This window comes from Callithrix jacchus, chromosome 8, assembly GCF_049354715.1.
Source record: "Callithrix jacchus isolate 240 chromosome 8, calJac240_pri, whole genome shotgun sequence".
NCBI lineage: Eukaryota > Metazoa > Chordata > Mammalia > Primates > Cebidae > Callithrix > Callithrix jacchus.
In genome coordinates, this window is record NC_133509.1 from 5,811,872 (window position 1) to 5,956,050 (window position 144,179).

A 144,179-nucleotide genomic window follows, 5' to 3' on the forward strand; every position below is an offset into this window, starting at 1 on the left:
TCTCCTGCCTCAGCCTCCTGAGTAGCTGGGATTACAGGCATGCGCCAGCATGCCCAGCTAATTTTTTGTATTTTTTAGTAGACACAGGGTTTCACCATGTTGACCAGGATGGTCTCGATCTCTTGACCTCGTGATCCACCAGCCTCGGCCGCCCAAGTGCTGAGATTCCAGGCTTGAGCCACCGCGCCCGGCCATAGTAACGTATTTTTAAATACGTTCAAGTACTTCTACAGGAAACATTTCTACAAGTGGTCTTGTGCGTCAGACAGTAGGTAAGTTTGTTATTTTGATAAGGAGGCTCACATCATTTTCCATAGATGCTCCCTCCTTGCCCAAGTACCTGTTTCTGCAGTACAGCTGGATCTGTGTGACTCTGTCAAACTTGCCTTCTTTCTTTTTTTGGAGACAGAATGTCGCTCTGTTGCCCAGGCTGGAGTGCAGTGGCGCTGTCTCGGCTCACTGCAACCTCTGCCTCCCAGGTTCAAGCGGTTCTCGTTCCTCATCCTCCCGAGCAGCTGGGATTATAGGCAGCCATCATCATGCCCGGCTAATTTTTTGTATTTTTAGTAGAGACGGGGTTTCATCAAATTGCCCAGGCTGGTTTCAAACTCCTGGGCTCTGGTGATCTGCCTGCCTTGGCCTCTCGAAGTGTTGGGGTTACAGGCGTGAGCCCCTGGTCCTGGCTCTAGAGACTTTTATTTTTCCCAATCTAATAAGCAATAAGTGGTACCTCAATGTAGTTTAAACATGTTAGGTTGTGGCGGTGTCATTGACATAGAAGAAATGGAACATATTTAAAGTGCACAGCTTGATAAGTCTTGATGTAGGTGCACACTTGCAAAACATCACCACAGTCAAGGTAATGGACGTACTCATTATCCCCGAAGCTTGCCTCCTGCCTATTTGTAATTGCTTGGTCTTTGCTCTCTCACTGCTCCCCTCTCTAAACAGCTAAGGGTCTTTCTGTCACTATAGGTTACTTGGCTTTTCCTGACTTGTTTATCCACTTAACCATAGATGGACATTTGGGTGGTTTTCAGGTTTTGTTTTGATTTTTTTTTTAACTATTACAATAAAAGCTACTCCGAGTATTCATTCACACGTCCTTTTATGGAGATATGTTTCCCTTTCTCTGGGGTAAATACCTAGGCATGGAATGGCTGGATTACATGGTAGGTGCCTCACTTTTTAAGAAACGGCCGAAGGGTTGTTTAAAGCAGCTATATTATTCTTCATTCCCATCAGCACATTATGAGAGTTCAAATTTCTCCACATTCTCAGCGCCGCTTGGTATGCCCAGTTTTTCTAATTTTGATCATTTAAATATGTGTGTAGCAGGCTAGGCCCGGTGGTTTGCACCTGTAATCCCAGCACTTGGAAAGGACAAGGCGGGTGGATCACTTGAGCCCAGGAGTTCAAGACCAGCCTGGCCAACGTGGCAAAAACCCGTCTCTACTGAAAATACAAAAATTATCTAGGCGTAAGCATGCCCATAATTCCAGCTATTCAGGAGGCTGAGGCAAAAGAATTGCTTGAACTCAGGAAGCGGAGGTTGCAGTGGGCCAAGAATATGCCACTGTACTCCAGCCTGGGCAACACAGTGAGGCGCTATCTCAAAAAGAAAAATAAATAAATAAAATATTTCTTTTGGTAAAGTGCTGATTTGAATCTTTAGACCACTTTTAAGGAGGGTGATTTCTTATTGCTGAGTTTTAAGAATTCTTTGTTTTGTGAATATAAGTCCTTTTATAAATATGTATTTTGCCAAGATTTTTCCTCTAGTGGCTGTTGAGTCCAAAGCTCATACTGCTCCCCACAGGACAGTCAGTCAGTTAAGAGACAAAGTGTTGGGGTAAGGAAAGTGATTTTATTTGGAAAGCCAGCAGAAGGTGCTGGACTAGTGTCGTAAAGAACCGTTTAAAAGGCATGAATGTCACGCTTCTTTTTATATTGAGGAAGTGGGAACAAGGGTGGAGTTGAGGTCAGGAGGCAGCAGGTGATCGTGGACAACTGGACATCTGGCAGGAGCCTGAGGGGACCCATGACTTCTTTGCTCTTGGTCAGGTCACAATGCTGCTAAAGGTTGTTTTGTCTTTTCCCTCCAAGATGGAGTCTCACTCTGTCTCCAGGCTGGAGTGCAGCAGTGGCATGATCCCAGCTCACTGAAACTTCTGCTTTCCAGGTTCAAGTGATTCTCCTGCCTCAGCTTCCTGAGTAGCTGAGACTAGAGGCGCACCCCACCACACTTAGCTAATCCTGTACGTTTTCAACGTAGCATTGTTACGTCTGTGTGTGCTCCTTATCTCTTTAGGGGGTAACTTCAGGAAGGGACTATGACCATCCTTGCTTTAAAGTTCAAACTATATTGGCAAGTGACACTTGTGTTTGAAAAAACAACAAAGAAATAGAGTTAAACTATGAACTAAATTCTTCCCGTAGGTAGCTTCGTGTTTTGTTTTTTTTTTTTTTGAGGTGGATTCTGGCTGTGTTATTGAGGCTGGACTTGAACTCCTGGCTGGGCTACTTTTTATACCTTTGATGTACAGCATTTTAGTATCTGTGTTAAACCTATCAACTGTTTTCCTTATGATTTCTGCTTTTGATGTTGATACAGGCGTCATATATTTTTTGCTGGTCCCGTTTGGTATGACAGGCAGACTCCGTTAAGACTTGCCAAGTCATATGTAAAAATTAGCCTTCGGTACATCGCTCTTCTAGATCTGTTTTTTTTTTTTTGAAAAAAAGGAAGAAAAAGAGAAAGAAAGAAAAAAAGAATGAAAGAGAGAAAGAAACAGGAAGAGAAAGAGGGAGAGAGATCGGGAATCTTGCTCTATTGCCCAGGCTAGAATGCAGTCTAAAAATGGGTATTAAAAACCTCTTTTATGCCAATAAATGTGCTTAACAATGGAGACAGAAAGAAAAAAGGGAGGAAAATAACAGTCAAGCAGCCAACCAATATTTCATTTAAACCTGTGAAATGCTATGCCATTGCTGAGGAGTGATTTACTTCCAATTGTGTGGTCACTTTTAGAATAGGTGTGATGTGATACCGAGAAAAACGTATGTTGTGTGGATTTGGGGTGGAGAGTTCTGTAAATGTTTATTAGGTTTACTTGTTCCAGGTCTGAGTTCAAGTCCTGGACATCCTTGTTAATTCTCTGTCTCGTTGATCTGTCTCATATTGACAAGGCAGTGTTAAAGTCTCCCACTATTATTATGTGGGAGTCTAAATCTCCTGGTAGCTTGGTTTATGTGCAGAAATGAGCAAGGGCAGTTTTGAGGTTAGAAGCAAAATGGAGTCAGCCATGTTAGATTTTCTTGTTGCCTAGCCTGTGGCTTGTCTTTTCATTCCTTTAAACATGTTGCAAAGCTCAGCAGCCTTATTTTATTATTATTCTTATTATTTTTGAGACACTCTGGGTTTTGTTGCCCAGGCTGCAGTGCAGTGGTACCATCTCGGCTCACTGCAACCTCTGCCTCCTGGGTTCAAATGATTCTCATGGGATTACAGGCGCCTGCCACCCCTCCTGGCTAATTTTTGTATTTTTAGTAGAGATGGGATTTTACCATGTTGGTCAGGCTGGTCTTGAACTCCTGTCCTCAAGCAATCCATCACCTTGGCCTCCCAAAGTGCTGGAATTACGGGTGTGAGCCACCACGGCCGGGCTAGGAGACTTAATTTTGATAAAATCCAATTTATCTATTTTTTAATATATTGTTTTCGTTGCCATACTTAAATTTTTGCCAACGCAAGGTCACAAATATTCTTCTGTGATTTCTTCTAGATATGATAGTTTGGATTTTCAGTTTATTGTATACTTCATTTTGAGTTAATCTGAGGTATGTACCCACGTTTTTGTTATTTTGCATATGGAATTTCAGTTGTACCAGGATCATTAGTTGAAAAGACTTTTCTTTTTCCAACGTTCTGACTTGTGTTAATTGACATGTATTGAAAACATCAGTTTCTCAAATTTATGTGTTTCTTTCCGGATGCTATTCCATTTCACTGATCCTTCTGCCTCTCTTCACACCGATACTATGTTGTCGGGATTGCTGTAACTTTGTAGCCTTGTAATCGGGTACTGTTTGCCCTTCAACTTTCTTCTGTTCCTAAGGTGTTTTGGCAAATACAGGTCCTTTAAATGCATTCTACGAGTTTTAGAGTAAAGTTTAGAATCAGCTTGAACATTTCTACGGAAAAGGCAGGTGAGAACTGGACTGGGATTAATTGCCTCGAATCTGTGTATTAATTTGGAAAGTACATTTTAATTGATACTTTAACCCTTTTGCTGAGAATGATAGGACCTTAAAACACTTAGAGTTGATTTTTAAAAATTTTTATTTATTTGTTTATTTTTGAGACGGAGTTTCACTCTTGTTACCCAGGCTGGAATGCAATGGCACGATCTCGGCTCACCACAACCTCCGCCTCCTGGGTTCAGGCAATTCTCCTGCCTCAGCCTCCCGAGTAGCTGGGATTACAGGCACGTGCCACTACGCCCAGCTAATTTTTTGTACTTTTAGTAGAGACTGACTTTCACCATGTTGACCAGGATGGTCTCAATCTTTTGACCTTGTGATCCACCCACCTCAGCCTCCCAGCGTGCTGTAGAGTTCATCTTACATCCCACTCCTGTGGAATCATTGTCAACTATTTTACTTCAGTGTGTCTTTTACACACCATAAGACATTGCTGTTCTGTCCTGATAGTGGTTTAGATGACCACGTTGGCTCCTCTCTGTTCTTTCCTTCCTTTCTGTGCTTCCACCTGGGATCAGTTTTGCCTGCCTGAAGATCACTCCCTACAGATTCCTTCAGTACAGTTTGCCAATGACATTCTTCTAATTTTTGCCTAGAAATCGTATTAGTTACAGAATTCTAGTTTGACAGCTATTTTCCCTGAGAGGTGCGGCAATACCTTTCCATTATCTTCTAGTTTCTGTCCTTTAGGTTGAAATGTTAGCTCTTGATCTAATTGTTGTAAAAGTAATATATATATTTTTTCATCTGGTTGCTTGTAGATCTTTTTTTTTTTTTTTTGAGACGGAGTTTCGCTTTTGTTACCCAGGCTGGAGGGCAATGGCGTGATCTGACCTCACCACAACATTTGCCTTCTGGGTTCAGGCAATTCTCCTGCCTCAGCCTCCTGAATAGCTGGGATTCCAGGCACACGCCACCACGCCCAGCTAATTTTTTGTATTTTTAGTAGAGACGTGGTTTCACCATGTTGACCAGGATGGTCTCGATCTCTTGATCCACCCGCCTTGGCCTCCCAAAGTGCTGGGATTACAGGCTTGAGCCAGCGCGCCCAGCCCGCTTGTAGATCTTAAGATTTTCTCTTTGTCTTTGGTTTTTGAAGTTTTCTTTTCTTTTCTTCTTCTTCTTAGTTTTTTGAGACAGAGTCTTACTTTGTTGCCAGGCTGGAGTGCAGTGGCACAGTATTGGCTCACAGTAACCTCCACTTCCTAGGTTCAAGCGATTCTATTGCCTCAGCCTCCCAAGTAGCTAGGATTATAGGTGTGTGCCACCACACCCAGTTAATTTTTGTCTTTTTAGTAGAGACAGGGTTTCACCATGTTGGCCAGGCTCCTCGCGAACTCCTGACCTCAGGTGATCTGCACACCTTGCCTCCCAGATTTAAAGGGCCACAACCAAGATATTGATCATAGTCCATACCTTTGTCATATCTTCTTCCCCTAGGCCTGAGAGCTTATCTCTGGTGTCTCCTCCAGATTCTGCAAATGCCCCCTGGGTGGAAGTTGCCCAAATGATAGGCTCACCTTGTCGGCTGTTCATTTATTCCTGAATCCCGGTCCAGAAATTCTTCACTGTCTCTTCAGCTCTTAGACGTTTTAAGCAGATCTTAAAAAATACTTTGTTTAGCTTTTGTAGCTCTGAACGGGAGGTTTAGTTCCAATGGTCAAATTTGTCATTACTGCAAATGTGGGTATTTGTATTAAAAGTTAGAACTGTGTGAATTTTTTTAAAAAAAATTAAATTAAAAAATTCTTCTGTTTTTTTTTTTTTTTGAAACGGAATTCTACTCTTGTCCAGACTGGGGCACAATGGCTGGATCTTGGCTCCCTGCAATCTCTGCCTCCCGAGTTCAAGCAATTCTCCTGCCTCAGGCTTCTGAGTAGCTGGGACTATAGGCATGGGCCACCATGCCCAGCTAGTTTTGTATTTTTAGCAGAGAGGGATTTTCTCCATGTTGGTCAGGGTGGTCTCAAACTCCCGACCTCAGGTGATCCACCTGCCTTGGCCTCCCGAAGTGCTGGGATTACAGGTATGAACTTTTAAATAAACCTCTTAGGCCTGGAACAGTGGCTCACACCTTAATTTCAGCACTTTGGGAGGCCGACATGGGAAGGTCACTTGAGCTCAGGAATTCCAGACCAGCCTGGAGAATGTGGTGAAACCCTGTGTCTAGTAAAAATACAAAAAAAAAAAAAAAAAAAAATTAGTCGTGTGTGGTTATGTGCACCTGTAGCTGCTTGGGAGACTGAGACAGGAGGATGGCTCGAACCTGAGAGGTGGAGGTTGCAGTGAGCTGAGATGGCACCATTGTACTCCACCCTGGGTGACACAGTGAGACTCAGTCTCAAACAAACAACAACAAAAACCTTTCTGATTCTTTTGTAATAACACTTGCCTTAAAGCACAAACAAGGAGGCGGGTCACAGTGTCTCACGCCTGTAATCCCAGCACTTTGGGAGGCTGAGGTGGGTGGATCCCCTGCGGTCGTAAGTTCGAAACTAGCCTGGAGAAACCCCATCCCTTTAAACAACAACAAAAATCACCCATACACACACACACACACACACACACACACACACACAAAGAAACACATAAAACTTTAAAAATTGCTTTTTAATATCTTTATTCTGTAAACTTTTTCTATGTTTCTTTTCTTTTTAAACTGTTTTGTTAAAAACTGACACATGAGCACACACATTAACCTTGGCCTACACAAGATCGGGATCATCAGTGTCACTGTTTTCCACCTCCACATCTTGTCCACTGGAAAGTGTTCAGGGGCAGTAGCATACATGGAGCTGTCCTCTCCTATGCTAACACTGCCTTTTTCTGGAATCACTCTGGAAGGAGCTGCTGAGCTGCCTGAGGCTGTTCTACATTATTTTTTATCAGAAGTACATGTTAAAATAACAATAAAAATTTAGTAAATATATAAACTGGAATTGTAGCCATTTACTATCATCGTCGGGTTTTATGTACTGTCCGTAATTGTGTGTGCATAATTTTATGTGGCTGGTGTGCAGTGGGTTTGTTCACACCAGCATCACCCGCGACTCCTGCGTAATGCACTGTGCAATGATGTTACCACAGCTCTCGCCTCACTAGGTGATACAGGCTTTTCAGCTCCTTATGGTCTGTGGGACCATTGTGGATGTGGTCCCCTCTTGACCAAGGCATTGTTGTGTGGCAGGTGATGACAGCTGCCTTTCCAGCATTGTTCTTGTGATACAGACTTTTCAGCCGCGTTACGGTCTGTGGGACCGCCACTGTGGATGTGGTCCTCTCTTGACCAAGGCGTTGTTGTGTGGCACTTGATGACGGCTGGCTTCCCAGCATTGTTCTTTTTGTCTTTCCCCTACGGTTCACTTTTGGATGATCTATTAATTATTTTTTTGAAGATAGCGTCTTGCTCTGTCACCCAGGCTGGGGTGCAGTGGTGCCATTTCAGCTTCATACAACATCTGCCGCCCGGGTTCAAGCTATTCTCCTGCCTCAGCCTCCCGAGCAGCTGGAATTACAGGCATGTGCCACCATGCCCCGCTAATTTTGTATTTTTAGTAGAGATGGGGTTTCACCAAGTTGCCCTAAACTCAGGCAATCCACCTGCCTCAGTTCCCACAGTGCCAGGATTACAGGTGTGAGCTACCACATCCGGCCAATTTATTAATTTCTACTTGGTGTGTTAACATTGTTAATACACTAATCAGTGTATCAAAAAGGTGAGAAAATGAGGTGTGCCCTGGTTTTCTACAAATTCTATTTACTGGAGATTTCCTGTGTTCACTACACATTGGTAGTTTATTTTCTTTATTTTATTATTATTATTTTTTTTTTTATTGCATTTTCAGTTTGGGGGTACATGTGCAGAACATGCAGGACAGTTGCATAGGTACACACATGGCAGTGTGTTTTGCTTTCTTTCTCCCCTTCACCCACATTTGGCATTTCTCCCCAGGCTATCCCTCCCCACCTCCCCCTCCCACTGGCCCTCCCCATTTCCCCCCAATAGACCCCAGTGTTTAGTACTCTTCTCTCTGTGTCCATGCGTTCTCATTTTTCATCACCCGCCTATGAGTGAGAATATGCGGTGTTTCGTTTTCTGTCCTTGTGTCAGTTTGCTGAGGATGATGTTCTCCAGATTCATCCATGTCCCTACAAATGACACAATATTATTATTTTTTAAGATGGAGTCTTGCTCTGTCACCCAGGCTGGGGTGCAGTGGTGCAATCTCAGCTCACTGCAACCTCCGCCTCCCAGGTTGGAGCGATTCTCCTGCCTCAGCCTCCTGAGTAGCTGGGATTTTAGGCACGCGCCACCGGGCTCAGCTATGTTTTTGTATTTTTAGTAGAGATGGGGTTTCACCATGTTGACCAGGATGGTCTTCATCTCCTTTCTTCATGATCCACCCACCTCGGCCTCCCAAAGCCCTGGGATTAGAGGCGTGAGCCACTGCGCCTGGCAGTAATTTATTTCTAAACAGCGAATCTATCAGTAAAGAATAACACTATGTTAAAGTTAAATGGCACATACTTCTTTCTTTGATTTTGATTATGTATTACCATCTTGATGATTAATGTCAACTTTCATTGTACAAACGGTAGCTTAAAATGCTGTAGACTGGACTGAATTAGTTCTGACATACGGACATTCCTGCTTTAAAAGAAAAAAAAAAAAGCTTGATAGAAAAGCCCCAATGTCACCTTCTCATTGATTGCGTTTTAAAGAATAAAAAATATGTTTGGGGTAGGCAAGCCAGGTACAGTGACTCACGCTTGTAATCCCAGCACTTAGAGAGGCCAAGGCGGGTGGACCACCCGAGTGAGTCCCTCAGCCTGGCCAACGTGGTGAAACGTTGTGTCTTAAAAATACAGAAATGTTATCAGAGAGGATTATGCGTTTCTCATTTTCGAAGAGATTAGATGTTCTTATCTACAGTAACACAGTAAAGGGCAATGATTTCTGCTCTTTTATTTCCACAACCCAAATTGCTGAGCTGCATCTTTGCTCCTGTCCTTCATTCTTGAATACAGCTGATGATTAATAGCTATACTTTCCTGGTGACGAGTGGAACTGTAGCGCATGCGCACACACACACATTCAATCTGAGAAATAAGATGGCAAAATATTAATCTGGACTTAAGTTGACACACTGGGAAATGAGTGTGGCAGGAGCTCAAGTTGAGAACGTACGTTTCCCTTACAGCAAGCTCTTCCTTTTCACTCAGAGAAAGGTTTCAGGAGATACACTTACGTCGTGATTCCAGATCCCTTCTCCTGGGGGTGTGTTATTCAGAGAGGCACCGCTGGTGCATGCAGTAAAACACCTCCAGTTATGACTTAGGGGGAAGTCCATTCTTTGTTTTTCAGAGGGAGTTTCACTCTTGTCACCCAGGCTGGAGTGCAATGGCGTAATCTCGGCTCACTGCAATGTCCGCCTCCTGGGTTCAGGCAATTCTCTTGCCTCAGCCTCCTGAGTAGCTGGGATTACAGGCACGCGCCACCATGCCCAGCTAATTTTTTGTATTTTTAGTAGAGATAGGGTTTCACCATGTTGACCAGGATGGTCTCGATCTCTTGACCTCGTGATCCACCCGCCTCGGCCTCCCAAAGTGCTGGGATTTCAGGCTGGAGCCACCGCGCCCGGTGGGGACGTCTATTCTTTATCGGACAGTTGCAGCTACTTGCAAACTCTTCTGTAGAGTGCATGTCCATTGCTTTGACTCAGAAAATGGGTGCTGAAGGCCTTTTGGGGAGGAAGCATCATGCCACCGTTGAAATTCTGTCACTTGAGGAAATCCTGAGGAAGAAATCCTATGATACAAAGGAAGAAATCCTATGATACAAAGAAGGTTCAGTGATTAGCTGAGGGCTGATGGGAGAGGGGATGCCACGAGGCCTGCTTGTCTTCAAGGAAAAGGCCTTCTCAGGAGTGGCCCGGCTTCCTCACCCAATCTGACCTCCCAATCTGACCTCCCAGCTCTTGCATTGGGAAAACGTTGCTGTTATCATTGTCCTCATCCTCCGTGTGGCTCACCCCTCCTCCCCCCATTTTTTTAAAAAGCATATTGTCCTGGAACCTCATTGTCCCTCCATGCTGGAGTCAGGAGGACGGCATTGTCTGTGCTCTCCATGTCTGCCTTCACACAGGGTTTGATAGCTTCCTCTTAAGCCACCACCAGCTGGCTTTCTTGCCTGCTGTGTACACTTACTGCCACCACCTCCAGGTCTCTTCCAGATGCCCTAAGCACATTGGTCCCTGGATCTCAAGCTTGCCCAATGCTCCATCCCTGGCAGTCCTCTGGGGCGTCTCCAGTGTCCCGATGAGTGACGTACCAGCATCTGGTTTTATGGTATCTCAACTGTCTGTCCCTCCAACTACACTTGGACAGATCCTCCTGTAGAACTTGAAATTATAAACCCTGGAGTTTTCCTTTACCTGACATGGACCTGAAATGACAAACCCTGAAGTTCCTTTCTCCGATACTGACCTTTTTTCTGTATGGTTGTTTTTACTAAGCCTGCATTATGATAGCATCTCGACCTCTGGTTCCAGCCTTTCCTTACTCTGAGCACCTTACTTCCTTCCCTCTGGCTTTATTTGTCTCCCTAGCCCACCTGAACTTTAGAGTCAATCATTTCTCTGCTCTCATAAACTTCCTTTTTACTTGATGGTTTTTTCAGGAGCCGTTCAATCTTCAACCACATGTAAACTTAGCTGTGCATTTCCCCTACAGGTTAACCAAACTGTCTAAATAGTGCTAGCAAAATAGTAACCAGAAAACAAGAACCGTGTTGCTTGACTTCATTACAAAACTGAGTGGTGAACCTTCACCTGGATCCTGAGGTGGCTTGATATTTATTCGTCCCTGGTCTCTCTCTCTTTCTCTCTTGCTGTTGGGAATTATTTTGACTCGCATCCCGATTCTTGTTACCTGATTGTTTGGATCTCATTCTTCCTTGTGCCACCACTGTCATTCAGTGGTCTAGCCTTCCACCGCTGTGAAAAGATTGTGGTGTAGACTTTGCCGTGGCTCCCTGAAACGTCACCACACCCTGATGCATCCTTTCCAGCTGCCTCTATGTCTCACAGGAGGAAAGAACTATCCTCTTGCCGGACACCGTCCTACTTACCCAAGTACTTGTGGCCCTGCCTGGCACTAGTAATCACCGTTTCTTTATTCTATCTTAAATTCATCCCCCCTCCTCTAGGTCTACCATAATGGAACCCAAGCATCCTCATCTTTTTTTTTTTTTTCTATTGAGACAGAGGCTCACTTTGTCTCCCAGACTGGAGTGCTGTGGTACCATCTTGACTCACTGCAACCTCTGCCTCCTGGATTCAAGCGGTTCTCCTGCCTCAGCCTCCCGAGTAGATGGGATTACAGGTACCTGCCACCACACCTGGCTTATTTTTGTATTTTTTTGTAGAGAAGGGTTTTGTCATGTTGGCCAGGCTGGTCTCGAACTCCTGAGATCAAGCAGTCCACCTGCTTCAGCTTCCCAACGTGCTGGGTTTATAGGTGTGAGCCACTGCGCCTGGCACACCTTCATCCTTAAACACAGATAAAACTCTCTCTGCTTCTCTGTTCAGTTTGCTTTTCCAGAGCACGTTGCTTGGACTTTATTTAACATATATTTCTTTCTGACTTTATTATAATAAGTTGGTTTCCGGGGCAAATCACGAGATCAAGAGATTGAGACCATCCTGGCCAATATGGTGAAACCCTGTCTCCACTAAAAATACAAAAATTATCTGGGCATAGTGGTGCATGCCTATAGTCCCAGCTCCTCAGGAGGCTGAACCAGGAGAATCACTTGAACCTGAGAGGCAGAGGTTGCCATGAGCCGAGATCATGCCACTGCACTCCAGCCTGGCGACAGAGTGAGACTGTCTCAAAAGGAAAACAAAGAAATAACCATAAAAATGGGCAAGCAGCAGCCCTTGGAGCTGCTCTTCCTATGGAGTAGCCATTCTTTTCTCTACCTTATTAATTAACTGCCTTTCAATTAAAAAAAAAGAAGCTGGTTTCGTTACCTGAAGCCCTATTACATTTTAACTTTTAATTTTGATTTTTTTCTTTCCAAGATGGAGTCTTGCTCTGTCACCCGGGCTGGAGTGCAGTGGTGTGAACTTGGCTCTCTGCAACCTCCGTCTCTCAGGTTCAAGCAGTTCTCCTGCCTCAGCCTCCTGAGTAGCTAGGGTTACAGGTACGCGCCACCACACCCAGCCAATTTTTGTATCTTTAATAGAGATAGGATTTCACCAGGTTGGCCAGGCTGATCTTGAAGTCCTGACCTCAGGTGATCTGCCTGCCTTGGCCTCCCACAGTGCTGGTATTACAGGTGTGACCCCCTGCAGCCTGCCATATTTTATCTTACTGAGTACAGAGATTCTATCAGTCTGTATATTTACCCTCTCTCTACCTTAGAGTAGATGATGGGAACAGCATTTCTGTTTTCCATGAAGTGCTGGTGCTCTGAGTGTGGCCCTGATAAACACTCCAAGGTTACTCTGCTGCACTGGAAGCTGCTGAGCTTCGTCTTGAAACCTGCCCATTGTGTGACAGCAGGTCTCACAGGGAGGGTGGCAGGACCGCTTATGGTTCAGCGGGCATTGCCGCAGGAAACAGCAGTGAAGGGCCATTTTTATCCTGGAATTAGCATGGAACAGGAGTGACAGGGGACTTGCTAACAGTTTCCAAAGATTTGAAATTACTAAAGAGTTTCTATACTGGCTATTTTTATTTTTGAGACTAAGTTTTGCTCTTGTCACCCAGGCTGGAGTGCAAAGATGCGATCTCAGCTCACCACAGCCTCTTCCTCCTGGGATCAAGCAATTCTTCTGTCTCAGCCTCCCGAGTAGCTGGGATTACAGGCGTGCACAACCACACCTGGCTAATTTTGTATTTTTAGTGGAGACGGGGTTTCTCCATGTTGGTCAGGCTGGTCTCGAACTTCCAACTTCAGGTGATCCTCCCACCTTGGCCTCCCAAAGTGCTGGGATTACATGCGTGGGCCACTGCACCTGGCCTACACTTTATTCTCAAGCCGAGGAAAGAATGGGTCTTATTGTAATACTAGTCACTGCCGGCATTTGCGTCACAGGGATGATTTACTTGTTTATTCTTAGAGACAGAGTCTCGCTCTGTTGCTCATACTGGAGTGCGGTGGCGCTGTCATCGCTCACTGCAGCCCCAAAGTCCTGGGCTCAAGTGATCCTCCCATGTCGGCCTCTCAAAATGCTGGGGCCAACCAATAAAGACTGTTTAGACAGAGGAATCTCAGTAGTGAGAGGAATTCACATCAGCAAATTTGGAAAGGATGAGCATTTAGATGCTTCCGGGAGGCAGGTTTGTTGAGCTGGAGGGATGCGGGCAAACGCATGAGGTCATGTACCCCATTGGAACCAAGAAATGTCAATATCCTGGAGAAACAGATGTTTTTGTGGTAAGTATCAAATTACATGAAGTAGGCTGGGCGTGGTGGCTTACACCTATAATTCCAGCACTTTGGGAGACTGAGGCAGGAGGATTCATTCAAGCCAGGACTTCGAGACTACTCTGGGTAACATAGCGAGACTCTGTCTCTACAACAAAATACAAAAATTAGTCAGGAGCAGCGCCACATGCCTGCAATCCTAGCTACTCAGAAAGCTGAGGCAGGAGGATCACTGAAGCCCCAGCGGTCAAGGCTTCAGTGAGCTGTGATTGTGCCACTGTCTTCCAGCCGGGGTGACAGAGCAAGACCTTGACTCAGAAGAAAAGCAAATTTGCAAATTACGTGAAGCAATTGAGTAACAAATGAATCCCATGATTCCACAAGGTTTTGAATTCCTATCCTAGGGAGAGCCTTGCTCTAGGCACTAGGTAGACAGCAGAATCAAAACAGAGTCTCTGACTATAAGGCCTGGGTACAAAGGAGCGTTTCATGAGAGACTTGAGTCAAATGAGGAACGAGGCACAAGGGTATGTGGGGAAGAGCATCCAGAGGAAGGAAGCTGCATGTGCAAAGGTCCTGAGGCAGGAGATGTTTGCGGTTGAGTAGCGGGGAGGCCAGTAAGCTAGGAACAGAATGCGGAAGAGAGTCACCGGAGGTTTACTCAGAGATGGGTGGGGGCAGCCAGGCCTTAGGCCAGTCTGCATACCACATGTGTGAAAGTGAGTCCCAGTCGCTGTTAAACGCATTTACATAGAATTAACTTGTGAAGTTGTTCAATCATTAATTAAAATGGAACTGATTTATTCTGCTCATCTTCTATATCCACTAAATGATTGGCTCACAACCCTGGTGCCCATATGACCCTTTTACCCATCTGAAGACAGCACCATAAACAGGTCATGAGACATATCCCTGTAAGTTTCAGCAGGGCGTGACAAGTCTAATTGTCATACAGTTGTGATTATCATGATTAGTAAGTGAGCATTTTCTCCGCGGGTTACTGTTTATCATTTGGATCTACTTGGGTTGCCTTTTGCCATATTGAAAGGTCTACTTTTTTTTTTTGTTTTGTTTTGAGACGGAGTCTAGCTCTGTTGCCCAGGCTGGAGTGCAATGGCGTGATCTCGGATCACTGCAACCTCTGCCTCCTGGATTCAAGTGATTCTCCTGCCTCAGCCTCCTGAGTAGCTTGGATTATAGGCACGTGCCTCCATGCCCAGCTAATTTTTGTATTTTTAGTAGAGCTAGGTTTTCACCATGTTGATCAGGAAGGTTTCGATCTCCTGACCTTGTGATCCATCCACCTCGGCCTCCCAAAGTGCTGGGATTACAGCATGAGCTACTGCGGCCAGCCGAAATGTCTAATTTTTATATTGTCAGATCTCAGGGTTTATTTTGTGTCACGGCATCTGTGAGTCTTGTCTTGCTTTTGATTTATTTTTATTGTCTTTAAGCTTACAGTACCTGGTATTCCCAGGCAGTATACCACTGAAGTGCTAACCAGGCTTGATCCTGCTTAGTTTCTGAAACTAGACAGAAATGGAGCACGTTCAGGTAGTGTGGCTGTACCGTCTTGCCTTGCTTTGAAAGATCACCTCTGGGCTTGATGCCGTGGCTCAAGCCTGTAATCCCAGCACTTTGGGAGGCTGAGGTGGGTGGATCACCTGAGGTCAGGAGGTCAAGACCAGCCTGGCCATCGTGGTGAAACCTCATCTTTAAAAAAAAAAAAAATGCACCTATGCTTCGTCACGGTAGCCTCTTTCCTGGGGGTCTATTCTACATATATATGTGCTTTCGTATGAAATCATGTATATGAAAACATTCATTCTATCTTGGTAATAATGAAAGATTAGACATAAATGTCCTTTAACAGAAAAAGTCTAGCCATGGTAAGTGGGTACAGTGGAAAACTCTGTATCTGTACATGTTTAAACGTGTCCAAAACCTATTGTTAACTAAAAGTCAAACCCAGCAACCCTCATCCAAGTGGAGAAAAACAGTGTCCTTACATCTTAGGTGGAAGAAAAGATGGGAAGTGGCGGTGATAAGATATATTTGCTGGCTGGGCGCGGTGGCTCACGCCTGTAATCCCAGCACTTTGGGAGGCCGAGGCGGGCAGATCACCTGAGGTTGGGAGTTTAAGACCAGCCTGACCAACATGGAAAAACCTCGTCTCTATTAAAAACACAAAATTAGCCAGGCCTGGTGGCATGCACCTGTAATCCCAGCTACTCAGGAGGCTGAGGCAGGAGAATCACTGAAACCCCAGAGGCGGAGGTTTCGGTGAGCTGCGCTTGCCCTGTTGCACTTGAGCCTGGGCAACAAAGGTAAAACATCTCAGAAAAACCCAAACCAAACAAACAGAAGAATATATTTGCTTGAGCCCAGGAGTTTGAGGTTATAGTAAGCTATAGACCATGACTGTGCCACTGTACTCCAGCCTGGGTGGCAGAGCAATACCTGTCAATAAATAATTTAAAAAATAAATATAGAGAAATACATAGAAAATTTAAATATAAATTGGCCTGGAGCAGTGGCTCACACCTGTAATCCCAGCACTTTGGATCTGCCGAGGTGGGCAGATCCCTTGAGGTCAGGAGTTCAGGATCAGCCTGGCCAACATGGTGAAACCGCGTCTCTACTAAAAATACAAAAATTAGCTGGGCATGGTGGCGCGTGCCTGTAGTCCCAGCTACTTGGGAGGCTGAGGCAAGAGAATCACTTGAACCCAGGAAATGGAGGTTGCCAGGCACTCCTGCCTGGGAGATAAAGTGAGACTCAGTTAAAAAGATAGTAATAATACAATAATAAATAAATGTATCCTAATGTGCGTTTGAAACAGTTTGGAAGAATACATAGCGAACTGATAAAAGTGGTTTTATATCAGGGAGGATGTGGGAAGTGGACGGTGAGTAAAAGGGTAAGTGGCAGCAGGATTTCTCACTGTGTACCCTCATAAGACACCTTCTGGTGAAATAGACATAAGGAAAAGGATAGAAAAGACAGTGGTTTGTTAAGGAAATTGTTAAGTGAACCCTGTAAAGCCATCACCCAGATCAATAAACAGAACACGGCATGGCTGGGCGTGGTGGCTCATGCCTGTAATCCCAGCACTTTGGAGGACGGAGGCAGGAGGATTACTTGAGGCCAGGAGTGTGAGAACAGCCTGGGCAACACAGTGAGACCCCATTTCTACATATTAGCCAGTGTGGTGTGCCCCACTGTACCTGTAGTCTCAGCTGCTTGGGAGGCCGAGGTGGGAGGATTGCTTGAGCCTGGAGTTAGAGGTGCGTGAGCTATGATGACACCACTGAAATCTAGCCCGTGCTACAGAGTGAGACTCTGTCTCGAAAAAGAAAAAGGAACACTTTATCACCCCATAAACCCCGTCCTCTCCATCACAACCTCTCCCCACAGGTAACCAATATCCTGTTTTATAGTCATCGCCTCCCTGCTTTATAGTTAGACATGCAAATCCAAAGACCATCTGTTGCACGTTACATCACTAGATTCCTGTTCAGTGTCCCTTTGTAATGGTTTCATTTTGCCTAACATTTTTGGGGCTAGATTCATCCACGTTGTGTCCGGCTGTGGTTCGTTCATTGTGATTGCTGGGTACTCTCCTGTGTGAATATGCTGTAATTTATATGTGTGTTCTGCTGCTGAGCACCTGGGTTGTTTATTGTTTTGGACTATTCATGATAAGGGAGCTTGAAAGGTATTTTGCACATGTGTCTTGGAGAATAAGTACACACGTTTCTGATGGTTATATACCTAGGAGTGGAATCGCTGGGTCTCAGAGTGTGAATCTCTTTGATTTTGATAGTTGCCGCCAAGCTGTTTTCAACGTGGCTGTAGTACTTTATCCTCACGGCAGCAGTGTGCTAGAGTTTCTGTTACTACACATCATCTCCAACACTTGGTTTTCCTGGTCTTTTATGCTTTTATCCTGGCTGGTCTGTAAGGGTATCTCATCATGGTTTTAATTTACATGTTCCTGATTACTAATGAGGTTGAGAACATTTTTAGGTTTTCTGGCCATCTGAATTTTGTCTCGTTCAATGCCTGTCGCTTTCCATATTTTCTTAGTTTCCCTTTTTTTGCATTGAAAAAAAAATGTTTCTTCCCCCCCATGGACCTCTGCTTGATAAAGTGTTCTGTGATATGTGTTGCAAATATGATCTCCATCTCTGGCTAGTGTTTTTATTTCATTCTTACACTCTCGCCCTTTTACCTAGTGATACATACGTACTGTTCTTTTAAAATATATCCTGAAAATCTTTTCATTATCTGTACCATGCCTTTTAAAAAAAACAGTCGCATTGCATTCTGTTACTTGAATTTCTCATAATTTTAATTTTCCCTATCAATGGATGTTGAAGTTTTTACTGCTTTGCTATTGCAAACCATGCTTTAATAGAAAAAATCCTTATAGTAACGTATATATATATATATATATATATATTTTTTTTTTTTTTTTTTTTGAGATGGAGTTTTTCGCTCTTGTTACCCAGGCTAGAGTGCAATGGCGTGATCTCAGCTCACCGCAAACTCTGCCTCCTGGGTTCAAGCAATTCTCCTGCCTCAGCCTCCTGAGTAGCTGGGATTACAGGCACATGCCACCATGCCCAGCTAATTTTTTGTATTTTTAGGAGAGACGGGGTTTCACCATGTTGACCACGATGGTCTCGATCTCTTGACCTCGTGATCCACCCGCTTCAGCCTCCCAAAGTGATGGGATTACAGGCTTGAGCCACCGCACCAGGCCATATTAATGTATTTTTAAATACGTTCAAGTACTTCTACAGGAAACATTTCTACAAGTGGTCTTGTGCGTCAGACAGTAGGTAAGTTTGTTATTTTGATAAGGAGGCTCACATCATTTTCCATAGATGCCCCCTCCTTGCCCAAGTACCTGTTTCTGCAGTACAGCTGGATCTGTGTGACTCTGTCAAACTTTCCTTTTTTCTTTTTTTGGAGACAGAATCTCGCTCTGTTGCCCAGGCTGGAGTGCAGTGGCGCTGTCTCGGCTCACTGCAACCTCTGCCTCCCAGGTTCAAGCGGTTCTCGTTCCTCATCCTCCCGAGCAGCTGGGATTATAGGCACCCATCATCATGCCCGGCTAATCTTTTGTATTTTTAGTAGAGATGGGGTTTCATCAAATTGCCCAGGCTGGTTTCAAACTCCTGGGCTCAGGTGATCTGCCTGGCTTGGCCTCTGAAAGTGTTGGGGTTACAGGCGTGAGCCCCTGGACCTGGCTCTGGAGACTTTTATTTTTCCCAATCTAATAAGCAATAAGTGGTACCTCAATGTAGTTTAAAATGTTAGGTTGTGGCGGTGTCATTGTCATAAAAGAAACGAAACATACTTAAAGTGCACAGCTTGATAAGTCTTGATGTAGGTGCACAAGTGCGAAACCATCGCCACAGTCAAGATAATGAACGTACTCATTATCCCCGAAGCTTGCCTCCTGCCTATTTGTATTTGCTTGGTCTTTGCTGTATCACTGCTTCCCTCTCTAAACAGCTAAGGGTCTTTCTGTCACTATAGGTTAGTTGGCTTTTCCTGACTTGTTTATGCACTTAACTATTGATGGATATTTGGGTGGTTTTCAGGTTTTGTTTTGATTTTTTTTTTTAAACTATTACAGTAAAAGCTACTCCGAGTATTCATTCACATGTCCTTTTATGGAGATATGTTTCCCTTTCTCTGGGGTAAATACCTAGGCATGGAATGGCTGGATTACATGGTAGGTGCCTTACATTTAAGAAACGGCCGAAGGGTTGTTCAAAGCAGCTATATTATTCTTCATTCCCATCAGCACATTATGAGAGTTCAAATTTCTCCACATTCTCAGCGCCGCTTGGTATGCCCAGTTTTTCTAATTTTGATCATTTAAATATGTGTGTAGCAGGCTAGGCCCGGTGGTTTGCACCTGTAATCCCAGCACTTGGAAAGGACAAGGCCGGTGGATCACTTGAGCCCAGGAGTTCAAGACCAGCCTGGCCAACGTGGCAAAAACCCGTCTCTACTGAAAATACAAAAATTATCTAGGCATAAGCATGCCCATAATTCCAGCTATTCAGGAGGCTGAGGCAAAAGAATTGCTTGACCTCAGGAAGCGGAGGTTGCAGTGAGCCAAGAATATGCCACTGTACTCCAGCCTGGGCAACACAGTGAGGCACTATCTCAAAAAAAAAAAAAAAAAAGAAAGAAAAATTAAATATTTTCTTTGGTAAAGTGCTGATTTGAATCTTTAGACCACTTTTAAGGAGGGTGATTTCTTATTTCTGAGTTTTAAGAATTCTTTGTTTTGTGAATATAAGTCCTTTTATAAATATGTATTTTGCCAAGATTTTTCCTCTAGTGGCTGTTGAGTCCAAAGCTCATACTGCTCCCCACAGGACAGTCAGTCAGTTAAGAGACAAAGTGTTGGGGTAAGGAAAGTGATTTTATTTGGAAAGCCAGCAGAAGGTGCTGGACTAGTGTCGTAAAGAACCGTTTAAAAGGCATGAATGTCACGCTTCTTTTTATATTGAGGAAGTGGGAACGAGGGTGGAGTTGAGGTCAGGAGGCAGCAGGTGATCGTGGACAACTGGGCATCTGGCAGGAGCCTGAGGGGACCCATGACTTCTTTGCTCTTGGTCAGGTCACAAGGCTGCTAAAGGCTGTTTTGTCTTTTCCCTCCAAGATGGAGTCTCACTCTGTCTCCAGGCTGGAGTGCAGCAGTGGCATGATCCCAGCTCACTGAAACTTCTGCTTTCCAGGTTCAAGTGATTCTCCTGCCTCAGCTTCCTGAGTAGCTGTGACTAGAGGCGTACCCCACCACACTTAGCTAATCCTGTACGTTTTCAACGTAGCATTGTTACTTCTGTGTGTGCTCCTTATCTCTTTAGGGGGTAACTTCAGGAAGGGACTATGACCATCCTCGCTTTAAAGTTCAAACTATATTGGCAAGTGACACTTGTGTTTGAAAAAACAACAAAGAAATAGAGTTAAACCATGAACTAAATTCTTTCCGTAGGTATCTTCCTGTTTTTTTTTTTTTTTTTTTTTTTTTTTTGAGGTGGATTCTGGCTGTGTTATTGAGGCTGAACTTGAACTCCAGGCTGGGCTACTTTTCATACCTTTGATGTACAGCTTTTTAGTATTTGTGTTAAACCTATCAACTGTTTTCCTTATGATTTCTGCTTTTGATGTTGATACAGGCATCATATACTTTTTGCTGGTCCCGTTTGGTATGACAGGCAGACTCCGTTAAGACTTGCCAAGTCATATGTAAAAATTAGCTTTTGGCACATCGGTCTTCTAGATCTTTTTTTTTTTTTTGAAAAAAAGGAAGAAAAAGAGAAAGAAGGAAAAAAAGAATGAAAGAGAGAAAGAAACAGAAGAGAAAGAGGGAGAGAGATTGGGAATCTTGCTCTATTACCCAGGCTAGAATGCAGTCTAAAAATGGGTATTAAAAACCTCTTTTATGCCAATAAATGTGCTTAACAATGGAGACAGAAAGAAAAAAGGGAGGAAAATAACAGTCAAGCAGCCAACCAATATTTCATTTAAACCTGTGAAATGCTATGCCGTTGCTGAGGAGTGATTTACTTCCAATTGTGTGGTCACTTTTAGAATAGGTGTGATGTGATACCGAGAAAAACGTATGTTGTGTGGATTTGGGGTGGAGAGTTCTGTAAATGTTTATTAGGTTTACTTGTTCCAGGTTTGAGTTCAAGTCCTGGACATCCTTGTTAATTCTCTGTCTCGTTGATCTGTCTCATATTGACAAGGCAGTGTTAAAGTCTCCCACTATTATTATGTGGGAGTCTAAGTCTCCTGGTAGCTTGGTTTATGTGCAGAAATGAGCAAGGGCAGTTTTGAGGTTAGAAGCAAAATGGAGTCAGCCATGGTAGATTTTCTTGTTGCCTAGCCTGTGGCTTGTCTTTTCATTCCTTTAAACATGTTGCAAAGCTCAAGAGCCTTATTTTATTATTATTAATATTATTATTTTTGAGACACTCTGGGTTTTGTTGCCCAGGCTGCAGTGCAGTGGTACCATCTCGGCTCACTGCAACCTCTGCCTCCTGGGTTCAAAGGATTCTCATGCCTCAGCCCCCCAGAAGCTGGGATTACAGGTGCCTGTCACCACTCCTGGCTAATTTTTGTATTTTTAGTAGAGATGGAATTTCATTCACCATGTTGGTCAGGCTGGTCTTGAACTCCTGTCCTCAAGCAATCCATCACCTTGGCCTCCCAAACTGCTGGAAGTATGGGTGTGAGCCACCACGGCCGGGCTAGGAGACTTAATTTTGATAAAATCCCAATTTATCTATTTTTTAATATATTGTTTTCATTGCCATACTTAAAATTTGCCCAACCCAAGGTCACAAATATTCTTCTGTGATTTCTTCTGAATATGATAGTTTGGATTTTCAGTTTATTCTATACTTCATTTTGAGTTAATCTGAGGTATGTACCCACGTTTTTGTTATTTTGCATATGGAATTTCAGTTGTAGCAGGATCATTAGTTGAAAAGACCTTTCTTTTTCCAACGTTCTGACTTGTGTTAATTGACATGTATTGAAAACATCAGTTTCTCAAATTTATGTGAGTTTCTTTCCGGATGCTGTTCCATTTCACTGATCCGTCTGCCTCTCTTCACACCGATACTATGTTGTCTGCATTGCTGTAACTTTGTAGCCTTGTAATCAGGTACTGTTTGCCCTTCAACTTTCTTCTGTTCCTAAGGTGTTTTGGCAAATATAGGTCCTTTAAATGCATTCTACAAATTTTAGAGTAAAGTTTAGAATCAGCTTGAACATTTCTACAGAAAAGGCAGGTGAGAACCGGACTGGGATTGATTGCATCGAATCTGTGTATTAATTTGGAAAGTACATTTTAATTGATACTTTAACCCTTTTGCTGAGAATCATAGGACCTTTAAACACTTAGAGTTCATCTTACATCTCACTGAACTCCTATGGAATTATTGTCAACTATTTTACTTCAGTGTGTCTTTTACACACCATAAGACATTGCTGTTCTGTCCTGATAGTGGTTTAGATGACCACGTTGGCTCCTCTGTGTTCTTTCCTTCCTTTCTGTGCTTCCACCTGGGATCAGTTTTGCCTGCCTGAAGATCACTCCCTACAGATTCCTTCAGTACAGTTTGCCAATGACATTCTTCTAATTTTTGCCTAGAAATCGTATTAGTTACAGAATTCTAGTTTGACAGCTATTTTCCCTCTGAAGTGCGACGATACCTTTCTATTATCTTCTAGTTTCTGTCTTTAGGTTGAAATGTTAGCTCTTGATCTAATTGTTGTGAAAGTAATATATATATTTTTTCATCTGGTTGCTTGTAGATCTTTTTTTTTTTTTGAGACGGAGTTTCGCTCTTGTTACCCAGGCTGGAGTGCAATGGTGTGATCTCGGCTCACCACAACCTCCGCCTCCTGGGTTCAGGCAATTCTCCTGCCTCAGCCTCCTGAGTAGCTGGGATTCCAGGCACGCGCCACCGTGCCCAGCTAATTTTTTGTATTTTTAGTAGAGACGGGGTTTCACCATGTTGACCAGGATGGTCTCAATCTCTTGATCCACCCGCCTTGGCCTCCCAAAGTGCGGGGATTACAGGCTTGAGACATCGCGCCCAGCCCGCTTGTAGATCTTAAGATTTTCTCTTTGTCTTTGGTTTTTGATGTTTTCTTTTCTTTTCTTCTTCTTCTTTGTTTCATGAGACAGAGTCTTACTTTGTTGCCAGGCTGGAGTGCAGAGGTACAGTATTGGCTCACAGTAACCTCCACCTCCTAGGTTCAAGCCATTCTGTTGCCTCAGCCTCCCAAGTAGCTAGGATTATAGGTGTGTGCCACCACATCCAGCTAATTTTTGTATTTTTAATAGAGACTGGGTTTCACCATGTTGGCCAGGCTCCTCGCGAACTCCTGACCTCAGGTGATCTGCACGTCTTGGCCTCCCAGATTTAAAGGGTCACAACCAAGATATTGATCATAGTCCATACTTTTGTCATATTTTCTTCCCCTAGGCCTGAGAGCTTATCTCTGGTGTCTCTTCCAGATTCTGCAAATGCCCCCTGGGTGGAAGTTGCCCAAATGACAGGCTCACCTTGTCGGCTGTTCATTTATTCCTGAATCCCGGTCCAGAAATTCTTCACTGTCTCTTCAGCTCTTAGACGTTTTAAGCAGATCTTAAAAAATACTTTGTTTAGCTTTTGTAGCTCTGAACGGGAGGTTTAGTTCCAATGGTCAAATTTGTCATTACTGCAAATGTGGGTTTTTGTAGTAAAAGTTAGAACTGTGTGAATTTTTTTTAGAAAAATTACATTTAAAAATTCTTTTGTTTTTTTTTTGAAACGGAATTCTACTCTTGTTCAGACTGGGGCACAATGGCTCGATCTTGGCTCACTGCAGCCTCTGCCTCCCAAGTTCAAGCTATTCTCCTGCCTCAGGCTCCTGAGTAGCTGGGACTATAGGCATGGGCCACCATGCCCAGCTAGTTTTGTATTTTTAGCAGAGAGGGATTTCCTCCACGTTGGTCAGGCTGGTCTCAAACTCCCGACCTCAGGTGATCCACCCGCCTTGGCCTCCCAAAGCGCTGGGATTACAGGCATGAGCCACCTTGCCTGGCCTAATGATTCTTTAAAAAAAGAAAACTAATTTTCTAAACGAATTCAGTTGCATTTCTTTGATTTATGAGCCTTCAGCAAAAGCTCTTGACTGCATTAAGTGGCTGTTTCAAGTCTAGAAATTCTAAAGGAAATTAGTCATGTACTGCTTTATGATGGAGGTACGTTCTGAGAAATGTATCCTTAGATGATTTACTCATTGTGTAAACACCATAGTGTGGGCTTACATGAACTCAGATGCCATAGCCTGGCACATACCCAGGCTTTATGGTATGGCCTATTGCTTTGAGGCCTGTTGCTTCTAGGGGTGCATACCTGTGGTTCCAGCTGCTTGGGAGGCTGAGGCAGGAGGATTGCTTGAGCCCAGGAGTTCAAGGCTGCAGTGAGCTGGGACTGAGCCACTGTACTCCAGCCCAGGAGACAGTGAGACCCTGTCTCTAATTAAAAATGGAACATGGTGAACCTGCATTACAGGTTCTTCAACAGCTCGCAGGACTGGACGTTCTCTGGGCGAGCCAGGGTGTGAGTGAGCGGTGAGTGACGGTGGAAGTCTAGGACATTGCTGTCCACTACTGCAGGGTTTACAAACAGCAGCCACTCAGGCAACACTACATTTATAACATTTCTTTCATTAATAAATTAACCTTAGTGGACTATAAGTTTTTACTTTATAAACTTTTTCTGTTCTCTTTTTTATTTTTAATTTTTTTTTTTTACTATGTATGAACTTTTAAATAAACGTCTTAGGCCTGGATCAGTGGCTCACACCTTAATCCCAGCACTTTGGGAGGCCGACATGGGAAGGTCACTTGAGCTCAGGAATTCCAGACCAGCCTGGAGAATGTGGTGAAACCCTGTGTCTAGTAAAAATACAAAAAAAAAAAAAAAAAAATTAGTCGTGTGTGGTTAAGTGCACCTGTAGCTGCTCGGGAGGCTGAGACAGGAGGATGGCTCAAACCTGAGAGGTGGAGGTTGCAGTGAGCTGAGATGGCACCATTGTACTCCACCCTGGGTGACACAGTGAGACTCAGTCTCAAACAAACAACAACAACAACAAATTTCTGATTCTTTTGTAATAACACTTGCCTTAAAACACAAACAACGAGGCGGGTCACAGTGTCTAACGCCTGTAATCCCAGCACTTTGGGAGGCTGAGGTGGGTGGATCCCCTGTGGTCGGAAGTTCAAAACTAGCCTGGAGAAACCCCATCTTTTTAAACAACAACAAAAAACACCCATACACACACACACACACACACACACACACACAGAAACACACACACACACACACACATAAAACTTTAAAAATTGCTTTTTAATATCTTTATTCTGTAAACTTTTTCTATGTTTCTTTTCTTTTTAAACTGTTTTGTTAAAAACTGACACATGAGCACACACATTAACCTTGACCTACACAAGATCAGGATCATCAGTGTCACAGTTTTCCACCTCCACATCTTGTCCACTGGAAAGTGTTCAGGGGCAGTAACACACATGGAGCTGTCCTCGCCTGTGCTAACAGTGCCTTTTTCTGGAATCACTCTGGAAGGAGCTGCTGAGCTGCCTGAGGCTGTTCTACATTATTTTTTATCAGAAGTACATGCTAAAATAACAATAAAAGTTTAGTAAATATATAAACTGGAATTGTAGCCATTTACTATCACCGTCGGGTTTTATGTACTGTCCGTTATTGTGTGTGCATAATTTTATGTGGCTGGTGTGCAGTGGGTTTGTTCACATCAGCATCACCCGAGACTCCTGCGTAATGCACTGTGCAATGATGTTACCACAGCTCTCGCCTCACTAGGTGATACAGGCTTTTCAGCTCCTTATGGTCTGTGGGACCGCCATTGTGGATGTGGTCCTTTCTTGACCAAGGCGTTGTTGTGTGGCATGTGAGGACAGGTGACTTTCCGGCATTGTTCTTGTGATACAGACTTTTCAGCCGCGTTACGGTCTGTGGGACCGCCACTGTGGATGTGGTCCTGTCTTGACCAAGGCGTTGTTGTGTGGCATGTGATGACAGCTGGCTTCCTAGCATTGTTCTTTTTGTCTTTCCCCTACAGTTCACTTTTGGATGATATATTAATATTTTTCTTGGAGATACATCTTGCTCTGTCACCCAGGCTTGGGTGCACTGGTGCCATTTCAGCTTCATACAAAATCTGCCTCCTGGGTTCAAGCTATTCTCCTGCCTCAGCCTCCCAAGCAGCTGGAATTACAGGCATGCGCCACCATGCCCCGCTAATTTTGTACTTTTAGTAGAGTTGGGGTTTCACCAAGTTGCCCTAAACTCAGGCAATCCACCTGCCTCAGCTTCCCACAGTGCCAGGATTACAGGTGTGAGCTACCACATCCAGCCAATTTATTAATTTCTACTTGGTGCGTTAACATTGTTAATACACTAATCTGTGTATCAAAAAGATGAGAAAACTAGGTGTGCCCTGGTTTTCTACAAATTCTATTTAATGGAGACTTCCTGTGTTCACTACACATTGGTAGTTTATTTACTTTATTATTATTATTATCTTTTGAGATGTAGTCTTGCTCTGTCACCCAGGCTGGGGTGCAGTGGTGCAATCTCAGCTCACTGCAACCTCCGCCTCCCAGGTTGAAGCGATTCTCCTGCCTCAGCCTCCTGAGTAGCTGGGATTCCAGGCACGCGCCACCACGCCCAGCTAATTTTTTGTATTTTTAGTAGAGATGGGGTTTCACCATGTTGACCAGGATGGTCTTCATCTCCTTTCTTCATGATCCGCCCACCTAGGCCTCCCAAAGCGCTGGGATTAGAGGCGTGAGCCACTGCGCCTGGCAGTAATTTATTTCTAAACAGTGAATCGATCAGTAAAGAATAACACTGTGTTAAAGTTAAATGGCACATACTTCTTTCTTTGATTTTGATTATGTATTACCATCTTGATGATTAATGTCAACTATCATTCTACAAACGGTAGCTGAAAACGCTGTAGACTGGACTGAATTAGTTCTGACCTACGGACATTCCGGCTTTAAAAGAAAAAAAAAAGCTTGATAGAAAAGCCCCAATGTCACCTTCTCATTGATTGCGTTTTAAAGAATAAAGGATATGGTTGGGGGAGGCAAGCCAGGTACAGTGACTCACGCTTGTAATCCCAGCACTTTGAGAGGCCAAGGCGGGTGGACCACCCGAGTGAGTCCCTCAGCCTGGCCAACATGGTGAAACGTGTGTCTACTAAAAATACAGAGATGTTGTCAGAGAGGATTATGCATTTCTCATTTTCAAAGAGATTAGATGTTGTTATCTACAGCAAAACAGTAAAGGGCAATGATTTCTGCTCTTTTATTTCCACAACCCAAATTGCTGAGCTGCATCTTTGCTCCTGTCCTTCATTCTTGAATACAGCTGATGATTAATAGCTATACTTTCCTGGTGACGAGTGGAACTGTAGCGCGTGCGCACACACGTTCAATCTGAGAAATAAGATGGCAAAATATTAATCTGGACTTAAGCTGACACAGTGGGAAATGAGTGTGGCAGGAGCTCAAGTTGAGAACGTACGTTTCCCTTACAGCAAGCTCTTCCTTTTCACTCAGAGAAAGGTTTCAGGAGATACACTTACATCGTGATTCCAGATCCCTTCTCCTGGGGGTGTGTTATTCAGAGAGGCACCGCTGGTGCATGCAGTAAAACACCTCCAGTTATGACTTAGCGGGAACTCTATTTTTTGTTTTTCAGAGGGAGTTTCACTCTTGTCACCCAGGCTGGAGTGCAATGGCGCCATCTCGGCTCACTGCAATGTTTGCCGCCTGGGTTCAGGCAATTCTCCTGCCTCAGCCTCCTGAGTAGCTGGGATTACAGGCATCCGCCACCATGCCGAGCTAATTTTTTGTATTTTTAGTAGAGACAGGGTTTCACCATGTTGATCATGATGGTCTCGATCTCTTGACCTCGTGATCCACCCGCCTCGGCCTCCCAAAGTGCTGGGATTTCAGGCTTCAGCCACCGTGCCCGGCGGGGAAGTCTATTCTTTATCGGGCAGTTGCAACTACTTGCAAACTCTTCTGTAGAGTGCATGTCCATTGCTTTGACTTAGAAAATGGGTGCTGAAGGCCTTTTGGGGAGGAAGCATCATGCCACCACTAAAATTCTGTAACTTGAGGAAATCCTGAGGAAGAAATCAATCCTATGATACAAAGAAGGTTCAGTGATTAGCTGAGGGCTGATGGGAGAGCGGATGCCACGAGGCCTGCTCGTCTTCAAGGAAAAGGCCTTCTCAGGAGTGGCCCGGCTTTTTCACCCAATCTGACCTCCCAATCTGACCTCCCAGCTCTTGCATTGGGAAAACGTTGCTGTTATCATTGTCCTCATCCTCCGTGTGGCTCACCCCTCCTCCCCCCATTTTTTTACAAAGCATATTGTCCTGGAACCTCATCGTCCCTGCATGCTGGAGTCAGGAGGACGGCATTGTCTGTGCTCTCCATGTCTGCCTTCACACAGGGTTTGATAGCTTCCTCTTAAGCCACCACCAGCTGGCTTTCTTGCCTGCTGTGTACGCTTACTGCCACCACCTCCAGGTCTCTTCCAGATGCCCTAAGCACATTGGTCCCTGGATCTCAAGCTTGCCCAATGCTCCATCCCTGGCAGTCCTCTGGGGCGTCTCCAGTGTCCCAATGAGTGACGTACCAGCATCTGGTTTTATGGTATCTCGACTCTCTGTCCCTCCAACTACACTTGGTCAGATCCTCCTGTAGAACTTGAAATGATAAACCCTGGAGTTTTCCTTTACCTGACATTGACCTGAAATGACAAACCCTGAAGTTCCTTTCTCTGATACTGACCTTTTTTCTGTATGGTTGTTTTTACTAAGCCTGCATTATGATAGCATCTCGACCTCTGGTTCCAGCCTTTCCTTACTCTGAGCACCTTACTTCCTTCCCTCTGGCTTTATTTGTCTCCCTAGCCCACCTGAACTTTAGAGTCAATCATTTCTCTGCTCTCCTAAACTTCCTTTTTACTTGATGGTTTTTTCAGGAGCCGTTCAATCTTCAACTGCATGTAAACTTAGCTGTGCATTTCCCCTACAGGTGTAACCAAACTGTCTAAATAGTGCTAGCAAAATAGTAACCAGAAAAAAAGAACTGTGTTGCTTGACTTCATCACAAAACTGAGTGATAAACCCTCAGCTGGAGCCTGAGGTGGCTTGATTATTTATTCATCCCTGGTCTCTCTCTCTTTCTCTCTTGCTGTTGGGAATTATTTTGACTCGCATTCTGATTCTTGTTACCTGATTGTTTGGATCTCATTCTTCCTTGTGCCATCACTGTCATTCAGTGGTCTAGCCTTCCACCGCTGTGAAAAGATTGTGGCGTAGACTTTCCCGTGGCTCCCTGAAATGTCACCACACCCTGATGCATTCTTTCCAGCTGCCTGTATGTCTCACAGGAGGAAAGAACTATCCTCTTGCCCAACACCGTCCTACTTACCCAAGTACTTGTGGTCCTGCCTGGCACTAGTAATCACCCGTTCTTTATTCTACCTTAAATTCATCCCCAGTCCTCTAGGTCTACCATAATGGAACCCAAGCATCCTCATCTTTTTTTTTTTTCTTTTGAGACAGAGGCTCACTTTATCTCCCAGACTGGAGTGCTGTGGTGCCATCTTGACTCACTGCAACCTCTGCCTCCTGGATTCAAGCGGTTCTCCTGCCTCAGCCTCCCGAGTAGATGGGATTACAGGTACCTGCCACCACACCTGGCTTATTTTTGTATTTTTTTGTCGAGAAGGGTTTTGTCATGTTGGCCAGGCTGGTCTCGAACTCCTGAGCTCAAGCAGTCCACCTGGTTGAGCCCCCAAAGGGCTGGGTTTATAGGTGTGAGCCACTGTGCCTGGCACACCTTCATCCTTAAACACAAATAAAACTCTCTCTGCTTCTCTGTTCAGTTTGCTTTTCCAGAGCACGTTGCTTGGACTTCATTTAGCATATATTTCTTTCTGACTTTATTATAATAAGTTGGTGTCTGGGGCAAATCACGAGATCAAGAGATGGAGACCATCCTGGCCAATATGGTGAAACCCTGTCTCCACTAAAAATACAAAAATTATCTGGGCATAGTGGTGCATGCCTATAGTCCCAGCTCCTCAGGAGGCTGAACTGGGAGAATCACTTGAACCTGAGAGGCAGAGGTTGCCATGAGCCGAGATCATGCCACTGCACTCCAGCCTGGCGACAGAGTGAGACTGTCTCAAAAAGAAAAGAAAGAAATAACCATAAAAATGGGCAACCAGCAGCCCTTGGAGCTGCTCTGCCTATGGAGTAGCCATTCTTTTCTCTACTTTATTAATAAACTGGCTTTCAATTAAAAAAAAAGAAGCTGGTTTCATTACCTGAAGCCCTATTACATTTTAAATTTTAATTTTGATTTTTTTTTCCAAGATGGAGTCTTGCTCTGTCACCCGGGCTGGAGTGCAGTGGTGTGATCTTGGCTCTCTGCAACCTCCGTCTCTCAGGTTCAAGCAGTTCTCCTCCCTCAGCCTCCTGAGTAGCTAGGGTTACAGGTACGCGCCACCACACCCAGCCAGTTTTTGTATTTTTAATAGAGATAGGGTTTCACCAGGTTGGGCAGGCTGATCTCGAACTCCTGACCTGAGGTGATCTGCCTGCCTTGGCCTCCCACAGTGCTGGTATTACAGGTGTGACCCCCTGCAGCCTGCCATATTTTATCTTACTGAGTACAGAGATTCTATCAGTCCTGTATATTTACCCTCTCTCTACCTTAGAGTAGATGATGGGAACAGCATTTCTGTTTTCCATGAAGTGCTGGTGCTCTGAGTGTGGCCCTGATAAACACTCCAAGGTTACTCTGCTGCACTGGAAGCTGCTGAGCTTCATCTTGAAACCTGCCCGTTGTGTGACAGCAGGTCTCACAGGGAGGGTGGCAGGACAGCTTATGGTTCAGCGGGCATTGCCGCAGGAAACAGCAGTGAAGGGCCATTTTTATTCTGTTATTAGCATGGAACAGGAGTGACAGGGGACTTGCTAACAGTTTCCAAAGATTTAAAATTACTAAAGAGTTTCTATACTGGCTATTTTTGTTTTTTTTTGAGACTAAGTTTTGCTCTTGTCACCCAGGCTGGAGTGCAAAGGTGTGATCTCAGCTCACCACAGCCTCTGCCTCCTGGGATGAAGCAATTCTTCTGCCTCAGCCTCCCGAGTAGCTGGGATTACAGGCGTGCACAACCACACCTGGCTAATTTTGCATTTTTAGTGGAGACGGGGTTTCTCCATGTTGGTCAGGCTGGTCTCGAACTTCCAACTTCAGGTGATCCTCCCACCTTGGCCTCCCAAAGTGCTGGGATTACATGCGTGGGCCACTGTGCCTGGCCTACACTTTATTCTCAAGCCGAGGAAAGAATGGGTCTTATTGTAACACTAGTCACTGCCGGCATTTGCGTCGCAGGGATGATTCACTTGTTTATTCTTAGAGACAGAGTCTCGCTCTGTTGCTCATACTGGAGTGCAGTGGCGCTGTCATCGCTCACTGCAGCCCCAAACTCCTGGGCTCAAGTTTTCCTCCCATGTCGGCCTCTCAAAATGCTGGGGCCAGCCAATAAAGACTGTTTAGACAGAGGAATCTCAGTAGTGAGAGGAATTCACATCAGCAAATTTGGAAAGGATGAGCATTTAGATGCTTCCGGGAGGCAGGTTTGTTGAGCTGGAGGGATGCGGGAAAACGCATGAGGGCATGTACCCCATTGGAACCAAGAAATGTCAATATCCTGGAGAAACAGATGTTTTTGTGGTAAGTATCAAATTACATGAAGTAGGCTGGGCGTGGTGGCTTACACCTGTAATTCCAGCACTTTGGGAGACTGAGGCAGGAGGATTCATTCAAGCCAGGACTTCGAGACTACTCTGGGTAACATAGCGAGACTCTGTCTCTACAACAAAATACAAAAATTAGTCAGGAGCAGCGCCACATGCCTGCAATCCTAGCTACTCAGAAAGCTGAGGCAGGAGGATCACTGAAGCCCCAGCGGTCAAGGCTTCAGTGAGCTGTGATTGTGCCACTGTCTTCCAGCCGGGGTGACAGAGCAAGACCTTGACTCAGAAGAAAAGCAAATTACATGAAGCAATTGAGTAACAAATGAATCCCATGATTCCACAAGGTTTTGAATTCCTATCCTAGGGAGAGCCTTGCTCTAGGCACTAGGTAGACAGCAGAATCAAAACAGAGTCTCTGAGTATAAGGCCTGGGTACAAAGGAGCGTTTCATGAGAGAACTCAGTCAAATGAGGAACGAGGCACAAGGGTATGTGGGACAAGAGCATCCAGAGGAAGGAAGCTGCATGTGCAAAGGTCCTGAGGCAGGAGATGTTTGCGGTTGAGTAGCGGGGAGGCAAGTAAGCTAGGAACATAATGCGGAAGAGAGTCACCGGAGGTTTACTCAGAGATGGGTGGGGGCAGCCAGGCCTTAGGCCAGTCTGCATACCACATGTGTGAAAGTGAGTCCCAGTCGCTGTTAAAGGCATTTAAATAGAATTAACTTGTTAAGTTGTTCAATCATTAATTAAAATTGAACTGATTTATTCTGCTCATCTTCTATATCCACTAAACGATTGGCTTACAACCCTGGTGCCCACATGACCCTTTTACCCATCTGAAGACAGCACCATAAACAGGTCATGAGACATATCCCTGTAAGTTTCAGCAGGGCGTGACAAGTCTAATTGTCATACAGTTGTGATTATCATGATTAGTAAGTGAGCATTTTCTCCGCGGGTTACTGTTTATCATTTGGATCTACTTGGGTTGCCTTTTGCCATATTGAAAGGTCTAATTTTTTTGTTTTGTTTTGTTTTGAGACGGAGTCTAGCTCTGTTGCCTAGGCTGGAGTACAGTGGCGCGATCTCGGATCACCGCAACCTCCGCCTCCTGGATTCAAGTGATTCTCCTGCCTCAGCCTCCTGACTAGCTGGGATTACAGGCACGTGCCTCCATGCCCAGCTAATTTTTGTATTTTTAGTAGAGCTAGGGTTTCATCATGTTGATCAGGAAGGTTTTAATCTCCTGACCTTGTGATCCATCCACCTCGGCCTCCCAAAGTGCTGGAATTACAGCATGAGCTACTGCGGCCAGCCGAAACGTCTAATTTTTATATTGTCAGATCTCAGGGTTCATTTTGTGTCACAGCATCTGTGAGTCTTGTCTTGCTTTTGATTTATTTTTATTGTCTTTAAGCTTACAGTACCTGGTATTCCCAGGCAGTATACCACTGAAGTGCTAACCAGGCTTGATCCTGCTTAGTTTCTGAAACTAGACAGAAATGGAGCACGTTCAGGTGGTGTGGCTGTACGGTCTTGCCTTGCTTTGAAAGATCACCTCTGGGCCGGTTGCGGTGGCTCAAGCCTGTAATCCCAGCACTTTGGGAGGCTGAGGTGGGTGGATCATCTGAGGTCAGGAGGTCAAGACCAGCCTGGACATCGTGGTGAAACCCCATCTTTAAAAAAAAAAATGCACCTATGCTTCGTCACAGTAGCCTCTTTTCTTGGGGTCTATTCTACATATATATGTGCTTTCGTATGAAATCATGTATATGAAAACATTCATTCTATCTTTGTAATAATGAAAGATTAGACATAAATGTCCTTTAACAGAAAAAGTCTAGCCATGGTAAGTGGGTACAGTGGAAAACTCTGTAGCTGTACATGTTTAAACGTGTCCAAAACCTATTGGTAACTAAAAGTCAAACCAAACAACCCTCATCCAAGTGGAGAAAAACAGTGTTTTTATATCTTAGGTGCGAGAAAAGATGGGAAGTGGCGGTGATAAGATATATTTGCTGGCTGGGCGCGGTGGCTCACGCCTGTAATCCCAGCACTTTGGGAGGCCGAGGCGGGCAGATCACCTGAGGTTGGGAGTTTAAGACCAGCCTGACCAACATGGAAAAACCTCGTCTCTATTAAAAACACAAAATTAGCCAGGCCTGGTGGCATGCACCTGTAATCCCAGCTACTCAGGAGGCTGAGGCAGGAGAATCACTGAAACCCCAGAGGCGGAGGTGGCGGTGAGCTGCGCTTGCCCCGTTGCACTTGAGCCTGAGCAACAAAGGTAAAATATCTCAGAAAAACCCAAACGAAACAAACAGAAGAATATATTTGCTTGAGCCCAGGAGTTTGAGGTTATAGTAAGCTATAGACCATGACTGTGCCACTGTACTCCAGCCTGGGTGGCAGAGCAATACCTGTCAATAAATAATTAAAAAAATTAATATAGAGAAAAACATATAAAATTAAAAAATAAATTGGCCTGGAGCAGTGGCTCACACCTGTAATCCAAGCACTTTGGAAGGCCGAGGTGGGCAGATCACTTGAGGTCAGGAGTTCAGGATCAGCCTGGCCAACATGGTGAAACCTCGTCTCTACTAAAAATACAAAAATTAGCTGGGCATGGTGGCACCTGCCTGTAGTCCCAGCTACTTGGGAGGCTGAGGCAAGAGAATCACTTGAACCCAGGAGATGGAGGTTGCCACGCACTCCTGCCTGGGAGATAAAGTGAGACTCAGTTAAAAAAATAGTAATAATACAATAATAAATAAATGTATCCTAATGTGCGTTTGAAACATTTTGGAAGGATACATAGCGAACTGATAAAAGTGGTTTTATATCAGGGAGGATGTGGGAAGTGGACGGTGAGTAAAAGGGTAAGTGGCAGCAGGATTTCTCACTGTGTACCCTCATAAGGCACCTTCTGGTGAAATAGACATAAGGAAAAGGATAGAAAAGACAGTGGTTTGTTAAGGAAATTGTTAAGTGAACCCTGTAAAGCCATCACCCAGATCAATAAACAGAACAGTGCATGGCTGGGCGTGGTGGCTCATGCCTGTAATCCCAGCACTTTGGAGGACGGAGGCAGGAGGATTACTTGAGGCCAGGAGTGTGAGAACAGCCTGGGCAACACAGTGACACCCCATTTCTACATATTAGCCAGTGTGGTGTGCCCCACTGTACCTGTAGTCTCAGCTGCTTGGGAGGCCGAGGTGGGAGGATCGCTTGAGCCCGGAGTTAGAGGTGCGTGAGCTATGATGACACCACTGAAATCTAGCCCGTGCTACAGAGTGAGACTCTGTCTCGAAAAAGAAACAAGAACACTTTATCACCCCATAAACCCCGTCCTCTCCATCACAACCTCTCCCCACAGGTAACCAATATCCTGTTTTATGGTCATCGCCTCCCTGCTTTATAGTTAGAGATGCAAATCCAAAGACCATCTGTTGCACGTTACATCACTAGTCCTGTTCAGTGTCCCTTTGTAATGGTTTCATTTTGCCTAACATTTTTGGGGCTAGATTCATCCACGTTGTGTCCGGCTGTGGTTCGTTCATTTTGATAGCTGGGTACTCTCCTGTGTGAATATGCTGTAATTTATATGTCTGTTCTGCTGCTGAGCACCGGGGTTGTTTATTGTTTTGGGCTATTCATGATAGGGGAGCTTGAAACGTACTTTTGTACATGTGTCTTGGAGAATAAGTACACACATTTCTGATGGTTATATACCTAGGAGTGGAATCGCTGGGTCTCGGAGTGTGAATCTCTTTGATTTTGATAGTTGCCGCCAAGCTGTTTTCAACGTGGCTGTAGTACTTTATCCTCACGGCAGCAGTGTGCTAGAGTTTCTGTTACTACACATCGTCTCCAACACTTGGTTTTCTTGGTCTTTTATGCTTTTATCCTGGCTGGTCTGTAAGGGTATCTCATCATGGTTTTAATTTACATTTTCCTGATTACTAATGAGGTTGAGAACAGTTTTAGGTTTTTTGGCCATCTGAATTTTCTCTCGTTCAATGCCTGTCGCTTTCCATATTTTCTTAGTTTCCCTTTTTTTGCATTGAAAAAAAGGAATGTTTCTTTCCCCCCCATGGAACTCTGCTTGATAAAGTGTTCTGTGATATGTGTTGCAAATATGATCTCCATCTCTGGCTAGTGTTTTTATTTCATTCTTACACTCTCGCCCTTTTACCTAGTGATACATACGTACTGTTCTTTTAAAATATAACCTGAAAATCTTTTCATTATCTGTACAATGCCTTTAAAAAAACAGTCGCATTGCGTTCTGTTACTTGAATGTCTCATAATTTTAATATTCCCTATCGATGGATGTGGAAGTTTTTACTGCTTTGCTTTTGCAAACCATGCTTTAATAGAAAAAATCCTTATAGTAACATATATATATATATATATATATATATATATATATATATATATATTTTTTTTTTTTTTTTTTTTTTTTTTTCTTGAGACGGAGTTTCGCTCTTGTTGCCCAGGCTGCAGTGCAATGGCGTGATCTCGGCTCACCGCAACCTCCGCCTCCTGGGTTCAGGCAATTCTCCTGCCTCAGCCTCCTGAGTAGCTGGGATTACAGGCATGCGCCAGCATGCCCAGCTAATTTTTTGTATTTTTTAGTAGACACAGGGTTTCACCATGTTGACCAGGATGGTCTCGATCTCTTGACCTCGTGATCCACCAGCCTCGGCCGCCCAAGTGCTGAGATTCCAGGCTTGAGCCACCGCGCCCGGCCATAGTAACGTATTTTTAAATACGTTCAAGTACTTCTACAGGAAACATTTCTACAAGTGGTCTTGTGCGTCAGACAGTAGGTAAGTTTGTTATTTTGATAAGGAGGCTCACATCATTTTCCATAGATGCTCCCTCCTTGCCCAAGTACCTGTTTCTGCAGTACAGCTGGATCTGTGTGACTCTGTCAAACTTGCCTTCTTTCTTTTTTTGGAGACAGAATGTCGCTCTGTTGCCCAGGCTGGAGTGCAGTGGCGCTGTCTCGGCTCACTGCAACCTCTGCCTCCCAGGGTCAAGCGGTTCTCGTTCCTCATCCTCCCGAGCAGCTGGGATTATAGGCAGCCATCATCATGCCCGGCTAATTTTTTGTATTTTTAGTAGAGACGGGGTTTCATCAAATTGCCCAGGCTGGTTTCAAACTCCTGGGCTCTGGTGATCTGCCTGCCTTGGCCTCTCGAAGTGTTGGGGTTACAGGCGTGAGCCCCTGGTCCTGGCTCTAGAGACTTTTATTTTTCCCAATCTAATAAGCAATAAGTGGTACCTCAATGTAGTTTAAACATGTTAGGTTGTGGCGGTGTCATTGACATAGAAGAAATGGAACATATTTAAAGTGCACAGCTTGATAAGTCTTGATGTAGGTGCACACTTGCAAAACATCACCACAGTCAAGGTAATGGACGTACTCATTATCCCCGAAGCTTGCCTCCTGCCTATTTGTAATTGCTTGGTCTTTGCTCTCTCACTGCTCCCCTCTCTAAACAGCTAAGGGTCTTTCTGTCACTATAGGTTACTTGGCTTTTCCTGACTTGTTTATCCACTTAACCATAGATGGACATTTGGGTGGTTTTCAGGTTTTGTTTTGATTTTTTTTTTAACTATTACAATAAAAGCTACTCCGAGTATTCATTCACACGTCCTTTTATGGAGATATGTTTCCCTTTCTCTGGGGTAAATACCTAGGCATGGAATGGCTGGATTACATGGTAGGTGCCTCACTTTTTAAGAAACGGCCGAAGGGTTGTTTAAAGCAGCTATATTATTCTTCATTCCCATCAGCACATTATGAGAGTTCAAATTTCTCCACATTCTCAGCGCCGCTTGGTATGCCCAGTTTTTCTAATTTTGATCATTTAAATATGTGTGTAGCAGGCTAGGCCCGGTGGTTTGCACCTGTAATCCCAGCACTTGGAAAGGACAAGGCGGGTGGATCACTTGAGCCCAGGAGTTCAAGACCAGCCTGGCCAACGTGGCAAAAACCCGTCTCTACTGAAAATACAAAAATTATCTAGGCGTAAGCATGCCCATAATTCCAGCTATTCAGGAGGCTGAGGCAAAAGAATTGCTTGAACTCAGGAAGCGGAGGTTGCAGTGGGCCAAGAATATGCCACTGTACTCCAGCCTGGGCAACACAGTGAGGCGCTATCTCAAAAAGAAAAATAAATAAATAAAATATTTCTTTTGGTAAAGTGCTGATTTGAATCTTTAGACCACTTTTAAGGAGGGTGATTTCTTATTGCTGAGTTTTAAGAATTCTTTGTTTTGTGAATATAAGTCCTTTTATAAATATGTATTTTGCCAAGATTTTTCCTCTAGTGGCTGTTGAGTCCAAAGCTCATACTGCTCCCCACAGGACAGTCAGTCAGTTAAGAGACAAAGTGTTGGGGTAAGGAAAGTGATTTTATTTGGAAAGCCAGCAGAAGGTGCTGGACTAGTGTCGTAAAGAACCGTTTAAAAGGCATGAATGTCACGCTTCTTTTTATATTGAGGAAGTGGGAACAAGGGTGGAGTTGAGGTCAGGAGGCAGCAGGTGATCGTGGACAACTGGACATCTGGCAGGAGCCTGAGGGGACCCATGACTTCTTTGCTCTTGGTCAGGTCACAATGCTGCTAAAGGTTGTTTTGTCTTTTCCCTCCAAGATGGAGTCTCACTCTGTCTCCAGGCTGGAGTGCAGCAGTGGCATGATCCCAGCTCACTGAAACTTCTGCTTTCCAGGTTCAAGTGATTCTCCTGCCTCAGCTTCCTGAGTAGCTGAGACTAGAGGCGCACCCCACCACACTTAGCTAATCCTGTACGTTTTCAACGTAGCATTGTTACGTCTGTGTGTGCTCCTTATCTCTTTAGGGGGTAACTTCAGGAAGGGACTATGACCATCCTTGCTTTAAAGTTCAAACTATATTGGCAAGTGACACTTGTGTTTGAAAAAACAACAAAGAAATAGAGTTAAACTATGAACTAAATTCTTCCCGTAGGTAGCTTCGTGTTTTGTTTTTTTTTTTTTTGAGGTGGATTCTGGCTGTGTTATTGAGGCTGGACTTGAACTCCTGGCTGGGCTACTTTTTATACCTTTGATGTACAGCATTTTAGTATCTGTGTTAAACCTATCAACTGTTTTCCTTATGATTTCTGCTTTTGATGTTGATACAGGCGTCATATATTTTTTGCTGGTCCCGTTTGGTATGACAGGCAGACTCCGTTAAGACTTGCCAAGTCATATGTAAAAATTAGCCTTCGGTACATCGCTCTTCTAGATCTGTTTTTTTTTTTTTTGAAAAAAAGGAAGAAAAAGAGAAAGAAAGAAAAAAAGAATGAAAGAGAGAAAGAAACAGGAAGAGAAAGAGGGAGAGAGATCGGGAATCTTGCTCTATTGCCCAGGCTAGAATGCAGTCTAAAAATGGGTATTAAAAACCTCTTTTATGCCAATAAATGTGCTTAACAATGGAGACAGAAAGAAAAAAGGGAGGAAAATAACAGTCAAGCAGCCAACCAATATTTCATTTAAACCTGTGAAATGCTATGCCATTGCTGAGGAGTGATTTACTTCCAATTGTGTGGTCACTTTTAGAATAGGTGTGATGTGATACCGAGAAAAACGTATGTTGTGTGGATTTGGGGTGGAGAGTTCTGTAAATGTTTATTAGGTTTACTTGTTCCAGGTCTGAGTTCAAGTCCTGGACATCCTTGTTAATTCTCTGTCTCGTTGATCTGTCTCATATTGACAAGGCAGTGTTAAAGTCTCCCACTATTATTATGTGGGAGTCTAAATCTCCTGGTAGCTTGGTTTATGTGCAGAAATGAGCAAGGGCAGTTTTGAGGTTAGAAGCAAAATGGAGTCAGCCATGTTAGATTTTCTTGTTGCCTAGCCTGTGGCTTGTCTTTTCATTCCTTTAAACATGTTGCAAAGCTCAGCAGCCTTATTTTATTATTATTCTTATTATTTTTGAGACACTCTGGGTTTTGTTGCCCAGGCTGCAGTGCAGTGGTACCATCTCGGCTCACTGCAACCTCTGCCTCCTGGGTTCAAATGATTCTCATGGGATTACAGGCGCCTGCCACCCCTCCTGGCTAATTTTTGTATTTTTAGTAGAGATGGGATTTTACCATGTTGGTCAGGCTGGTCTTGAACTCCTGTCCTCAAGCAATCCATCACCTTGGCCTCCCAAAGTGCTGGAATTACGGGTGTGAGCCACCACGGCCGGGCTAGGAGACTTAATTTTGATAAAATCCAATTTATCTATTTTTTAATATATTGTTTTCGTTGCCATACTTAAATTTTTGCCAACGCAAGGTCACAAATATTCTTCTGTGATTTCTTCTAGATATGATAGTTTGGATTTTCAGTTTATTGTATACTTCATTTTGAGTTAATCTGAGGTATGTACCCACGTTTTTGTTATTTTGCATATGGAATTTCAGTTGTACCAGGATCATTAGTTGAAAAGACTTTTCTTTTTCCAACGTTCTGACTTGTGTTAATTGACATGTATTGAAAACATCAGTTTCTCAAATTTATGTGTTTCTTTCCGGATGCTATTCCATTTCACTGATCCTTCTGCCTCTCTTCACACCGATACTATGTTGTCGGGATTGCTGTAACTTTGTAGCCTTGTAATCGGGTACTGTTTGCCCTTCAACTTTCTTCTGTTCCTAAGGTGTTTTGGCAAATACAGGTCCTTTAAATGCATTCTACGAGTTTTAGAGTAAAGTTTAGAATCAGCTTGAACATTTCTACGGAAAAGGCAGGTGAGAACTGGACTGGGATTAATTGCCTCGAATCTGTGTATTAATTTGGAAAGTACATTTTAATTGATACTTTAACCCTTTTGCTGAGAATGATAGGACCTTAAAACACTTAGAGTTGATTTTTAAAAATTTTTATTTATTTGTTTATTTTTGAGACGGAGTTTCACTCTTGTTACCCAGGCTGGAATGCAATGGCACGATCTCGGCTCACCACAACCTCCGCCTCCTGGGTTCAGGCAATTCTCCTGCCTCAGCCTCCCGAGTAGCTGGGATTACAGGCACGTGCCACTACGCCCAGCTAATTTTTTGTACTTTTAGTAGAGACTGACTTTCACCATGTTGACCAGGATGGTCTCAATCTTTTGACCTTGTGATCCACCCACCTCAGCCTCCCAGCGTGCTGTAGAGTTCATCTTACATCCCACTCCTGTGGAATCATTGTCAACTATTTTACTTCAGTGTGTCTTTTACACACCATAAGACATTGCTGTTCTGTCCTGATAGTGGTTTAGATGACCACGTTGGCTCCTCTCTGTTCTTTCCTTCCTTTCTGTGCTTCCACCTGGGATCAGTTTTGCCTGCCTGAAGATCACTCCCTACAGATTCCTTCAGTACAGTTTGCCAATGACATTCTTCTAATTTTTGCCTAGAAATCGTATTAGTTACAGAATTCTAGTTTGACAGCTATTTTCCCTGAGAGGTGCGGCAATACCTTTCCATTATCTTCTAGTTTCTGTCCTTTAGGTTGAAATGTTAGCTCTTGATCTAATTGTTGTAAAAGTAATATATATATTTTTTCATCTGGTTGCTTGTAGATCTTTTTTTTTTTTTTTTGAGACGGAGTTTCGCTTTTGTTACCCAGGCTGGAGGGCAATGGCGTGATCTGACCTCACCACAACATTTGCCTTCTGGGTTCAGGCAATTCTCCTGCCTCAGCCTCCTGAATAGCTGGGATTCCAGGCACACGCCACCACGCCCAGCTAATTTTTTGTATTTTTAGTAGAGACGTGGTTTCACCATGTTGACCAGGATGGTCTCGATCTCTTGATCCACCCGCCTTGGCCTCCCAAAGTGCTGGGATTACAGGCTTGAGCCAGCGCGCCCAGCCCGCTTGTAGATCTTAAGATTTTCTCTTTGTCTTTGGTTTTTGAAGTTTTCTTTTCTTTTCTTCTTCTTCTTAGTTTTTTGAGACAGAGTCTTACTTTGTTGCCAGGCTGGAGTGCAGTGGCACAGTATTGGCTCACAGTAACCTCCACTTCCTAGGTTCAAGCGATTCTATTGCCTCAGCCTCCCAAGTAGCTAGGATTATAGGTGTGTGCCACCACACCCAGTTAATTTTTGTCTTTTTAGTAGAGACAGGGTTTCACCATGTTGGCCAGGCTCCTCGCGAACTCCTGACCTCAGGTGATCTGCACACCTTGCCTCCCAGATTTAAAGGGCCACAACCAAGATATTGATCATAGTCCATACCTTTGTCATATCTTCTTCCCCTAGGCCTGAGAGCTTATCTCTGGTGTCTCCTCCAGATTCTGCAAATGCCCCCTGGGTGGAAGTTGCCCAAATGATAGGCTCACCTTGTCGGCTGTTCATTTATTCCTGAATCCCGGTCCAGAAATTCTTCACTGTCTCTTCAGCTCTTAGACGTTTTAAGCAGATCTTAAAAAATACTTTGTTTAGCTTTTGTAGCTCTGAACGGGAGGTTTAGTTCCAATGGTCAAATTTGTCATTACTGCAAATGTGGGTATTTGTATTAAAAGTTAGAACTGTGTGAATTTTTTTAAAAAAAATTAAATTAAAAAATTCTTCTGTTTTTTTTTTTTTTTGAAACGGAATTCTACTCTTGTCCAGACTGGGGCACAATGGCTGGATCTTGGCTCCCTGCAATCTCTGCCTCCCGAGTTCAAGCAATTCTCCTGCCTCAGGCTTCTGAGTAGCTGGGACTATAGGCATGGGCCACCATGCCCAGCTAGTTTTGTATTTTTAGCAGAGAGGGATTTTCTCCATGTTGGTCAGGGTGGTCTCAAACTCCCGACCTCAGGTGATCCACCTGCCTTGGCCTCCCGAAGTGCTGGGATTACAGGTATGAACTTTTAAATAAACCTCTTAGGCCTGGAACAGTGGCTCACACCTTAATTTCAGCACTTTGGGAGGCCGACATGGGAAGGTCACTTGAGCTCAGGAATTCCAGACCAGCCTGGAGAATGTGGTGAAACCCTGTGTCTAGTAAAAATACAAAAAAAAAAAAAAAAAAAAATTAGTCGTGTGTGGTTATGTGCACCTGTAGCTGCTTGGGAGACTGAGACAGGAGGATGGCTCGAACCTGAGAGGTGGAGGTTGCAGTGAGCTGAGATGGCACCATTGTACTCCACCCTGGGTGACACAGTGAGACTCAGTCTCAAACAAACAACAACAAAAACCTTTCTGATTCTTTTGTAATAACACTTGCCTTAAAGCACAAACAAGGAGGCGGGTCACAGTGTCTCACGCCTGTAATCCCAGCACTTTGGGAGGCTGAGGTGGGTGGATCCCCTGCGGTCGTAAGTTCGAAACTAGCCTGGAGAAACCCCATCCCTTTAAACAACAACAAAAATCACCCATACACACACACACACACACACACACACACACACACAAAGAAACACATAAAACTTTAAAAATTGCTTTTTAATATCTTTATTCTGTAAACTTTTTCTATGTTTCTTTTCTTTTTAAACTGTTTTGTTAAAAACTGACACATGAGCACACACATTAACCTTGGCCTACACAAGATCGGGATCATCAGTGTCACTGTTTTCCACCTCCACATCTTGTCCACTGGAAAGTGTTCAGGGGCAGTAGCATACATGGAGCTGTCCTCTCCTATGCTAACACTGCCTTTTTCTGGAATCACTCTGGAAGGAGCTGCTGAGCTGCCTGAGGCTGTTCTACATTATTTTTTATCAGAAGTACATGTTAAAATAACAATAAAAATTTAGTAAATATATAAACTGGAATTGTAGCCATTTACTATCATCGTCGGGTTTTATGTACTGTCCGTAATTGTGTGTGCATAATTTTATGTGGCTGGTGTGCAGTGGGTTTGTTCACACCAGCATCACCCGCGACTCCTGCGTAATGCACTGTGCAATGATGTTACCACAGCTCTCGCCTCACTAGGTGATACAGGCTTTTCAGCTCCTTATGGTCTGTGGGACCATTGTGGATGTGGTCCCCTCTTGACCAAGGCATTGTTGTGTGGCAGGTGATGACAGCTGCCTTTCCAGCATTGTTCTTGTGATACAGACTTTTCAGCCGCGTTACGGTCTGTGGGACCGCCACTGTGGATGTGGTCCTCTCTTGACCAAGGCGTTGTTGTGTGGCACTTGATGACGGCTGGCTTCCCAGCATTGTTCTTTTTGTCTTTCCCCTACGGTTCACTTTTGGATGATCTATTAATTATTTTTTTGAAGATAGCGTCTTGCTCTGTCACCCAGGCTGGGGTGCAGTGGTGCCATTTCAGCTTCATACAACATCTGCCGCCCGGGTTCAAGCTATTCTCCTGCCTCAGCCTCCCGAGCAGCTGGAATTACAGGCATGTGCCACCATGCCCCGCTAATTTTGTATTTTTAGTAGAGATGGGGTTTCACCAAGTTGCCCTAAACTCAGGCAATCCACCTGCCTCAGTTCCCACAGTGCCAGGATTACAGGTGTGAGCTACCACATCCGGCCAATTTATTAATTTCTACTTGGTGTGTTAACATTGTTAATACACTAATCAGTGTATCAAAAAGGTGAGAAAATGAGGTGTGCCCTGGTTTTCTACAAATTCTATTTACTGGAGATTTCCTGTGTTCACTACACATTGGTAGTTTATTTTCTTTATTTTATTATTATTATTTTTTTTTTTATTGCATTTTCAGTTTGGGGGTACATGTGCAGAACATGCAGGACAGTTGCATAGGTACACACATGGCAGTGTGTTTTGCTTTCTTTCTCCCCTTCACCCACATTTGGCATTTCTCCCCAGGCTATCCCTCCCCACCTCCCCCTCCCACTGGCCCTCCCCATTTCCCCCCAATAGACCCCAGTGTTTAGTACTCTTCTCTCTGTGTCCATGCGTTCTCATTTTTCATCACCCGCCTATGAGTGAGAATATGCGGTGTTTCGTTTTCTGTCCTTGTGTCAGTTTGCTGAGGATGATGTTCTCCAGATTCATCCATGTCCCTACAAATGACACAATATTATTATTTTTTAAGATGGAGTCTTGCTCTGTCACCCAGGCTGGGGTGCAGTGGTGCAATCTCAGCTCACTGCAACCTCCGCCTCCCAGGTTGGAGCGATTCTCCTGCCTCAGCCTCCTGAGTAGCTGGGATTTTAGGCACGCGCCACCGGGCTCAGCTATGTTTTTGTATTTTTAGTAGAGATGGGGTTTCACCATGTTGACCAGGATGGTCTTCATCTCCTTTCTTCATGATCCACCCACCTCGGCCTCCCAAAGCCCTGGGATTAGAGGCGTGAGCCACTGCGCCTGGCAGTAATTTATTTCTAAACAGCGAATCTATCAGTAAAGAATAACACTATGTTAAAGTTAAATGGCACATACTTCTTTCTTTGATTTTGATTATGTATTACCATCTTGATGATTAATGTCAACTTTCATTGTACAAACGGTAGCTTAAAATGCTGTAGACTGGACTGAATTAGTTCTGACATACGGACATTCCTGCTTTAAAAGAAAAAAAAAAAAGCTTGATAGAAAAGCCCCAATGTCACCTTCTCATTGATTGCGTTTTAAAGAATAAAAAATATGTTTGGGGTAGGCAAGCCAGGTACAGTGACTCACGCTTGTAATCCCAGCACTTAGAGAGGCCAAGGCGGGTGGACCACCCGAGTGAGTCCCTCAGCCTGGCCAACGTGGTGAAACGTTGTGTCTTAAAAATACAGAAATGTTATCAGAGAGGATTATGCGTTTCTCATTTTCGAAGAGATTAGATGTTCTTATCTACAGTAACACAGTAAAGGGCAATGATTTCTGCTCTTTTATTTCCACAACCCAAATTGCTGAGCTGCATCTTTGCTCCTGTCCTTCATTCTTGAATACAGCTGATGATTAATAGCTATACTTTCCTGGTGACGAGTGGAACTGTAGCGCATGCGCACACACACACATTCAATCTGAGAAATAAGATGGCAAAATATTAATCTGGACTTAAGTTGACACACTGGGAAATGAGTGTGGCAGGAGCTCAAGTTGAGAACGTACGTTTCCCTTACAGCAAGCTCTTCCTTTTCACTCAGAGAAAGGTTTCAGGAGATACACTTACGTCGTGATTCCAGATCCCTTCTCCTGGGGGTGTGTTATTCAGAGAGGCACCGCTGGTGCATGCAGTAAAACACCTCCAGTTATGACTTAGGGGGAAGTCCATTCTTTGTTTTTCAGAGGGAGTTTCACTCTTGTCACCCAGGCTGGAGTGCAATGGCGTAATCTCGGCTCACTGCAATGTCCGCCTCCTGGGTTCAGGCAATTCTCTTGCCTCAGCCTCCTGAGTAGCTGGGATTACAGGCACGCGCCACCATGCCCAGCTAATTTTTTGTATTTTTAGTAGAGATAGGGTTTCACCATGTTGACCAGGATGGTCTCGATCTCTTGACCTCGTGATCCACCCGCCTCGGCCTCCCAAAGTGCTGGGATTTCAGGCTGGAGCCACCGCGCCCGGTGGGGACGTCTATTCTTTATCGGACAGTTGCAGCTACTTGCAAACTCTTCTGTAGAGTGCATGTCCATTGCTTTGACTCAGAAAATGGGTGCTGAAGGCCTTTTGGGGAGGAAGCATCATGCCACCGTTGAAATTCTGTCACTTGAGGAAATCCTGAGGAAGAAATCCTATGATACAAAGGAAGAAATCCTATGATACAAAGAAGGTTCAGTGATTAGCTGAGGGCTGATGGGAGAGGGGATGCCACGAGGCCTGCTTGTCTTCAAGGAAAAGGCCTTCTCAGGAGTGGCCCGGCTTCCTCACCCAATCTGACCTCCCAATCTGACCTCCCAGCTCTTGCATTGGGAAAACGTTGCTGTTATCATTGTCCTCATCCTCCGTGTGGCTCACCCCTCCTCCCCCCATTTTTTTAAAAAGCATATTGTCCTGGAACCTCATTGTCCCTCCATGCTGGAGTCAGGAGGACGGCATTGTCTGTGCTCTCCATGTCTGCCTTCACACAGGGTTTGATAGCTTCCTCTTAAGCCACCACCAGCTGGCTTTCTTGCCTGCTGTGTACACTTACTGCCACCACCTCCAGGTCTCTTCCAGATGCCCTAAGCACATTGGTCCCTGGATCTCAAGCTTGCCCAATGCTCCATCCCTGGCAGTCCTCTGGGGCGTCTCCAGTGTCCCGATGAGTGACGTACCAGCATCTGGTTTTATGGTATCTCAACTGTCTGTCCCTCCAACTACACTTGGACAGATCCTCCTGTAGAACTTGAAATTATAAACCCTGGAGTTTTCCTTTACCTGACATGGACCTGAAATGACAAACCCTGAAGTTCCTTTCTCCGATACTGACCTTTTTTCTGTATGGTTGTTTTTACTAAGCCTGCATTATGATAGCATCTCGACCTCTGGTTCCAGCCTTTCCTTACTCTGAGCACCTTACTTCCTTCCCTCTGGCTTTATTTGTCTCCCTAGCCCACCTGAACTTTAGAGTCAATCATTTCTCTGCTCTCATAAACTTCCTTTTTACTTGATGGTTTTTTCAGGAGCCGTTCAATCTTCAACCACATGTAAACTTAGCTGTGCATTTCCCCTACAGGTTAACCAAACTGTCTAAATAGTGCTAGCAAAATAGTAACCAGAAAACAAGAACCGTGTTGCTTGACTTCATTACAAAACTGAGTGGTGAACCTTCACCTGGATCCTGAGGTGGCTTGATATTTATTCGTCCCTGGTCTCTCTCTCTTTCTCTCTTGCTGTTGGGAATTATTTTGACTCGCATCCCGATTCTTGTTACCTGATTGTTTGGATCTCATTCTTCCTTGTGCCACCACTGTCATTCAGTGGTCTAGCCTTCCACCGCTGTGAAAAGATTGTGGTGTAGACTTTGCCGTGGCTCCCTGAAACGTCACCACACCCTGATGCATCCTTTCCAGCTGCCTCTATGTCTCACAGGAGGAAAGAACTATCCTCTTGCCGGACACCGTCCTACTTACCCAAGTACTTGTGGCCCTGCCTGGCACTAGTAATCACCGTTTCTTTATTCTATCTTAAATTCATCCCCCCTCCTCTAGGTCTACCATAATGGAACCCAAGCATCCTCATCTTTTTTTTTTTTTTCTATTGAGACAGAGGCTCACTTTGTCTCCCAGACTGGAGTGCTGTGGTACCATCTTGACTCACTGCAACCTCTGCCTCCTGGATTCAAGCGGTTCTCCTGCCTCAGCCTCCCGAGTAGATGGGATTACAGGTACCTGCCACCACACCTGGCTTATTTTTGTATTTTTTTGTAGAGAAGGGTTTTGTCATGTTGGCCAGGCTGGTCTCGAACTCCTGAGATCAAGCAGTCCACCTGCTTCAGCTTCCCAACGTGCTGGGTTTATAGGTGTGAGCCACTGCGCCTGGCACACCTTCATCCTTAAACACAGATAAAACTCTCTCTGCTTCTCTGTTCAGTTTGCTTTTCCAGAGCACGTTGCTTGGACTTTATTTAACATATATTTCTTTCTGACTTTATTATAATAAGTTGGTTTCCGGGGCAAATCACGAGATCAAGAGATTGAGACCATCCTGGCCAATATGGTGAAACCCTGTCTCCACTAAAAATACAAAAATTATCTGGGCATAGTGGTGCATGCCTATAGTCCCAGCTCCTCAGGAGGCTGAACCAGGAGAATCACTTGAACCTGAGAGGCAGAGGTTGCCATGAGCCGAGATCATGCCACTGCACTCCAGCCTGGCGACAGAGTGAGACTGTCTCAAAAGGAAAACAAAGAAATAACCATAAAAATGGGCAAGCAGCAGCCCTTGGAGCTGCTCTTCCTATGGAGTAGCCATTCTTTTCTCTACCTTATTAATTAACTGCCTTTCAATTAAAAAAAAAGAAGCTGGTTTCGTTACCTGAAGCCCTATTACATTTTAACTTTTAATTTTGATTTTTTTCTTTCCAAGATGGAGTCTTGCTCTGTCACCCGGGCTGGAGTGCAGTGGTGTGAACTTGGCTCTCTGCAACCTCCGTCTCTCAGGTTCAAGCAGTTCTCCTGCCTCAGCCTCCTGAGTAGCTAGGGTTACAGGTACGCGCCACCACACCCAGCCAATTTTTGTATCTTTAATAGAGATAGGATTTCACCAGGTTGGCCAGGCTGATCTTGAAGTCCTGACCTCAGGTGATCTGCCTGCCTTGGCCTCCCACAGTGCTGGTATTACAGGTGTGACCCCCTGCAGCCTGCCATATTTTATCTTACTGAGTACAGAGATTCTATCAGTCTGTATATTTACCCTCTCTCTACCTTAGAGTAGATGATGGGAACAGCATTTCTGTTTTCCATGAAGTGCTGGTGCTCTGAGTGTGGCCCTGATAAACACTCCAAGGTTACTCTGCTGCACTGGAAGCTGCTGAGCTTCGTCTTGAAACCTGCCCATTGTGTGACAGCAGGTCTCACAGGGAGGGTGGCAGGACCGCTTATGGTTCAGCGGGCATTGCCGCAGGAAACAGCAGTGAAGGGCCATTTTTATCCTGGAATTAGCATGGAACAGGAGTGACAGGGGACTTGCTAACAGTTTCCAAAGATTTGAAATTACTAAAGAGTTTCTATACTGGCTATTTTTATTTTTGAGACTAAGTTTTGCTCTTGTCACCCAGGCTGGAGTGCAAAGATGCGATCTCAGCTCACCACAGCCTCTTCCTCCTGGGATCAAGCAATTCTTCTGTCTCAGCCTCCCGAGTAGCTGGGATTACAGGCGTGCACAACCACACCTGGCTAATTTTGTATTTTTAGTGGAGACGGGGTTTCTCCATGTTGGTCAGGCTGGTCTCGAACTTCCAACTTCAGGTGATCCTCCCACCTTGGCCTCCCAAAGTGCTGGGATTACATGCGTGGGCCACTGCACCTGGCCTACACTTTATTCTCAAGCCGAGGAAAGAATGGGTCTTATTGTAATACTAGTCACTGCCGGCATTTGCGTCACAGGGATGATTTACTTGTTTATTCTTAGAGACAGAGTCTCGCTCTGTTGCTCATACTGGAGTGCGGTGGCGCTGTCATCGCTCACTGCAGCCCCAAAGTCCTGGGCTCAAGTGATCCTCCCATGTCGGCCTCTCAAAATGCTGGGGCCAACCAATAAAGACTGTTTAGACAGAGGAATCTCAGTAGTGAGAGGAATTCACATCAGCAAATTTGGAAAGGATGAGCATTTAGATGCTTCCGGGAGGCAGGTTTGTTGAGCTGGAGGGATGCGGGCAAACGCATGAGGTCATGTACCCCATTGGAACCAAGAAATGTCAATATCCTGGAGAAACAGATGTTTTTGTGGTAAGTATCAAATTACATGAAGTAGGCTGGGCGTGGTGGCTTACACCTATAATTCCAGCACTTTGGGAGACTGAGGCAGGAGGATTCATTCAAGCCAGGACTTCGAGACTACTCTGGGTAACATAGCGAGACTCTGTCTCTACAACAAAATACAAAAATTAGTCAGGAGCAGCGCCACATGCCTGCAATCCTAGCTACTCAGAAAGCTGAGGCAGGAGGATCACTGAAGCCCCAGCGGTCAAGGCTTCAGTGAGCTGTGATTGTGCCACTGTCTTCCAGCCGGGGTGACAGAGCAAGACCTTGACTCAGAAGAAAAGCAAATTTGCAAATTACGTGAAGCAATTGAGTAACAAATGAATCCCATGATTCCACAAGGTTTTGAATTCCTATCCTAGGGAGAGCCTTGCTCTAGGCACTAGGTAGACAGCAGAATCAAAACAGAGTCTCTGACTATAAGGCCTGGGTACAAAGGAGCGTTTCATGAGAGACTTGAGTCAAATGAGGAACGAGGCACAAGGGTATGTGGGGAAGAGCATCCAGAGGAAGGAAGCTGCATGTGCAAAGGTCCTGAGGCAGGAGATGTTTGCGGTTGAGTAGCGGGGAGGCCAGTAAGCTAGGAACAGAATGCGGAAGAGAGTCACCGGAGGTTTACTCAGAGATGGGTGGGGGCAGCCAGGCCTTAGGCCAGTCTGCATACCACATGTGTGAAAGTGAGTCCCAGTCGCTGTTAAACGCATTTACATAGAATTAACTTGTGAAGTTGTTCAATCATTAATTAAAATGGAACTGATTTATTCTGCTCATCTTCTATATCCACTAAATGATTGGCTCACAACCCTGGTGCCCATATGACCCTTTTACCCATCTGAAGACAGCACCATAAACAGGTCATGAGACATATCCCTGTAAGTTTCAGCAGGGCGTGACAAGTCTAATTGTCATACAGTTGTGATTATCATGATTAGTAAGTGAGCATTTTCTCCGCGGGTTACTGTTTATCATTTGGATCTACTTGGGTTGCCTTTTGCCATATTGAAAGGTCTACTTTTTTTTTTTGTTTTGTTTTGAGACGGAGTCTAGCTCTGTTGCCCAGGCTGGAGTGCAATGGCGTGATCTCGGATCACTGCAACCTCTGCCTCCTGGATTCAAGTGATTCTCCTGCCTCAGCCTCCTGAGTAGCTTGGATTATAGGCACGTGCCTCCATGCCCAGCTAATTTTTGTATTTTTAGTAGAGCTAGGTTTTCACCATGTTGATCAGGAAGGTTTCGATCTCCTGACCTTGTGATCCATCCACCTCGGCCTCCCAAAGTGCTGGGATTACAGCATGAGCTACTGCGGCCAGCCGAAATGTCTAATTTTTATATTGTCAGATCTCAGGGTTTATTTTGTGTCACGGCATCTGTGAGTCTTGTCTTGCTTTTGATTTATTTTTATTGTCTTTAAGCTTACAGTACCTGGTATTCCCAGGCAGTATACCACTGAAGTGCTAACCAGGCTTGATCCTGCTTAGTTTCTGAAACTAGACAGAAATGGAGCACGTTCAGGTAGTGTGGCTGTACCGTCTTGCCTTGCTTTGAAAGATCACCTCTGGGCTTGATGCCGTGGCTCAAGCCTGTAATCCCAGCACTTTGGGAGGCTGAGGTGGGTGGATCACCTGAGGTCAGGAGGTCAAGACCAGCCTGGCCATCGTGGTGAAACCTCATCTTTAAAAAAAAAAAAAATGCACCTATGCTTCGTCACGGTAGCCTCTTTCCTGGGGGTCTATTCTACATATATATGTGCTTTCGTATGAAATCATGTATATGAAAACATTCATTCTATCTTGGTAATAATGAAAGATTAGACATAAATGTCCTTTAACAGAAAAAGTCTAGCCATGGTAAGTGGGTACAGTGGAAAACTCTGTATCTGTACATGTTTAAACGTGTCCAAAACCTATTGTTAACTAAAAGTCAAACCCAGCAACCCTCATCCAAGTGGAGAAAAACAGTGTCCTTACATCTTAGGTGGAAGAAAAGATGGGAAGTGGCGGTGATAAGATATATTTGCTGGCTGGGCGCGGTGGCTCACGCCTGTAATCCCAGCACTTTGGGAGGCCGAGGCGGGCAGATCACCTGAGGTTGGGAGTTTAAGACCAGCCTGACCAACATGGAAAAACCTCGTCTCTATTAAAAACACAAAATTAGCCAGGCCTGGTGGCATGCACCTGTAATCCCAGCTACTCAGGAGGCTGAGGCAGGAGAATCACTGAAACCCCAGAGGCGGAGGTTTCGGTGAGCTGCGCTTGCCCTGTTGCACTTGAGCCTGGGCAACAAAGGTAAAACATCTCAGAAAAACCCAAACCAAACAAACAGAAGAATATATTTGCTTGAGCCCAGGAGTTTGAGGTTATAGTAAGCTATAGACCATGACTGTGCCACTGTACTCCAGCCTGGGTGGCAGAGCAATACCTGTCAATAAATAATTTAAAAAATAAATATAGAGAAATACATAGAAAATTTAAATATAAATTGGCCTGGAGCAGTGGCTCACACCTGTAATCCCAGCACTTTGGATCTGCCGAGGTGGGCAGATCCCTTGAGGTCAGGAGTTCAGGATCAGCCTGGCCAACATGGTGAAACCGCGTCTCTACTAAAAATACAAAAATTAGCTGGGCATGGTGGCGCGTGCCTGTAGTCCCAGCTACTTGGGAGGCTGAGGCAAGAGAATCACTTGAACCCAGGAAATGGAGGTTGCCAGGCACTCCTGCCTGGGAGATAAAGTGAGACTCAGTTAAAAAGATAGTAATAATACAATAATAAATAAATGTATCCTAATGTGCGTTTGAAACAGTTTGGAAGAATACATAGCGAACTGATAAAAGTGGTTTTATATCAGGGAGGATGTGGGAAGTGGACGGTGAGTAAAAGGGTAAGTGGCAGCAGGATTTCTCACTGTGTACCCTCATAAGACACCTTCTGGTGAAATAGACATAAGGAAAAGGATAGAAAAGACAGTGGTTTGTTAAGGAAATTGTTAAGTGAACCCTGTAAAGCCATCACCCAGATCAATAAACAGAACACGGCATGGCTGGGCGTGGTGGCTCATGCCTGTAATCCCAGCACTTTGGAGGACGGAGGCAGGAGGATTACTTGAGGCCAGGAGTGTGAGAACAGCCTGGGCAACACAGTGAGACCCCATTTCTACATATTAGCCAGTGTGGTGTGCCCCACTGTACCTGTAGTCTCAGCTGCTTGGGAGGCCGAGGTGGGAGGATTGCTTGAGCCTGGAGTTAGAGGTGCGTGAGCTATGATGACACCACTGAAATCTAGCCCGTGCTACAGAGTGAGACTCTGTCTCGAAAAAGAAAAAGGAACACTTTATCACCCCATAAACCCCGTCCTCTCCATCACAACCTCTCCCCACAGGTAACCAATATCCTGTTTTATAGTCATCGCCTCCCTGCTTTATAGTTAGACATGCAAATCCAAAGACCATCTGTTGCACGTTACATCACTAGATTCCTGTTCAGTGTCCCTTTGTAATGGTTTCATTTTGCCTAACATTTTTGGGGCTAGATTCATCCACATTGTGTCCGGCTGTGGTTCGTTCATTGTGATTGCTGGGTACTCTCCTGTGTGAATATGCTGTAATTTATATGTGTGTTCTGCTGCTGAGCACCTGGGTTGTTTATTGTTTTGGACTATTCATGATAAGGGAGCTTGAAAGGTATTTTGCACATGTGTCTTGGAGAATAAGTACACACGTTTCTGATGGTTATATACCTAGGAGTGGAATCGCTGGGTCTCAGAGTGTGAATCTCTTTGATTTTGATAGTTGCCGCCAAGCTGTTTTCAACGTGGCTGTAGTACTTTATCCTCACGGCAGCAGTGTGCTAGAGTTTCTGTTACTACACATCATCTCCAACACTTGGTTTTCCTGGTCTTTTATGCTTTTATCCTGGCTGGTCTGTAAGGGTATCTCATCATGGTTTTAATTTACATGTTCCTGATTACTAATGAGGTTGAGAACATTTTTAGGTTTTCTGGCCATCTGAATTTTGTCTCGTTCAATGCCTGTCGCTTTCCATATTTTCTTAGTTTCCCTTTTTTTGCATTGAAAAAAAAATGTTTCTTCCCCCCCATGGACCTCTGCTTGATAAAGTGTTCTGTGATATGTGTTGCAAATATGATCTCCATCTCTGGCTAGTGTTTTTATTTCATTCTTACACTCTCGCCCTTTTACCTAGTGATACATACGTACTGTTCTTTTAAAATATATCCTGAAAATCTTTTCATTATCTGTACCATGCCTTTTAAAAAAAACAGTCGCATTGCATTCTGTTACTTGAATTTCTCATAATTTTAATTTTCCCTATCAATGGATGTTGAAGTTTTTACTGCTTTGCTATTGCAAACCATGCTTTAATAGAAAAAATCCTTATAGTAACGTATATATATATATATATATATATATATATTTTTTTTTTTTTTTTTTGAGATGGAGTTTTTCGCTCTTGTTACCCAGGCTAGAGTGCAATGGCGTGATCTCAGCTCACCGCAAACTCTGCCTCCTGGGTTCAAGCAATTCTCCTGCCTCAGCCTCCTGAGTAGCTGGGATTACAGGCACATGCCACCATGCCCAGCTAATTTTTTGTATTTTTAGGAGAGACGGGGTTTCACCATGTTGACCACGATGGTCTCGATCTCTTGACCTCGTGATCCACCCGCTTCAGCCTCCCAAAGTGATGGGATTACAGGCTTGAGCCACCGCACCAGGCCATATTAATGTATTTTTAAATACGTTCAAGTACTTCTACAGGAAACATTTCTACAAGTGGTCTTGTGCGTCAGACAGTAGGTAAGTTTGTTATTTTGATAAGGAGGCTCACATCATTTTCCATAGATGCCCCCTCCTTGCCCAAGTACCTGTTTCTGCAGTACAGCTGGATCTGTGTGACTCTGTCAAACTTTCCTTTTTTCTTTTTTTGGAGACAGAATCTCGCTCTGTTGCCCAGGCTGGAGTGCAGTGGCGCTGTCTCGGCTCACTGCAACCTCTGCCTCCCAGGTTCAAGCGGTTCTCGTTCCTCATCCTCCCGAGCAGCTGGGATTATAGGCACCCATCATCATGCCCGGCTAATCTTTTGTATTTTTAGTAGAGATGGGGTTTCATCAAATTGCCCAGGCTGGTTTCAAACTCCTGGGCTCAGGTGATCTGCCTGGCTTGGCCTCTGAAAGTGTTGGGGTTACAGGCGTGAGCCCCTGGACCTGGCTCTGGAGACTTTTATTTTTCCCAATCTAATAAGCAATAAGTGGTACCTCAATGTAGTTTAAAATGTTAGGTTGTGGCGGTGTCATTGTCATAAAAGAAACGAAACATACTTAAAGTGCACAGCTTGATAAGTCTTGATGTAGGTGCACAAGTGCGAAACCATCGCCACAGTCAAGATAATGAACGTACTCATTATCCCCGAAGCTTGCCTCCTGCCTATTTGTATTTGCTTGGTCTTTGCTGTATCACTGCTTCCCTCTCTAAACAGCTAAGGGTCTTTCTGTCACTATAGGTTAGTTGGCTTTTCCTGACTTGTTTATGCACTTAACTATTGATGGATATTTGGGTGGTTTTCAGGTTTTGTTTTGATTTTTTTTTTTAAACTATTACAGTAAAAGCTACTCCGAGTATTCATTCACATGTCCTTTTATGGAGATATGTTTCCCTTTCTCTGGGGTAAATACCTAGGCATGGAATGGCTGGATTACATGGTAGGTGCCTTACATTTAAGAAACGGCCGAAGGGTTGTTCAAAGCAGCTATATTATTCTTCATTCCCATCAGCACATTATGAGAGTTCAAATTTCTCCACATTCTCAGCGCCGCTTGGTATGCCCAGTTTTTCTAATTTTGATCATTTAAATATGTGTGTAGCAGGCTAGGCCCGGTGGTTTGCACCTGTAATCCCAGCACTTGGAAAGGACAAGGCCGGTGGATCACTTGAGCCCAGGAGTTCAAGACCAGCCTGGCCAACGTGGCAAAAACCCGTCTCTACTGAAAATACAAAAATTATCTAGGCATAAGCATGCCCATAATTCCAGCTATTCAGGAGGCTGAGGCAAAAGAATTGCTTGACCTCAGGAAGCGGAGGTTGCAGTGAGCCAAGAATATGCCACTGTACTCCAGCCTGGGCAACACAGTGAGGCACTATCTCAAAAAAAAAAAAAAAAAGAAAGAAAAATTAAATATTTTCTTTGGTAAAGTGCTGATTTGAATCTTTAGACCACTTTTAAGGAGGGTGATTTCTTATTTCTGAGTTTTAAGAATTCTTTGTTTTGTGAATATAAGTCCTTTTATAAATATGTATTTTGCCAAGATTTTTCCTCTAGTGGCTGTTGAGTCCAAAGCTCATACTGCTCCCCACAGGACAGTCAGTCAGTTAAGAGACAAAGTGTTGGGGTAAGGAAAGTGATTTTATTTGGAAAGCCAGCAGAAGGTGCTGGACTAGTGTCGTAAAGAACCGTTTAAAAGGCATGAATGTCACGCTTCTTTTTATATTGAGGAAGTGGGAACGAGGGTGGAGTTGAGGTCAGGAGGCAGCAGGTGATCGTGGACAACTGGGCATCTGGCAGGAGCCTGAGGGGACCCATGACTTCTTTGCTCTTGGTCAGGTCACAAGGCTGCTAAAGGCTGTTTTGTCTTTTCCCTCCAAGATGGAGTCTCACTCTGTCTCCAGGCTGGAGTGCAGCAGTGGCATGATCCCAGCTCACTGAAACTTCTGCTTTCCAGGTTCAAGTGATTCTCCTGCCTCAGCTTCCTGAGTAGCTGTGACTAGAGGCGTACCCCACCACACTTAGCTAATCCTGTACGTTTTCAACGTAGCATTGTTACTTCTGTGTGTGCTCCTTATCTCTTTAGGGGGTAACTTCAGGAAGGGACTATGACCATCCTCGCTTTAAAGTTCAAACTATATTGGCAAGTGACACTTGTGTTTGAAAAAACAACAAAGAAATAGAGTTAAACCATGAACTAAATTCTTTCCGTAGGTATCTTCCTGTTTTTTTTTTTTTTTTTTTTTTTTTTTTGAGGTGGATTCTGGCTGTGTTATTGAGGCTGAACTTGAACTCCAGGCTGGGCTACTTTTCATACCTTTGATGTACAGCTTTTTAGTATTTGTGTTAAACCTATCAACTGTTTTCCTTATGATTTCTGCTTTTGATGTTGATACAGGCATCATATACTTTTTGCTGGTCCCGTTTGGTATGACAGGCAGACTCCGTTAAGACTTGCCAAGTCATATGTAAAAATTAGCTTTTGGCACATCGGTCTTCTAGATCTTTTTTTTTTTTTTGAAAAAAAGGAAGAAAAAGAGAAAGAAGGAAAAAAAGAATGAAAGAGAGAAAGAAACAGAAGAGAAAGAGGGAGAGAGATTGGGAATCTTGCTCTATTACCCAGGCTAGAATGCAGTCTAAAAATGGGTATTAAAAACCTCTTTTATGCCAATAAATGTGCTTAACAATGGAGACAGAAAGAAAAAAGGGAGGAAAATAACAGTCAAGCAGCCAACCAATATTTCATTTAAACCTGTGAAATGCTATGCCGTTGCTGAGGAGTGATTTACTTCCAATTGTGTGGTCACTTTTAGAATAGGTGTGATGTGATACCGAGAAAAACGTATGTTGTGTGGATTTGGGGTGGAGAGTTCTGTAAATGTTTATTAGGTTTACTTGTTCCAGGTTTGAGTTCAAGTCCTGGACATCCTTGTTAATTCTCTGTCTCGTTGATCTGTCTCATATTGACAAGGCAGTGTTAAAGTCTCCCACTATTATTATGTGGGAGTCTAAGTCTCCTGGTAGCTTGGTTTATGTGCAGAAATGAGCAAGGGCAGTTTTGAGGTTAGAAGCAAAATGGAGTCAGCCATGGTAGATTTTCTTGTTGCCTAGCCTGTGGCTTGTCTTTTCATTCCTTTAAACATGTTGCAAAGCTCAAGAGCCTTATTTTATTATTATTAATATTATTATTTTTGAGACACTCTGGGTTTTGTTGCCCAGGCTGCAGTGCAGTGGTACCATCTCGGCTCACTGCAACCTCTGCCTCCTGGGTTCAAAGGATTCTCATGCCTCAGCCCCCCAGAAGCTGGGATTACAGGTGCCTGTCACCACTCCTGGCTAATTTTTGTATTTTTAGTAGAGATGGAATTTCATTCACCATGTTGGTCAGGCTGGTCTTGAACTCCTGTCCTCAAGCAATCCATCACCTTGGCCTCCCAAACTGCTGGAAGTATGGGTGTGAGCCACCACGGCCGGGCTAGGAGACTTAATTTTGATAAAATCCCAATTTATCTATTTTTTAATATATTGTTTTCATTGCCATACTTAAAATTTGCCCAACCCAAGGTCACAAATATTCTTCTGTGATTTCTTCTGAATATGATAGTTTGGATTTTCAGTTTATTCTATACTTCATTTTGAGTTAATCTGAGGTATGTACCCACGTTTTTGTTATTTTGCATATGAAATTTCAGTTGTAGCAGGATCATTAGTTGAAAAGACCTTTCTTTTTCCAACGTTCTGACTTGTGTTAATTGACATGTATTGAAAACATCAGTTTCTCAAATTTATGTGAGTTTCTTTCCGGATGCTGTTCCATTTCACTGATCCGTCTGCCTCTCTTCACACCGATACTATGTTGTCTGCATTGCTGTAACTTTGTAGCCTTGTAATCAGGTACTGTTTGCCCTTCAACTTTCTTCTGTTCCTAAGGTGTTTTGGCAAATATAGGTCCTTTAAATGCATTCTACAAATTTTAGAGTAAAGTTTAGAATCAGCTTGAACATTTCTACAGAAAAGGCAGGTGAGAACCGGACTGGGATTGATTGCATCGAATCTGTGTATTAATTTGGAAAGTACATTTTAATTGATACTTTAACCCTTTTGCTGAGAATCATAGGACCTTTAAACACTTAGAGTTCATCTTACATCTCACTGAACTCCTATGGAATTATTGTCAACTATTTTACTTCAGTGTGTCTTTTACACACCATAAGACATTGCTGTTCTGTCCTGATAGTGGTTTAGATGACCACGTTGGCTCCTCTGTGTTCTTTCCTTCCTTTCTGTGCTTCCACCTGGGATCAGTTTTGCCTGCCTGAAGATCACTCCCTACAGATTCCTTCAGTACAGTTTGCCAATGACATTCTTCTAATTTTTGCCTAGAAATCGTATTAGTTACAGAATTCTAGTTTGACAGCTATTTTCCCTCTGAAGTGCGACGATACCTTTCTATTATCTTCTAGTTTCTGTCTTTAGGTTGAAATGTTAGCTCTTGATCTAATTGTTGTGAAAGTAATATATATATTTTTTCATCTGGTTGCTTGTAGATCTTTTTTTTTTTTTGAGACGGAGTTTCGCTCTTGTTACCCAGGCTGGAGTGCAATGGTGTGATCTCGGCTCACCACAACCTCCGCCTCCTGGGTTCAGGCAATTCTCCTGCCTCAGCCTCCTGAGTAGCTGGGATTTCAGGCACGCGCCACCGTGCCCAGCTAATTTTTTGTATTTTTAGTAGAGACGGGGTTTCACCATGTTGACCAGGATGGTCTCAATCTCTTGATCCACCCGCCTTGGCCTCCCAAAGTGCGGGGATTACAGGCTTGAGACATCGCGCCCAGCCCGCTTGTAGATCTTAAGATTTTCTCTTTGTCTTTGGTTTTTGATGTTTTCTTTTCTTTTCTTCTTCTTCTTTGTTTCATGAGACAGAGTCTTACTTTGTTGCCAGGCTGGAGTGCAGTGGCACAGTATTGGCTCACAGTAACCTCCACCTCCTAGGTTCAAGCCATTCTGTTGCCTCAGCCTCCCAAGTAGCTAGGATTATAGGTGTGTGCCACCACATCCAGCTAATTTTTGTATTTTTAATAGAGACTGGGTTTCACCATGTTGGCCAGGCTCCTCGCGAACTCCTGACCTCAGGTGATCTGCACGTCTTGGCCTCCCAGATTTAAAGGGTCACAACCAAGATATTGATCATAGTCCATACTTTTGTCATATTTTCTTCCCCTAGGCCTGAGAGCTTATCTCTGGTGTCTCTTCCAGATTCTGCAAATGCCCCCTGGGTGGAAGTTGCCCAAATGACAGGCTCACCTTGTCGGCTGTTCATTTATTCCTGAATCCCGGTCCAGAAATTCTTCACTGTCTCTTCAGCTCTTAGACGTTTTAAGCAGATCTTAAAAAATACTTTGTTTAGCTTTTGTAGCTCTGAACGGGAGGTTTAGTTCCAATGGTCAAATTTGTCATTACTGCAAATGTGGGTTTTTGTAGTAAAAGTTAGAACTGTGTGAATTTTTTTTAGAAAAATTACATTTAAAAATTCTTTTGTTTTTTTTTTGAAACGGAATTCTACTCTTGTTCAGACTGGGGCACAATGGCTCGATCTTGGCTCACTGCAGCCTCTGCCTCCCAAGTTCAAGCTATTCTCCTGCCTCAGGCTCCTGAGTAGCTGGGACTATAGGCATGGGCCACCATGCCCAGCTAGTTTTGTATTTTTAGCAGAGAGGGATTTCCTCCACGTTGGTCAGGCTGGTCTCAAACTCCCGACCTCAGGTGATCCACCCGCCTTGGCCTCCCAAAGCGCTGGGATTACAGGCATGAGCCACCTTGCCTGGCCTAATGATTCTTTAAAAAAAGAAAACTAATTTTCTAAACGAATTCAGTTGCATTTCTTTGATTTATGAGCCTTCAGCAAAAGCTCTTGACTGCATTAAGTGGCTGTTTCAAGTCTAGAAATTCTAAAGGAAATTAGTCATGTACTGCTTTATGATGGAGGTACGTTCTGAGAAATGTATCCTTAGATGATTTACTCATTGTGTAAACACCATAGTGTGGGCTTACATGAACTCAGATGCCATAGCCTGGCACATACCCAGGCTTTATGGTATGGCCTATTGCTTTGAGGCCTGTTGCTTCTAGGGGTGCATACCTGTGGTTCCAGCTGCTTGGGAGGCTGAGGCAGGAGGATTGCTTGAGCCCAGGAGTTCAAGGCTGCAGTGAGCTGGGACTGAGCCACTGTACTCCAGCCCAGGAGACAGTGAGACCCTGTCTCTAATTAAAAATGGAACATGGTGAACCTGCATTACAGGTTCTTCAACAGCTCGCAGGACTGGACGTTCTCTGGGCGAGCCAGGGTGTGAGTGAGCGGTGAGTGACGGTGGAAGTCTAGGACATTGCTGTCCACTACTGCAGGGTTTACAAACAGCAGCCACTCAGGCAACACTACATTTATAACATTTCTTTCATTAATAAATTAACCTTAGTGGACTATAAGTTTTTACTTTATAAACTTTTTCTGTTCTCTTTTTTATTTTTAATTTTTTTTTTTTACTATGTATGAACTTTTAAATAAACGTCTTAGGCCTGGATCAGTGGCTCACACCTTAATCCCAGCACTTTGGGAGGCCGACATGGGAAGGTCACTTGAGCTCAGGAATTCCAGACCAGCCTGGAGAATGTGGTGAAACCCTGTGTCTAGTAAAAATACAAAAAAAAAAAAAAAAAAAATTAGTCGTGTGTGGTTAAGTGCACCTGTAGCTGCTCGGGAGGCTGAGACAGGAGGATGGCTCAAACCTGAGAGGTGGAGGTTGCAGTGAGCTGAGATGGCACCATTGTACTCCACCCTGGGTGACACAGTGAGACTCAGTCTCAAACAAACAACAACAACAACAAATTTCTGATTCTTTTGTAATAACACTTGCCTTAAAACACAAACAACGAGGCGGGTCACAGTGTCTAACGCCTGTAATCCCAGCACTTTGGGAGGCTGAGGTGGGTGGATCCCCTGTGGTCGGAAGTTCAAAACTAGCCTGGAGAAACCCCATCTTTTTAAACAACAACAAAAAACACCCATACACACACACACACACACACACACACACACAGAAACACACACACACACACACACATAAAACTTTAAAAATTGCTTTTTAATATCTTTATTCTGTAAACTTTTTCTATGTTTCTTTTCTTTTTAAACTGTTTTGTTAAAAACTGACACATGAGCACACACATTAACCTTGACCTACACAAGATCAGGATCATCAGTGTCACAGTTTTCCACCTCCACATCTTGTCCACTGGAAAGTGTTCAGGGGCAGTAACACACATGGAGCTGTCCTCGCCTGTGCTAACAGTGCCTTTTTCTGGAATCACTCTGGAAGGAGCTGCTGAGCTGCCTGAGGCTGTTCTACATTATTTTTTATCAGAAGTACATGCTAAAATAACAATAAAAGTTTAGTAAATATATAAACTGGAATTGTAGCCATTTACTATCACCGTCGGGTTTTATGTACTGTCCGTTATTGTGTGTGCATAATTTTATGTGGCTGGTGTGCAGTGGGTTTGTTCACATCAGCATCACCCGAGACTCCTGCGTAATGCACTGTGCAATGATGTTACCACAGCTCTCGCCTCACTAGGTGATACAGGCTTTTCAGCTCCTTATGGTCTGTGGGACCGCCATTGTGGATGTGGTCCTTTCTTGACCAAGGCGTTGTTGTGTGGCATGTGAGGACAGGTGACTTTCCGGCATTGTTCTTGTGATACAGACTTTTCAGCCGCGTTACGGTCTGTGGGACCGCCACTGTGGATGTGGTCCTGTCTTGACCAAGGCGTTGTTGTGTGGCATGTGATGACAGCTGGCTTCCTAGCATTGTTCTTTTTGTCTTTCCCCTACAGTTCACTTTTGGATGATATATTAATATTTTTCTTGGAGATACATCTTGCTCTGTCACCCAGGCTTGGGTGCACTGGTGCCATTTCAGCTTCATACAAAATCTGCCTCCTGGGTTCAAGCTATTCTCCTGCCTCAGCCTCCCAAGCAGCTGGAATTACAGGCATGCGCCACCATGCCCCGCTAATTTTGTACTTTTAGTAGAGTTGGGGTTTCACCAAGTTGCCCTAAACTCAGGCAATCCACCTGCCTCAGCTTCCCACAGTGCCAGGATTACAGGTGTGAGCTACCACATCCAGCCAATTTATTAATTTCTACTTGGTGCGTTAACATTGTTAATACACTAATCTGTGTATCAAAAAGATGAGAAAACTAGGTGTGCCCTGGTTTTCTACAAATTCTATTTAATGGAGACTTCCTGTGTTCACTACACATTGGTAGTTTATTTACTTTATTATTATTATTATCTTTTGAGATGTAGTCTTGCTCTGTCACCCAGGCTGGGGTGCAGTGGTGCAATCTCAGCTCACTGCAACCTCCGCCTCCCAGGTTGAAGCGATTCTCCTGCCTCAGCCTCCTGAGTAGCTGGGATTCCAGGCACGCGCCACCACGCCCAGCTAATTTTTTGTATTTTTAGTAGAGATGGGGTTTCACCATGTTGACCAGGATGGTCTTCATCTCCTTTCTTCATGATCCGCCCACCTAGGCCTCCCAAAGCGCTGGGATTAGAGGCGTGAGCCACTGCGCCTGGCAGTAATTTATTTCTAAACAGTGAATCGATCAGTAAAGAATAACACTGTGTTAAAGTTAAATGGCACATACTTCTTTCTTTGATTTTGATTATGTATTACCATCTTGATGATTAATGTCAACTATCATTCTACAAACGGTAGCTGAAAACGCTGTAGACTGGACTGAATTAGTTCTGACCTACGGACATTCCGGCTTTAAAAGAAAAAAAAAAGCTTGATAGAAAAGCCCCAATGTCACCTTCTCATTGATTGCGTTTTAAAGAATAAAGGATATGGTTGGGGGAGGCAAGCCAGGTACAGTGACTCACGCTTGTAATCCCAGCACTTTGAGAGGCCAAGGCGGGTGGACCACCCGAGTGAGTCCCTCAGCCTGGCCAACATGGTGAAACGTGTGTCTACTAAAAATACAGAGATGTTGTCAGAGAGGATTATGCATTTCTCATTTTCAAAGAGATTAGATGTTGTTATCTACAGCAAAACAGTAAAGGGCAATGATTTCTGCTCTTTTATTTCCACAACCCAAATTGCTGAGCTGCATCTTTGCTCCTGTCCTTCATTCTTGAATACAGCTGATGATTAATAGCTATACTTTCCTGGTGACGAGTGGAACTGTAGCGCGTGCGCACACACGTTCAATCTGAGAAATAAGATGGCAAAATATTAATCTGGACTTAAGCTGACACAGTGGGAAATGAGTGTGGCAGGAGCTCAAGTTGAGAACGTACGTTTCCCTTACAGCAAGCTCTTCCTTTTCACTCAGAGAAAGGTTTCAGGAGATACACTTACATCGTGATTCCAGATCCCTTCTCCTGGGGGTGTGTTATTCAGAGAGGCACCGCTGGTGCATGCAGTAAAACACCTCCAGTTATGACTTAGCGGGAACTCTATTTTTTGTTTTTCAGAGGGAGTTTCACTCTTGTCACCCAGGCTGGAGTGCAATGGCGCCATCTCGGCTCACTGCAATGTTTGCCGCCTGGGTTCAGGCAATTCTCCTGCCTCAGCCTCCTGAGTAGCTGGGATTACAGGCATCCGCCACCATGCCGAGCTAATTTTTTGTATTTTTAGTAGAGACAGGGTTTCACCATGTTGATCATGATGGTCTCGATCTCTTGACCTCGTGATCCACCCGCCTCGGCCTCCCAAAGTGCTGGGATTTCAGGCTTCAGCCACCGTGCCCGGCGGGGAAGTCTATTCTTTATCGGGCAGTTGCAACTACTTGCAAACTCTTCTGTAGAGTGCATGTCCATTGCTTTGACTTAGAAAATGGGTGCTGAAGGCCTTTTGGGGAGGAAGCATCATGCCACCACTAAAATTCTGTAACTTGAGGAAATCCTGAGGAAGAAATCAATCCTATGATACAAAGAAGGTTCAGTGATTAGCTGAGGGCTGATGGGAGAGCGGATGCCACGAGGCCTGCTCGTCTTCAAGGAAAAGGCCTTCTCAGGAGTGGCCCGGCTTTTTCACCCAATCTGACCTCCCAATCTGACCTCCCAGCTCTTGCATTGGGAAAACGTTGCTGTTATCATTGTCCTCATCCTCCGTGTGGCTCACCCCTCCTCCCCCCATTTTTTTACAAAGCATATTGTCCTGGAACCTCATCGTCCCTGCATGCTGGAGTCAGGAGGACGGCATTGTCTGTGCTCTCCATGTCTGCCTTCACACAGGGTTTGATAGCTTCCTCTTAAGCCACCACCAGCTGGCTTTCTTGCCTGCTGTGTACGCTTACTGCCACCACCTCCAGGTCTCTTCCAGATGCCCTAAGCACATTGGTCCCTGGATCTCAAGCTTGCCCAATGCTCCATCCCTGGCAGTCCTCTGGGGCGTCTCCAGTGTCCCAATGAGTGACGTACCAGCATCTGGTTTTATGGTATCTCGACTCTCTGTCCCTCCAACTACACTTGGTCAGATCCTCCTGTAGAACTTGAAATGATAAACCCTGGAGTTTTCCTTTACCTGACATTGACCTGAAATGACAAACCCTGAAGTTCCTTTCTCTGATACTGACCTTTTTTCTGTATGGTTGTTTTTACTAAGCCTGCATTATGATAGCATCTCGACCTCTGGTTCCAGCCTTTCCTTACTCTGAGCACCTTACTTCCTTCCCTCTGGCTTTATTTGTCTCCCTAGCCCACCTGAACTTTAGAGTCAATCATTTCTCTGCTCTCCTAAACTTCCTTTTTACTTGATGGTTTTTTCAGGAGCCGTTCAATCTTCAACTGCATGTAAACTTAGCTGTGCATTTCCCCTACAGGTGTAACCAAACTGTCTAAATAGTGCTAGCAAAATAGTAACCAGAAAAAAAGAACTGTGTTGCTTGACTTCATCACAAAACTGAGTGATAAACCCTCAGCTGGAGCCTGAGGTGGCTTGATTATTTATTCATCCCTGGTCTCTCTCTCTTTCTCTCTTGCTGTTGGGAATTATTTTGACTCGCATTCTGATTCTTGTTACCTGATTGTTTGGATCTCATTCTTCCTTGTGCCATCACTGTCATTCAGTGGTCTAGCCTTCCACCGCTGTGAAAAGATTGTGGCGTAGACTTTCCCGTGGCTCCCTGAAATGTCACCACACCCTGATGCATTCTTTCCAGCTGCCTGTATGTCTCACAGGAGGAAAGAACTATCCTCTTGCCCAACACCGTCCTACTTACCCAAGTACTTGTGGTCCTGCCTGGCACTAGTAATCACCCGTTCTTTATTCTACCTTAAATTCATCCCCAGTCCTCTAGGTCTACCATAATGGAACCCAAGCATCCTCATCTTTTTTTTTTTTCTTTTGAGACAGAGGCTCACTTTATCTCCCAGACTGGAGTGCTGTGGTGCCATCTTGACTCACTGCAACCTCTGCCTCCTGGATTCAAGCGGTTCTCCTGCCTCAGCCTCCCGAGTAGATGGGATTACAGGTACCTGCCACCACACCTGGCTTATTTTTGTATTTTTTTGTCGAGAAGGGTTTTGTCATGTTGGCCAGGCTGGTCTCGAACTCCTGAGCTCAAGCAGTCCACCTGGTTGAGCCCCCAAAGGGCTGGGTTTATAGGTGTGAGCCACTGTGCCTGGCACACCTTCATCCTTAAACACAAATAAAACTCTCTCTGCTTCTCTGTTCAGTTTGCTTTTCCAGAGCACGTTGCTTGGACTTCATTTAGCATATATTTCTTTCTGACTTTATTATAATAAGTTGGTGTCTGGGGCAAATCACGAGATCAAGAGATGGAGACCATCCTGGCCAATATGGTGAAACCCTGTCTCCACTAAAAATACAAAAATTATCTGGGCATAGTGGTGCATGCCTATAGTCCCAGCTCCTCAGGAGGCTGAACTGGGAGAATCACTTGAACCTGAGAGGCAGAGGTTGCCATGAGCCGAGATCATGCCACTGCACTCCAGCCTGGCGACAGAGTGAGACTGTCTCAAAAAGAAAAGAAAGAAATAACCATAAAAATGGGCAACCAGCAGCCCTTGGAGCTGCTCTGCCTATGGAGTAGCCATTCTTTTCTCTACTTTATTAATAAACTGGCTTTCAATTAAAAAAAAAAGAAGCTGGTTTCATTACCTGAAGCCCTATTACATTTTAAATTTTAATTTTGATTTTTTTTTCCAAGATGGAGTCTTGCTCTGTCACCCGGGCTGGAGTGCAGTGGTGTGATCTTGGCTCTCTGCAACCTCCGTCTCTCAGGTTCAAGCAGTTCTCCTCCCTCAGCCTCCTGAGTAGCTAGGGTTACAGGTACGCGCCACCACACCCAGCCAGTTTTTGTATTTTTAATAGAGATAGGGTTTCACCAGGTTGGGCAGGCTGATCTCGAACTCCTGACCTGAGGTGATCTGCCTGCCTTGGCCTCCCACAGTGCTGGTATTACAGGTGTGACCCCCTGCAGCCTGCCATATTTTATCTTACTGAGTACAGAGATTCTATCAGTCCTGTATATTTACCCTCTCTCTACCTTAGAGTAGATGATGGGAACAGCATTTCTGTTTTCCATGAAGTGCTGGTGCTCTGAGTGTGGCCCTGATAAACACTCCAAGGTTACTCTGCTGCACTGGAAGCTGCTGAGCTTCATCTTGAAACCTGCCCGTTGTGTGACAGCAGGTCTCACAGGGAGGGTGGCAGGACAGCTTATGGTTCAGCGGGCATTGCCGCAGGAAACAGCAGTGAAGGGCCATTTTTATTCTGTTATTAGCATGGAACAGGAGTGACAGGGGACTTGCTAACAGTTTCCAAAGATTTAAAATTACTAAAGAGTTTCTATACTGGCTATTTTTGTTTTTTTTTGAGACTAAGTTTTGCTCTTGTCACCCAGGCTGGAGTGCAAAGGTGTGATCTCAGCTCACCACAGCCTCTGCCTCCTGGGATGAAGCAATTCTTCTGCCTCAGCCTCCCGAGTAGCTGGGATTACAGGCGTGCACAACCACACCTGGCTAATTTTGCATTTTTAGTGGAGACGGGGTTTCTCCATGTTGGTCAGGCTGGTCTCGAACTTCCAACTTCAGGTGATCCTCCCACCTTGGCCTCCCAAAGTGCTGGGATTACATGCGTGGGCCACTGTGCCTGGCCTACACTTTATTCTCAAGCCGAGGAAAGAATGGGTCTTATTGTAACACTAGTCACTGCCGGCATTTGCGTCGCAGGGATGATTCACTTGTTTATTCTTAGAGACAGAGTCTCGCTCTGTTGCTCATACTGGAGTGCAGTGGCGCTGTCATCGCTCACTGCAGCCCCAAACTCCTGGGCTCAAGTTTTCCTCCCATGTCGGCCTCTCAAAATGCTGGGGCCAGCCAATAAAGACTGTTTAGACAGAGGAATCTCAGTAGTGAGAGGAATTCACATCAGCAAATTTGGAAAGGATGAGCATTTAGATGCTTCCGGGAGGCAGGTTTGTTGAGCTGGAGGGATGCGGGAAAACGCATGAGGGCATGTACCCCATTGGAACCAAGAAATGTCAATATCCTGGAGAAACAGATGTTTTTGTGGTAAGTATCAAATTACATGAAGTAGGCTGGGCGTGGTGGCTTACACCTGTAATTCCAGCACTTTGGGAGACTGAGGCAGGAGGATTCATTCAAGCCAGGACTTCGAGACTACTCTGGGTAACATAGCGAGACTCTGTCTCTACAACAAAATACAAAAATTAGTCAGGAGCAGCGCCACATGCCTGCAATCCTAGCTACTCAGAAAGCTGAGGCAGGAGGATCACTGAAGCCCCAGCGGTCAAGGCTTCAGTGAGCTGTGATTGTGCCACTGTCTTCCAGCCGGGGTGACAGAGCAAGACCTTGACTCAGAAGAAAAGCAAATTACATGAAGCAATTGAGTAACAAATGAATCCCATGATTCCACAAGGTTTTGAATTCCTATCCTAGGGAGAGCCTTGCTCTAGGCACTAGGTAGACAGCAGAATCAAAACAGAGTCTCTGAGTATAAGGCCTGGGTACAAAGGAGCGTTTCATGAGAGAACTCAGTCAAATGAGGAACGAGGCACAAGGGTATGTGGGACAAGAGCATCCAGAGGAAGGAAGCTGCATGTGCAAAGGTCCTGAGGCAGGAGATGTTTGCGGTTGAGTAGCGGGGAGGCAAGTAAGCTAGGAACATAATGCGGAAGAGAGTCACCGGAGGTTTACTCAGAGATGGGTGGGGGCAGCCAGGCCTTAGGCCAGTCTGCATACCACATGTGTGAAAGTGAGTCCCAGTCGCTGTTAAAGGCATTTAAATAGAATTAACTTGTTAAGTTGTTCAATCATTAATTAAAATTGAACTGATTTATTCTGCTCATCTTCTATATCCACTAAACGATTGGCTTACAACCCTGGTGCCCACATGACCCTTTTACCCATCTGAAGACAGCACCATAAACAGGTCATGAGACATATCCCTGTAAGTTTCAGCAGGGCGTGACAAGTCTAATTGTCATACAGTTGTGATTATCATGATTAGTAAGTGAGCATTTTCTCCGCGGGTTACTGTTTATCATTTGGATCTACTTGGGTTGCCTTTTGCCATATTGAAAGGTCTAATTTTTTTGTTTTGTTTTGTTTTGAGACGGAGTCTAGCTCTGTTGCCTAGGCTGGAGTACAGTGGCGCGATCTCGGATCACCGCAACCTCCGCCTCCTGGATTCAAGTGATTCTCCTGCCTCAGCCTCCTGACTAGCTGGGATTACAGGCACGTGCCTCCATGCCCAGCTAATTTTTGTATTTTTAGTAGAGCTAGGGTTTCATCATGTTGATCAGGAAGGTTTTAATCTCCTGACCTTGTGATCCATCCACCTCGGCCTCCCAAAGTGCTGGAATTACAGCATGAGCTACTGCGGCCAGCCGAAACGTCTAATTTTTATATTGTCAGATCTCAGGGTTCATTTTGTGTCACAGCATCTGTGAGTCTTGTCTTGCTTTTGATTTATTTTTATTGTCTTTAAGCTTACAGTACCTGGTATTCCCAGGCAGTATACCACTGAAGTGCTAACCAGGCTTGATCCTGCTTAGTTTCTGAAACTAGACAGAAATGGAGCACGTTCAGGTGGTGTGGCTGTACGGTCTTGCCTTGCTTTGAAAGATCACCTCTGGGCCGGTTGCGGTGGCTCAAGCCTGTAATCCCAGCACTTTGGGAGGCTGAGGTGGGTGGATCATCTGAGGTCAGGAGGTCAAGACCAGCCTGGACATCGTGGTGAAACCCCATCTTTAAAAAAAAAAATGCACCTATGCTTCGTCACAGTAGCCTCTTTTCTTGGGGTCTATTCTACATATATATGTGCTTTCGTATGAAATCATGTATATGAAAACATTCATTCTATCTTTGTAATAATGAAAGATTAGACATAAATGTCCTTTAACAGAAAAAGTCTAGCCATGGTAAGTGGGTACAGTGGAAAACTCTGTAGCTGTACATGTTTAAACGTGTCCAAAACCTATTGGTAACTAAAAGTCAAACCAAACAACCCTCATCCAAGTGGAGAAAAACAGTGTTTTTATATCTTAGGTGCGAGAAAAGATGGGAAGTGGCGGTGATAAGATATATTTGCTGGCTGGGCGCGGTGGCTCACGCCTGTAATCCCAGCACTTTGGGAGGCCGAGGCGGGCAGATCACCTGAGGTTGGGAGTTTAAGACCAGCCTGACCAACATGGAAAAACCTCGTCTCTATTAAAAACACAAAATTAGCCAGGCCTGGTGGCATGCACCTGTAATCCCAGCTACTCAGGAGGCTGAGGCAGGAGAATCACTGAAACCCCAGAGGCGGAGGTGGCGGTGAGCTGCGCTTGCCCCGTTGCACTTGAGCCTGAGCAACAAAGGTAAAATATCTCAGAAAAACCCAAACGAAACAAACAGAAGAATATATTTGCTTGAGCCCAGGAGTTTGAGGTTATAGTAAGCTATAGACCATGACTGTGCCACTGTACTCCAGCCTGGGTGGCAGAGCAATACCTGTCAATAAATAATTAAAAAAATTAATATAGAGAAAAACATATAAAATTAAAAAATAAATTGGCCTGGAGCAGTGGCTCACACCTGTAATCCAAGCACTTTGGAAGGCCGAGGTGGGCAGATCACTTGAGGTCAGGAGTTCAGGATCAGCCTGGCCAACATGGTGAAACCTCGTCTCTACTAAAAATACAAAAATTAGCTGGGCATGGTGGCACCTGCCTGTAGTCCCAGCTACTTGGGAGGCTGAGGCAAGAGAATCACTTGAACCCAGGAGATGGAGGTTGCCACGCACTCCTGCCTGGGAGATAAAGTGAGACTCAGTTAAAAAAATAGTAATAATACAATAATAAATAAATGTATCCTAATGTGCGTTTGAAACATTTTGGAAGGATACATAGCGAACTGATAAAAGTGGTTTTATATCAGGGAGGATGTGGGAAGTGGACGGTGAGTAAAAGGGTAAGTGGCAGCAGGATTTCTCACTGTGTACCCTCATAAGGCACCTTCTGGTGAAATAGACATAAGGAAAAGGATAGAAAAGACAGTGGTTTGTTAAGGAAATTGTTAAGTGAACCCTGTAAAGCCATCACCCAGATCAATAAACAGAACAGTGCATGGCTGGGCGTGGTGGCTCATGCCTGTAATCCCAGCACTTTGGAGGACGGAGGCAGGAGGATTACTTGAGGCCAGGAGTGTGAGAACAGCCTGGGCAACACAGTGACACCCCATTTCTACATATTAGCCAGTGTGGTGTGCCCCACTGTACCTGTAGTCTCAGCTGCTTGGGAGGCCGAGGTGGGAGGATCGCTTGAGCCCGGAGTTAGAGGTGCGTGAGCTATGATGACACCACTGAAATCTAGCCCGTGCTACAGAGTGAGACTCTGTCTCGAAAAAGAAACAAGAACACTTTATCACCCCATAAACCCCGTCCTCTCCATCACAACCTCTCCCCACAGGTAACCAATATCCTGTTTTATGGTCATCGCCTCCCTGCTTTATAGTTAGAGATGCAAATCCAAAGACCATCTGTTGCACGTTACATCACTAGTCCTGTTCAGTGTCCCTTTGTAATGGTTTCATTTTGCCTAACATTTTTGGGGCTAGATTCATCCACGTTGTGTCCGGCTGTGGTTCGTTCATTTTGATAGCTGGGTACTCTCCTGTGTGAATATGCTGTAATTTATATGTCTGTTCTGCTGCTGAGCACCGGGGTTGTTTATTGTTTTGGGCTATTCATGATAGGGGAGCTTGAAACGTACTTTTGTACATGTGTCTTGGAGAATAAGTACACACATTTCTGATGGTTATATACCTAGGAGTGGAATCGCTGGGTCTCGGAGTGTGAATCTCTTTGATTTTGATAGTTGCCGCCAAGCTGTTTTCAACGTGGCTGTAGTACTTTATCCTCACGGCAGCAGTGTGCTAGAGTTTCTGTTACTACACATCGTCTCCAACACTTGGTTTTCTTGGTCTTTTATGCTTTTATCCTGGCTGGTCTGTAAGGGTATCTCATCATGGTTTTAATTTACATTTTCCTGATTACTAATGAGGTTGAGAACAGTTTTAGGTTTTTTGGCCATCTGAATTTTCTCTCGTTCAATGCCTGTCGCTTTCCATATTTTCTTAGTTTCCCTTTTTTTGCATTGAAAAAAAGGAATGTTTCTTTCCCCCCCATGGAACTCTGCTTGATAAAGTGTTCTGTGATATGTGTTGCAAATATGATCTCCATCTCTGGCTAGTGTTTTTATTTCATTCTTACACTCTCGCCCTTTTACCTAGTGATACATACGTACTGTTCTTTTAAAATATAACCTGAAAATCTTTTCATTATCTGTACAATGCCTTTAAAAAAACAGTCGCATTGCGTTCTGTTACTTGAATGTCTCATAATTTTAATATTCCCTATCGATGGATGTGGAAGTTTTTACTGCTTTGCTTTTGCAAACCATGCTTTAATAGAAAAAATCCTTATAGTAACATATATATATATATATATATATATATATATATATATATATATATATTTTTTTTTTTTTTTTTTTTTTTTTTTCTTGAGACGGAGTTTCGCTCTTGTTGCCCAGGCTGCAGTGCAATGGCGTGATCTCGGCTCACCGCAACCTCCGCCTCCTGGGTTCAGGCAATTCTCCTGCCTCAGCCTCCTGAGTAGCTGGGATTACAGGCATGCGCCAGCATGCCCAGCTAATTTTTTGTATTTTTTAGTAGACACAGGGTTTCACCATGTTGACCAGGATGGTCTCGATCTCTTGACCTCGTGATCCACCAGCCTCGGCCGCCCAAGTGCTGAGATTCCAGGCTTGAGCCACCGCGCCCGGCCATAGTAACGTATTTTTAAATACGTTCAAGTACTTCTACAGGAAACATTTCTACAAGTGGTCTTGTGCGTCAGACAGTAGGTAAGTTTGTTATTTTGATAAGGAGGCTCACATCATTTTCCATAGATGCTCCCTCCTTGCCCAAGTACCTGTTTCTGCAGTACAGCTGGATCTGTGTGACTCTGTCAAACTTGCCTTCTTTCTTTTTTTGGAGACAGAATGTCGCTCTGTTGCCCAGGCTGGAGTGCAGTGGCGCTGTCTCGGCTCACTGCAACCTCTGCCTCCCAGGGTCAAGCGGTTCTCGTTCCTCATCCTCCCGAGCAGCTGGGATTATAGGCAGCCATCATCATGCCCGGCTAATTTTTTGTATTTTTAGTAGAGACGGGGTTTCATCAAATTGCCCAGGCTGGTTTCAAACTCCTGGGCTCTGGTGATCTGCCTGCCTTGGCCTCTCGAAGTGTTGGGGTTACAGGCGTGAGCCCCTGGTCCTGGCTCTAGAGACTTTTATTTTTCCCAATCTAATAAGCAATAAGTGGTACCTCAATGTAGTTTAAACATGTTAGGTTGTGGCGGTGTCATTGACATAGAAGAAATGGAACATATTTAAAGTGCACAGCTTGATAAGTCTTGATGTAGGTGCACACTTGCAAAACATCACCACAGTCAAGGTAATGGACGTACTCATTATCCCCGAAGCTTGCCTCCTGCCTATTTGTAATTGCTTGGTCTTTGCTCTCTCACTGCTCCCCTCTCTAAACAGCTAAGGGTCTTTCTGTCACTATAGGTTACTTGGCTTTTCCTGACTTGTTTATCCACTTAACCATAGATGGACATTTGGGTGGTTTTCAGGTTTTGTTTTGATTTTTTTTTTAACTATTACAATAAAAGCTACTCCGAGTATTCATTCACACGTCCTTTTATGGAGATATGTTTCCCTTTCTCTGGGGTAAATACCTAGGCATGGAATGGCTGGATTACATGGTAGGTGCCTCACTTTTTAAGAAACGGCCGAAGGGTTGTTTAAAGCAGCTATATTATTCTTCATTCCCATCAGCACATTATGAGAGTTCAAATTTCTCCACATTCTCAGCGCCGCTTGGTATGCCCAGTTTTTCTAATTTTGATCATTTAAATATGTGTGTAGCAGGCTAGGCCCGGTGGTTTGCACCTGTAATCCCAGCACTTGGAAAGGACAAGGCGGGTGGATCACTTGAGCCCAGGAGTTCAAGACCAGCCTGGCCAACGTGGCAAAAACCCGTCTCTACTGAAAATACAAAAATTATCTAGGCGTAAGCATGCCCATAATTCCAGCTATTCAGGAGGCTGAGGCAAAAGAATTGCTTGAACTCAGGAAGCGGAGGTTGCAGTGGGCCAAGAATATGCCACTGTACTCCAGCCTGGGCAACACAGTGAGGCGCTATCTCAAAAAGAAAAATAAATAAATAAAATATTTCTTTTGGTAAAGTGCTGATTTGAATCTTTAGACCACTTTTAAGGAGGGTGATTTCTTATTGCTGAGTTTTAAGAATTCTTTGTTTTGTGAATATAAGTCCTTTTATAAATATGTATTTTGCCAAGATTTTTCCTCTAGTGGCTGTTGAGTCCAAAGCTCATACTGCTCCCCACAGGACAGTCAGTCAGTTAAGAGACAAAGTGTTGGGGTAAGGAAAGTGATTTTATTTGGAAAGCCAGCAGAAGGTGCTGGACTAGTGTCGTAAAGAACCGTTTAAAAGGCATGAATGTCACGCTTCTTTTTATATTGAGGAAGTGGGAACAAGGGTGGAGTTGAGGTCAGGAGGCAGCAGGTGATCGTGGACAACTGGACATCTGGCAGGAGCCTGAGGGGACCCATGACTTCTTTGCTCTTGGTCAGGTCACAATGCTGCTAAAGGTTGTTTTGTCTTTTCCCTCCAAGATGGAGTCTCACTCTGTCTCCAGGCTGGAGTGCAGCAGTGGCATGATCCCAGCTCACTGAAACTTCTGCTTTCCAGGTTCAAGTGATTCTCCTGCCTCAGCTTCCTGAGTAGCTGAGACTAGAGGCGCACCCCACCACACTTAGCTAATCCTGTACGTTTTCAACGTAGCATTGTTACGTCTGTGTGTGCTCCTTATCTCTTTAGGGGGTAACTTCAGGAAGGGACTATGACCATCCTTGCTTTAAAGTTCAAACTATATTGGCAAGTGACACTTGTGTTTGAAAAAACAACAAAGAAATAGAGTTAAACTATGAACTAAATTCTTCCCGTAGGTAGCTTCGTGTTTTGTTTTTTTTTTTTTTGAGGTGGATTCTGGCTGTGTTATTGAGGCTGGACTTGAACTCCTGGCTGGGCTACTTTTTATACCTTTGATGTACAGCATTTTAGTATCTGTGTTAAACCTATCAACTGTTTTCCTTATGATTTCTGCTTTTGATGTTGATACAGGCGTCATATATTTTTTGCTGGTCCCGTTTGGTATGACAGGCAGACTCCGTTAAGACTTGCCAAGTCATATGTAAAAATTAGCCTTCGGTACATCGCTCTTCTAGATCTGTTTTTTTTTTTTTTGAAAAAAAGGAAGAAAAAGAGAAAGAAAGAAAAAAAGAATGAAAGAGAGAAAGAAACAGGAAGAGAAAGAGGGAGAGAGATCGGGAATCTTGCTCTATTGCCCAGGCTAGAATGCAGTCTAAAAATGGGTATTAAAAACCTCTTTTATGCCAATAAATGTGCTTAACAATGGAGACAGAAAGAAAAAAGGGAGGAAAATAACAGTCAAGCAGCCAACCAATATTTCATTTAAACCTGTGAAATGCTATGCCATTGCTGAGGAGTGATTTACTTCCAATTGTGTGGTCACTTTTAGAATAGGTGTGATGTGATACCGAGAAAAACGTATGTTGTGTGGATTTGGGGTGGAGAGTTCTGTAAATGTTTATTAGGTTTACTTGTTCCAGGTCTGAGTTCAAGTCCTGGACATCCTTGTTAATTCTCTGTCTCGTTGATCTGTCTCATATTGACAAGGCAGTGTTAAAGTCTCCCACTATTATTATGTGGGAGTCTAAATCTCCTGGTAGCTTGGTTTATGTGCAGAAATGAGCAAGGGCAGTTTTGAGGTTAGAAGCAAAATGGAGTCAGCCATGTTAGATTTTCTTGTTGCCTAGCCTGTGGCTTGTCTTTTCATTCCTTTAAACATGTTGCAAAGCTCAGCAGCCTTATTTTATTATTATTCTTATTATTTTTGAGACACTCTGGGTTTTGTTGCCCAGGCTGCAGTGCAGTGGTACCATCTCGGCTCACTGCAACCTCTGCCTCCTGGGTTCAAATGATTCTCATGGGATTACAGGCGCCTGCCACCCCTCCTGGCTAATTTTTGTATTTTTAGTAGAGATGGGATTTTACCATGTTGGTCAGGCTGGTCTTGAACTCCTGTCCTCAAGCAATCCATCACCTTGGCCTCCCAAAGTGCTGGAATTACGGGTGTGAGCCACCACGGCCGGGCTAGGAGACTTAATTTTGATAAAATCCAATTTATCTATTTTTTAATATATTGTTTTCGTTGCCATACTTAAATTTTTGCCAACGCAAGGTCACAAATATTCTTCTGTGATTTCTTCTAGATATGATAGTTTGGATTTTCAGTTTATTGTATACTTCATTTTGAGTTAATCTGAGGTATGTACCCACGTTTTTGTTATTTTGCATATGGAATTTCAGTTGTACCAGGATCATTAGTTGAAAAGACTTTTCTTTTTCCAACGTTCTGACTTGTGTTAATTGACATGTATTGAAAACATCAGTTTCTCAAATTTATGTGTTTCTTTCCGGATGCTATTCCATTTCACTGATCCTTCTGCCTCTCTTCACACCGATACTATGTTGTCGGGATTGCTGTAACTTTGTAGCCTTGTAATCGGGTACTGTTTGCCCTTCAACTTTCTTCTGTTCCTAAGGTGTTTTGGCAAATACAGGTCCTTTAAATGCATTCTACGAGTTTTAGAGTAAAGTTTAGAATCAGCTTGAACATTTCTACGGAAAAGGCAGGTGAGAACTGGACTGGGATTAATTGCCTCGAATCTGTGTATTAATTTGGAAAGTACATTTTAATTGATACTTTAACCCTTTTGCTGAGAATGATAGGACCTTAAAACACTTAGAGTTGATTTTTAAAAATTTTTATTTATTTGTTTATTTTTGAGACGGAGTTTCACTCTTGTTACCCAGGCTGGAATGCAATGGCACGATCTCGGCTCACCACAACCTCCGCCTCCTGGGTTCAGGCAATTCTCCTGCCTCAGCCTCCCGAGTAGCTGGGATTACAGGCACGTGCCACTACGCCCAGCTAATTTTTTGTACTTTTAGTAGAGACTGACTTTCACCATGTTGACCAGGATGGTCTCAATCTTTTGACCTTGTGATCCACCCACCTCAGCCTCCCAGCGTGCTGTAGAGTTCATCTTACATCCCACTCCTGTGGAATCATTGTCAACTATTTTACTTCAGTGTGTCTTTTACACACCATAAGACATTGCTGTTCTGTCCTGATAGTGGTTTAGATGACCACGTTGGCTCCTCTCTGTTCTTTCCTTCCTTTCTGTGCTTCCACCTGGGATCAGTTTTGCCTGCCTGAAGATCACTCCCTACAGATTCCTTCAGTACAGTTTGCCAATGACATTCTTCTAATTTTTGCCTAGAAATCGTATTAGTTACAGAATTCTAGTTTGACAGCTATTTTCCCTGAGAGGTGCGGCAATACCTTTCCATTATCTTCTAGTTTCTGTCCTTTAGGTTGAAATGTTAGCTCTTGATCTAATTGTTGTAAAAGTAATATATATATTTTTTCATCTGGTTGCTTGTAGATCTTTTTTTTTTTTTTTTGAGACGGAGTTTCGCTTTTGTTACCCAGGCTGGAGGGCAATGGCGTGATCTGACCTCACCACAACATTTGCCTTCTGGGTTCAGGCAATTCTCCTGCCTCAGCCTCCTGAATAGCTGGGATTCCAGGCACACGCCACCACGCCCAGCTAATTTTTTGTATTTTTAGTAGAGACGTGGTTTCACCATGTTGACCAGGATGGTCTCGATCTCTTGATCCACCCGCCTTGGCCTCCCAAAGTGCTGGGATTACAGGCTTGAGCCAGCGCGCCCAGCCCGCTTGTAGATCTTAAGATTTTCTCTTTGTCTTTGGTTTTTGAAGTTTTCTTTTCTTTTCTTCTTCTTCTTAGTTTTTTGAGACAGAGTCTTACTTTGTTGCCAGGCTGGAGTGCAGTGGCACAGTATTGGCTCACAGTAACCTCCACTTCCTAGGTTCAAGCGATTCTATTGCCTCAGCCTCCCAAGTAGCTAGGATTATAGGTGTGTGCCACCACACCCAGTTAATTTTTGTCTTTTTAGTAGAGACAGGGTTTCACCATGTTGGCCAGGCTCCTCGCGAACTCCTGACCTCAGGTGATCTGCACACCTTGCCTCCCAGATTTAAAGGGCCACAACCAAGATATTGATCATAGTCCATACCTTTGTCATATCTTCTTCCCCTAGGCCTGAGAGCTTATCTCTGGTGTCTCCTCCAGATTCTGCAAATGCCCCCTGGGTGGAAGTTGCCCAAATGATAGGCTCACCTTGTCGGCTGTTCATTTATTCCTGAATCCCGGTCCAGAAATTCTTCACTGTCTCTTCAGCTCTTAGACGTTTTAAGCAGATCTTAAAAAATACTTTGTTTAGCTTTTGTAGCTCTGAACGGGAGGTTTAGTTCCAATGGTCAAATTTGTCATTACTGCAAATGTGGGTATTTGTATTAAAAGTTAGAACTGTGTGAATTTTTTTAAAAAAAATTAAATTAAAAAATTCTTCTGTTTTTTTTTTTTTTTGAAACGGAATTCTACTCTTGTCCAGACTGGGGCACAATGGCTGGATCTTGGCTCCCTGCAATCTCTGCCTCCCGAGTTCAAGCAATTCTCCTGCCTCAGGCTTCTGAGTAGCTGGGACTATAGGCATGGGCCACCATGCCCAGCTAGTTTTGTATTTTTAGCAGAGAGGGATTTTCTCCATGTTGGTCAGGGTGGTCTCAAACTCCCGACCTCAGGTGATCCACCTGCCTTGGCCTCCCGAAGTGCTGGGATTACAGGTATGAACTTTTAAATAAACCTCTTAGGCCTGGAACAGTGGCTCACACCTTAATTTCAGCACTTTGGGAGGCCGACATGGGAAGGTCACTTGAGCTCAGGAATTCCAGACCAGCCTGGAGAATGTGGTGAAACCCTGTGTCTAGTAAAAATACAAAAAAAAAAAAAAAAAAAAATTAGTCGTGTGTGGTTATGTGCACCTGTAGCTGCTTGGGAGACTGAGACAGGAGGATGGCTCGAACCTGAGAGGTGGAGGTTGCAGTGAGCTGAGATGGCACCATTGTACTCCACCCTGGGTGACACAGTGAGACTCAGTCTCAAACAAACAACAACAAAAACCTTTCTGATTCTTTTGTAATAACACTTGCCTTAAAGCACAAACAAGGAGGCGGGTCACAGTGTCTCACGCCTGTAATCCCAGCACTTTGGGAGGCTGAGGTGGGTGGATCCCCTGCGGTCGTAAGTTCGAAACTAGCCTGGAGAAACCCCATCCCTTTAAACAACAACAAAAATCACCCATACACACACACACACACACACACACACACACACACAAAGAAACACATAAAACTTTAAAAATTGCTTTTTAATATCTTTATTCTGTAAACTTTTTCTATGTTTCTTTTCTTTTTAAACTGTTTTGTTAAAAACTGACACATGAGCACACACATTAACCTTGGCCTACACAAGATCGGGATCATCAGTGTCACTGTTTTCCACCTCCACATCTTGTCCACTGGAAAGTGTTCAGGGGCAGTAGCATACATGGAGCTGTCCTCTCCTATGCTAACACTGCCTTTTTCTGGAATCACTCTGGAAGGAGCTGCTGAGCTGCCTGAGGCTGTTCTACATTATTTTTTATCAGAAGTACATGTTAAAATAACAATAAAAATTTAGTAAATATATAAACTGGAATTGTAGCCATTTACTATCATCGTCGGGTTTTATGTACTGTCCGTAATTGTGTGTGCATAATTTTATGTGGCTGGTGTGCAGTGGGTTTGTTCACACCAGCATCACCCGCGACTCCTGCGTAATGCACTGTGCAATGATGTTACCACAGCTCTCGCCTCACTAGGTGATACAGGCTTTTCAGCTCCTTATGGTCTGTGGGACCATTGTGGATGTGGTCCCCTCTTGACCAAGGCATTGTTGTGTGGCAGGTGATGACAGCTGCCTTTCCAGCATTGTTCTTGTGATACAGACTTTTCAGCCGCGTTACGGTCTGTGGGACCGCCACTGTGGATGTGGTCCTCTCTTGACCAAGGCGTTGTTGTGTGGCACTTGATGACGGCTGGCTTCCCAGCATTGTTCTTTTTGTCTTTCCCCTACGGTTCACTTTTGGATGATCTATTAATTATTTTTTTGAAGATAGCGTCTTGCTCTGTCACCCAGGCTGGGGTGCAGTGGTGCCATTTCAGCTTCATACAACATCTGCCGCCCGGGTTCAAGCTATTCTCCTGCCTCAGCCTCCCGAGCAGCTGGAATTACAGGCATGTGCCACCATGCCCCGCTAATTTTGTATTTTTAGTAGAGATGGGGTTTCACCAAGTTGCCCTAAACTCAGGCAATCCACCTGCCTCAGTTCCCACAGTGCCAGGATTACAGGTGTGAGCTACCACATCCGGCCAATTTATTAATTTCTACTTGGTGTGTTAACATTGTTAATACACTAATCAGTGTATCAAAAAGGTGAGAAAATGAGGTGTGCCCTGGTTTTCTACAAATTCTATTTACTGGAGATTTCCTGTGTTCACTACACATTGGTAGTTTATTTTCTTTATTTTATTATTATTATTTTTTTTTTTATTGCATTTTCAGTTTGGGGGTACATGTGCAGAACATGCAGGACAGTTGCATAGGTACACACATGGCAGTGTGTTTTGCTTTCTTTCTCCCCTTCACCCACATTTGGCATTTCTCCCCAGGCTATCCCTCCCCACCTCCCCCTCCCACTGGCCCTCCCCATTTCCCCCCAATAGACCCCAGTGTTTAGTACTCTTCTCTCTGTGTCCATGCGTTCTCATTTTTCATCACCCGCCTATGAGTGAGAATATGCGGTGTTTCGTTTTCTGTCCTTGTGTCAGTTTGCTGAGGATGATGTTCTCCAGATTCATCCATGTCCCTACAAATGACACAATATTATTATTTTTTAAGATGGAGTCTTGCTCTGTCACCCAGGCTGGGGTGCAGTGGTGCAATCTCAGCTCACTGCAACCTCCGCCTCCCAGGTTGGAGCGATTCTCCTGCCTCAGCCTCCTGAGTAGCTGGGATTTTAGGCACGCGCCACCGGGCTCAGCTATGTTTTTGTATTTTTAGTAGAGATGGGGTTTCACCATGTTGACCAGGATGGTCTTCATCTCCTTTCTTCATGATCCACCCACCTCGGCCTCCCAAAGCCCTGGGATTAGAGGCGTGAGCCACTGCGCCTGGCAGTAATTTATTTCTAAACAGCGAATCTATCAGTAAAGAATAACACTATGTTAAAGTTAAATGGCACATACTTCTTTCTTTGATTTTGATTATGTATTACCATCTTGATGATTAATGTCAACTTTCATTGTACAAACGGTAGCTTAAAATGCTGTAGACTGGACTGAATTAGTTCTGACATACGGACATTCCTGCTTTAAAAGAAAAAAAAAAAAGCTTGATAGAAAAGCCCCAATGTCACCTTCTCATTGATTGCGTTTTAAAGAATAAAAAATATGTTTGGGGTAGGCAAGCCAGGTACAGTGACTCACGCTTGTAATCCCAGCACTTAGAGAGGCCAAGGCGGGTGGACCACCCGAGTGAGTCCCTCAGCCTGGCCAACGTGGTGAAACGTTGTGTCTTAAAAATACAGAAATGTTATCAGAGAGGATTATGCGTTTCTCATTTTCGAAGAGATTAGATGTTCTTATCTACAGTAACACAGTAAAGGGCAATGATTTCTGCTCTTTTATTTCCACAACCCAAATTGCTGAGCTGCATCTTTGCTCCTGTCCTTCATTCTTGAATACAGCTGATGATTAATAGCTATACTTTCCTGGTGACGAGTGGAACTGTAGCGCATGCGCACACACACACATTCAATCTGAGAAATAAGATGGCAAAATATTAATCTGGACTTAAGTTGACACACTGGGAAATGAGTGTGGCAGGAGCTCAAGTTGAGAACGTACGTTTCCCTTACAGCAAGCTCTTCCTTTTCACTCAGAGAAAGGTTTCAGGAGATACACTTACGTCGTGATTCCAGATCCCTTCTCCTGGGGGTGTGTTATTCAGAGAGGCACCGCTGGTGCATGCAGTAAAACACCTCCAGTTATGACTTAGGGGGAAGTCCATTCTTTGTTTTTCAGAGGGAGTTTCACTCTTGTCACCCAGGCTGGAGTGCAATGGCGTAATCTCGGCTCACTGCAATGTCCGCCTCCTGGGTTCAGGCAATTCTCTTGCCTCAGCCTCCTGAGTAGCTGGGATTACAGGCACGCGCCACCATGCCCAGCTAATTTTTTGTATTTTTAGTAGAGATAGGGTTTCACCATGTTGACCAGGATGGTCTCGATCTCTTGACCTCGTGATCCACCCGCCTCGGCCTCCCAAAGTGCTGGGATTTCAGGCTGGAGCCACCGCGCCCGGTGGGGACGTCTATTCTTTATCGGACAGTTGCAGCTACTTGCAAACTCTTCTGTAGAGTGCATGTCCATTGCTTTGACTCAGAAAATGGGTGCTGAAGGCCTTTTGGGGAGGAAGCATCATGCCACCGTTGAAATTCTGTCACTTGAGGAAATCCTGAGGAAGAAATCCTATGATACAAAGGAAGAAATCCTATGATACAAAGAAGGTTCAGTGATTAGCTGAGGGCTGATGGGAGAGGGGATGCCACGAGGCCTGCTTGTCTTCAAGGAAAAGGCCTTCTCAGGAGTGGCCCGGCTTCCTCACCCAATCTGACCTCCCAATCTGACCTCCCAGCTCTTGCATTGGGAAAACGTTGCTGTTATCATTGTCCTCATCCTCCGTGTGGCTCACCCCTCCTCCCCCCATTTTTTTAAAAAGCATATTGTCCTGGAACCTCATTGTCCCTCCATGCTGGAGTCAGGAGGACGGCATTGTCTGTGCTCTCCATGTCTGCCTTCACACAGGGTTTGATAGCTTCCTCTTAAGCCACCACCAGCTGGCTTTCTTGCCTGCTGTGTACACTTACTGCCACCACCTCCAGGTCTCTTCCAGATGCCCTAAGCACATTGGTCCCTGGATCTCAAGCTTGCCCAATGCTCCATCCCTGGCAGTCCTCTGGGGCGTCTCCAGTGTCCCGATGAGTGACGTACCAGCATCTGGTTTTATGGTATCTCAACTGTCTGTCCCTCCAACTACACTTGGACAGATCCTCCTGTAGAACTTGAAATTATAAACCCTGGAGTTTTCCTTTACCTGACATGGACCTGAAATGACAAACCCTGAAGTTCCTTTCTCCGATACTGACCTTTTTTCTGTATGGTTGTTTTTACTAAGCCTGCATTATGATAGCATCTCGACCTCTGGTTCCAGCCTTTCCTTACTCTGAGCACCTTACTTCCTTCCCTCTGGCTTTATTTGTCTCCCTAGCCCACCTGAACTTTAGAGTCAATCATTTCTCTGCTCTCATAAACTTCCTTTTTACTTGATGGTTTTTTCAGGAGCCGTTCAATCTTCAACCACATGTAAACTTAGCTGTGCATTTCCCCTACAGGTTAACCAAACTGTCTAAATAGTGCTAGCAAAATAGTAACCAGAAAACAAGAACCGTGTTGCTTGACTTCATTACAAAACTGAGTGGTGAACCTTCACCTGGATCCTGAGGTGGCTTGATATTTATTCGTCCCTGGTCTCTCTCTCTTTCTCTCTTGCTGTTGGGAATTATTTTGACTCGCATCCCGATTCTTGTTACCTGATTGTTTGGATCTCATTCTTCCTTGTGCCACCACTGTCATTCAGTGGTCTAGCCTTCCACCGCTGTGAAAAGATTGTGGTGTAGACTTTGCCGTGGCTCCCTGAAACGTCACCACACCCTGATGCATCCTTTCCAGCTGCCTCTATGTCTCACAGGAGGAAAGAACTATCCTCTTGCCGGACACCGTCCTACTTACCCAAGTACTTGTGGCCCTGCCTGGCACTAGTAATCACCGTTTCTTTATTCTATCTTAAATTCATCCCCCCTCCTCTAGGTCTACCATAATGGAACCCAAGCATCCTCATCTTTTTTTTTTTTTTCTATTGAGACAGAGGCTCACTTTGTCTCCCAGACTGGAGTGCTGTGGTACCATCTTGACTCACTGCAACCTCTGCCTCCTGGATTCAAGCGGTTCTCCTGCCTCAGCCTCCCGAGTAGATGGGATTACAGGTACCTGCCACCACACCTGGCTTATTTTTGTATTTTTTTGTAGAGAAGGGTTTTGTCATGTTGGCCAGGCTGGTCTCGAACTCCTGAGATCAAGCAGTCCACCTGCTTCAGCTTCCCAACGTGCTGGGTTTATAGGTGTGAGCCACTGCGCCTGGCACACCTTCATCCTTAAACACAGATAAAACTCTCTCTGCTTCTCTGTTCAGTTTGCTTTTCCAGAGCACGTTGCTTGGACTTTATTTAACATATATTTCTTTCTGACTTTATTATAATAAGTTGGTTTCCGGGGCAAATCACGAGATCAAGAGATTGAGACCATCCTGGCCAATATGGTGAAACCCTGTCTCCACTAAAAATACAAAAATTATCTGGGCATAGTGGTGCATGCCTATAGTCCCAGCTCCTCAGGAGGCTGAACCAGGAGAATCACTTGAACCTGAGAGGCAGAGGTTGCCATGAGCCGAGATCATGCCACTGCACTCCAGCCTGGCGACAGAGTGAGACTGTCTCAAAAGGAAAACAAAGAAATAACCATAAAAATGGGCAAGCAGCAGCCCTTGGAGCTGCTCTTCCTATGGAGTAGCCATTCTTTTCTCTACCTTATTAATTAACTGCCTTTCAATTAAAAAAAAAGAAGCTGGTTTCGTTACCTGAAGCCCTATTACATTTTAACTTTTAATTTTGATTTTTTTCTTTCCAAGATGGAGTCTTGCTCTGTCACCCGGGCTGGAGTGCAGTGGTGTGAACTTGGCTCTCTGCAACCTCCGTCTCTCAGGTTCAAGCAGTTCTCCTGCCTCAGCCTCCTGAGTAGCTAGGGTTACAGGTACGCGCCACCACACCCAGCCAATTTTTGTATCTTTAATAGAGATAGGATTTCACCAGGTTGGCCAGGCTGATCTTGAAGTCCTGACCTCAGGTGATCTGCCTGCCTTGGCCTCCCACAGTGCTGGTATTACAGGTGTGACCCCCTGCAGCCTGCCATATTTTATCTTACTGAGTACAGAGATTCTATCAGTCTGTATATTTACCCTCTCTCTACCTTAGAGTAGATGATGGGAACAGCATTTCTGTTTTCCATGAAGTGCTGGTGCTCTGAGTGTGGCCCTGATAAACACTCCAAGGTTACTCTGCTGCACTGGAAGCTGCTGAGCTTCGTCTTGAAACCTGCCCATTGTGTGACAGCAGGTCTCACAGGGAGGGTGGCAGGACCGCTTATGGTTCAGCGGGCATTGCCGCAGGAAACAGCAGTGAAGGGCCATTTTTATCCTGGAATTAGCATGGAACAGGAGTGACAGGGGACTTGCTAACAGTTTCCAAAGATTTGAAATTACTAAAGAGTTTCTATACTGGCTATTTTTATTTTTGAGACTAAGTTTTGCTCTTGTCACCCAGGCTGGAGTGCAAAGATGCGATCTCAGCTCACCACAGCCTCTTCCTCCTGGGATCAAGCAATTCTTCTGTCTCAGCCTCCCGAGTAGCTGGGATTACAGGCGTGCACAACCACACCTGGCTAATTTTGTATTTTTAGTGGAGACGGGGTTTCTCCATGTTGGTCAGGCTGGTCTCGAACTTCCAACTTCAGGTGATCCTCCCACCTTGGCCTCCCAAAGTGCTGGGATTACATGCGTGGGCCACTGCACCTGGCCTACACTTTATTCTCAAGCCGAGGAAAGAATGGGTCTTATTGTAATACTAGTCACTGCCGGCATTTGCGTCACAGGGATGATTTACTTGTTTATTCTTAGAGACAGAGTCTCGCTCTGTTGCTCATACTGGAGTGCGGTGGCGCTGTCATCGCTCACTGCAGCCCCAAAGTCCTGGGCTCAAGTGATCCTCCCATGTCGGCCTCTCAAAATGCTGGGGCCAACCAATAAAGACTGTTTAGACAGAGGAATCTCAGTAGTGAGAGGAATTCACATCAGCAAATTTGGAAAGGATGAGCATTTAGATGCTTCCGGGAGGCAGGTTTGTTGAGCTGGAGGGATGCGGGCAAACGCATGAGGTCATGTACCCCATTGGAACCAAGAAATGTCAATATCCTGGAGAAACAGATGTTTTTGTGGTAAGTATCAAATTACATGAAGTAGGCTGGGCGTGGTGGCTTACACCTATAATTCCAGCACTTTGGGAGACTGAGGCAGGAGGATTCATTCAAGCCAGGACTTCGAGACTACTCTGGGTAACATAGCGAGACTCTGTCTCTACAACAAAATACAAAAATTAGTCAGGAGCAGCGCCACATGCCTGCAATCCTAGCTACTCAGAAAGCTGAGGCAGGAGGATCACTGAAGCCCCAGCGGTCAAGGCTTCAGTGAGCTGTGATTGTGCCACTGTCTTCCAGCCGGGGTGACAGAGCAAGACCTTGACTCAGAAGAAAAGCAAATTTGCAAATTACGTGAAGCAATTGAGTAACAAATGAATCCCATGATTCCACAAGGTTTTGAATTCCTATCCTAGGGAGAGCCTTGCTCTAGGCACTAGGTAGACAGCAGAATCAAAACAGAGTCTCTGACTATAAGGCCTGGGTACAAAGGAGCGTTTCATGAGAGACTTGAGTCAAATGAGGAACGAGGCACAAGGGTATGTGGGGAAGAGCATCCAGAGGAAGGAAGCTGCATGTGCAAAGGTCCTGAGGCAGGAGATGTTTGCGGTTGAGTAGCGGGGAGGCCAGTAAGCTAGGAACAGAATGCGGAAGAGAGTCACCGGAGGTTTACTCAGAGATGGGTGGGGGCAGCCAGGCCTTAGGCCAGTCTGCATACCACATGTGTGAAAGTGAGTCCCAGTCGCTGTTAAACGCATTTACATAGAATTAACTTGTGAAGTTGTTCAATCATTAATTAAAATGGAACTGATTTATTCTGCTCATCTTCTATATCCACTAAATGATTGGCTCACAACCCTGGTGCCCATATGACCCTTTTACCCATCTGAAGACAGCACCATAAACAGGTCATGAGACATATCCCTGTAAGTTTCAGCAGGGCGTGACAAGTCTAATTGTCATACAGTTGTGATTATCATGATTAGTAAGTGAGCATTTTCTCCGCGGGTTACTGTTTATCATTTGGATCTACTTGGGTTGCCTTTTGCCATATTGAAAGGTCTACTTTTTTTTTTTGTTTTGTTTTGAGACGGAGTCTAGCTCTGTTGCCCAGGCTGGAGTGCAATGGCGTGATCTCGGATCACTGCAACCTCTGCCTCCTGGATTCAAGTGATTCTCCTGCCTCAGCCTCCTGAGTAGCTTGGATTATAGGCACGTGCCTCCATGCCCAGCTAATTTTTGTATTTTTAGTAGAGCTAGGTTTTCACCATGTTGATCAGGAAGGTTTCGATCTCCTGACCTTGTGATCCATCCACCTCGGCCTCCCAAAGTGCTGGGATTACAGCATGAGCTACTGCGGCCAGCCGAAATGTCTAATTTTTATATTGTCAGATCTCAGGGTTTATTTTGTGTCACGGCATCTGTGAGTCTTGTCTTGCTTTTGATTTATTTTTATTGTCTTTAAGCTTACAGTACCTGGTATTCCCAGGCAGTATACCACTGAAGTGCTAACCAGGCTTGATCCTGCTTAGTTTCTGAAACTAGACAGAAATGGAGCACGTTCAGGTAGTGTGGCTGTACCGTCTTGCCTTGCTTTGAAAGATCACCTCTGGGCTTGATGCCGTGGCTCAAGCCTGTAATCCCAGCACTTTGGGAGGCTGAGGTGGGTGGATCACCTGAGGTCAGGAGGTCAAGACCAGCCTGGCCATCGTGGTGAAACCTCATCTTTAAAAAAAAAAAAAATGCACCTATGCTTCGTCACGGTAGCCTCTTTCCTGGGGGTCTATTCTACATATATATGTGCTTTCGTATGAAATCATGTATATGAAAACATTCATTCTATCTTGGTAATAATGAAAGATTAGACATAAATGTCCTTTAACAGAAAAAGTCTAGCCATGGTAAGTGGGTACAGTGGAAAACTCTGTATCTGTACATGTTTAAACGTGTCCAAAACCTATTGTTAACTAAAAGTCAAACCCAGCAACCCTCATCCAAGTGGAGAAAAACAGTGTCCTTACATCTTAGGTGGAAGAAAAGATGGGAAGTGGCGGTGATAAGATATATTTGCTGGCTGGGCGCGGTGGCTCACGCCTGTAATCCCAGCACTTTGGGAGGCCGAGGCGGGCAGATCACCTGAGGTTGGGAGTTTAAGACCAGCCTGACCAACATGGAAAAACCTCGTCTCTATTAAAAACACAAAATTAGCCAGGCCTGGTGGCATGCACCTGTAATCCCAGCTACTCAGGAGGCTGAGGCAGGAGAATCACTGAAACCCCAGAGGCGGAGGTTTCGGTGAGCTGCGCTTGCCCTGTTGCACTTGAGCCTGGGCAACAAAGGTAAAACATCTCAGAAAAACCCAAACCAAACAAACAGAAGAATATATTTGCTTGAGCCCAGGAGTTTGAGGTTATAGTAAGCTATAGACCATGACTGTGCCACTGTACTCCAGCCTGGGTGGCAGAGCAATACCTGTCAATAAATAATTTAAAAAATAAATATAGAGAAATACATAGAAAATTTAAATATAAATTGGCCTGGAGCAGTGGCTCACACCTGTAATCCCAGCACTTTGGATCTGCCGAGGTGGGCAGATCCCTTGAGGTCAGGAGTTCAGGATCAGCCTGGCCAACATGGTGAAACCGCGTCTCTACTAAAAATACAAAAATTAGCTGGGCATGGTGGCGCGTGCCTGTAGTCCCAGCTACTTGGGAGGCTGAGGCAAGAGAATCACTTGAACCCAGGAAATGGAGGTTGCCAGGCACTCCTGCCTGGGAGATAAAGTGAGACTCAGTTAAAAAGATAGTAATAATACAATAATAAATAAATGTATCCTAATGTGCGTTTGAAACAGTTTGGAAGAATACATAGCGAACTGATAAAAGTGGTTTTATATCAGGGAGGATGTGGGAAGTGGACGGTGAGTAAAAGGGTAAGTGGCAGCAGGATTTCTCACTGTGTACCCTCATAAGACACCTTCTGGTGAAATAGACATAAGGAAAAGGATAGAAAAGACAGTGGTTTGTTAAGGAAATTGTTAAGTGAACCCTGTAAAGCCATCACCCAGATCAATAAACAGAACACGGCATGGCTGGGCGTGGTGGCTCATGCCTGTAATCCCAGCACTTTGGAGGACGGAGGCAGGAGGATTACTTGAGGCCAGGAGTGTGAGAACAGCCTGGGCAACACAGTGAGACCCCATTTCTACATATTAGCCAGTGTGGTGTGCCCCACTGTACCTGTAGTCTCAGCTGCTTGGGAGGCCGAGGTGGGAGGATTGCTTGAGCCTGGAGTTAGAGGTGCGTGAGCTATGATGACACCACTGAAATCTAGCCCGTGCTACAGAGTGAGACTCTGTCTCGAAAAAGAAAAAGGAACACTTTATCACCCCATAAACCCCGTCCTCTCCATCACAACCTCTCCCCACAGGTAACCAATATCCTGTTTTATAGTCATCGCCTCCCTGCTTTATAGTTAGACATGCAAATCCAAAGACCATCTGTTGCACGTTACATCACTAGATTCCTGTTCAGTGTCCCTTTGTAATGGTTTCATTTTGCCTAACATTTTTGGGGCTAGATTCATCCACATTGTGTCCGGCTGTGGTTCGTTCATTGTGATTGCTGGGTACTCTCCTGTGTGAATATGCTGTAATTTATATGTGTGTTCTGCTGCTGAGCACCTGGGTTGTTTATTGTTTTGGACTATTCATGATAAGGGAGCTTGAAAGGTATTTTGCACATGTGTCTTGGAGAATAAGTACACACGTTTCTGATGGTTATATACCTAGGAGTGGAATCGCTGGGTCTCAGAGTGTGAATCTCTTTGATTTTGATAGTTGCCGCCAAGCTGTTTTCAACGTGGCTGTAGTACTTTATCCTCACGGCAGCAGTGTGCTAGAGTTTCTGTTACTACACATCATCTCCAACACTTGGTTTTCCTGGTCTTTTATGCTTTTATCCTGGCTGGTCTGTAAGGGTATCTCATCATGGTTTTAATTTACATGTTCCTGATTACTAATGAGGTTGAGAACATTTTTAGGTTTTCTGGCCATCTGAATTTTGTCTCGTTCAATGCCTGTCGCTTTCCATATTTTCTTAGTTTCCCTTTTTTTGCATTGAAAAAAAAATGTTTCTTCCCCCCCATGGACCTCTGCTTGATAAAGTGTTCTGTGATATGTGTTGCAAATATGATCTCCATCTCTGGCTAGTGTTTTTATTTCATTCTTACACTCTCGCCCTTTTACCTAGTGATACATACGTACTGTTCTTTTAAAATATATCCTGAAAATCTTTTCATTATCTGTACCATGCCTTTTAAAAAAAACAGTCGCATTGCATTCTGTTACTTGAATTTCTCATAATTTTAATTTTCCCTATCAATGGATGTTGAAGTTTTTACTGCTTTGCTATTGCAAACCATGCTTTAATAGAAAAAATCCTTATAGTAACGTATATATATATATATATATATATATATATTTTTTTTTTTTTTTTTTGAGATGGAGTTTTTCGCTCTTGTTACCCAGGCTAGAGTGCAATGGCGTGATCTCAGCTCACCGCAAACTCTGCCTCCTGGGTTCAAGCAATTCTCCTGCCTCAGCCTCCTGAGTAGCTGGGATTACAGGCACATGCCACCATGCCCAGCTAATTTTTTGTATTTTTAGGAGAGACGGGGTTTCACCATGTTGACCACGATGGTCTCGATCTCTTGACCTCGTGATCCACCCGCTTCAGCCTCCCAAAGTGATGGGATTACAGGCTTGAGCCACCGCACCAGGCCATATTAATGTATTTTTAAATACGTTCAAGTACTTCTACAGGAAACATTTCTACAAGTGGTCTTGTGCGTCAGACAGTAGGTAAGTTTGTTATTTTGATAAGGAGGCTCACATCATTTTCCATAGATGCCCCCTCCTTGCCCAAGTACCTGTTTCTGCAGTACAGCTGGATCTGTGTGACTCTGTCAAACTTTCCTTTTTTCTTTTTTTGGAGACAGAATCTCGCTCTGTTGCCCAGGCTGGAGTGCAGTGGCGCTGTCTCGGCTCACTGCAACCTCTGCCTCCCAGGTTCAAGCGGTTCTCGTTCCTCATCCTCCCGAGCAGCTGGGATTATAGGCACCCATCATCATGCCCGGCTAATCTTTTGTATTTTTAGTAGAGATGGGGTTTCATCAAATTGCCCAGGCTGGTTTCAAACTCCTGGGCTCAGGTGATCTGCCTGGCTTGGCCTCTGAAAGTGTTGGGGTTACAGGCGTGAGCCCCTGGACCTGGCTCTGGAGACTTTTATTTTTCCCAATCTAATAAGCAATAAGTGGTACCTCAATGTAGTTTAAAATGTTAGGTTGTGGCGGTGTCATTGTCATAAAAGAAACGAAACATACTTAAAGTGCACAGCTTGATAAGTCTTGATGTAGGTGCACAAGTGCGAAACCATCGCCACAGTCAAGATAATGAACGTACTCATTATCCCCGAAGCTTGCCTCCTGCCTATTTGTATTTGCTTGGTCTTTGCTGTATCACTGCTTCCCTCTCTAAACAGCTAAGGGTCTTTCTGTCACTATAGGTTAGTTGGCTTTTCCTGACTTGTTTATGCACTTAACTATTGATGGATATTTGGGTGGTTTTCAGGTTTTGTTTTGATTTTTTTTTTTAAACTATTACAGTAAAAGCTACTCCGAGTATTCATTCACATGTCCTTTTATGGAGATATGTTTCCCTTTCTCTGGGGTAAATACCTAGGCATGGAATGGCTGGATTACATGGTAGGTGCCTTACATTTAAGAAACGGCCGAAGGGTTGTTCAAAGCAGCTATATTATTCTTCATTCCCATCAGCACATTATGAGAGTTCAAATTTCTCCACATTCTCAGCGCCGCTTGGTATGCCCAGTTTTTCTAATTTTGATCATTTAAATATGTGTGTAGCAGGCTAGGCCCGGTGGTTTGCACCTGTAATCCCAGCACTTGGAAAGGACAAGGCCGGTGGATCACTTGAGCCCAGGAGTTCAAGACCAGCCTGGCCAACGTGGCAAAAACCCGTCTCTACTGAAAATACAAAAATTATCTAGGCATAAGCATGCCCATAATTCCAGCTATTCAGGAGGCTGAGGCAAAAGAATTGCTTGACCTCAGGAAGCGGAGGTTGCAGTGAGCCAAGAATATGCCACTGTACTCCAGCCTGGGCAACACAGTGAGGCACTATCTCAAAAAAAAAAAAAAAAAGAAAGAAAAATTAAATATTTTCTTTGGTAAAGTGCTGATTTGAATCTTTAGACCACTTTTAAGGAGGGTGATTTCTTATTTCTGAGTTTTAAGAATTCTTTGTTTTGTGAATATAAGTCCTTTTATAAATATGTATTTTGCCAAGATTTTTCCTCTAGTGGCTGTTGAGTCCAAAGCTCATACTGCTCCCCACAGGACAGTCAGTCAGTTAAGAGACAAAGTGTTGGGGTAAGGAAAGTGATTTTATTTGGAAAGCCAGCAGAAGGTGCTGGACTAGTGTCGTAAAGAACCGTTTAAAAGGCATGAATGTCACGCTTCTTTTTATATTGAGGAAGTGGGAACGAGGGTGGAGTTGAGGTCAGGAGGCAGCAGGTGATCGTGGACAACTGGGCATCTGGCAGGAGCCTGAGGGGACCCATGACTTCTTTGCTCTTGGTCAGGTCACAAGGCTGCTAAAGGCTGTTTTGTCTTTTCCCTCCAAGATGGAGTCTCACTCTGTCTCCAGGCTGGAGTGCAGCAGTGGCATGATCCCAGCTCACTGAAACTTCTGCTTTCCAGGTTCAAGTGATTCTCCTGCCTCAGCTTCCTGAGTAGCTGTGACTAGAGGCGTACCCCACCACACTTAGCTAATCCTGTACGTTTTCAACGTAGCATTGTTACTTCTGTGTGTGCTCCTTATCTCTTTAGGGGGTAACTTCAGGAAGGGACTATGACCATCCTCGCTTTAAAGTTCAAACTATATTGGCAAGTGACACTTGTGTTTGAAAAAACAACAAAGAAATAGAGTTAAACCATGAACTAAATTCTTTCCGTAGGTATCTTCCTGTTTTTTTTTTTTTTTTTTTTTTTTTTTTGAGGTGGATTCTGGCTGTGTTATTGAGGCTGAACTTGAACTCCAGGCTGGGCTACTTTTCATACCTTTGATGTACAGCTTTTTAGTATTTGTGTTAAACCTATCAACTGTTTTCCTTATGATTTCTGCTTTTGATGTTGATACAGGCATCATATACTTTTTGCTGGTCCCGTTTGGTATGACAGGCAGACTCCGTTAAGACTTGCCAAGTCATATGTAAAAATTAGCTTTTGGCACATCGGTCTTCTAGATCTTTTTTTTTTTTTTGAAAAAAAGGAAGAAAAAGAGAAAGAAGGAAAAAAAGAATGAAAGAGAGAAAGAAACAGAAGAGAAAGAGGGAGAGAGATTGGGAATCTTGCTCTATTACCCAGGCTAGAATGCAGTCTAAAAATGGGTATTAAAAACCTCTTTTATGCCAATAAATGTGCTTAACAATGGAGACAGAAAGAAAAAAGGGAGGAAAATAACAGTCAAGCAGCCAACCAATATTTCATTTAAACCTGTGAAATGCTATGCCGTTGCTGAGGAGTGATTTACTTCCAATTGTGTGGTCACTTTTAGAATAGGTGTGATGTGATACCGAGAAAAACGTATGTTGTGTGGATTTGGGGTGGAGAGTTCTGTAAATGTTTATTAGGTTTACTTGTTCCAGGTTTGAGTTCAAGTCCTGGACATCCTTGTTAATTCTCTGTCTCGTTGATCTGTCTCATATTGACAAGGCAGTGTTAAAGTCTCCCACTATTATTATGTGGGAGTCTAAGTCTCCTGGTAGCTTGGTTTATGTGCAGAAATGAGCAAGGGCAGTTTTGAGGTTAGAAGCAAAATGGAGTCAGCCATGGTAGATTTTCTTGTTGCCTAGCCTGTGGCTTGTCTTTTCATTCCTTTAAACATGTTGCAAAGCTCAAGAGCCTTATTTTATTATTATTAATATTATTATTTTTGAGACACTCTGGGTTTTGTTGCCCAGGCTGCAGTGCAGTGGTACCATCTCGGCTCACTGCAACCTCTGCCTCCTGGGTTCAAAGGATTCTCATGCCTCAGCCCCCCAGAAGCTGGGATTACAGGTGCCTGTCACCACTCCTGGCTAATTTTTGTATTTTTAGTAGAGATGGAATTTCATTCACCATGTTGGTCAGGCTGGTCTTGAACTCCTGTCCTCAAGCAATCCATCACCTTGGCCTCCCAAACTGCTGGAAGTATGGGTGTGAGCCACCACGGCCGGGCTAGGAGACTTAATTTTGATAAAATCCCAATTTATCTATTTTTTAATATATTGTTTTCATTGCCATACTTAAAATTTGCCCAACCCAAGGTCACAAATATTCTTCTGTGATTTCTTCTGAATATGATAGTTTGGATTTTCAGTTTATTCTATACTTCATTTTGAGTTAATCTGAGGTATGTACCCACGTTTTTGTTATTTTGCATATGGAATTTCAGTTGTAGCAGGATCATTAGTTGAAAAGACCTTTCTTTTTCCAACGTTCTGACTTGTGTTAATTGACATGTATTGAAAACATCAGTTTCTCAAATTTATGTGAGTTTCTTTCCGGATGCTGTTCCATTTCACTGATCCGTCTGCCTCTCTTCACACCGATACTATGTTGTCTGCATTGCTGTAACTTTGTAGCCTTGTAATCAGGTACTGTTTGCCCTTCAACTTTCTTCTGTTCCTAAGGTGTTTTGGCAAATATAGGTCCTTTAAATGCATTCTACAAATTTTAGAGTAAAGTTTAGAATCAGCTTGAACATTTCTACAGAAAAGGCAGGTGAGAACCGGACTGGGATTGATTGCATCGAATCTGTGTATTAATTTGGAAAGTACATTTTAATTGATACTTTAACCCTTTTGCTGAGAATCATAGGACCTTTAAACACTTAGAGTTCATCTTACATCTCACTGAACTCCTATGGAATTATTGTCAACTATTTTACTTCAGTGTGTCTTTTACACACCATAAGACATTGCTGTTCTGTCCTGATAGTGGTTTAGATGACCACGTTGGCTCCTCTGTGTTCTTTCCTTCCTTTCTGTGCTTCCACCTGGGATCAGTTTTGCCTGCCTGAAGATCACTCCCTACAGATTCCTTCAGTACAGTTTGCCAATGACATTCTTCTAATTTTTGCCTAGAAATCGTATTAGTTACAGAATTCTAGTTTGACAGCTATTTTCCCTCTGAAGTGCGACGATACCTTTCTATTATCTTCTAGTTTCTGTCTTTAGGTTGAAATGTTAGCTCTTGATCTAATTGTTGTGAAAGTAATATATATATTTTTTCATCTGGTTGCTTGTAGATCTTTTTTTTTTTTTGAGACGGAGTTTCGCTCTTGTTACCCAGGCTGGAGTGCAATGGTGTGATCTCGGCTCACCACAACCTCCGCCTCCTGGGTTCAGGCAATTCTCCTGCCTCAGCCTCCTGAGTAGCTGGGATTTCAGGCACGCGCCACCGTGCCCAGCTAATTTTTTGTATTTTTAGTAGAGACGGGGTTTCACCATGTTGACCAGGATGGTCTCAATCTCTTGATCCACCCGCCTTGGCCTCCCAAAGTGCGGGGATTACAGGCTTGAGACATCGCGCCCAGCCCGCTTGTAGATCTTAAGATTTTCTCTTTGTCTTTGGTTTTTGATGTTTTCTTTTCTTTTCTTCTTCTTCTTTGTTTCATGAGACAGAGTCTTACTTTGTTGCCAGGCTGGAGTGCAGTGGCACAGTATTGGCTCACAGTAACCTCCACCTCCTAGGTTCAAGCCATTCTGTTGCCTCAGCCTCCCAAGTAGCTAGGATTATAGGTGTGTGCCACCACATCCAGCTAATTTTTGTATTTTTAATAGAGACTGGGTTTCACCATGTTGGCCAGGCTCCTCGCGAACTCCTGACCTCAGGTGATCTGCACGTCTTGGCCTCCCAGATTTAAAGGGTCACAACCAAGATATTGATCATAGTCCATACTTTTGTCATATTTTCTTCCCCTAGGCCTGAGAGCTTATCTCTGGTGTCTCTTCCAGATTCTGCAAATGCCCCCTGGGTGGAAGTTGCCCAAATGACAGGCTCACCTTGTCGGCTGTTCATTTATTCCTGAATCCCGGTCCAGAAATTCTTCACTGTCTCTTCAGCTCTTAGACGTTTTAAGCAGATCTTAAAAAATACTTTGTTTAGCTTTTGTAGCTCTGAACGGGAGGTTTAGTTCCAATGGTCAAATTTGTCATTACTGCAAATGTGGGTTTTTGTAGTAAAAGTTAGAACTGTGTGAATTTTTTTTAGAAAAATTACATTTAAAAATTCTTTTGTTTTTTTTTTGAAACGGAATTCTACTCTTGTTCAGACTGGGGCACAATGGCTCGATCTTGGCTCACTGCAGCCTCTGCCTCCCAAGTTCAAGCTATTCTCCTGCCTCAGGCTCCTGAGTAGCTGGGACTATAGGCATGGGCCACCATGCCCAGCTAGTTTTGTATTTTTAGCAGAGAGGGATTTCCTCCACGTTGGTCAGGCTGGTCTCAAACTCCCGACCTCAGGTGATCCACCCGCCTTGGCCTCCCAAAGCGCTGGGATTACAGGCATGAGCCACCTTGCCTGGCCTAATGATTCTTTAAAAAAAGAAAACTAATTTTCTAAACGAATTCAGTTGCATTTCTTTGATTTATGAGCCTTCAGCAAAAGCTCTTGACTGCATTAAGTGGCTGTTTCAAGTCTAGAAATTCTAAAGGAAATTAGTCATGTACTGCTTTATGATGGAGGTACGTTCTGAGAAATGTATCCTTAGATGATTTACTCATTGTGTAAACACCATAGTGTGGGCTTACATGAACTCAGATGCCATAGCCTGGCACATACCCAGGCTTTATGGTATGGCCTATTGCTTTGAGGCCTGTTGCTTCTAGGGGTGCATACCTGTGGTTCCAGCTGCTTGGGAGGCTGAGGCAGGAGGATTGCTTGAGCCCAGGAGTTCAAGGCTGCAGTGAGCTGGGACTGAGCCACTGTACTCCAGCCCAGGAGACAGTGAGACCCTGTCTCTAATTAAAAATGGAACATGGTGAACCTGCATTACAGGTTCTTCAACAGCTCGCAGGACTGGACGTTCTCTGGGCGAGCCAGGGTGTGAGTGAGCGGTGAGTGACGGTGGAAGTCTAGGACATTGCTGTCCACTACTGCAGGGTTTACAAACAGCAGCCACTCAGGCAACACTACATTTATAACATTTCTTTCATTAATAAATTAACCTTAGTGGACTATAAGTTTTTACTTTATAAACTTTTTCTGTTCTCTTTTTTATTTTTAATTTTTTTTTTTTACTATGTATGAACTTTTAAATAAACGTCTTAGGCCTGGATCAGTGGCTCACACCTTAATCCCAGCACTTTGGGAGGCCGACATGGGAAGGTCACTTGAGCTCAGGAATTCCAGACCAGCCTGGAGAATGTGGTGAAACCCTGTGTCTAGTAAAAATACAAAAAAAAAAAAAAAAAAAATTAGTCGTGTGTGGTTAAGTGCACCTGTAGCTGCTCGGGAGGCTGAGACAGGAGGATGGCTCAAACCTGAGAGGTGGAGGTTGCAGTGAGCTGAGATGGCACCATTGTACTCCACCCTGGGTGACACAGTGAGACTCAGTCTCAAACAAACAACAACAACAACAAATTTCTGATTCTTTTGTAATAACACTTGCCTTAAAACACAAACAACGAGGCGGGTCACAGTGTCTAACGCCTGTAATCCCAGCACTTTGGGAGGCTGAGGTGGGTGGATCCCCTGTGGTCGGAAGTTCAAAACTAGCCTGGAGAAACCCCATCTTTTTAAACAACAACAAAAAACACCCATACACACACACACACACACACACACACACACACACACACACACAGAAACACACACACACACACACACACATAAAACTTTAAAAATTGCTTTTTAATATCTTTATTCTGTAAACTTTTTCTATGTTTCTTTTCTTTTTAAACTGTTTTGTTAAAAACTGACACATGAGCACACACATTAACCTTGACCTACACAAGATCAGGATCATCAGTGTCACAGTTTTCCACCTCCACATCTTGTCCACTGGAAAGTGTTCAGGGGCAGTAACACACATGGAGCTGTCCTCGCCTGTGCTAACAGTGCCTTTTTCTGGAATCACTCTGGAAGGAGCTGCTGAGCTGCCTGAGGCTGTTCTACATTATTTTTTATCAGAAGTACATGCTAAAATAACAATAAAAGTTTAGTAAATATATAAACTGGAATTGTAGCCATTTACTATCACCGTCGGGTTTTATGTACTGTCCGTTATTGTGTGTGCATAATTTTATGTGGCTGGTGTGCAGTGGGTTTGTTCACATCAGCATCACCCGAGACTCCTGCGTAATGCACTGTGCAATGATGTTACCACAGCTCTCGCCTCACTAGGTGATACAGGCTTTTCAGCTCCTTATGGTCTGTGGGACCGCCATTGTGGATGTGGTCCTTTCTTGACCAAGGCGTTGTTGTGTGGCATGTGAGGACAGGTGACTTTCCGGCATTGTTCTTGTGATACAGACTTTTCAGCCGCGTTACGGTCTGTGGGACCGCCACTGTGGATGTGGTCCTGTCTTGACCAAGGCGTTGTTGTGTGGCATGTGATGACAGCTGGCTTCCTAGCATTGTTCTTTTTGTCTTTCCCCTACAGTTCACTTTTGGATGATATATTAATATTTTTCTTGGAGATACATCTTGCTCTGTCACCCAGGCTTGGGTGCACTGGTGCCATTTCAGCTTCATACAAAATCTGCCTCCTGGGTTCAAGCTATTCTCCTGCCTCAGCCTCCCAAGCAGCTGGAATTACAGGCATGCGCCACCATGCCCCGCTAATTTTGTACTTTTAGTAGAGTTGGGGTTTCACCAAGTTGCCCTAAACTCAGGCAATCCACCTGCCTCAGCTTCCCACAGTGCCAGGATTACAGGTGTGAGCTACCACATCCAGCCAATTTATTAATTTCTACTTGGTGCGTTAACATTGTTAATACACTAATCTGTGTATCAAAAAGATGAGAAAACTAGGTGTGCCCTGGTTTTCTACAAATTCTATTTAATGGAGACTTCCTGTGTTCACTACACATTGGTAGTTTATTTACTTTATTATTATTATTATCTTTTGAGATGTAGTCTTGCTCTGTCACCCAGGCTGGGGTGCAGTGGTGCAATCTCAGCTCACTGCAACCTCCGCCTCCCAGGTTGAAGCGATTCTCCTGCCTCAGCCTCCTGAGTAGCTGGGATTCCAGGCACGCGCCACCACGCCCAGCTAATTTTTTGTATTTTTAGTAGAGATGGGGTTTCACCATGTTGACCAGGATGGTCTTCATCTCCTTTCTTCATGATCCGCCCACCTAGGCCTCCCAAAGCGCTGGGATTAGAGGCGTGAGCCACTGCGCCTGGCAGTAATTTATTTCTAAACAGTGAATCGATCAGTAAAGAATAACACTGTGTTAAAGTTAAATGGCACATACTTCTTTCTTTGATTTTGATTATGTATTACCATCTTGATGATTAATGTCAACTATCATTCTACAAACGGTAGCTGAAAACGCTGTAGACTGGACTGAATTAGTTCTGACCTACGGACATTCCGGCTTTAAAAGAAAAAAAAAAGCTTGATAGAAAAGCCCCAATGTCACCTTCTCATTGATTGCGTTTTAAAGAATAAAGGATATGGTTGGGGGAGGCAAGCCAGGTACAGTGACTCACGCTTGTAATCCCAGCACTTTGAGAGGCCAAGGCGGGTGGACCACCCGAGTGAGTCCCTCAGCCTGGCCAACATGGTGAAACGTGTGTCTACTAAAAATACAGAGATGTTGTCAGAGAGGATTATGCATTTCTCATTTTCAAAGAGATTAGATGTTGTTATCTACAGCAAAACAGTAAAGGGCAATGATTTCTGCTCTTTTATTTCCACAACCCAAATTGCTGAGCTGCATCTTTGCTCCTGTCCTTCATTCTTGAATACAGCTGATGATTAATAGCTATACTTTCCTGGTGACGAGTGGAACTGTAGCGCGTGCGCACACACGTTCAATCTGAGAAATAAGATGGCAAAATATTAATCTGGACTTAAGCTGACACAGTGGGAAATGAGTGTGGCAGGAGCTCAAGTTGAGAACGTACGTTTCCCTTACAGCAAGCTCTTCCTTTTCACTCAGAGAAAGGTTTCAGGAGATACACTTACATCGTGATTCCAGATCCCTTCTCCTGGGGGTGTGTTATTCAGAGAGGCACCGCTGGTGCATGCAGTAAAACACCTCCAGTTATGACTTAGCGGGAACTCTATTTTTTGTTTTTCAGAGGGAGTTTCACTCTTGTCACCCAGGCTGGAGTGCAATGGCGCCATCTCGGCTCACTGCAATGTTTGCCGCCTGGGTTCAGGCAATTCTCCTGCCTCAGCCTCCTGAGTAGCTGGGATTACAGGCATCCGCCACCATGCCGAGCTAATTTTTTGTATTTTTAGTAGAGACAGGGTTTCACCATGTTGATCATGATGGTCTCGATCTCTTGACCTCGTGATCCACCCGCCTCGGCCTCCCAAAGTGCTGGGATTTCAGGCTTCAGCCACCGTGCCCGGCGGGGAAGTCTATTCTTTATCGGGCAGTTGCAACTACTTGCAAACTCTTCTGTAGAGTGCATGTCCATTGCTTTGACTTAGAAAATGGGTGCTGAAGGCCTTTTGGGGAGGAAGCATCATGCCACCACTAAAATTCTGTAACTTGAGGAAATCCTGAGGAAGAAATCAATCCTATGATACAAAGAAGGTTCAGTGATTAGCTGAGGGCTGATGGGAGAGCGGATGCCACGAGGCCTGCTCGTCTTCAAGGAAAAGGCCTTCTCAGGAGTGGCCCGGCTTTTTCACCCAATCTGACCTCCCAATCTGACCTCCCAGCTCTTGCATTGGGAAAACGTTGCTGTTATCATTGTCCTCATCCTCCGTGTGGCTCACCCCTCCTCCCCCCATTTTTTTACAAAGCATATTGTCCTGGAACCTCATCGTCCCTGCATGCTGGAGTCAGGAGGACGGCATTGTCTGTGCTCTCCATGTCTGCCTTCACACAGGGTTTGATAGCTTCCTCTTAAGCCACCACCAGCTGGCTTTCTTGCCTGCTGTGTACGCTTACTGCCACCACCTCCAGGTCTCTTCCAGATGCCCTAAGCACATTGGTCCCTGGATCTCAAGCTTGCCCAATGCTCCATCCCTGGCAGTCCTCTGGGGCGTCTCCAGTGTCCCAATGAGTGACGTACCAGCATCTGGTTTTATGGTATCTCGACTCTCTGTCCCTCCAACTACACTTGGTCAGATCCTCCTGTAGAACTTGAAATGATAAACCCTGGAGTTTTCCTTTACCTGACATTGACCTGAAATGACAAACCCTGAAGTTCCTTTCTCTGATACTGACCTTTTTTCTGTATGGTTGTTTTTACTAAGCCTGCATTATGATAGCATCTCGACCTCTGGTTCCAGCCTTTCCTTACTCTGAGCACCTTACTTCCTTCCCTCTGGCTTTATTTGTCTCCCTAGCCCACCTGAACTTTAGAGTCAATCATTTCTCTGCTCTCCTAAACTTCCTTTTTACTTGATGGTTTTTTCAGGAGCCGTTCAATCTTCAACTGCATGTAAACTTAGCTGTGCATTTCCCCTACAGGTGTAACCAAACTGTCTAAATAGTGCTAGCAAAATAGTAACCAGAAAAAAAGAACTGTGTTGCTTGACTTCATCACAAAACTGAGTGATAAACCCTCAGCTGGAGCCTGAGGTGGCTTGATTATTTATTCATCCCTGGTCTCTCTCTCTTTCTCTCTTGCTGTTGGGAATTATTTTGACTCGCATTCTGATTCTTGTTACCTGATTGTTTGGATCTCATTCTTCCTTGTGCCATCACTGTCATTCAGTGGTCTAGCCTTCCACCGCTGTGAAAAGATTGTGGCGTAGACTTTCCCGTGGCTCCCTGAAATGTCACCACACCCTGATGCATTCTTTCCAGCTGCCTGTATGTCTCACAGGAGGAAAGAACTATCCTCTTGCCCAACACCGTCCTACTTACCCAAGTACTTGTGGTCCTGCCTGGCACTAGTAATCACCCGTTCTTTATTCTACCTTAAATTCATCCCCAGTCCTCTAGGTCTACCATAATGGAACCCAAGCATCCTCATCTTTTTTTTTTTTCTTTTGAGACAGAGGCTCACTTTATCTCCCAGACTGGAGTGCTGTGGTGCCATCTTGACTCACTGCAACCTCTGCCTCCTGGATTCAAGCGGTTCTCCTGCCTCAGCCTCCCGAGTAGATGGGATTACAGGTACCTGCCACCACACCTGGCTTATTTTTGTATTTTTTTGTCGAGAAGGGTTTTGTCATGTTGGCCAGGCTGGTCTCGAACTCCTGAGCTCAAGCAGTCCACCTGGTTGAGCCCCCAAAGGGCTGGGTTTATAGGTGTGAGCCACTGTGCCTGGCACACCTTCATCCTTAAACACAAATAAAACTCTCTCTGCTTCTCTGTTCAGTTTGCTTTTCCAGAGCACGTTGCTTGGACTTCATTTAGCATATATTTCTTTCTGACTTTATTATAATAAGTTGGTGTCTGGGGCAAATCACGAGATCAAGAGATGGAGACCATCCTGGCCAATATGGTGAAACCCTGTCTCCACTAAAAATACAAAAATTATCTGGGCATAGTGGTGCATGCCTATAGTCCCAGCTCCTCAGGAGGCTGAACTGGGAGAATCACTTGAACCTGAGAGGCAGAGGTTGCCATGAGCCGAGATCATGCCACTGCACTCCAGCCTGGCGACAGAGTGAGACTGTCTCAAAAAGAAAAGAAAGAAATAACCATAAAAATGGGCAACCAGCAGCCCTTGGAGCTGCTCTGCCTATGGAGTAGCCATTCTTTTCTCTACTTTATTAATAAACTGGCTTTCAATTAAAAAAAAAAGAAGCTGGTTTCATTACCTGAAGCCCTATTACATTTTAAATTTTAATTTTGATTTTTTTTTCCAAGATGGAGTCTTGCTCTGTCACCCGGGCTGGAGTGCAGTGGTGTGATCTTGGCTCTCTGCAACCTCCGTCTCTCAGGTTCAAGCAGTTCTCCTCCCTCAGCCTCCTGAGTAGCTAGGGTTACAGGTACGCGCCACCACACCCAGCCAGTTTTTGTATTTTTAATAGAGATAGGGTTTCACCAGGTTGGGCAGGCTGATCTCGAACTCCTGACCTGAGGTGATCTGCCTGCCTTGGCCTCCCACAGTGCTGGTATTACAGGTGTGACCCCCTGCAGCCTGCCATATTTTATCTTACTGAGTACAGAGATTCTATCAGTCCTGTATATTTACCCTCTCTCTACCTTAGAGTAGATGATGGGAACAGCATTTCTGTTTTCCATGAAGTGCTGGTGCTCTGAGTGTGGCCCTGATAAACACTCCAAGGTTACTCTGCTGCACTGGAAGCTGCTGAGCTTCATCTTGAAACCTGCCCGTTGTGTGACAGCAGGTCTCACAGGGAGGGTGGCAGGACAGCTTATGGTTCAGCGGGCATTGCCGCAGGAAACAGCAGTGAAGGGCCATTTTTATTCTGTTATTAGCATGGAACAGGAGTGACAGGGGACTTGCTAACAGTTTCCAAAGATTTAAAATTACTAAAGAGTTTCTATACTGGCTATTTTTGTTTTTTTTTGAGACTAAGTTTTGCTCTTGTCACCCAGGCTGGAGTGCAAAGGTGTGATCTCAGCTCACCACAGCCTCTGCCTCCTGGGATGAAGCAATTCTTCTGCCTCAGCCTCCCGAGTAGCTGGGATTACAGGCGTGCACAACCACACCTGGCTAATTTTGCATTTTTAGTGGAGACGGGGTTTCTCCATGTTGGTCAGGCTGGTCTCGAACTTCCAACTTCAGGTGATCCTCCCACCTTGGCCTCCCAAAGTGCTGGGATTACATGCGTGGGCCACTGTGCCTGGCCTACACTTTATTCTCAAGCCGAGGAAAGAATGGGTCTTATTGTAACACTAGTCACTGCCGGCATTTGCGTCGCAGGGATGATTCACTTGTTTATTCTTAGAGACAGAGTCTCGCTCTGTTGCTCATACTGGAGTGCAGTGGCGCTGTCATCGCTCACTGCAGCCCCAAACTCCTGGGCTCAAGTTTTCCTCCCATGTCGGCCTCTCAAAATGCTGGGGCCAGCCAATAAAGACTGTTTAGACAGAGGAATCTCAGTAGTGAGAGGAATTCACATCAGCAAATTTGGAAAGGATGAGCATTTAGATGCTTCCGGGAGGCAGGTTTGTTGAGCTGGAGGGATGCGGGAAAACGCATGAGGGCATGTACCCCATTGGAACCAAGAAATGTCAATATCCTGGAGAAACAGATGTTTTTGTGGTAAGTATCAAATTACATGAAGTAGGCTGGGCGTGGTGGCTTACACCTGTAATTCCAGCACTTTGGGAGACTGAGGCAGGAGGATTCATTCAAGCCAGGACTTCGAGACTACTCTGGGTAACATAGCGAGACTCTGTCTCTACAACAAAATACAAAAATTAGTCAGGAGCAGCGCCACATGCCTGCAATCCTAGCTACTCAGAAAGCTGAGGCAGGAGGATCACTGAAGCCCCAGCGGTCAAGGCTTCAGTGAGCTGTGATTGTGCCACTGTCTTCCAGCCGGGGTGACAGAGCAAGACCTTGACTCAGAAGAAAAGCAAATTACATGAAGCAATTGAGTAACAAATGAATCCCATGATTCCACAAGGTTTTGAATTCCTATCCTAGGGAGAGCCTTGCTCTAGGCACTAGGTAGACAGCAGAATCAAAACAGAGTCTCTGAGTATAAGGCCTGGGTACAAAGGAGCGTTTCATGAGAGAACTCAGTCAAATGAGGAACGAGGCACAAGGGTATGTGGGACAAGAGCATCCAGAGGAAGGAAGCTGCATGTGCAAAGGTCCTGAGGCAGGAGATGTTTGCGGTTGAGTAGCGGGGAGGCAAGTAAGCTAGGAACATAATGCGGAAGAGAGTCACCGGAGGTTTACTCAGAGATGGGTGGGGGCAGCCAGGCCTTAGGCCAGTCTGCATACCACATGTGTGAAAGTGAGTCCCAGTCGCTGTTAAAGGCATTTAAATAGAATTAACTTGTTAAGTTGTTCAATCATTAATTAAAATTGAACTGATTTATTCTGCTCATCTTCTATATCCACTAAACGATTGGCTTACAACCCTGGTGCCCACATGACCCTTTTACCCATCTGAAGACAGCACCATAAACAGGTCATGAGACATATCCCTGTAAGTTTCAGCAGGGCGTGACAAGTCTAATTGTCATACAGTTGTGATTATCATGATTAGTAAGTGAGCATTTTCTCCGCGGGTTACTGTTTATCATTTGGATCTACTTGGGTTGCCTTTTGCCATATTGAAAGGTCTAATTTTTTTGTTTTGTTTTGTTTTGAGACGGAGTCTAGCTCTGTTGCCTAGGCTGGAGTACAGTGGCGCGATCTCGGATCACCGCAACCTCCGCCTCCTGGATTCAAGTGATTCTCCTGCCTCAGCCTCCTGACTAGCTGGGATTACAGGCACGTGCCTCCATGCCCAGCTAATTTTTGTATTTTTAGTAGAGCTAGGGTTTCATCATGTTGATCAGGAAGGTTTTAATCTCCTGACCTTGTGATCCATCCACCTCGGCCTCCCAAAGTGCTGGAATTACAGCATGAGCTACTGCGGCCAGCCGAAACGTCTAATTTTTATATTGTCAGATCTCAGGGTTCATTTTGTGTCACAGCATCTGTGAGTCTTGTCTTGCTTTTGATTTATTTTTATTGTCTTTAAGCTTACAGTACCTGGTATTCCCAGGCAGTATACCACTGAAGTGCTAACCAGGCTTGATCCTGCTTAGTTTCTGAAACTAGACAGAAATGGAGCACGTTCAGGTGGTGTGGCTGTACGGTCTTGCCTTGCTTTGAAAGATCACCTCTGGGCCGGTTGCGGTGGCTCAAGCCTGTAATCCCAGCACTTTGGGAGGCTGAGGTGGGTGGATCATCTGAGGTCAGGAGGTCAAGACCAGCCTGGACATCGTGGTGAAACCCCATCTTTAAAAAAAAAAATGCACCTATGCTTCGTCACAGTAGCCTCTTTTCTTGGGGTCTATTCTACATATATATGTGCTTTCGTATGAAATCATGTATATGAAAACATTCATTCTATCTTTGTAATAATGAAAGATTAGACATAAATGTCCTTTAACAGAAAAAGTCTAGCCATGGTAAGTGGGTACAGTGGAAAACTCTGTAGCTGTACATGTTTAAACGTGTCCAAAACCTATTGGTAACTAAAAGTCAAACCAAACAACCCTCATCCAAGTGGAGAAAAACAGTGTTTTTATATCTTAGGTGCGAGAAAAGATGGGAAGTGGCGGTGATAAGATATATTTGCTGGCTGGGCGCGGTGGCTCACGCCTGTAATCCCAGCACTTTGGGAGGCCGAGGCGGGCAGATCACCTGAGGTTGGGAGTTTAAGACCAGCCTGACCAACATGGAAAAACCTCGTCTCTATTAAAAACACAAAATTAGCCAGGCCTGGTGGCATGCACCTGTAATCCCAGCTACTCAGGAGGCTGAGGCAGGAGAATCACTGAAACCCCAGAGGCGGAGGTGGCGGTGAGCTGCGCTTGCCCCGTTGCACTTGAGCCTGAGCAACAAAGGTAAAATATCTCAGAAAAACCCAAACGAAACAAACAGAAGAATATATTTGCTTGAGCCCAGGAGTTTGAGGTTATAGTAAGCTATAGACCATGACTGTGCCACTGTACTCCAGCCTGGGTGGCAGAGCAATACCTGTCAATAAATAATTAAAAAAATTAATATAGAGAAAAACATATAAAATTAAAAAATAAATTGGCCTGGAGCAGTGGCTCACACCTGTAATCCAAGCACTTTGGAAGGCCGAGGTGGGCAGATCACTTGAGGTCAGGAGTTCAGGATCAGCCTGGCCAACATGGTGAAACCTCGTCTCTACTAAAAATACAAAAATTAGCTGGGCATGGTGGCACCTGCCTGTAGTCCCAGCTACTTGGGAGGCTGAGGCAAGAGAATCACTTGAACCCAGGAGATGGAGGTTGCCACGCACTCCTGCCTGGGAGATAAAGTGAGACTCAGTTAAAAAAATAGTAATAATACAATAATAAATAAATGTATCCTAATGTGCGTTTGAAACATTTTGGAAGGATACATAGCGAACTGATAAAAGTGGTTTTATATCAGGGAGGATGTGGGAAGTGGACGGTGAGTAAAAGGGTAAGTGGCAGCAGGATTTCTCACTGTGTACCCTCATAAGGCACCTTCTGGTGAAATAGACATAAGGAAAAGGATAGAAAAGACAGTGGTTTGTTAAGGAAATTGTTAAGTGAACCCTGTAAAGCCATCACCCAGATCAATAAACAGAACAGTGCATGGCTGGGCGTGGTGGCTCATGCCTGTAATCCCAGCACTTTGGAGGACGGAGGCAGGAGGATTACTTGAGGCCAGGAGTGTGAGAACAGCCTGGGCAACACAGTGACACCCCATTTCTACATATTAGCCAGTGTGGTGTGCCCCACTGTACCTGTAGTCTCAGCTGCTTGGGAGGCCGAGGTGGGAGGATCGCTTGAGCCCGGAGTTAGAGGTGCGTGAGCTATGATGACACCACTGAAATCTAGCCCGTGCTACAGAGTGAGACTCTGTCTCGAAAAAGAAACAAGAACACTTTATCACCCCATAAACCCCGTCCTCTCCATCACAACCTCTCCCCACAGGTAACCAATATCCTGTTTTATGGTCATCGCCTCCCTGCTTTATAGTTAGAGATGCAAATCCAAAGACCATCTGTTGCACGTTACATCACTAGTCCTGTTCAGTGTCCCTTTGTAATGGTTTCATTTTGCCTAACATTTTTGGGGCTAGATTCATCCACGTTGTGTCCGGCTGTGGTTCGTTCATTTTGATAGCTGGGTACTCTCCTGTGTGAATATGCTGTAATTTATATGTCTGTTCTGCTGCTGAGCACCGGGGTTGTTTATTGTTTTGGGCTATTCATGATAGGGGAGCTTGAAACGTACTTTTGTACATGTGTCTTGGAGAATAAGTACACACATTTCTGATGGTTATATACCTAGGAGTGGAATCGCTGGGTCTCGGAGTGTGAATCTCTTTGATTTTGATAGTTGCCGCCAAGCTGTTTTCAACGTGGCTGTAGTACTTTATCCTCACGGCAGCAGTGTGCTAGAGTTTCTGTTACTACACATCGTCTCCAACACTTGGTTTTCTTGGTCTTTTATGCTTTTATCCTGGCTGGTCTGTAAGGGTATCTCATCATGGTTTTAATTTACATTTTCCTGATTACTAATGAGGTTGAGAACAGTTTTAGGTTTTTTGGCCATCTGAATTTTCTCTCGTTCAATGCCTGTCGCTTTCCATATTTTCTTAGTTTCCCTTTTTTTGCATTGAAAAAAAGGAATGTTTCTTTCCCCCCCATGGAACTCTGCTTGATAAAGTGTTCTGTGATATGTGTTGCAAATATGATCTCCATCTCTGGCTAGTGTTTTTATTTCATTCTTACACTCTCGCCCTTTTACCTAGTGATACATACGTACTGTTCTTTTAAAATATAACCTGAAAATCTTTTCATTATCTGTACAATGCCTTTAAAAAAACAGTCGCATTGCGTTCTGTTACTTGAATGTCTCATAATTTTAATATTCCCTATCGATGGATGTGGAAGTTTTTACTGCTTTGCTTTTGCAAACCATGCTTTAATAGAAAAAATCCTTATAGTAACATATATATATATATATATATATATATATATATATATATATATATATATATATATTTTTTTTTTTTTTTTTTTTTTTTTTTCTTGAGACGGAGTTTCGCTCTTGTTGCCCAGGCTGCAGTGCAATGGCGTGATCTCGGCTCACCGCAACCTCCGCCTCCTGGGTTCAGGCAATTCTCCTGCCTCAGCCTCCTGAGTAGCTGGGATTACAGGCATGCGCCAGCATGCCCAGCTAATTTTTTGTATTTTTTAGTAGACACAGGGTTTCACCATGTTGACCAGGATGGTCTCGATCTCTTGACCTCGTGATCCACCAGCCTCGGCCGCCCAAGTGCTGAGATTCCAGGCTTGAGCCACCGCGCCCGGCCATAGTAACGTATTTTTAAATACGTTCAAGTACTTCTACAGGAAACATTTCTACAAGTGGTCTTGTGCGTCAGACAGTAGGTAAGTTTGTTATTTTGATAAGGAGGCTCACATCATTTTCCATAGATGCTCCCTCCTTGCCCAAGTACCTGTTTCTGCAGTACAGCTGGATCTGTGTGACTCTGTCAAACTTGCCTTCTTTCTTTTTTTGGAGACAGAATGTCGCTCTGTTGCCCAGGCTGGAGTGCAGTGGCGCTGTCTCGGCTCACTGCAACCTCTGCCTCCCAGGGTCAAGCGGTTCTCGTTCCTCATCCTCCCGAGCAGCTGGGATTATAGGCAGCCATCATCATGCCCGGCTAATTTTTTGTATTTTTAGTAGAGACGGGGTTTCATCAAATTGCCCAGGCTGGTTTCAAACTCCTGGGCTCTGGTGATCTGCCTGCCTTGGCCTCTCGAAGTGTTGGGGTTACAGGCGTGAGCCCCTGGTCCTGGCTCTAGAGACTTTTATTTTTCCCAATCTAATAAGCAATAAGTGGTACCTCAATGTAGTTTAAACATGTTAGGTTGTGGCGGTGTCATTGACATAGAAGAAATGGAACATATTTAAAGTGCACAGCTTGATAAGTCTTGATGTAGGTGCACACTTGCAAAACATCACCACAGTCAAGGTAATGGACGTACTCATTATCCCCGAAGCTTGCCTCCTGCCTATTTGTAATTGCTTGGTCTTTGCTCTCTCACTGCTCCCCTCTCTAAACAGCTAAGGGTCTTTCTGTCACTATAGGTTACTTGGCTTTTCCTGACTTGTTTATCCACTTAACCATAGATGGACATTTGGGTGGTTTTCAGGTTTTGTTTTGATTTTTTTTTTAACTATTACAATAAAAGCTACTCCGAGTATTCATTCACACGTCCTTTTATGGAGATATGTTTCCCTTTCTCTGGGGTAAATACCTAGGCATGGAATGGCTGGATTACATGGTAGGTGCCTCACTTTTTAAGAAACGGCCGAAGGGTTGTTTAAAGCAGCTATATTATTCTTCATTCCCATCAGCACATTATGAGAGTTCAAATTTCTCCACATTCTCAGCGCCGCTTGGTATGCCCAGTTTTTCTAATTTTGATCATTTAAATATGTGTGTAGCAGGCTAGGCCCGGTGGTTTGCACCTGTAATCCCAGCACTTGGAAAGGACAAGGCGGGTGGATCACTTGAGCCCAGGAGTTCAAGACCAGCCTGGCCAACGTGGCAAAAACCCGTCTCTACTGAAAATACAAAAATTATCTAGGCGTAAGCATGCCCATAATTCCAGCTATTCAGGAGGCTGAGGCAAAAGAATTGCTTGAACTCAGGAAGCGGAGGTTGCAGTGGGCCAAGAATATGCCACTGTACTCCAGCCTGGGCAACACAGTGAGGCGCTATCTCAAAAAGAAAAATAAATAAATAAAATATTTCTTTTGGTAAAGTGCTGATTTGAATCTTTAGACCACTTTTAAGGAGGGTGATTTCTTATTGCTGAGTTTTAAGAATTCTTTGTTTTGTGAATATAAGTCCTTTTATAAATATGTATTTTGCCAAGATTTTTCCTCTAGTGGCTGTTGAGTCCAAAGCTCATACTGCTCCCCACAGGACAGTCAGTCAGTTAAGAGACAAAGTGTTGGGGTAAGGAAAGTGATTTTATTTGGAAAGCCAGCAGAAGGTGCTGGACTAGTGTCGTAAAGAACCGTTTAAAAGGCATGAATGTCACGCTTCTTTTTATATTGAGGAAGTGGGAACAAGGGTGGAGTTGAGGTCAGGAGGCAGCAGGTGATCGTGGACAACTGGACATCTGGCAGGAGCCTGAGGGGACCCATGACTTCTTTGCTCTTGGTCAGGTCACAATGCTGCTAAAGGTTGTTTTGTCTTTTCCCTCCAAGATGGAGTCTCACTCTGTCTCCAGGCTGGAGTGCAGCAGTGGCATGATCCCAGCTCACTGAAACTTCTGCTTTCCAGGTTCAAGTGATTCTCCTGCCTCAGCTTCCTGAGTAGCTGAGACTAGAGGCGCACCCCACCACACTTAGCTAATCCTGTACGTTTTCAACGTAGCATTGTTACGTCTGTGTGTGCTCCTTATCTCTTTAGGGGGTAACTTCAGGAAGGGACTATGACCATCCTTGCTTTAAAGTTCAAACTATATTGGCAAGTGACACTTGTGTTTGAAAAAACAACAAAGAAATAGAGTTAAACTATGAACTAAATTCTTCCCGTAGGTAGCTTCGTGTTTTGTTTTTTTTTTTTTTGAGGTGGATTCTGGCTGTGTTATTGAGGCTGGACTTGAACTCCTGGCTGGGCTACTTTTTATACCTTTGATGTACAGCATTTTAGTATCTGTGTTAAACCTATCAACTGTTTTCCTTATGATTTCTGCTTTTGATGTTGATACAGGCGTCATATATTTTTTGCTGGTCCCGTTTGGTATGACAGGCAGACTCCGTTAAGACTTGCCAAGTCATATGTAAAAATTAGCCTTCGGTACATCGCTCTTCTAGATCTGTTTTTTTTTTTTTTGAAAAAAAGGAAGAAAAAGAGAAAGAAAGAAAAAAAGAATGAAAGAGAGAAAGAAACAGGAAGAGAAAGAGGGAGAGAGATCGGGAATCTTGCTCTATTGCCCAGGCTAGAATGCAGTCTAAAAATGGGTATTAAAAACCTCTTTTATGCCAATAAATGTGCTTAACAATGGAGACAGAAAGAAAAAAGGGAGGAAAATAACAGTCAAGCAGCCAACCAATATTTCATTTAAACCTGTGAAATGCTATGCCATTGCTGAGGAGTGATTTACTTCCAATTGTGTGGTCACTTTTAGAATAGGTGTGATGTGATACCGAGAAAAACGTATGTTGTGTGGATTTGGGGTGGAGAGTTCTGTAAATGTTTATTAGGTTTACTTGTTCCAGGTCTGAGTTCAAGTCCTGGACATCCTTGTTAATTCTCTGTCTCGTTGATCTGTCTCATATTGACAAGGCAGTGTTAAAGTCTCCCACTATTATTATGTGGGAGTCTAAATCTCCTGGTAGCTTGGTTTATGTGCAGAAATGAGCAAGGGCAGTTTTGAGGTTAGAAGCAAAATGGAGTCAGCCATGTTAGATTTTCTTGTTGCCTAGCCTGTGGCTTGTCTTTTCATTCCTTTAAACATGTTGCAAAGCTCAGCAGCCTTATTTTATTATTATTCTTATTATTTTTGAGACACTCTGGGTTTTGTTGCCCAGGCTGCAGTGCAGTGGTACCATCTCGGCTCACTGCAACCTCTGCCTCCTGGGTTCAAATGATTCTCATGGGATTACAGGCGCCTGCCACCCCTCCTGGCTAATTTTTGTATTTTTAGTAGAGATGGGATTTTACCATGTTGGTCAGGCTGGTCTTGAACTCCTGTCCTCAAGCAATCCATCACCTTGGCCTCCCAAAGTGCTGGAATTACGGGTGTGAGCCACCACGGCCGGGCTAGGAGACTTAATTTTGATAAAATCCAATTTATCTATTTTTTAATATATTGTTTTCGTTGCCATACTTAAATTTTTGCCAACGCAAGGTCACAAATATTCTTCTGTGATTTCTTCTAGATATGATAGTTTGGATTTTCAGTTTATTGTATACTTCATTTTGAGTTAATCTGAGGTATGTACCCACGTTTTTGTTATTTTGCATATGGAATTTCAGTTGTACCAGGATCATTAGTTGAAAAGACTTTTCTTTTTCCAACGTTCTGACTTGTGTTAATTGACATGTATTGAAAACATCAGTTTCTCAAATTTATGTGTTTCTTTCCGGATGCTATTCCATTTCACTGATCCTTCTGCCTCTCTTCACACCGATACTATGTTGTCGGGATTGCTGTAACTTTGTAGCCTTGTAATCGGGTACTGTTTGCCCTTCAACTTTCTTCTGTTCCTAAGGTGTTTTGGCAAATACAGGTCCTTTAAATGCATTCTACGAGTTTTAGAGTAAAGTTTAGAATCAGCTTGAACATTTCTACGGAAAAGGCAGGTGAGAACTGGACTGGGATTAATTGCCTCGAATCTGTGTATTAATTTGGAAAGTACATTTTAATTGATACTTTAACCCTTTTGCTGAGAATGATAGGACCTTAAAACACTTAGAGTTGATTTTTAAAAATTTTTATTTATTTGTTTATTTTTGAGACGGAGTTTCACTCTTGTTACCCAGGCTGGAATGCAATGGCACGATCTCGGCTCACCACAACCTCCGCCTCCTGGGTTCAGGCAATTCTCCTGCCTCAGCCTCCCGAGTAGCTGGGATTACAGGCACGTGCCACTACGCCCAGCTAATTTTTTGTACTTTTAGTAGAGACTGACTTTCACCATGTTGACCAGGATGGTCTCAATCTTTTGACCTTGTGATCCACCCACCTCAGCCTCCCAGCGTGCTGTAGAGTTCATCTTACATCCCACTCCTGTGGAATCATTGTCAACTATTTTACTTCAGTGTGTCTTTTACACACCATAAGACATTGCTGTTCTGTCCTGATAGTGGTTTAGATGACCACGTTGGCTCCTCTCTGTTCTTTCCTTCCTTTCTGTGCTTCCACCTGGGATCAGTTTTGCCTGCCTGAAGATCACTCCCTACAGATTCCTTCAGTACAGTTTGCCAATGACATTCTTCTAATTTTTGCCTAGAAATCGTATTAGTTACAGAATTCTAGTTTGACAGCTATTTTCCCTGAGAGGTGCGGCAATACCTTTCCATTATCTTCTAGTTTCTGTCCTTTAGGTTGAAATGTTAGCTCTTGATCTAATTGTTGTAAAAGTAATATATATATTTTTTCATCTGGTTGCTTGTAGATCTTTTTTTTTTTTTTTTGAGACGGAGTTTCGCTTTTGTTACCCAGGCTGGAGGGCAATGGCGTGATCTGACCTCACCACAACATTTGCCTTCTGGGTTCAGGCAATTCTCCTGCCTCAGCCTCCTGAATAGCTGGGATTCCAGGCACACGCCACCACGCCCAGCTAATTTTTTGTATTTTTAGTAGAGACGTGGTTTCACCATGTTGACCAGGATGGTCTCGATCTCTTGATCCACCCGCCTTGGCCTCCCAAAGTGCTGGGATTACAGGCTTGAGCCAGCGCGCCCAGCCCGCTTGTAGATCTTAAGATTTTCTCTTTGTCTTTGGTTTTTGAAGTTTTCTTTTCTTTTCTTCTTCTTCTTAGTTTTTTGAGACAGAGTCTTACTTTGTTGCCAGGCTGGAGTGCAGTGGCACAGTATTGGCTCACAGTAACCTCCACTTCCTAGGTTCAAGCGATTCTATTGCCTCAGCCTCCCAAGTAGCTAGGATTATAGGTGTGTGCCACCACACCCAGTTAATTTTTGTCTTTTTAGTAGAGACAGGGTTTCACCATGTTGGCCAGGCTCCTCGCGAACTCCTGACCTCAGGTGATCTGCACACCTTGCCTCCCAGATTTAAAGGGCCACAACCAAGATATTGATCATAGTCCATACCTTTGTCATATCTTCTTCCCCTAGGCCTGAGAGCTTATCTCTGGTGTCTCCTCCAGATTCTGCAAATGCCCCCTGGGTGGAAGTTGCCCAAATGATAGGCTCACCTTGTCGGCTGTTCATTTATTCCTGAATCCCGGTCCAGAAATTCTTCACTGTCTCTTCAGCTCTTAGACGTTTTAAGCAGATCTTAAAAAATACTTTGTTTAGCTTTTGTAGCTCTGAACGGGAGGTTTAGTTCCAATGGTCAAATTTGTCATTACTGCAAATGTGGGTATTTGTATTAAAAGTTAGAACTGTGTGAATTTTTTTAAAAAAAATTAAATTAAAAAATTCTTCTGTTTTTTTTTTTTTTTGAAACGGAATTCTACTCTTGTCCAGACTGGGGCACAATGGCTGGATCTTGGCTCCCTGCAATCTCTGCCTCCCGAGTTCAAGCAATTCTCCTGCCTCAGGCTTCTGAGTAGCTGGGACTATAGGCATGGGCCACCATGCCCAGCTAGTTTTGTATTTTTAGCAGAGAGGGATTTTCTCCATGTTGGTCAGGGTGGTCTCAAACTCCCGACCTCAGGTGATCCACCTGCCTTGGCCTCCCGAAGTGCTGGGATTACAGGTATGAACTTTTAAATAAACCTCTTAGGCCTGGAACAGTGGCTCACACCTTAATTTCAGCACTTTGGGAGGCCGACATGGGAAGGTCACTTGAGCTCAGGAATTCCAGACCAGCCTGGAGAATGTGGTGAAACCCTGTGTCTAGTAAAAATACAAAAAAAAAAAAAAAAAAAAATTAGTCGTGTGTGGTTATGTGCACCTGTAGCTGCTTGGGAGACTGAGACAGGAGGATGGCTCGAACCTGAGAGGTGGAGGTTGCAGTGAGCTGAGATGGCACCATTGTACTCCACCCTGGGTGACACAGTGAGACTCAGTCTCAAACAAACAACAACAAAAACCTTTCTGATTCTTTTGTAATAACACTTGCCTTAAAGCACAAACAAGGAGGCGGGTCACAGTGTCTCACGCCTGTAATCCCAGCACTTTGGGAGGCTGAGGTGGGTGGATCCCCTGCGGTCGTAAGTTCGAAACTAGCCTGGAGAAACCCCATCCCTTTAAACAACAACAAAAATCACCCATACACACACACACACACACACACACACACACACACAAAGAAACACATAAAACTTTAAAAATTGCTTTTTAATATCTTTATTCTGTAAACTTTTTCTATGTTTCTTTTCTTTTTAAACTGTTTTGTTAAAAACTGACACATGAGCACACACATTAACCTTGGCCTACACAAGATCGGGATCATCAGTGTCACTGTTTTCCACCTCCACATCTTGTCCACTGGAAAGTGTTCAGGGGCAGTAGCATACATGGAGCTGTCCTCTCCTATGCTAACACTGCCTTTTTCTGGAATCACTCTGGAAGGAGCTGCTGAGCTGCCTGAGGCTGTTCTACATTATTTTTTATCAGAAGTACATGTTAAAATAACAATAAAAATTTAGTAAATATATAAACTGGAATTGTAGCCATTTACTATCATCGTCGGGTTTTATGTACTGTCCGTAATTGTGTGTGCATAATTTTATGTGGCTGGTGTGCAGTGGGTTTGTTCACACCAGCATCACCCGCGACTCCTGCGTAATGCACTGTGCAATGATGTTACCACAGCTCTCGCCTCACTAGGTGATACAGGCTTTTCAGCTCCTTATGGTCTGTGGGACCATTGTGGATGTGGTCCCCTCTTGACCAAGGCATTGTTGTGTGGCAGGTGATGACAGCTGCCTTTCCAGCATTGTTCTTGTGATACAGACTTTTCAGCCGCGTTACGGTCTGTGGGACCGCCACTGTGGATGTGGTCCTCTCTTGACCAAGGCGTTGTTGTGTAGCACGTGATGACGGCTGGCTTCCCAGCATTGTTCTTTTTGTCTTTCCCCTACGGTTCACTTTTGGATGATCTATTAATTATTTTTTTGAAGATAGCGTCTTGCTCTGTCACCCAGGCTGGGGTGCAGTGGTGCCATTTCAGCTTCATACAACATCTGCCGCCCGGGTTCAAGCTATTCTCCTGCCTCAGCCTCCCGAGCAGCTGGAATTACAGGCATGTGCCACCATGCCCCGCTAATTTTGTATTTTTAGTAGAGATGGGGTTTCACCAAGTTGCCCTAAACTCAGGCAATCCACCTGCCTCAGTTCCCACAGTGCCAGGATTACAGGTGTGAGCTACCACATCCGGCCAATTTATTAATTTCTACTTGGTGTGTTAACATTGTTAATACACTAATCAGTGTATCAAAAAGGTGAGAAAATGAGGTGTGCCCTGGTTTTCTACAAATTCTATTTACTGGAGATTTCCTGTGTTCACTACACATTGGTAGTTTATTTTCTTTATTTTATTATTATTATTTTTTTTTTTATTGCATTTTCAGTTTGGGGGTACATGTGCAGAACATGCAGGACAGTTGCATAGGTACACACATGGCAGTGTGTTTTGCTTTCTTTCTCCCCTTCACCCACATTTGGCATTTCTCCCCAGGCTATCCCTCCCCACCTCCCCCTCCCACTGGCCCTCCCCATTTCCCCCCAATAGACCCCAGTGTTTAGTACTCTTCTCTCTGTGTCCATGCGTTCTCATTTTTCATCACCCGCCTATGAGTGAGAATATGCGGTGTTTCGTTTTCTGTCCTTGTGTCAGTTTGCTGAGGATGATGTTCTCCAGATTCATCCATGTCCCTACAAATGACACAATATTATTATTTTTTAAGATGGAGTCTTGCTCTGTCACCCAGGCTGGGGTGCAGTGGTGCAATCTCAGCTCACTGCAACCTCCGCCTCCCAGGTTGGAGCGATTCTCCTGCCTCAGCCTCCTGAGTAGCTGGGATTTTAGGCACGCGCCACCGGGCTCAGCTATGTTTTTGTATTTTTAGTAGAGATGGGGTTTCACCATGTTGACCAGGATGGTCTTCATCTCCTTTCTTCATGATCCACCCACCTCGGCCTCCCAAAGCCCTGGGATTAGAGGCGTGAGCCACTGCGCCTGGCAGTAATTTATTTCTAAACAGCGAATCTATCAGTAAAGAATAACACTATGTTAAAGTTAAATGGCACATACTTCTTTCTTTGATTTTGATTATGTATTACCATCTTGATGATTAATGTCAACTTTCATTGTACAAACGGTAGCTTAAAATGCTGTAGACTGGACTGAATTAGTTCTGACATACGGACATTCCTGCTTTAAAAGAAAAAAAAAAAAGCTTGATAGAAAAGCCCCAATGTCACCTTCTCATTGATTGCGTTTTAAAGAATAAAAAATATGTTTGGGGTAGGCAAGCCAGGTACAGTGACTCACGCTTGTAATCCCAGCACTTAGAGAGGCCAAGGCGGGTGGACCACCCGAGTGAGTCCCTCAGCCTGGCCAACGTGGTGAAACGTTGTGTCTTAAAAATACAGAAATGTTATCAGAGAGGATTATGCGTTTCTCATTTTCGAAGAGATTAGATGTTCTTATCTACAGTAACACAGTAAAGGGCAATGATTTCTGCTCTTTTATTTCCACAACCCAAATTGCTGAGCTGCATCTTTGCTCCTGTCCTTCATTCTTGAATACAGCTGATGATTAATAGCTATACTTTCCTGGTGACGAGTGGAACTGTAGCGCATGCGCACACACACACATTCAATCTGAGAAATAAGATGGCAAAATATTAATCTGGACTTAAGTTGACACACTGGGAAATGAGTGTGGCAGGAGCTCAAGTTGAGAACGTACGTTTCCCTTACAGCAAGCTCTTCCTTTTCACTCAGAGAAAGGTTTCAGGAGATACACTTACGTCGTGATTCCAGATCCCTTCTCCTGGGGGTGTGTTATTCAGAGAGGCACCGCTGGTGCATGCAGTAAAACACCTCCAGTTATGACTTAGGGGGAAGTCCATTCTTTGTTTTTCAGAGGGAGTTTCACTCTTGTCACCCAGGCTGGAGTGCAATGGCGTAATCTCGGCTCACTGCAATGTCCGCCTCCTGGGTTCAGGCAATTCTCTTGCCTCAGCCTCCTGAGTAGCTGGGATTACAGGCACGCGCCACCATGCCCAGCTAATTTTTTGTATTTTTAGTAGAGATAGGGTTTCACCATGTTGACCAGGATGGTCTCGATCTCTTGACCTCGTGATCCACCCGCCTCGGCCTCCCAAAGTGCTGGGATTTCAGGCTGGAGCCACCGCGCCCGGTGGGGACGTCTATTCTTTATCGGACAGTTGCAGCTACTTGCAAACTCTTCTGTAGAGTGCATGTCCATTGCTTTGACTCAGAAAATGGGTGCTGAAGGCCTTTTGGGGAGGAAGCATCATGCCACCGTTGAAATTCTGTCACTTGAGGAAATCCTGAGGAAGAAATCCTATGATACAAAGGAAGAAATCCTATGATACAAAGAAGGTTCAGTGATTAGCTGAGGGCTGATGGGAGAGGGGATGCCACGAGGCCTGCTTGTCTTCAAGGAAAAGGCCTTCTCAGGAGTGGCCCGGCTTCCTCACCCAATCTGACCTCCCAATCTGACCTCCCAGCTCTTGCATTGGGAAAACGTTGCTGTTATCATTGTCCTCATCCTCCGTGTGGCTCACCCCTCCTCCCCCCATTTTTTTAAAAAGCATATTGTCCTGGAACCTCATTGTCCCTCCATGCTGGAGTCAGGAGGACGGCATTGTCTGTGCTCTCCATGTCTGCCTTCACACAGGGTTTGATAGCTTCCTCTTAAGCCACCACCAGCTGGCTTTCTTGCCTGCTGTGTACACTTACTGCCACCACCTCCAGGTCTCTTCCAGATGCCCTAAGCACATTGGTCCCTGGATCTCAAGCTTGCCCAATGCTCCATCCCTGGCAGTCCTCTGGGGCGTCTCCAGTGTCCCGATGAGTGACGTACCAGCATCTGGTTTTATGGTATCTCAACTGTCTGTCCCTCCAACTACACTTGGACAGATCCTCCTGTAGAACTTGAAATTATAAACCCTGGAGTTTTCCTTTACCTGACATGGACCTGAAATGACAAACCCTGAAGTTCCTTTCTCCGATACTGACCTTTTTTCTGTATGGTTGTTTTTACTAAGCCTGCATTATGATAGCATCTCGACCTCTGGTTCCAGCCTTTCCTTACTCTGAGCACCTTACTTCCTTCCCTCTGGCTTTATTTGTCTCCCTAGCCCACCTGAACTTTAGAGTCAATCATTTCTCTGCTCTCATAAACTTCCTTTTTACTTGATGGTTTTTTCAGGAGCCGTTCAATCTTCAACCACATGTAAACTTAGCTGTGCATTTCCCCTACAGGTTAACCAAACTGTCTAAATAGTGCTAGCAAAATAGTAACCAGAAAACAAGAACCGTGTTGCTTGACTTCATTACAAAACTGAGTGGTGAACCTTCACCTGGATCCTGAGGTGGCTTGATATTTATTCGTCCCTGGTCTCTCTCTCTTTCTCTCTTGCTGTTGGGAATTATTTTGACTCGCATCCCGATTCTTGTTACCTGATTGTTTGGATCTCATTCTTCCTTGTGCCACCACTGTCATTCAGTGGTCTAGCCTTCCACCGCTGTGAAAAGATTGTGGTGTAGACTTTGCCGTGGCTCCCTGAAACGTCACCACACCCTGATGCATCCTTTCCAGCTGCCTCTATGTCTCACAGGAGGAAAGAACTATCCTCTTGCCGGACACCGTCCTACTTACCCAAGTACTTGTGGCCCTGCCTGGCACTAGTAATCACCGTTTCTTTATTCTATCTTAAATTCATCCCCCCTCCTCTAGGTCTACCATAATGGAACCCAAGCATCCTCATCTTTTTTTTTTTTTTCTATTGAGACAGAGGCTCACTTTGTCTCCCAGACTGGAGTGCTGTGGTACCATCTTGACTCACTGCAACCTCTGCCTCCTGGATTCAAGCGGTTCTCCTGCCTCAGCCTCCCGAGTAGATGGGATTACAGGTACCTGCCACCACACCTGGCTTATTTTTGTATTTTTTTGTAGAGAAGGGTTTTGTCATGTTGGCCAGGCTGGTCTCGAACTCCTGAGATCAAGCAGTCCACCTGCTTCAGCTTCCCAACGTGCTGGGTTTATAGGTGTGAGCCACTGCGCCTGGCACACCTTCATCCTTAAACACAGATAAAACTCTCTCTGCTTCTCTGTTCAGTTTGCTTTTCCAGAGCACGTTGCTTGGACTTTATTTAACATATATTTCTTTCTGACTTTATTATAATAAGTTGGTTTCCGGGGCAAATCACGAGATCAAGAGATTGAGACCATCCTGGCCAATATGGTGAAACCCTGTCTCCACTAAAAATACAAAAATTATCTGGGCATAGTGGTGCATGCCTATAGTCCCAGCTCCTCAGGAGGCTGAACCAGGAGAATCACTTGAACCTGAGAGGCAGAGGTTGCCATGAGCCGAGATCATGCCACTGCACTCCAGCCTGGCGACAGAGTGAGACTGTCTCAAAAGGAAAACAAAGAAATAACCATAAAAATGGGCAAGCAGCAGCCCTTGGAGCTGCTCTTCCTATGGAGTAGCCATTCTTTTCTCTACCTTATTAATTAACTGCCTTTCAATTAAAAAAAAAGAAGCTGGTTTCGTTACCTGAAGCCCTATTACATTTTAACTTTTAATTTTGATTTTTTTCTTTCCAAGATGGAGTCTTGCTCTGTCACCCGGGCTGGAGTGCAGTGGTGTGAACTTGGCTCTCTGCAACCTCCGTCTCTCAGGTTCAAGCAGTTCTCCTGCCTCAGCCTCCTGAGTAGCTAGGGTTACAGGTACGCGCCACCACACCCAGCCAATTTTTGTATCTTTAATAGAGATAGGATTTCACCAGGTTGGCCAGGCTGATCTTGAAGTCCTGACCTCAGGTGATCTGCCTGCCTTGGCCTCCCACAGTGCTGGTATTACAGGTGTGACCCCCTGCAGCCTGCCATATTTTATCTTACTGAGTACAGAGATTCTATCAGTCTGTATATTTACCCTCTCTCTACCTTAGAGTAGATGATGGGAACAGCATTTCTGTTTTCCATGAAGTGCTGGTGCTCTGAGTGTGGCCCTGATAAACACTCCAAGGTTACTCTGCTGCACTGGAAGCTGCTGAGCTTCGTCTTGAAACCTGCCCATTGTGTGACAGCAGGTCTCACAGGGAGGGTGGCAGGACCGCTTATGGTTCAGCGGGCATTGCCGCAGGAAACAGCAGTGAAGGGCCATTTTTATCCTGGAATTAGCATGGAACAGGAGTGACAGGGGACTTGCTAACAGTTTCCAAAGATTTGAAATTACTAAAGAGTTTCTATACTGGCTATTTTTATTTTTGAGACTAAGTTTTGCTCTTGTCACCCAGGCTGGAGTGCAAAGATGCGATCTCAGCTCACCACAGCCTCTTCCTCCTGGGATCAAGCAATTCTTCTGTCTCAGCCTCCCGAGTAGCTGGGATTACAGGCGTGCACAACCACACCTGGCTAATTTTGTATTTTTAGTGGAGACGGGGTTTCTCCATGTTGGTCAGGCTGGTCTCGAACTTCCAACTTCAGGTGATCCTCCCACCTTGGCCTCCCAAAGTGCTGGGATTACATGCGTGGGCCACTGCACCTGGCCTACACTTTATTCTCAAGCCGAGGAAAGAATGGGTCTTATTGTAATACTAGTCACTGCCGGCATTTGCGTCACAGGGATGATTTACTTGTTTATTCTTAGAGACAGAGTCTCGCTCTGTTGCTCATACTGGAGTGCGGTGGCGCTGTCATCGCTCACTGCAGCCCCAAAGTCCTGGGCTCAAGTGATCCTCCCATGTCGGCCTCTCAAAATGCTGGGGCCAACCAATAAAGACTGTTTAGACAGAGGAATCTCAGTAGTGAGAGGAATTCACATCAGCAAATTTGGAAAGGATGAGCATTTAGATGCTTCCGGGAGGCAGGTTTGTTGAGCTGGAGGGATGCGGGCAAACGCATGAGGTCATGTACCCCATTGGAACCAAGAAATGTCAATATCCTGGAGAAACAGATGTTTTTGTGGTAAGTATCAAATTACATGAAGTAGGCTGGGCGTGGTGGCTTACACCTATAATTCCAGCACTTTGGGAGACTGAGGCAGGAGGATTCATTCAAGCCAGGACTTCGAGACTACTCTGGGTAACATAGCGAGACTCTGTCTCTACAACAAAATACAAAAATTAGTCAGGAGCAGCGCCACATGCCTGCAATCCTAGCTACTCAGAAAGCTGAGGCAGGAGGATCACTGAAGCCCCAGCGGTCAAGGCTTCAGTGAGCTGTGATTGTGCCACTGTCTTCCAGCCGGGGTGACAGAGCAAGACCTTGACTCAGAAGAAAAGCAAATTTGCAAATTACGTGAAGCAATTGAGTAACAAATGAATCCCATGATTCCACAAGGTTTTGAATTCCTATCCTAGGGAGAGCCTTGCTCTAGGCACTAGGTAGACAGCAGAATCAAAACAGAGTCTCTGACTATAAGGCCTGGGTACAAAGGAGCGTTTCATGAGAGACTTGAGTCAAATGAGGAACGAGGCACAAGGGTATGTGGGGAAGAGCATCCAGAGGAAGGAAGCTGCATGTGCAAAGGTCCTGAGGCAGGAGATGTTTGCGGTTGAGTAGCGGGGAGGCCAGTAAGCTAGGAACAGAATGCGGAAGAGAGTCACCGGAGGTTTACTCAGAGATGGGTGGGGGCAGCCAGGCCTTAGGCCAGTCTGCATACCACATGTGTGAAAGTGAGTCCCAGTCGCTGTTAAACGCATTTACATAGAATTAACTTGTGAAGTTGTTCAATCATTAATTAAAATGGAACTGATTTATTCTGCTCATCTTCTATATCCACTAAATGATTGGCTCACAACCCTGGTGCCCATATGACCCTTTTACCCATCTGAAGACAGCACCATAAACAGGTCATGAGACATATCCCTGTAAGTTTCAGCAGGGCGTGACAAGTCTAATTGTCATACAGTTGTGATTATCATGATTAGTAAGTGAGCATTTTCTCCGCGGGTTACTGTTTATCATTTGGATCTACTTGGGTTGCCTTTTGCCATATTGAAAGGTCTACTTTTTTTTTTTGTTTTGTTTTGAGACGGAGTCTAGCTCTGTTGCCCAGGCTGGAGTGCAATGGCGTGATCTCGGATCACTGCAACCTCTGCCTCCTGGATTCAAGTGATTCTCCTGCCTCAGCCTCCTGAGTAGCTTGGATTATAGGCACGTGCCTCCATGCCCAGCTAATTTTTGTATTTTTAGTAGAGCTAGGTTTTCACCATGTTGATCAGGAAGGTTTCGATCTCCTGACCTTGTGATCCATCCACCTCGGCCTCCCAAAGTGCTGGGATTACAGCATGAGCTACTGCGGCCAGCCGAAATGTCTAATTTTTATATTGTCAGATCTCAGGGTTTATTTTGTGTCACGGCATCTGTGAGTCTTGTCTTGCTTTTGATTTATTTTTATTGTCTTTAAGCTTACAGTACCTGGTATTCCCAGGCAGTATACCACTGAAGTGCTAACCAGGCTTGATCCTGCTTAGTTTCTGAAACTAGACAGAAATGGAGCACGTTCAGGTAGTGTGGCTGTACCGTCTTGCCTTGCTTTGAAAGATCACCTCTGGGCTTGATGCCGTGGCTCAAGCCTGTAATCCCAGCACTTTGGGAGGCTGAGGTGGGTGGATCACCTGAGGTCAGGAGGTCAAGACCAGCCTGGCCATCGTGGTGAAACCTCATCTTTAAAAAAAAAAAAAATGCACCTATGCTTCGTCACGGTAGCCTCTTTCCTGGGGGTCTATTCTACATATATATGTGCTTTCGTATGAAATCATGTATATGAAAACATTCATTCTATCTTGGTAATAATGAAAGATTAGACATAAATGTCCTTTAACAGAAAAAGTCTAGCCATGGTAAGTGGGTACAGTGGAAAACTCTGTATCTGTACATGTTTAAACGTGTCCAAAACCTATTGTTAACTAAAAGTCAAACCCAGCAACCCTCATCCAAGTGGAGAAAAACAGTGTCCTTACATCTTAGGTGGAAGAAAAGATGGGAAGTGGCGGTGATAAGATATATTTGCTGGCTGGGCGCGGTGGCTCACGCCTGTAATCCCAGCACTTTGGGAGGCCGAGGCGGGCAGATCACCTGAGGTTGGGAGTTTAAGACCAGCCTGACCAACATGGAAAAACCTCGTCTCTATTAAAAACACAAAATTAGCCAGGCCTGGTGGCATGCACCTGTAATCCCAGCTACTCAGGAGGCTGAGGCAGGAGAATCACTGAAACCCCAGAGGCGGAGGTTTCGGTGAGCTGCGCTTGCCCTGTTGCACTTGAGCCTGGGCAACAAAGGTAAAACATCTCAGAAAAACCCAAACCAAACAAACAGAAGAATATATTTGCTTGAGCCCAGGAGTTTGAGGTTATAGTAAGCTATAGACCATGACTGTGCCACTGTACTCCAGCCTGGGTGGCAGAGCAATACCTGTCAATAAATAATTTAAAAAATAAATATAGAGAAATACATAGAAAATTTAAATATAAATTGGCCTGGAGCAGTGGCTCACACCTGTAATCCCAGCACTTTGGATCTGCCGAGGTGGGCAGATCCCTTGAGGTCAGGAGTTCAGGATCAGCCTGGCCAACATGGTGAAACCGCGTCTCTACTAAAAATACAAAAATTAGCTGGGCATGGTGGCGCGTGCCTGTAGTCCCAGCTACTTGGGAGGCTGAGGCAAGAGAATCACTTGAACCCAGGAAATGGAGGTTGCCAGGCACTCCTGCCTGGGAGATAAAGTGAGACTCAGTTAAAAAGATAGTAATAATACAATAATAAATAAATGTATCCTAATGTGCGTTTGAAACAGTTTGGAAGAATACATAGCGAACTGATAAAAGTGGTTTTATATCAGGGAGGATGTGGGAAGTGGACGGTGAGTAAAAGGGTAAGTGGCAGCAGGATTTCTCACTGTGTACCCTCATAAGACACCTTCTGGTGAAATAGACATAAGGAAAAGGATAGAAAAGACAGTGGTTTGTTAAGGAAATTGTTAAGTGAACCCTGTAAAGCCATCACCCAGATCAATAAACAGAACACGGCATGGCTGGGCGTGGTGGCTCATGCCTGTAATCCCAGCACTTTGGAGGACGGAGGCAGGAGGATTACTTGAGGCCAGGAGTGTGAGAACAGCCTGGGCAACACAGTGAGACCCCATTTCTACATATTAGCCAGTGTGGTGTGCCCCACTGTACCTGTAGTCTCAGCTGCTTGGGAGGCCGAGGTGGGAGGATTGCTTGAGCCTGGAGTTAGAGGTGCGTGAGCTATGATGACACCACTGAAATCTAGCCCGTGCTACAGAGTGAGACTCTGTCTCGAAAAAGAAAAAGGAACACTTTATCACCCCATAAACCCCGTCCTCTCCATCACAACCTCTCCCCACAGGTAACCAATATCCTGTTTTATAGTCATCGCCTCCCTGCTTTATAGTTAGACATGCAAATCCAAAGACCATCTGTTGCACGTTACATCACTAGATTCCTGTTCAGTGTCCCTTTGTAATGGTTTCATTTTGCCTAACATTTTTGGGGCTAGATTCATCCACGTTGTGTCCGGCTGTGGTTCGTTCATTGTGATTGCTGGGTACTCTCCTGTGTGAATATGCTGTAATTTATATGTGTGTTCTGCTGCTGAGCACCTGGGTTGTTTATTGTTTTGGACTATTCATGATAAGGGAGCTTGAAAGGTATTTTGCACATGTGTCTTGGAGAATAAGTACACACGTTTCTGATGGTTATATACCTAGGAGTGGAATCGCTGGGTCTCAGAGTGTGAATCTCTTTGATTTTGATAGTTGCCGCCAAGCTGTTTTCAACGTGGCTGTAGTACTTTATCCTCACGGCAGCAGTGTGCTAGAGTTTCTGTTACTACACATCATCTCCAACACTTGGTTTTCCTGGTCTTTTATGCTTTTATCCTGGCTGGTCTGTAAGGGTATCTCATCATGGTTTTAATTTACATGTTCCTGATTACTAATGAGGTTGAGAACATTTTTAGGTTTTCTGGCCATCTGAATTTTGTCTCGTTCAATGCCTGTCGCTTTCCATATTTTCTTAGTTTCCCTTTTTTTGCATTGAAAAAAAAATGTTTCTTCCCCCCCATGGACCTCTGCTTGATAAAGTGTTCTGTGATATGTGTTGCAAATATGATCTCCATCTCTGGCTAGTGTTTTTATTTCATTCTTACACTCTCGCCCTTTTACCTAGTGATACATACGTACTGTTCTTTTAAAATATATCCTGAAAATCTTTTCATTATCTGTACCATGCCTTTTAAAAAAAACAGTCGCATTGCATTCTGTTACTTGAATTTCTCATAATTTTAATTTTCCCTATCAATGGATGTTGAAGTTTTTACTGCTTTGCTATTGCAAACCATGCTTTAATAGAAAAAATCCTTATAGTAACGTATATATATATATATATATATATATTTTTTTTTTTTTTTTTTTTGAGATGGAGTTTTTCGCTCTTGTTACCCAGGCTAGAGTGCAATGGCGTGATCTCAGCTCACCGCAAACTCTGCCTCCTGGGTTCAAGCAATTCTCCTGCCTCAGCCTCCTGAGTAGCTGGGATTACAGGCACATGCCACCATGCCCAGCTAATTTTTTGTATTTTTAGGAGAGACGGGGTTTCACCATGTTGACCACGATGGTCTCGATCTCTTGACCTCGTGATCCACCCGCTTCAGCCTCCCAAAGTGATGGGATTACAGGCTTGAGCCACCGCACCAGGCCATATTAATGTATTTTTAAATACGTTCAAGTACTTCTACAGGAAACATTTCTACAAGTGGTCTTGTGCGTCAGACAGTAGGTAAGTTTGTTATTTTGATAAGGAGGCTCACATCATTTTCCATAGATGCCCCCTCCTTGCCCAAGTACCTGTTTCTGCAGTACAGCTGGATCTGTGTGACTCTGTCAAACTTTCCTTTTTTCTTTTTTTGGAGACAGAATCTCGCTCTGTTGCCCAGGCTGGAGTGCAGTGGCGCTGTCTCGGCTCACTGCAACCTCTGCCTCCCAGGTTCAAGCGGTTCTCGTTCCTCATCCTCCCGAGCAGCTGGGATTATAGGCACCCATCATCATGCCCGGCTAATCTTTTGTATTTTTAGTAGAGATGGGGTTTCATCAAATTGCCCAGGCTGGTTTCAAACTCCTGGGCTCAGGTGATCTGCCTGGCTTGGCCTCTGAAAGTGTTGGGGTTACAGGCGTGAGCCCCTGGACCTGGCTCTGGAGACTTTTATTTTTCCCAATCTAATAAGCAATAAGTGGTACCTCAATGTAGTTTAAAATGTTAGGTTGTGGCGGTGTCATTGTCATAAAAGAAACGAAACATACTTAAAGTGCACAGCTTGATAAGTCTTGATGTAGGTGCACAAGTGCGAAACCATCGCCACAGTCAAGATAATGAACGTACTCATTATCCCCGAAGCTTGCCTCCTGCCTATTTGTATTTGCTTGGTCTTTGCTGTATCACTGCTTCCCTCTCTAAACAGCTAAGGGTCTTTCTGTCACTATAGGTTAGTTGGCTTTTCCTGACTTGTTTATGCACTTAACTATTGATGGATATTTGGGTGGTTTTCAGGTTTTGTTTTGATTTTTTTTTTTAAACTATTACAGTAAAAGCTACTCCGAGTATTCATTCACATGTCCTTTTATGGAGATATGTTTCCCTTTCTCTGGGGTAAATACCTAGGCATGGAATGGCTGGATTACATGGTAGGTGCCTTACATTTAAGAAACGGCCGAAGGGTTGTTCAAAGCAGCTATATTATTCTTCATTCCCATCAGCACATTATGAGAGTTCAAATTTCTCCACATTCTCAGCGCCGCTTGGTATGCCCAGTTTTTCTAATTTTGATCATTTAAATATGTGTGTAGCAGGCTAGGCCCGGTGGTTTGCACCTGTAATCCCAGCACTTGGAAAGGACAAGGCCGGTGGATCACTTGAGCCCAGGAGTTCAAGACCAGCCTGGCCAACGTGGCAAAAACCCGTCTCTACTGAAAATACAAAAATTATCTAGGCATAAGCATGCCCATAATTCCAGCTATTCAGGAGGCTGAGGCAAAAGAATTGCTTGACCTCAGGAAGCGGAGGTTGCAGTGAGCCAAGAATATGCCACTGTACTCCAGCCTGGGCAACACAGTGAGGCACTATCTCAAAAAAAAAAAAAAAAAAGAAAGAAAAATTAAATATTTTCTTTGGTAAAGTGCTGATTTGAATCTTTAGACCACTTTTAAGGAGGGTGATTTCTTATTTCTGAGTTTTAAGAATTCTTTGTTTTGTGAATATAAGTCCTTTTATAAATATGTATTTTGCCAAGATTTTTCCTCTAGTGGCTGTTGAGTCCAAAGCTCATACTGCTCCCCACAGGACAGTCAGTCAGTTAAGAGACAAAGTGTTGGGGTAAGGAAAGTGATTTTATTTGGAAAGCCAGCAGAAGGTGCTGGACTAGTGTCGTAAAGAACCGTTTAAAAGGCATGAATGTCACGCTTCTTTTTATATTGAGGAAGTGGGAACGAGGGTGGAGTTGAGGTCAGGAGGCAGCAGGTGATCGTGGACAACTGGGCATCTGGCAGGAGCCTGAGGGGACCCATGACTTCTTTGCTCTTGGTCAGGTCACAAGGCTGCTAAAGGCTGTTTTGTCTTTTCCCTCCAAGATGGAGTCTCACTCTGTCTCCAGGCTGGAGTGCAGCAGTGGCATGATCCCAGCTCACTGAAACTTCTGCTTTCCAGGTTCAAGTGATTCTCCTGCCTCAGCTTCCTGAGTAGCTGTGACTAGAGGCGTACCCCACCACACTTAGCTAATCCTGTACGTTTTCAACGTAGCATTGTTACTTCTGTGTGTGCTCCTTATCTCTTTAGGGGGTAACTTCAGGAAGGGACTATGACCATCCTCGCTTTAAAGTTCAAACTATATTGGCAAGTGACACTTGTGTTTGAAAAAACAACAAAGAAATAGAGTTAAACCATGAACTAAATTCTTTCCGTAGGTATCTTCCTGTTTTTTTTTTTTTTTTTTTTTTTTTTTTGAGGTGGATTCTGGCTGTGTTATTGAGGCTGAACTTGAACTCCAGGCTGGGCTACTTTTCATACCTTTGATGTACAGCTTTTTAGTATTTGTGTTAAACCTATCAACTGTTTTCCTTATGATTTCTGCTTTTGATGTTGATACAGGCATCATATACTTTTTGCTGGTCCCGTTTGGTATGACAGGCAGACTCCGTTAAGACTTGCCAAGTCATATGTAAAAATTAGCTTTTGGCACATCGGTCTTCTAGATCTTTTTTTTTTTTTTGAAAAAAAGGAAGAAAAAGAGAAAGAAGGAAAAAAAGAATGAAAGAGAGAAAGAAACAGAAGAGAAAGAGGGAGAGAGATTGGGAATCTTGCTCTATTACCCAGGCTAGAATGCAGTCTAAAAATGGGTATTAAAAACCTCTTTTATGCCAATAAATGTGCTTAACAATGGAGACAGAAAGAAAAAAGGGAGGAAAATAACAGTCAAGCAGCCAACCAATATTTCATTTAAACCTGTGAAATGCTATGCCGTTGCTGAGGAGTGATTTACTTCCAATTGTGTGGTCACTTTTAGAATAGGTGTGATGTGATACCGAGAAAAACGTATGTTGTGTGGATTTGGGGTGGAGAGTTCTGTAAATGTTTATTAGGTTTACTTGTTCCAGGTTTGAGTTCAAGTCCTGGACATCCTTGTTAATTCTCTGTCTCGTTGATCTGTCTCATATTGACAAGGCAGTGTTAAAGTCTCCCACTATTATTATGTGGGAGTCTAAGTCTCCTGGTAGCTTGGTTTATGTGCAGAAATGAGCAAGGGCAGTTTTGAGGTTAGAAGCAAAATGGAGTCAGCCATGGTAGATTTTCTTGTTGCCTAGCCTGTGGCTTGTCTTTTCATTCCTTTAAACATGTTGCAAAGCTCAAGAGCCTTATTTTATTATTATTAATATTATTATTTTTGAGACACTCTGGGTTTTGTTGCCCAGGCTGCAGTGCAGTGGTACCATCTCGGCTCACTGCAACCTCTGCCTCCTGGGTTCAAAGGATTCTCATGCCTCAGCCCCCCAGAAGCTGGGATTACAGGTGCCTGTCACCACTCCTGGCTAATTTTTGTATTTTTAGTAGAGATGGAATTTCATTCACCATGTTGGTCAGGCTGGTCTTGAACTCCTGTCCTCAAGCAATCCATCACCTTGGCCTCCCAAACTGCTGGAAGTATGGGTGTGAGCCACCACGGCCGGGCTAGGAGACTTAATTTTGATAAAATCCCAATTTATCTATTTTTTAATATATTGTTTTCATTGCCATACTTAAAATTTGCCCAACCCAAGGTCACAAATATTCTTCTGTGATTTCTTCTGAATATGATAGTTTGGATTTTCAGTTTATTCTATACTTCATTTTGAGTTAATCTGAGGTATGTACCCACGTTTTTGTTATTTTGCATATGGAATTTCAGTTGTAGCAGGATCATTAGTTGAAAAGACCTTTCTTTTTCCAACGTTCTGACTTGTGTTAATTGACATGTATTGAAAACATCAGTTTCTCAAATTTATGTGAGTTTCTTTCCGGATGCTGTTCCATTTCACTGATCCGTCTGCCTCTCTTCACACCGATACTATGTTGTCTGCATTGCTGTAACTTTGTAGCCTTGTAATCAGGTACTGTTTGCCCTTCAACTTTCTTCTGTTCCTAAGGTGTTTTGGCAAATATAGGTCCTTTAAATGCATTCTACAAATTTTAGAGTAAAGTTTAGAATCAGCTTGAACATTTCTACAGAAAAGGCAGGTGAGAACCGGACTGGGATTGATTGCATCGAATCTGTGTATTAATTTGGAAAGTACATTTTAATTGATACTTTAACCCTTTTGCTGAGAATCATAGGACCTTTAAACACTTAGAGTTCATCTTACATCTCACTGAACTCCTATGGAATTATTGTCAACTATTTTACTTCAGTGTGTCTTTTACACACCATAAGACATTGCTGTTCTGTCCTGATAGTGGTTTAGATGACCACGTTGGCTCCTCTGTGTTCTTTCCTTCCTTTCTGTGCTTCCACCTGGGATCAGTTTTGCCTGCCTGAAGATCACTCCCTACAGATTCCTTCAGTACAGTTTGCCAATGACATTCTTCTAATTTTTGCCTAGAAATCGTATTAGTTACAGAATTCTAGTTTGACAGCTATTTTCCCTCTGAAGTGCGACGATACCTTTCTATTATCTTCTAGTTTCTGTCTTTAGGTTGAAATGTTAGCTCTTGATCTAATTGTTGTGAAAGTAATATATATATTTTTTCATCTGGTTGCTTGTAGATCTTTTTTTTTTTTTGAGACGGAGTTTCGCTCTTGTTACCCAGGCTGGAGTGCAATGGTGTGATCTCGGCTCACCACAACCTCCGCCTCCTGGGTTCAGGCAATTCTCCTGCCTCAGCCTCCTGAGTAGCTGGGATTCCAGGCACGCGCCACCGTGCCCAGCTAATTTTTTGTATTTTTAGTAGAGACGGGGTTTCACCATGTTGACCAGGATGGTCTCAATCTCTTGATCCACCCGCCTTGGCCTCCCAAAGTGCGGGGATTACAGGCTTGAGACATCGCGCCCAGCCCGCTTGTAGATCTTAAGATTTTCTCTTTGTCTTTGGTTTTTGATGTTTTCTTTTCTTTTCTTCTTCTTCTTTGTTTCATGAGACAGAGTCTTACTTTGTTGCCAGGCTGGAGTGCAGAGGTACAGTATTGGCTCACAGTAACCTCCACCTCCTAGGTTCAAGCCATTCTGTTGCCTCAGCCTCCCAAGTAGCTAGGATTATAGGTGTGTGCCACCACATCCAGCTAATTTTTGTATTTTTAATAGAGACTGGGTTTCACCATGTTGGCCAGGCTCCTCGCGAACTCCTGACCTCAGGTGATCTGCACGTCTTGGCCTCCCAGATTTAAAGGGTCACAACCAAGATATTGATCATAGTCCATACTTTTGTCATATTTTCTTCCCCTAGGCCTGAGAGCTTATCTCTGGTGTCTCTTCCAGATTCTGCAAATGCCCCCTGGGTGGAAGTTGCCCAAATGACAGGCTCACCTTGTCGGCTGTTCATTTATTCCTGAATCCCGGTCCAGAAATTCTTCACTGTCTCTTCAGCTCTTAGACGTTTTAAGCAGATCTTAAAAAATACTTTGTTTAGCTTTTGTAGCTCTGAACGGGAGGTTTAGTTCCAATGGTCAAATTTGTCATTACTGCAAATGTGGGTTTTTGTAGTAAAAGTTAGAACTGTGTGAATTTTTTTTAGAAAAATTACATTTAAAAATTCTTTTGTTTTTTTTTTGAAACGGAATTCTACTCTTGTTCAGACTGGGGCACAATGGCTCGATCTTGGCTCACTGCAGCCTCTGCCTCCCAAGTTCAAGCTATTCTCCTGCCTCAGGCTCCTGAGTAGCTGGGACTATAGGCATGGGCCACCATGCCCAGCTAGTTTTGTATTTTTAGCAGAGAGGGATTTCCTCCACGTTGGTCAGGCTGGTCTCAAACTCCCGACCTCAGGTGATCCACCCGCCTTGGCCTCCCAAAGCGCTGGGATTACAGGCATGAGCCACCTTGCCTGGCCTAATGATTCTTTAAAAAAAGAAAACTAATTTTCTAAACGAATTCAGTTGCATTTCTTTGATTTATGAGCCTTCAGCAAAAGCTCTTGACTGCATTAAGTGGCTGTTTCAAGTCTAGAAATTCTAAAGGAAATTAGTCATGTACTGCTTTATGATGGAGGTACGTTCTGAGAAATGTATCCTTAGATGATTTACTCATTGTGTAAACACCATAGTGTGGGCTTACATGAACTCAGATGCCATAGCCTGGCACATACCCAGGCTTTATGGTATGGCCTATTGCTTTGAGGCCTGTTGCTTCTAGGGGTGCATACCTGTGGTTCCAGCTGCTTGGGAGGCTGAGGCAGGAGGATTGCTTGAGCCCAGGAGTTCAAGGCTGCAGTGAGCTGGGACTGAGCCACTGTACTCCAGCCCAGGAGACAGTGAGACCCTGTCTCTAATTAAAAATGGAACATGGTGAACCTGCATTACAGGTTCTTCAACAGCTCGCAGGACTGGACGTTCTCTGGGCGAGCCAGGGTGTGAGTGAGCGGTGAGTGACGGTGGAAGTCTAGGACATTGCTGTCCACTACTGCAGGGTTTACAAACAGCAGCCACTCAGGCAACACTACATTTATAACATTTCTTTCATTAATAAATTAACCTTAGTGGACTATAAGTTTTTACTTTATAAACTTTTTCTGTTCTCTTTTTTATTTTTAATTTTTTTTTTTTACTATGTATGAACTTTTAAATAAACGTCTTAGGCCTGGATCAGTGGCTCACACCTTAATCCCAGCACTTTGGGAGGCCGACATGGGAAGGTCACTTGAGCTCAGGAATTCCAGACCAGCCTGGAGAATGTGGTGAAACCCTGTGTCTAGTAAAAATACAAAAAAAAAAAAAAAAAAATTAGTCGTGTGTGGTTAAGTGCACCTGTAGCTGCTCGGGAGGCTGAGACAGGAGGATGGCTCAAACCTGAGAGGTGGAGGTTGCAGTGAGCTGAGATGGCACCATTGTACTCCACCCTGGGTGACACAGTGAGACTCAGTCTCAAACAAACAACAACAACAACAAATTTCTGATTCTTTTGTAATAACACTTGCCTTAAAACACAAACAACGAGGCGGGTCACAGTGTCTAACGCCTGTAATCCCAGCACTTTGGGAGGCTGAGGTGGGTGGATCCCCTGTGGTCGGAAGTTCAAAACTAGCCTGGAGAAACCCCATCTTTTTAAACAACAACAAAAAACACCCATACACACACACACACACACACACACACACACACAGAAACACACACACACACACACACATAAAACTTTAAAAATTGCTTTTTAATATCTTTATTCTGTAAACTTTTTCTATGTTTCTTTTCTTTTTAAACTGTTTTGTTAAAAACTGACACATGAGCACACACATTAACCTTGACCTACACAAGATCAGGATCATCAGTGTCACAGTTTTCCACCTCCACATCTTGTCCACTGGAAAGTGTTCAGGGGCAGTAACACACATGGAGCTGTCCTCGCCTGTGCTAACAGTGCCTTTTTCTGGAATCACTCTGGAAGGAGCTGCTGAGCTGCCTGAGGCTGTTCTACATTATTTTTTATCAGAAGTACATGCTAAAATAACAATAAAAGTTTAGTAAATATATAAACTGGAATTGTAGCCATTTACTATCACCGTCGGGTTTTATGTACTGTCCGTTATTGTGTGTGCATAATTTTATGTGGCTGGTGTGCAGTGGGTTTGTTCACATCAGCATCACCCGAGACTCCTGCGTAATGCACTGTGCAATGATGTTACCACAGCTCTCGCCTCACTAGGTGATACAGGCTTTTCAGCTCCTTATGGTCTGTGGGACCGCCATTGTGGATGTGGTCCTTTCTTGACCAAGGCGTTGTTGTGTGGCATGTGAGGACAGGTGACTTTCCGGCATTGTTCTTGTGATACAGACTTTTCAGCCGCGTTACGGTCTGTGGGACCGCCACTGTGGATGTGGTCCTGTCTTGACCAAGGCGTTGTTGTGTGGCATGTGATGACAGCTGGCTTCCTAGCATTGTTCTTTTTGTCTTTCCCCTACAGTTCACTTTTGGATGATATATTAATATTTTTCTTGGAGATACATCTTGCTCTGTCACCCAGGCTTGGGTGCACTGGTGCCATTTCAGCTTCATACAAAATCTGCCTCCTGGGTTCAAGCTATTCTCCTGCCTCAGCCTCCCAAGCAGCTGGAATTACAGGCATGCGCCACCATGCCCCGCTAATTTTGTACTTTTAGTAGAGTTGGGGTTTCACCAAGTTGCCCTAAACTCAGGCAATCCACCTGCCTCAGCTTCCCACAGTGCCAGGATTACAGGTGTGAGCTACCACATCCAGCCAATTTATTAATTTCTACTTGGTGCGTTAACATTGTTAATACACTAATCTGTGTATCAAAAAGATGAGAAAACTAGGTGTGCCCTGGTTTTCTACAAATTCTATTTAATGGAGACTTCCTGTGTTCACTACACATTGGTAGTTTATTTACTTTATTATTATTATTATCTTTTGAGATGTAGTCTTGCTCTGTCACCCAGGCTGGGGTGCAGTGGTGCAATCTCAGCTCACTGCAACCTCCGCCTCCCAGGTTGAAGCGATTCTCCTGCCTCAGCCTCCTGAGTAGCTGGGATTCCAGGCACGCGCCACCACGCCCAGCTAATTTTTTGTATTTTTAGTAGAGATGGGGTTTCACCATGTTGACCAGGATGGTCTTCATCTCCTTTCTTCATGATCCGCCCACCTAGGCCTCCCAAAGCGCTGGGATTAGAGGCGTGAGCCACTGCGCCTGGCAGTAATTTATTTCTAAACAGTGAATCGATCAGTAAAGAATAACACTGTGTTAAAGTTAAATGGCACATACTTCTTTCTTTGATTTTGATTATGTATTACCATCTTGATGATTAATGTCAACTATCATTCTACAAACGGTAGCTGAAAACGCTGTAGACTGGACTGAATTAGTTCTGACCTACGGACATTCCGGCTTTAAAAGAAAAAAAAAAGCTTGATAGAAAAGCCCCAATGTCACCTTCTCATTGATTGCGTTTTAAAGAATAAAGGATATGGTTGGGGGAGGCAAGCCAGGTACAGTGACTCACGCTTGTAATCCCAGCACTTTGAGAGGCCAAGGCGGGTGGACCACCCGAGTGAGTCCCTCAGCCTGGCCAACATGGTGAAACGTGTGTCTACTAAAAATACAGAGATGTTGTCAGAGAGGATTATGCATTTCTCATTTTCAAAGAGATTAGATGTTGTTATCTACAGCAAAACAGTAAAGGGCAATGATTTCTGCTCTTTTATTTCCACAACCCAAATTGCTGAGCTGCATCTTTGCTCCTGTCCTTCATTCTTGAATACAGCTGATGATTAATAGCTATACTTTCCTGGTGACGAGTGGAACTGTAGCGCGTGCGCACACACGTTCAATCTGAGAAATAAGATGGCAAAATATTAATCTGGACTTAAGCTGACACAGTGGGAAATGAGTGTGGCAGGAGCTCAAGTTGAGAACGTACGTTTCCCTTACAGCAAGCTCTTCCTTTTCACTCAGAGAAAGGTTTCAGGAGATACACTTACATCGTGATTCCAGATCCCTTCTCCTGGGGGTGTGTTATTCAGAGAGGCACCGCTGGTGCATGCAGTAAAACACCTCCAGTTATGACTTAGCGGGAACTCTATTTTTTGTTTTTCAGAGGGAGTTTCACTCTTGTCACCCAGGCTGGAGTGCAATGGCGCCATCTCGGCTCACTGCAATGTTTGCCGCCTGGGTTCAGGCAATTCTCCTGCCTCAGCCTCCTGAGTAGCTGGGATTACAGGCATCCGCCACCATGCCGAGCTAATTTTTTGTATTTTTAGTAGAGACAGGGTTTCACCATGTTGATCATGATGGTCTCGATCTCTTGACCTCGTGATCCACCCGCCTCGGCCTCCCAAAGTGCTGGGATTTCAGGCTTCAGCCACCGTGCCCGGCGGGGAAGTCTATTCTTTATCGGGCAGTTGCAACTACTTGCAAACTCTTCTGTAGAGTGCATGTCCATTGCTTTGACTTAGAAAATGGGTGCTGAAGGCCTTTTGGGGAGGAAGCATCATGCCACCACTAAAATTCTGTAACTTGAGGAAATCCTGAGGAAGAAATCAATCCTATGATACAAAGAAGGTTCAGTGATTAGCTGAGGGCTGATGGGAGAGCGGATGCCACGAGGCCTGCTCGTCTTCAAGGAAAAGGCCTTCTCAGGAGTGGCCCGGCTTTTTCACCCAATCTGACCTCCCAATCTGACCTCCCAGCTCTTGCATTGGGAAAACGTTGCTGTTATCATTGTCCTCATCCTCCGTGTGGCTCACCCCTCCTCCCCCCATTTTTTTACAAAGCATATTGTCCTGGAACCTCATCGTCCCTGCATGCTGGAGTCAGGAGGACGGCATTGTCTGTGCTCTCCATGTCTGCCTTCACACAGGGTTTGATAGCTTCCTCTTAAGCCACCACCAGCTGGCTTTCTTGCCTGCTGTGTACGCTTACTGCCACCACCTCCAGGTCTCTTCCAGATGCCCTAAGCACATTGGTCCCTGGATCTCAAGCTTGCCCAATGCTCCATCCCTGGCAGTCCTCTGGGGCGTCTCCAGTGTCCCAATGAGTGACGTACCAGCATCTGGTTTTATGGTATCTCGACTCTCTGTCCCTCCAACTACACTTGGTCAGATCCTCCTGTAGAACTTGAAATGATAAACCCTGGAGTTTTCCTTTACCTGACATTGACCTGAAATGACAAACCCTGAAGTTCCTTTCTCTGATACTGACCTTTTTTCTGTATGGTTGTTTTTACTAAGCCTGCATTATGATAGCATCTCGACCTCTGGTTCCAGCCTTTCCTTACTCTGAGCACCTTACTTCCTTCCCTCTGGCTTTATTTGTCTCCCTAGCCCACCTGAACTTTAGAGTCAATCATTTCTCTGCTCTCCTAAACTTCCTTTTTACTTGATGGTTTTTTCAGGAGCCGTTCAATCTTCAACTGCATGTAAACTTAGCTGTGCATTTCCCCTACAGGTGTAACCAAACTGTCTAAATAGTGCTAGCAAAATAGTAACCAGAAAAAAAGAACTGTGTTGCTTGACTTCATCACAAAACTGAGTGATAAACCCTCAGCTGGAGCCTGAGGTGGCTTGATTATTTATTCATCCCTGGTCTCTCTCTCTTTCTCTCTTGCTGTTGGGAATTATTTTGACTCGCATTCTGATTCTTGTTACCTGATTGTTTGGATCTCATTCTTCCTTGTGCCATCACTGTCATTCAGTGGTCTAGCCTTCCACCGCTGTGAAAAGATTGTGGCGTAGACTTTCCCGTGGCTCCCTGAAATGTCACCACACCCTGATGCATTCTTTCCAGCTGCCTGTATGTCTCACAGGAGGAAAGAACTATCCTCTTGCCCAACACCGTCCTACTTACCCAAGTACTTGTGGTCCTGCCTGGCACTAGTAATCACCCGTTCTTTATTCTACCTTAAATTCATCCCCAGTCCTCTAGGTCTACCATAATGGAACCCAAGCATCCTCATCTTTTTTTTTTTTCTTTTGAGACAGAGGCTCACTTTATCTCCCAGACTGGAGTGCTGTGGTGCCATCTTGACTCACTGCAACCTCTGCCTCCTGGATTCAAGCGGTTCTCCTGCCTCAGCCTCCCGAGTAGATGGGATTACAGGTACCTGCCACCACACCTGGCTTATTTTTGTATTTTTTTGTCGAGAAGGGTTTTGTCATGTTGGCCAGGCTGGTCTCGAACTCCTGAGCTCAAGCAGTCCACCTGGTTGAGCCCCCAAAGGGCTGGGTTTATAGGTGTGAGCCACTGTGCCTGGCACACCTTCATCCTTAAACACAAATAAAACTCTCTCTGCTTCTCTGTTCAGTTTGCTTTTCCAGAGCACGTTGCTTGGACTTCATTTAGCATATATTTCTTTCTGACTTTATTATAATAAGTTGGTGTCTGGGGCAAATCACGAGATCAAGAGATGGAGACCATCCTGGCCAATATGGTGAAACCCTGTCTCCACTAAAAATACAAAAATTATCTGGGCATAGTGGTGCATGCCTATAGTCCCAGCTCCTCAGGAGGCTGAACTGGGAGAATCACTTGAACCTGAGAGGCAGAGGTTGCCATGAGCCGAGATCATGCCACTGCACTCCAGCCTGGCGACAGAGTGAGACTGTCTCAAAAAGAAAAGAAAGAAATAACCATAAAAATGGGCAACCAGCAGCCCTTGGAGCTGCTCTGCCTATGGAGTAGCCATTCTTTTCTCTACTTTATTAATAAACTGGCTTTCAATTAAAAAAAAAAGAAGCTGGTTTCATTACCTGAAGCCCTATTACATTTTAAATTTTAATTTTGATTTTTTTTTCCAAGATGGAGTCTTGCTCTGTCACCCGGGCTGGAGTGCAGTGGTGTGATCTTGGCTCTCTGCAACCTCCGTCTCTCAGGTTCAAGCAGTTCTCCTCCCTCAGCCTCCTGAGTAGCTAGGGTTACAGGTACGCGCCACCACACCCAGCCAGTTTTTGTATTTTTAATAGAGATAGGGTTTCACCAGGTTGGGCAGGCTGATCTCGAACTCCTGACCTGAGGTGATCTGCCTGCCTTGGCCTCCCACAGTGCTGGTATTACAGGTGTGACCCCCTGCAGCCTGCCATATTTTATCTTACTGAGTACAGAGATTCTATCAGTCCTGTATATTTACCCTCTCTCTACCTTAGAGTAGATGATGGGAACAGCATTTCTGTTTTCCATGAAGTGCTGGTGCTCTGAGTGTGGCCCTGATAAACACTCCAAGGTTACTCTGCTGCACTGGAAGCTGCTGAGCTTCATCTTGAAACCTGCCCGTTGTGTGACAGCAGGTCTCACAGGGAGGGTGGCAGGACAGCTTATGGTTCAGCGGGCATTGCCGCAGGAAACAGCAGTGAAGGGCCATTTTTATTCTGTTATTAGCATGGAACAGGAGTGACAGGGGACTTGCTAACAGTTTCCAAAGATTTAAAATTACTAAAGAGTTTCTATACTGGCTATTTTTGTTTTTTTTTGAGACTAAGTTTTGCTCTTGTCACCCAGGCTGGAGTGCAAAGGTGTGATCTCAGCTCACCACAGCCTCTGCCTCCTGGGATGAAGCAATTCTTCTGCCTCAGCCTCCCGAGTAGCTGGGATTACAGGCGTGCACAACCACACCTGGCTAATTTTGCATTTTTAGTGGAGACGGGGTTTCTCCATGTTGGTCAGGCTGGTCTCGAACTTCCAACTTCAGGTGATCCTCCCACCTTGGCCTCCCAAAGTGCTGGGATTACATGCGTGGGCCACTGTGCCTGGCCTACACTTTATTCTCAAGCCGAGGAAAGAATGGGTCTTATTGTAACACTAGTCACTGCCGGCATTTGCGTCGCAGGGATGATTCACTTGTTTATTCTTAGAGACAGAGTCTCGCTCTGTTGCTCATACTGGAGTGCAGTGGCGCTGTCATCGCTCACTGCAGCCCCAAACTCCTGGGCTCAAGTTTTCCTCCCATGTCGGCCTCTCAAAATGCTGGGGCCAGCCAATAAAGACTGTTTAGACAGAGGAATCTCAGTAGTGAGAGGAATTCACATCAGCAAATTTGGAAAGGATGAGCATTTAGATGCTTCCGGGAGGCAGGTTTGTTGAGCTGGAGGGATGCGGGAAAACGCATGAGGGCATGTACCCCATTGGAACCAAGAAATGTCAATATCCTGGAGAAACAGATGTTTTTGTGGTAAGTATCAAATTACATGAAGTAGGCTGGGCGTGGTGGCTTACACCTGTAATTCCAGCACTTTGGGAGACTGAGGCAGGAGGATTCATTCAAGCCAGGACTTCGAGACTACTCTGGGTAACATAGCGAGACTCTGTCTCTACAACAAAATACAAAAATTAGTCAGGAGCAGCGCCACATGCCTGCAATCCTAGCTACTCAGAAAGCTGAGGCAGGAGGATCACTGAAGCCCCAGCGGTCAAGGCTTCAGTGAGCTGTGATTGTGCCACTGTCTTCCAGCCGGGGTGACAGAGCAAGACCTTGACTCAGAAGAAAAGCAAATTACATGAAGCAATTGAGTAACAAATGAATCCCATGATTCCACAAGGTTTTGAATTCCTATCCTAGGGAGAGCCTTGCTCTAGGCACTAGGTAGACAGCAGAATCAAAACAGAGTCTCTGAGTATAAGGCCTGGGTACAAAGGAGCGTTTCATGAGAGAACTCAGTCAAATGAGGAACGAGGCACAAGGGTATGTGGGACAAGAGCATCCAGAGGAAGGAAGCTGCATGTGCAAAGGTCCTGAGGCAGGAGATGTTTGCGGTTGAGTAGCGGGGAGGCAAGTAAGCTAGGAACATAATGCGGAAGAGAGTCACCGGAGGTTTACTCAGAGATGGGTGGGGGCAGCCAGGCCTTAGGCCAGTCTGCATACCACATGTGTGAAAGTGAGTCCCAGTCGCTGTTAAAGGCATTTAAATAGAATTAACTTGTTAAGTTGTTCAATCATTAATTAAAATTGAACTGATTTATTCTGCTCATCTTCTATATCCACTAAACGATTGGCTTACAACCCTGGTGCCCACATGACCCTTTTACCCATCTGAAGACAGCACCATAAACAGGTCATGAGACATATCCCTGTAAGTTTCAGCAGGGCGTGACAAGTCTAATTGTCATACAGTTGTGATTATCATGATTAGTAAGTGAGCATTTTCTCCGCGGGTTACTGTTTATCATTTGGATCTACTTGGGTTGCCTTTTGCCATATTGAAAGGTCTAATTTTTTTGTTTTGTTTTGTTTTGAGACGGAGTCTAGCTCTGTTGCCTAGGCTGGAGTACAGTGGCGCGATCTCGGATCACCGCAACCTCCGCCTCCTGGATTCAAGTGATTCTCCTGCCTCAGCCTCCTGACTAGCTGGGATTACAGGCACGTGCCTCCATGCCCAGCTAATTTTTGTATTTTTAGTAGAGCTAGGGTTTCATCATGTTGATCAGGAAGGTTTTAATCTCCTGACCTTGTGATCCATCCACCTCGGCCTCCCAAAGTGCTGGAATTACAGCATGAGCTACTGCGGCCAGCCGAAACGTCTAATTTTTATATTGTCAGATCTCAGGGTTCATTTTGTGTCACAGCATCTGTGAGTCTTGTCTTGCTTTTGATTTATTTTTATTGTCTTTAAGCTTACAGTACCTGGTATTCCCAGGCAGTATACCACTGAAGTGCTAACCAGGCTTGATCCTGCTTAGTTTCTGAAACTAGACAGAAATGGAGCACGTTCAGGTGGTGTGGCTGTACGGTCTTGCCTTGCTTTGAAAGATCACCTCTGGGCCGGTTGCGGTGGCTCAAGCCTGTAATCCCAGCACTTTGGGAGGCTGAGGTGGGTGGATCATCTGAGGTCAGGAGGTCAAGACCAGCCTGGACATCGTGGTGAAACCCCATCTTTAAAAAAAAAAATGCACCTATGCTTCGTCACAGTAGCCTCTTTTCTTGGGGTCTATTCTACATATATATGTGCTTTCGTATGAAATCATGTATATGAAAACATTCATTCTATCTTTGTAATAATGAAAGATTAGACATAAATGTCCTTTAACAGAAAAAGTCTAGCCATGGTAAGTGGGTACAGTGGAAAACTCTGTAGCTGTACATGTTTAAACGTGTCCAAAACCTATTGGTAACTAAAAGTCAAACC